At 41.2% G+C, this 144,179-nt stretch overlaps 1 protein-coding gene across 3 annotated transcripts; it reads left to right on the top strand.

Moving 5' to 3' along the window:
• Positions 1-36,514: 36,514 nt before the first annotated feature.
• Positions 36,515-124,165, top strand: SHISAL1 (shisa like 1). Of its 3 annotated transcripts, none has more exons than XM_051644214.1 (5): positions 36,515-36,530; positions 77,270-77,368; positions 85,192-85,405; positions 94,505-94,828; positions 98,748-99,240. In XM_051644214.1, exons 2-5 carry the CDS (start codon positions 77,302-77,304, stop codon positions 98,761-98,763), a joined length of 621 nt encoding a protein of 206 aa, XP_051500174.1. In that variant the 5' UTR covers positions 36,515-36,530; positions 77,270-77,301; the 3' UTR covers positions 98,764-99,240. The 3 variants fall into 3 exon arrangements, with proteins under 3 accessions (XP_051500174.1, XP_051500175.1, XP_051500172.1); XM_051644215.1 differs by lacking the exons at positions 36,515-36,530; positions 98,748-99,240 and adding exons at positions 38,571-38,643; positions 120,220-124,165; XM_051644212.1 differs by lacking the exon at positions 36,515-36,530 and adding an exon at positions 38,571-38,643.
• The last annotated feature ends 20,014 nt before the right edge of the window (positions 124,166-144,179 follow it).

Below are 144,179 nucleotides of genomic sequence, written 5' to 3'. Positions count from 1 at the left end.
GTCTTATTGCAAGTGCACAGGAGATGCTTTTTTCTTCCTTTTAGAAGATCTGCCACCTTTTGAGGGCCCTTTTTTAGTAAGTTGTTTTATCATAGTAGGGGTAAAGGTAGCAGTTAATAAGTAGTTCACTTGTATGTGTATACACAAAAGCTTAGATGTATTAATGATGTACCCAAACCCGTTGCTTCCACCTCTGTGTTCTGGGGCAAAATAAATGTGTGGGTCAAGCACTGCGGGTGCTTGGTGGAGCAATGCAGATGTGCCAGCTGCTGTCAGACCTGCCAGGAAGGGAGCATTCCAGAGCACAGCTTGCCTGTGACCTGCCTTTCACCATCACCTGTGGAAGTAAAAAGGCAGTTTGAGCTTCTTTATTTCTTCTCTGGGGGCAGCTGCCCTCCCTTTCACACAAGAGCAAGGCCTGAGCTCCCTGCAGAGCTGAGGGGACTGTGAATAGTAAGCTGGGCATAAACAGGGACATGGGTCACCTTGAAGATTTTTTTTCCAATCAAAGTGATTCTGTGATTCCCTGAGAAGTGAAAGAGGGGAAGCTGGAGAGAGGATGGTGTCACATCCCACAAAGTGGGTGTGGATAGGCTTCCCCACAGGTGGGGGTCGACCCAGGGAGGTTTGGACCGGACCCCCTTGCTTTCTAAGCTCCTTCTCAGAGGGGAGCCCAGGTGCAGCTGGATCCAGTCCTCCTCTCCTAGTTAAACTCTTTTACCAACCCATTAGGTGAAATTAACCTCTGGAATTCTCTGTGTGGTATTCTAAGAGTAAGACTGTTATCCAGGAGGTTTATACAAAACAATACTTTACTTGAAATTGAGTAAGATTATAAAGATGTCAAAAGGACACACACAGCAATATCACTGGCTGTGCAACAGATGACAGCTAGCAGAACTTAGCAAAAGGCCACTCTCAGGTTACAACTGGAAAAACTTGGCAACGTTAGAAATTATGTTACCCTGATGTGCTGAGAATAAGGTTAGAAACAGAGAGAGAGAGAGATGAAGAAAGAGGGGACAGGAAAGCTAACACCACCCTTGGATCCAGCAGTGATCTCAGCGTGACACTGTGGTCCTTGGATGGCAGGCGCACGCCCCGAGCGTTTCAAGTCTGCCTCTTCCATGGCACCTGGCCCTGCCTCTCCTGGTGAGGCTCAGCCCACTTTGCACAGATTCAGTGTTGGATTTGGGAATGTTTTGGAAATGAGTCAGTGGGGCCCAGGTGATCCCTTGCCCCCCCCCCAGTCCAGGTTGACCAAGCAATGACCTTTATTTTTACACATGGCTCTTGAACAGGACAGTGGGCTTTGGCAAGGGGGCACTGTGCCTCCATGGGGCTCCTCTTGCTGGACACTGCTCCTGATCAGATAAGGACAGTGTCCAGTTTACCAGGGTGGTTACTGATCGAGGGGCTCTCCTTGCAAGAGCAAGGTCCAAGTGGCTTATTGAATGAGGACTAATTTTCCAGTTTGTCAGTGCAGCAGTTTTGAGACAGCTATTAATTTCAGGACTCTATAGATGGTTAATTCTTGCCCAGCTCTGGAGCAACTCGGTACCATCTTGAAGACAAGAACATTGAGTTGTCATTTTCTCCCTTCATTCTCAGTATCTTGGAACACCTTGACTCAGACTGAGGCACAACTTCAGTGTGGTTTGAGGTGAAGAGCAAAAATAATACATAATCTGCAAAAGAAAATGTTTTTTTTCTGGATGGGTCTGTAGATCACGTTAAAAAAGAGCTTCATGCACTTGAAAGTCATTTCAGATTTGAGTGTGATTGTAAACTAAAAAGGCTGGTTTTGAAGCCATGCCCTATGCAGATGCTCTTGTTCTGTAACAGGTGTGCACATTTTGATATTGACTAATCCTTTTCAAAAGTATATTATATCTGCATGGAAAAAACAAGAGCATCCAGAAGAGGAGCTAATGAAGAAACAGCTACTGCACAAGGGATTCTTTCACAGTGGCTCTTTGGCTGAAGTCCCACAGCAGATGGGCACACAGAGCTTTTCTGCTCTCTCTTCTGGAGGGCTATTTGCTGTCTTTTCCTGTTCTGAATGAAGTGGTGGGTCACACCCGACACACAAAAAGAGTTAATTGCCAGAGTCAGCCCTGGGAGGTTGCTAAGCAACATCACTGGCATCAGCTCAGCCACCAGCCACTTCTGCTGCCAGATGATGCCTGTGGTCCAGCAGCCTCCCTGCACAGTGCACAGGGGAAATGCTCTGGAAACTTAACTCACTTCCTGACTAAGCTCACCTAACAAAAATAACTATTTTGTAGTTCAGCTCTTGTTGCTTAAAAGTGATTCTGAGTGTAAAGTTTGTCCGTACGCTGAAACCAGTTTATTCAGATGACATCCATTCATTTTAGATGTTTAATTCTGTCATCCCTATCTGAAATTAGCTGATTGGCTTTTCTGATTTTAAGATAATACTGTAATTGGACATAGGTATTGACATCACATAAGTCTGAAAAAGGTTAAACATCTATCCAGGCACGGCAGTAAGTATGCTTTACAGAATTGAGCCAGAGATTTTCCAGTAAATTACCACATAATTTTCAGCCTGGCATCCTATTAAAAACCAAGGGTATAGAGGAACTTGCAACTTTTGGGTAAATCAACAAGTACTGAAATAATTACAAATGCAGAACTGCATATTCTATCACCTCAGCCTGATTACAGATCAAGAATTCTGCCCTTAATTAAAGCATCACATTACTCCACATGTATTGTGGGGTTTGCCTTCTGTATGGAAGGTTAAAGTCCTGCATACCCTCGAGGCAGTAGCAAAAACTCCTAGTCAGTAATACATCTATTGTTACATCTATTCTCAGAACAAATCTTTCCGGGACTGCCAGAGGTAATAAAAAAATGCATTTGTATGGGTTAGTGTCCTGCAGTGGTTTGGAAGTCTGACTGAAGACAATGGCACTTGGTGGGTTTGCTTTCTCTGTGGGTCCTTTGGTGTCAAGCAAAGTAAAGCTCACACTGCAGCTTCTCCCCCTTGCCAAGGTGCTCGTACTGCCTTGCTCTTGTTACCTGACTGTGGTTACAGAACTTGTAGGAACTTAATTATTGCTCAAGTTTGGCTGAACTCAGACTGCTCAGAAACTTCTGGTAGAAAGATAAGATAAATAAGCACATGAAAACGATGAGTTAAGAAGTTTCTTTCCCCTAGGGAACCAGCCTAAAGCCTTAGTAACTACAGAGGTTCCATTCTCATATAGGCTTCCTGTCTATAAAATGTACATAGATTTCAGCCTGGGGAAGGTACCTTGAATGAAGAGGTTTACATCCAGATTCTAACCCCTCATTGAAGTGGTGTAGTACACAGTTTTTTGTTGTAAGTATTTTGCATAAATACCAATAAACCTAATTTTCTAAGTCCACTTATGACTCTTTGTTAGCAAGTTTAGCAGTATTTTATTTTTCAACTTCCTTGATTTTTTTTTTTTGTTCTCAAAAGCTTTCATGGGCAGTCCAGGCAGTGAATTTATATTTATTGGCAGTATAAATGTTTTTCTTCATTGCCTTTTCTAGCTTTTTAGGAAGAGTTTATGGCACTATAGCAGTTTTCAGGCCACTCTGAACTCACCCTTTTTCCCTTTTTTTTTTTTTTTTTTTCATTTGATTGTATGGTATTTATATTCAGCTGAATTTTTAAACTATTCTTAACTAAAGTCAGAATAATATGCTAGACTATTTAGGTAGAGTTTCATGGAATCATAGAATGGTTAAGGTTGGAAGGAACCTTAAAGATCACCAGGTTCCAACCACCCTGCTATGAGCAGGGACACCTCCCACTAGACCAGGCTGCACAAGCCTCATCCAACCTGGCCTTGAACACCTCCAGGGATGGAGCTTCCACAACCTCCCTGGGCAACCTATTCCAGCGCCTTACTACCCTCATGGTGAAGAATTTCTTCCTGATGTCCAACCTAAATCTACCCTCTTTCTGTTTAAAACCATTACCCCATGTCCTATCACTGCCCTCTCTGGTGAAAAGCCCCTCCCCAGCTTTCCTGTAGCCCCTTCAGGCACTGGAAGGCCACTGTGAGGTCTCCCTGGAGCCTTCTGTTCTCCAGGCTGAACAGCCCCAGCTGTCTCAGCCTGTCTTCATAGCAGAGGTGCTCCAGCCCATCTGGAGCCCTCTTCATGGCCCTTCTCTGGACCCTTTTCAACAGGTCTGTATCTTTCCTGTGCTGAGGACTCCAGAGCTGTACACAGTACTTCAGGTGCATTTTTGGTGTCTTGATTTTCAAGCATATCTGTAATCCCTCATTCTGAATCAGGTGAAGTATGTGTGCTGCTGTGGGAAGTGGAACCACATCTCTAGAAATCAGAGCAAAAGTAAGAAGAGTAACAGCAAAATATTTCCAGGATCTGTCACGTTTTTGTTGATGATTACAGCAGAGTGTAATTTTGAGTAGCATATTGTACAGTGACAAGTACACAAGACTGCTGCATTTTTTCACGTTTACACCACTAGACACCATACAAGATTGACAGAAATCCAACATATTCTGCTCTTTTTACTATTGCTGTGCTTGCTCTCTTTTTCTCTGAGTGGTTTTTAAAGTTCAGTTTAATGCTTCTCAGCCAGCCTTTATTTACTTTATTATCGTTATAGACAGACTCCATGCATCCTGTTACTGTTCTCTTAGTAATTACAGACTACTTTTCTTCTGGGTGGAGAGTAAATATATTGTCCTTTTTGTGTTTGGAGTCTGGAGTAGCCCTGGGGTCATCCAAGATCCATGAAGGAGCAGCCATAGCACTGTGCCTTGGCTGGCAGCTAAAAACTGCTCTGCATCAGCCTCTTTCATGCAGAAGTGGTTTTCTTGGGGGACTGGTAATGACATAAGGGGCCTTTTCCAGAAACGTGCTGGAAGGGGGCTCACAAGAACATCTTGTTAAAATTCCACTTTTATTAGTGGAAATTTCTTTGCTTCAGAGATCAGCCCCTTTCCATGTATCATTTAATCTTGACTGTGAAAGATGACTTATCTCTGAGGCTAATGAAAATATTTTGCCTTCTGACATACATTATATTGAGAAAGAGAAGGAAAGAAAGGAAAGAAAGGAAGGAAAGGAAAGGAAAGGAAAGGAAAGGAAAGGAAAGGAAAGGAAAGGAAAGGAAAGGAAAGGAAAGGAAAGGAAAGGAAAGGAAAGGAAAGGAAAGGAAAGGAAAGGAAAGGAAAGGAAAGGAAAGGAAAGGAAAGGAAGGAAGGAAGGAAGGAAGGAAGGAAGGAAGGAAGGAAGGAAGGAAGGAAGGAAGGAAGGAAGGAAGGAAGGAAGGAAGGAAGGAAGGAAGGAAGGAAGGAAGGAAGGAAGGAAGGAAGGAAGGAAGGAAGGAAGGAAGGAAGGAAGGAAGGAAGGAAGGAAGGAAAAGAAAGAAAAGAAAGAAAGAAAGAAAGAAAGAAAGAAAGAAAGAAAGAAAGAAAGAAAGAAAGAAAGAAAGAAAGAAAGAAAGAAAGAAAGAAAGAAAGAAAGAAAGAAAGAAAGAAAGAAAGAAAGAAAGAAAGAAAGAATGTGATGTGACAATAACTAAATCTTTCCCAAGAACATTAGCATTCCTGATTCCCCAGGTCAAGTTCCCCATTCCTTATGTTTAACACCATAAAATTGGTCCATGAAGAACACCATCCAAACAAGGAGTATTTTCATGCATTAAATGATCGCAGATTGGTGGTGTTTTCCTCACTGGTTGTGGCAAGGAGATTAAAAAAATCAATTATTAAAGTTAATAAACAGGATAATCACTCTCACCACAGTCCTGCTTTCACCAAATAATTGAATCCCATTTATACTGGTTAACCACTGGTGGCATGCTGAATATTATACTGAGCAAAGAGAAGATACAGGGTGAAATTCTGGTCTTACTGGAATCCTTAAAAATTCCACTGACTTCACAAGGGTAAGACATGCAGATACAGTTTGGGTCTGTGCTCAGAGATTATGCATCTTAGAGGCCAACAGGCACAGCGCTGAGAAATGCATACCTAAAGTTTGGCTCCCAAGTGCACATTTAGGCCCTGAAATAAATGGCCTAATTTTCAAATGCATTGTGTACTTAATGGCTGGTGCTGATGAGACCTTACACAGACCAGTGAGCATTTATCCCAAGCACTGTTCACTTTCTTTTTCTTTTTGCATCTGTTTTTTTTGGAAAACAAAACAAAACAAAACAAACCACCAAAAAACAGAGTAAAAAAATAAAGTAAAAAAAAAACCTCTAAACAACCCAGATTATGAAAAAAGGATATTGTAGAACTCACCTTTTTTCTTTGGTGTTTTCTTCCCCTTGTGTTCAGGTATGAACTGAAATGAGGATTTGCAACTTGACTGCAGAATTATAAGCAGAGGAGAATCAATGATCTGTTCCCTGGTGCACAGCCTAGAGCCTCCACTGGGAATGCAACAAAAACACTGACTCTGGACCATGATTTGAACATAGTGATGAGAAAAGGTATGCAGCATAGTATCAAACTCTCTCATTTTTGCTTCTGTGCACTGTAGGAAAGCGTTCTGATGATCAAAAGTGTCAAAAGTGGTCATTAAGTGTCCTTCACAGGCTAAGATGATCAATGCTGCTGAAATACTGAATAGGAGTTGTGCTTAAGTATGAATGAAAATGTGGCAATGGGAGGATGTTGAACATATATGTAAAAAATAAGCAAATAAAGACAAAAAAAGTATTGAGAGAAGACATTAAATTCCTTTAAAAGCAGGGTTAGTTTTATTACACAATGATCATAGGTCAAAGAAAATTTTGAAATCAGCATCTTAGTTGATCCTCAGTAGTTTTATGCAAATAGGCAACCTTGGGTCTTTTAGATAAAATTCAGCTAAGATTGATTTGAATCTCTTGTTCTTTGAAAAGTCTCTGTCATCTACCTTTATGTGTGTTTACTTAGTAAGATCTAACTTTCTATTTAAAGTGTTGCAGAGGTGGCTTAAGCGAAGTCTTGTTTTAAGTCTATTTAAATGGAACCATTGCAGTCTTGTGTAGGTGCACTTAAATCAATGTATAGCTGTCATATAAAATTCCACCCTTTAAATTAAGCTACATCAACATAAGCCAGTTGTAAATCAATTTAACTATGTCCATGTGTGCATTTGCTTCATGTTTAATGAAATTGATTTAAAGAAATAATTCTAGTGAAACCACTGCTGCTTTCTGTTGCAGGCAAAGTCTATATTATGTTGATTTATTTGGGACTAGAACTCTTCTGGCATACATATTGAATAGCCAGCATAGCTCTGCAGCTGTACTGTTGAACATCAAGCTGAATTCTTGGTCCTATTTTGGATTTGGCTAATAAATTTTCTTGCATGAAGCCATGTTTCTGCTTCAGTGAGATTTAACCCATGCATTTGTCTTCCCAAATGGGTTGGGATTTTTTTTTTTAAAGAGTAATCTGATTAATTTCATCCAAACAGGATTTCACCCTAGGTTTTTGTCCTGCCAGAAGCAGCATAGACTCCTCACATCAGCAGTTATGTTCTTAACATAATAGTCTAGCTTTTCGGGTTGATTTATGAACACACAAACAAGGAACATTTTAAATTCAGTCAGAACAAATGGCCATGTATTGTCTAGCCAGGATGTTCTGGTAGGGTTTCCATTGTATCTAGGAAATTGAGGTTTCTATGAATTTATGGCTTCAGATGACAGGAGTCTTCAGATTGGTCCTGATTGAATAACAACATTAGTTTTAGGATTGTAGCTCCAACCATTTGAAATTCTGGAAATTGTGTAAGGAGTAATTCATCTTCATGCATAATTTTGTCCTTTAGTGAACCGAGTTTTGTTTTCCTGTCCAGAATATGTGTTTATTACCCACATGATTCCTTTAGGTGAATAACTTTAAAAGGCAGCAAGAAAGGAAAAGTTGACCTGTGTATCCCCAGTTCTCAATGTCTTATCTGAAAATCACAAATTTACATGCATGAGAGACATACATGGAAAAAACCAATGATTTTGTCTAGACTTTTCTTTCCCAAATATGCTAGTTATTTGAATAAAAGCTATTACTGCTCCCTGCAGACTTTACCTGGCTGGTAGCCATAGACACAGTTAGAGTAATGCTGCTGCTAGTGTTGTGCTCATTGCTGTCCTGTGTCCTGCACAACAGTCACAAATTCAGTAGGAACATGGGGATGCTAAGATAAAGAAAAATTAGTAGTGGTGTGGCCTTTCCCATCCATTTGATCTGGAGTAATTTATACATCTAAGAGCAAATAATTTTGTACATACTCATTATTTCATAACTGTACTGCAAGGCAATGCTAGATTTCCTATTTCACAGTGTCAAATCTTAATGAATCTTTTACATAGTATATAATGTATTATTTGTCTGTCATGGTCTCTTCTTTGTTGAACCTGCTTGCAATTTTCTGTAAGCACTCTAAAGGGAACTTCAATCAAAAGACAGGCCTGGAAAGCAGAAAACAGGTGCAGATCATGAGCCAGACCCTAAACTCACAGTAGTGGTGCACCAAGTGCAAATCTGTCTGCCAGCTAATGACCTCTCAGTGCTGTCATTGCCAGCATAGTGTGAGCATGCCATTCCTAGTATAACACTAACACAAGCATCCAAATGCTTTGAGATTTTTAAGGGGGAAAATTTGAAAACCCATCTTGGACTTGCTCTGAGTACTTTCCTAAAACCTGCTTTTTTTAATAGTTAACTTCAGTAAAATACCTGAATGAAAATACTGAAGGAATGTGACCAAGAGAATAATCAGAGAGTTACTGACTCAGGATGTTTCATTATGAAATATGGAAGCTTTCATTCTGATTTATTGTTTGTTGGTATCAACATTGAGATTCCGGCCACTGTAGTCTCTGGAGACAAACCATCGTTGTTTTTAGCTGTTCCTAACTGTTTCTGATATAGACCAAACTTTCCCCATCCCTGGCTTCTTGTCCTTTGTATGCATTTTAGGCCAACCAACTCAGTCTCTCAGATAAAAATAGCTCACTGTTCTGCCTTCATCTCCTTCGTTTTTCTAGTCCTTGAACTTCCTCCTTACTCTTGACAGGATGCAGTTGCCTCTCCTTACCCCAGATTTACCCAGCTTGTGCCCTCTGGAATCTCTAAAAATGGCTTCATTCCCAAACTACTGGTTCATGAGGCAATGCTAAACAGCCTAAGAAATAATTTTATTTTCAGATAAAGCATGTTTTCAAGGAATTCAGATGATTGAGAAGCTTTACTGAGCAGAAGACTAGGGACTCCTGCTCTAGAATACATTTGAACAGTTACTTTGACAATATTTTTTTTTTCTTGCCACGTATGTGCCTTTTAAATATGTAGAAAGATTTTTTTCAATCTCAGATTTATAATCCATTGGGTTGGCAAAATCTTCTGTGAATTCCTTAACTGTGCACTTTGGCCTGTCTTCGTCTTTCATCCAAACTATCAATTCTATTTCTGTTTCCCTAACCCATCTATTTTTACACGAGGACTTTGCCTGTTACATTCTGCACTGTGCTGCCCATGGCACTTAATCTTCCCTTCATTCAGCCATGCAGTTTCCAGAGCATTGTCTTCCCAAAAACTTCTGTCTCTGATGACTGTTGGCAAGCTAGCAGCTTCTTTTCTCAGTTCTTGCCTACTCCAGTGCTAATGTCTTTAGTCTCTACCTGGTGCTTATCCCACTGCTTCCAGGCACATACATCTTCACCTTGCCTTTTTCTTTTGTTTTTTTGAAGCATTCTTTCTCTTGTTACCAGCAAGTATAGCTCCTTCCTTGCATAGATTCTCCTGCAGAATCAGAGCTGTGCTTGCCTCTCTGTTCCAGCACCAGCCTTTGCTACACTGCATGTTTATGCTGCTACTCACTGTTCACCATCACATTCAGCAGGAGCAGAGCATCTCCCTGTGACAGCAGTGTAAAAGCATACACTATTTTTTTAAATGACAAACAAGGTTTATCAGACTCTTTTTGGAGAACTTGTATTCTAGCCTGTTTGGGGAAGCCTTTTCATCTTTTTTTTTTTTTTTTTTTTTTTTTTTTTTCCCTACAAAAAAAAGTACTGTTTTTTTCACGTGTTCCCAAATGCTGCATGCTTCCCAGGATCTCAGATACAACTATGCAATTAGGCAATTTTAAAGCTTGTTAAAGCTGCAGACAATACAAGGCCAGACTTGCAGACAATACAGCATAGACATAACACATTAGAGTCAGTGTTACAGTCATAAAATAAGAAGAGATGTGCATAATAGGGAAAGGAGTGAAGCAAGGGCAGGGGGGGAAACGGAGGGCTGAAATTCCTTCAGCAGCCTCAGTGGTTCTTAAACAATTGTATCTAGCTGCATGCTCCAAGTGTTTTTGAATTTGTCCCATTGCTCTCTAGGGTAGAAAGCTGTTCTTTTCTGTGCTGTGCCTTCATAACAGCCAAACACCCTTTTTTCTATTCTGGGCTCAGGCTTATTTCTGTTTTCTGTACATTCATACACTCGATACAGACATTCTCTTAAAGGTTTTTTTCCAACAAGAACGGCTCAATGATTCTATGATCTCTGCAGCTGTTCAAACCCAGAGTCATTGTGGCCTGATAGAATGCATTTCAACAAATGAACAAAGCGAATGTGATTTTTCAACAGAAGTTTGTCTACTAAAGACCACTTCAATTCTTGCATCCCTCACTGCTCCCTCAGCTGCCTGGCTGCTGGGCAGTCCCAGGCACCACTTACCAGCACCCTATTTTCTTCATTATTGCACTCTGAGGCACTAGAGAAAAAGGCCTTTGCCAGCTTCAACTCCATAGCATGTCTGATAAAGTTGATATTTATATTTTTGGTATTAAGCTGTCTGCAAGCCATAAAAAAGTCTCTTATTACAGCATATGCTTTGCCACTGAGACCCTTTCAAGAAGTGACCTGCTTTCATAACAAGCTTCAGGCTGGTGCAGTTCCTCGTTAGTGAAGTGTTGTAGGGCATTTTGGGACCTGTGACAGTCCGGGAGTATCAGATCTAGTTCCTTAATTTTAATAATTGCTACAGTAGTAAAGGCAGAAATTCAGATCACTGTTTAACATTGAGAAAGGGAAAACACATTTACCACTTTACCTATAGTAATTTGGATTTCTTCAAATGATAGATAGACAAGGTGCTAACCAGAATTGCACAGGAGACCTCAACAAATGCTGTTATTTCTATTTAATAAATTAGGAGGGTGTATGCAGAAAGACAACAGAAAATACAGATATATTTATGTAGAATATTCATTTTTGTACTTAAAAATCTTTCTGCAGCAGCTCAGGCACAGATGACACTCCCTGTTCACCTCACTGGGGAAACCCAGGGTTTAAATAAGGCTTCTGTAGCTAGTTGAAATTTCTTGGCACTTCATTACCATAGTCCTTAATTGCATTCATTTCTCTGTGGAGATTCCTTTGAGAGAGATTCTCCATCACATGGCTGCTGGGAGATTTCCAGTAATTCACATTTTTCCCAGTTAATTTCAGAGTCCAATATTGACTCATTTTGGAAATTAAGTGATAACAGGACTGAATTTCTGGTTTGGGGAGATGGATATATGTACCACAGGGCATTAGTCAGTACATACCATTAATTTATGCCCTGTTGAATGACTCTGGAATGTCTGCTGTCTAGATGAACTCTCAAAGTTTTTGCTCCAGAGGCAAATTGAAAGGAATAGTATGATGATGGCTTAGTACTTCTGAGATAATGAAAGTGCCAGAAGCTCTTTAGCTCATGATGTGAGAAGCTGCTGAGAATACAAGGTCTGAATGCTTGAGTTAAACAGAGGCTGAAACAAAAATTTGAAGGTGATGAAGATAAACCTCCTTTTCTCCATGTAAGCTTGAACTATCACATAATCACTGGATTGCATGCAATGGTACAAATAAGTTGTCAGTGGCTCTCAAATTTTTTTACAAACTTTACTTGATTTGGATGCAAAAGAGAACGCAAAAGCATTTGTAGGCTCATTTCTAGGATTTGTTCTGTCACTTTCTAACTAGTCATTTGCCAGCACTGTTGAAAAGAGCTATCAATCTGAAGTTAAAACATTGCATGGCATCTGTGCTTTAGTCAGGTGTCATGGCTTAACTCAGGGTCAGCAATTAAACCAGTGATAACACCCAGGGAGGGGAAGAAGAGAGAGAATAAGGAGAGAGGCTTCCAGAGTGAAAACTAAACTAGTCAGCTTTAATGAAATACTAGTGACAAAAGAAAACATGTGCAAATATATACAAGCAGGTGCAGGATTGTGCAGAACCCCTATCACCTCCCCCCACCCCCAGCAGCTTCCACAGCATCTCCTGAGCTGTGAGCAGTCCCAAAATGTCCCAGAGCTGCCAGAGAGAGCAGCAGAGCAGACAGGAGCTGAGGGGAGAGTGATGAGGGTCAGGAATGCATGGGCCTGGGGATCAACAGTGATGGACAGATGAAGTCCTCCCTGGATGCTGGCCATGGACAGAAGAAGAAGGAAAAAGAAGAAGGGCTTGACTTCCATGATCCCTGAATTTATACCAAGAGTTACATAGATATGGATGGAATATTTTGGTTGGCAAATTTTGCCCTCTGTCTAGTCTGCTCCTACCTACAGGGGGGTTGCAGATATGACTCTTCCGCTCCTTTAGTGTTGGAAGCAGCAGATTCAACAAGCAGGGCAGAGTGTCCTTGGTCTCCTGGCAGTAACTATAAACATTCAGGCATTACCAGTCCAGTAGCTGGAAAACTTGCTGCGAGTTTCAGCAAGTGTGCTGCTTAAAAGAGAGTTCACTGAAGGAAAAAATAAAAACCTAAGAAGAAAGTTGGCTTCATCCTGGCACAAAACAGAACATCAGGGAGTAAAAAATATTAGGGCTTTCCTCATTGTCTCTCTCCAAAAATAACTCTTAAACTGTCCATGTACCTTTTAAGAAATAGAGCTAAAGGAATGGTGTGTGGATCCCTGTGACAATGTCCTCCAGGCTTTCCCTGCTTTCAAATTCTTAACATATGGACTTCTCATACAATGATGAAAGCTTCTGTGTTGAGCTAGCATAGCTCCTGGCAATTTTTTAATAAGCAGCCCCACTACACTGGTGTGCTCATACCCTTGTGTTCCTTGTGTTTTGAGAATTGAAAAGATTCTTTCATTTCATCAGAAATATTTGGATAATGTTAATAATTCACCATTTTTTACAATTGAGGGCTACTAATCTACCCAAAAGGGCTGTTTAATCAGACCTTTCAATCTCAATCAGGTGGGAAATGCCTGCTTCTTCAACTAATTTCCAGAAATAATGCCTGTCCACAGAGGAATTCAGTCTGACATTAATGTACTTTTTGGAAATCATATTGCTATAAGCCAGAGCTTGCTATGCATCTGGAAACAGATCCTGCAGTGTCAGATCACAGGCATTTATATTTTTTCCTCAAGTTCTCTTAAAATTTCTCCATTTAACTTTTCAGTAGGGCATATCTGGTAGTCTGTGTTACAAGTTGAAGGGGAGTTGCTTCTTCAGTTCTCACTAGCAAGTTTGGGTTTCTCCATAAAATGTTGGAAATATGTGTCTAACAGAAGTGTGTAATCCCCAGAGTGTCTATTCCTTGTCTGTGTTGCCATTCAGAGTGTTACAGATGCTCAATCAGAGAAAACAGTTGTAGCAATACAGGAAGCAGCTAGAAAATTAACAAGGTCTTGGAAAGCAGAAAGAAATCTGCACAAGTATAGAACCCAGACAGTGGCAAATGTATGAATAATCTCCATCTACTGGATATATGCACTTCCAGGTATTACTTACCTCTACATCTTTGAAATGTAATTGTAGCAGCACTGTAGTTTTGACCAGCTTAGAAGTTTGGAGGCTAGATGTGCCCTTAAAAGGCATCAAACTACTACAGCAACCACAACAGCCATGTGTGTAATTATATAGATAGATAGATATAAAAAAATATTTTTTAAAAAGCTGGAAAGTCATATTCACAGTATATATATAGATCAGCAATGATCCATTAGATCCATTTTCATCTGGATCTCAATTTTCATCTAGATCTCAGGGCCCTGAGGGCACCACCAGGCTCTACAAACTCTTCTACACTGGGGTTTTGGATGAAGTGACACAGGCAGGTGATACAGGGTCAGGCTTCTGAGAAAGCAGTAAGCTTGGGAGAAGGAGCTGTGAGAAGCCTTGCCTGGAGGCTTCCCCCTCCAGCTTGGAAGCCACATCTAACTCAGGCCTCAGCTTTGGTCCTTGTTTGAGCTATTCTTCACCATGAGGGTAGTAAGGTGCTGGAATAGGTTGCCCAGGAAGGTTGTTGATGCCCCCTCCCTGGAGGTGTTTAAGGTCAGGTTGGATGAGGCTTGTGCAGCCTGGTCTAGTGGGAGGTGTCCCTGCTGATAGCAGGGGGCTGGGAACCTGATGGTCTTTAAGGTCCTTTCCAGCTTTAACCATGATTCTGTGATACTGCAGGAATGCCCTGCCTGGCTGTGCATCTTGCTGATCCTGACTGGATCTTCGTGACTTGACTTCCTGGGTTGGAATCACAGAGCTACCCCATCATGTCTGGAAATCACTTTTGGCTGACCCTTGTTAATATCAGGAGAACCTCTCAGCTTCTCCTGCACTGGTACTGTGGTTCTGACCCCTTTTTGGTAAGGACACTGACACAGCCTGTCTTGCAGTTGCCCTCACTTGCTGTAGCCTGACCTTGCTGCTCCTTGACACGCATCAAGAGAAGCGTGGCCAGCAGATGGAAGGTGAGATGTCACCTGGAGTTCTGTTTCCAGTTCTGCAGCCCCCAAGACAGGATGGACATGGAGCTGTTGGAGTGAGTCCAGAGGAGGGCCACAAAGAGGGCTGGAGCTCCTGTTCTGCAGAGACAGGCTGAGGATATTGGGGCTGTTCAACCTGGAAAGAGAAGGCTCCAGGGAGACCTTGTAGTGGCCTTCCAGTACAAGATGGTAACAGAGATTGTAACAGAGACGTGAGCTTGAACTGAGGTATTTGATGCCATGGGAGCTGTACCTCATCACAGTGAGATTTTACATGCAAAGATTATTTCCTTTCCTGTATGAAAGACAGATAGAAATGACTGAAGAAAAATACGCCTTTTGCCACAAATTGTAAACTTTTGCATGAAGGCTCCTGTTAGTACATTTCATGTGCCGTGTTGTTACACTCGAGGTCTGAGACATTTTGAGGAGCTCTGACTAGAAAACAGGGAAAGGGAACCTCAAATTGTGGGTGAGAGTGGGTGGGAAAACAGAGGAAGGGCCTGGGCCTGTGGCAGGAAGGAGACAGGAGCAAAGGGAGAGCATTTTAGGTGAAAAAATAATCAAAAATAGTGAAAGACAGACGAAGGGTGCATGTGGATAGAAATCACAGCAGCCCATAGCTCAGTAACCTGTATTATCTCTGTTTCCTTTCAGCCTCCCCAGCCCCCCATCAGTGCATCATTCAGGGTATTCACACTTCACATGGTGCAATTTTGCAAAAGCAGCTTTCTTCTGTGCTTCCAAGGTGGAACTCACAAGCCTCTGTGGGCTCCAAGAACCCAGACAGCGTGGCACAGAGAGGGTGTCTGCAGGCACTCCTTTTCAAAAGCAAAGTTATTGCTTTCCTGCAGTGAAACCATCTCTTTGGTGCACCGCAGTGCTGAGATAACATTGTATTGTCTGTAAACAAATTACCTGTATTGATCTATCCAGTTAGGTGTGCCTGCCAACCTGTCATTAACTGCCTGCTATGGCTGAAGGAACCAAAGATACCTCATGTAATTGATAACACGATTTAAATGCATCCTTTGTACCAATATTTCATTCCCCTAAGAACCCTGTGGAATTTGTTAGTCCTTTTACTCTCTTTCTGGACCATTTCACATTCAACTATGTAGTAAACTTGCTATACTTATTCCAAGAGATAATAAAACATTTGGAGCTGAAAAAGTTGCTAGATGTGTTACATCACAGGCACCAGTTAAGTTTTTATATACAAGTAAGGTAGACAACTGTAACAACTAGAAGGAACTTGGTGCAAAATAAACAAAAAAAATGCTAGAAATATTAAAGCTTTTTTGTTGTTGTTGTTTGTTTATGCAAAAGATGCCCTTTGTAAACAACTTTGAATTAAAGCTGAGCTGAAAAATGTTCATGGAGAAACACCGTCTCCCCAGCTTAGCATATTTCCTTGAAAAGTCTGATCTCTTTTCTTGCTTGTCTTTTGCCTAAATCTTTAAAAATAAATGTCTTAATACACTGTGTTCCCTGGTATTGGTTCTTTTTTTATCACATGCATGCTAGCTGCTCTCTGTTTTTCTAAGGGAATTTGGAAAATGTCCCAATCAGTTTCTGAGTTTTAGCATTCAGTGTTGGTTTAGAAGACAGCAACCTTCAACATTAATTTTATTTTTATCTAACAGAGTAAAAATTTTTTTGAGGAGTTGGGCAGGGACATAGTTTCAGAGCCTGCTTTTCTGTGTTGTCTCAGGAACTCTTACAACTGCAGAATGAACTCCTTCAAAGTTCTCCCACATGTTGGATTTAACATATCTCTGAATGTTTCTTTTCAGCTGGATACAAAGCTCTTGCACTTGATCCATCATTGATGTTCTCCCTTTGATGTCATTTTTCTGTAGTACTGGTGTTCACAAGGTCGTTTGTGTTTTAGCCACTTCTTCTAGCTGGACAATTGCGTCCTCTTGAGCCTGGAAAGAGAGAAAAATGTTCCCCGAGTCTTTCAGTCCCTTGTGAGATTGCACCAAATAGTTAACCTGCTCACTCTTCAGAGGTTTCAAAGGAGGGAAGGACATCAAAGATTCCTGGTGCTGAGTGCAAAAGGATGTGGTGTGCAAAGCGCCACAAAATGAGAAGAAACACAGGGAAGTCTTGAAACAACATGCAGTTCAACAGCGGAATTCCTTGCCCGAGGAAAGTGTGGGTGACGCCAGTTTGTACCGCTTAAAGAGGACATTTGACAGGTTAATGTAAAAGAAATTAGATTGAAGGTTGTTAACTACAAAGAATGCCCTGAGCCACAGACTGTTAGAAATTGGAATAACATTGCAGAAAAATGACACACCATGTTTGTTCCAATACTTGTGCTCCCCCATAGACAGGTATTTCTGGAAACTGGGTACTGGCAGAAGTGAACCTTTGGTCTGACCCAGGAGAGGTGCTCTTACATTCCTGGGTAAGTAACCATCTAAACCAGAGCAGGAGGGTGGGGTGTTTATTTTTGGCTTGGGTTCTTTTCTGGGATGGAAGGTCAGAAGCCAAAATGAGACATAAAGAAGGAGAGGCAGAAGTTCTTCTGTAAGGTGTTGGGGTTTTTTTCTTGTATAAAAACTTCAAATCCCAAATGAGCTTGGCTTCTTTAAACTCAGCATGTTTCCCCATTTCATCTTGCCTTTTTTTCCTGTCGAATCTAAACTTCCCTAACTATCTAGAGAGACCTGGATTCCTTTAAACTAACTTCAGGTACCTAGCTAAAGAATCAATATTGGGATCAAGGTCACTGGAGGGTCCCTTTGCAGTCAATGAAGATTGGTAGGCACCTCCAGTGGGTGATTCATGTCATGGGTGGGCTGCATCTCCCTCAGGAAACTTAATTAACTATGTGGAAAGCCTGTCATGACCTTGTTTCTAATTTAAGGACATGAGCTAAGTGTCTAACTTGTCAAGGCCTCAAGTTAGATAGGAACAGAATTTACTATCCTTGTACCTTTCTTGTATGCTTTTTGAGATTTATGTGCATGAGTCCTGAAAAGTCATCAGCTCTTTCAAACTTCTAATCCACAGAAACCATGTCACAGCTGTTGTGATGTGAACATAAAACCAAAATCTACAATAAACAAAAAATAAAGGAAGCTGCTTGAGATCCTCCATTTCCAGTTAGCTTTTGTATACAAAGAACATTATCAAGATAAAACAGATCAAGTTTAATAGGCAGAATAGAGCATACATAATACCACTTAAAATCAACTTTTTTGCACCATGCGGCCAGCAACACAGGTCCTGCTATAATATGTGGTAAATCATTCTTCATTCTCTAAGTATGGGAAGAAGGAGCCATAAGGATTTTATTTGCAATCCTATTGTTATATCTGTTTATATTGGAATTCTTTTCTGATTTAGTAATTGAGCTAATTTTGTACACAATAAAATGTTGTCATGATAACTTAGTTTTGCATTTTTCCAGGACAGAAAAAGCAGATGCACAAATGAGGTTTTCTGTAAGCAGTGTAAGGGAATGAGCACTTAACAATGAGCACTTAACAACTCTTACTTGTAGTACACACAGGGTAACAATACAATTACCACTGGAAGCATGCAAAAATTTACAATATTGCTTCTATCACAAACAGCATAGAAACTGTTATCATTCATTTTACTCGTCTCCAGAATTTCCTTAGATGAACAAGAGCAGTTTTGAATTCTCAGTTTTGGCAATAATGACACAAAGAGTATGAGGGTTAAATGCTGTTTCTTGATTTTACCAGTTCAGTTTTCATTTTATGAAGGCATGGTTTATACATACTTTGTTCAGTGTTTTCATAGGTGGTTTATCCAAAGGGATTTTTCTCTAGTGACACTTTTGTGTTTCTTTTGTCTGGACTGTTCAAGCATTCTCATTTTGCAGATGAGAAGGCTCTGTTCAACTATCCTCAGATTTATCCACTAAGGCTCATCTCTATTTCTTTATTGATACTTGCCATTTCTCTTGAGATTGCCATAAAGCACCAGTTGGCACAGGTTCTCATATAAATACTTCTGGTCATGCTGTAACAATTATCTGAGAAGACCACCTTTGGGTCCACTACAGTCCCTCCAAAATAAACTTTTTAAATTTATAGTAGTGACTTTTCATCCCAGAAATAGTCTGTCATGAAATGGGGCATAGCCTCAGTTGACCAGTGGACCCCAACACATGCTAAATAGATCTCAACCTTGACTGTTTATTGCTTAAGTTGCTATATATCAGTGTAGTAGCACAGAGAGATACCCGAAATAGATACCTGTTTCTGTGCTCCAAGCAGTGTCCTTAGCCTATTATTTCACTTGGACACTTTATCAGTTCATTTGGAGAGAGCTGAGGCATGTCTACATGTGTTTTACAGCTCCAATGTGTCAACAGAAAAACCCTCTCTATAAAGCTATAAAAACAAGAGCAGTTCTGATTGCCCTAGAGTTACTAGGAGGAGTTGTGATTGCCTAGAGTCACTGGGAGGAAGGGCTGACACACCAGAAGGCTGTGCTGCCATTCAGCGAGACCTGGGCAGGCTGGAGAGTTGGGCAGAGAGAAACTTGATGAAATTCAACAAGGGCAAGTGTAGAGTCTTGCATCTGGGGAAGAACAACACACGGACCAGTACAGGCTGGGGGCGGACCTGCTGGAGAGCAGGGTAGGAGAAAGGGACCTGGGGGTCCTGGTGGACAGGAAGATGACCAGGAGCCAGCAATGTGCCCTTGTGGCCAAGAAGGCCGGTGGCATCCTGGGGTGCATTAGAAAGGGGGTGGTTAGTAGGTCAAGGGAGGTTCTCCTCCCCCTCTATTCTGCCTTGGTGAGGCCACATCTGGAATATTGTGTCCAGTTCTGGGCCCCTCAGTTCAGGAAGGACAGGGAACTGCTTGAAAGAGTCCAGTGCAGAGCCACAGAGATGATGAAGGGAGTGGAACATCTCCCTGATGAGGAAAGGCTGAGGGAGCTGGTTCTCTTTAGCTTGGGGAAGAGGAGACTGAGGGGCGACCTCATCAGTGTTTACAAATATGTTAAGGGCGAGTGTCAGGAGGATGGAGCCAGGCTTTTTTCAGTGACGTCCAGTGATAGGACAAGGGGCAGTGGGTGCAAACTGGAGCATAGGAGGTTCCACGTAAACATCAGAAAAAACTTCTTTCCTGTGAGAGTGACAGAGCACTGGAACAGGCTGCCCAGAGAGGCTGTGGAGTCTCCTTCACTGGAGGCAATTAAAACCCGCCTGGACATGTTCCTGTGTGATGTTCTCTAGGTGATCCTGCTCTGGCAGGGGGGTTGGACTGGATGATCTTTCGAGGTCCCTTCCAACCCTTAGGATTCTGTGATTCTGTGATTCTGTGGAGTTAGTTGTGGACCTTCCTTCCCTGCAGTCAATTCTCGGTCATGTACTGAGCAAAATGCTGGGATGGAAAGAGTGAAGAGTCTTTTTATACATTAAATTGTAAAGGGAGCTTAGGGAGCAAGGAACATTTGGCCCATTGTGAGTATGGCCAGGATTATGATATCCAGAATGATCATCAGAAGTGACTGGAACCATGGTGTTCTGTCTCATGCTGAAGGCAGCAGTTCTGTCATTTTCCAACTTTTTCACTGTTTCTCAGCAACTTGGTATTCTTCAGAGGTCTTTTATTTCAGCACTGACTTGGTTTTACCCAGCTTTAGTTGGAAGGCCTGATGGCAGCTCAGCCGTGTCCTGGGAGTAATGCCAGCCCCTCTTAGTATGCTTTAGAATTGTGTGTGAACACCAAGAGAAACACACGTTCTTGTACAGTTCCCAGAAGGCTCAGCAGCAAAGGCTCATCATGCATCACAAACACAGAGCTGCAAAAGACCTCAGGATGTCATTTAATTTATCACTTTGCCCAAAGAAGAATCAACTGTATCTACCTCAGTGAATACAAGTGTTGGTACAACCCATTGGGAGAAACTTCCAGGGATGGAAGCATACAGCCTGCCTTCCTATAGTCCCAAAACTTTCTCTGAAATCTCTTACTGTTGCAACTACAGGTGGAAACCCAGTGATTATTGTAGTGTGCTAAAGTGAGCACCAATGAGCTACTGCCTCTTTCAGCTTTCCGTAAAGCATTTAAAACAAAGCTGGGAACAAAGTTGTGCTGTGGTGTCAGTATTAATTGGACAGACCCATCTCCTGCTTCTTCCTGGAAAAAGGTTCTTGCTCTACTGAAATGTGCCTCTTGCTGCAGATCTTGTTTTGCTAGCGAGGTACACTTGAGGTGCTGCCTAACAAAACAGGATATGCTTTCTTGAAACAGCTTTTCAGCACACTGTGTGACTCTGTATGTGGCATGGCTCAGCTCATCATCACTAAGTTATGATAAAAAAGAAAGAGAATACAAGTTAGTTTGCTTAAGAAAGAGCTAAACGTGTTATAATTTAAATTTAATTATACACAATTTATGTGGCCAACAACAATTTCAGATTTTTTTTTCAGGAGGGGTCTTTCTATTCAGAATCCAAAGTCCATTATCTTACTAGATAATTATCTTGCTAATTAAAATGAAAGGTAAGAATTTAGCTAAATCTCCTTTCCTTAATTTTTTCCTCTTGGTCTTATTTTTGCATATTCTCATAAATAGCTGGATTACTTTTAGCAACTAAATACTCTTAAAGACAACTGTATCAATTTAATTTGCATGCCATTTAGAAGCAAAATAGCTTTCCTTCCTCTCATATTTCCATATAATTTCTCTTCTGAAAAAAAAAATTAAAAATTAAAAATTCTCCCTTTGCATCTTTCTTCCTGGAAATTTTTTTGCAAATCAATACTTGTAATCTCCCAAAGAACTCAAAATTCCAAATAGGAAAAAAGAAGAACTTGTTATGATAAATGTCTTCCAAGGGGATTTCTTTTTATGAGAATGTAGACACAGAACCACTCATCAGCATATTAAAACACAGATCCTTATCTGCTTTTGAGCCTGTCATTATTTATAAAAATAATGAAGCCTTATATATGTCATGGCTGTACACTTCTGATTTCATTTGCAATCATAAGCCCTTCAGGTACTGGAGGTACCAGCAGTGCTTAAACTATGAGCTCTTTGAGAAAAGTGCTATTTTCTTTGGTCTGTGGTTGTGCAGTTCCTGCCAGAGCCAGACCTGGATCTGGGGCTTAGGCTGACAGAAAATAGACCGAAAAGACATAGCAAATGACACAGAGAAAACCACTCAGTCCACTTGAGACTGAAGACTCTCACCCTGTTCTGCACCAGCATCTGGGCAGCTGGCAGCCCAGAGAGAGAGGTGATCCTTGGCCTAGCAGCTTCACCACATTTGGAGCTCAGCAAATGATGAAAAAATGGGCATGGTTTGTCTTTTCTAGCCAGGAAGAGGCACCACAGAGGGTCCCAGGAGGTGTTGGTTCAGTTTCTGATCTCTTCTACAGATTTCTTGTAAAACTTGAGAGAAGTCTTTCTGTCTCAGTGCTAAGCTTCCAAAAAGCAGATTTTGGCATTTTCTTCTACTCTGGTCATTTTTAAGCACTCGTTTTATGAGTGATTCTAAGCAGGGAGATGAGCTTTGTTTGCCCAGAGAATAACCCAAGGGGAGTCCAGTATAAGTGGGGGTGTTAGGCTGCACTAGAGTAGAAATTATGGAAATGGTAGTGATTACTCATCAAGCAATTATATAATTCAAGTTTAGATATACACTCAGTGCTTTACAAATAGAGACATATTTCTAACCAAGGAATGATCTTGGAAAAGTATGTCATGCGTGAGTGCTGTGACTCATACTCACAAATTTTACTAATGATTTATTTACCAGAAGTACATTTGTTCTACAGTAACAATTCTTCATTAATTTGGCTGATACTTCAAAAATCTAAAAAAAGATATTGTAAATGTAAATAAGCTGCAGTTCATTGGTTTCAAACAGGATTTTTAAATTTTTGCCTTCAAAATTAGTTTAAAGTTGCCAATATTTAATTAAAAAAAAACAAATAAAAAATTAAAGAATGAAAGAGAACACTTCAGTTCTGGTCAGCCAAAATGTTCAGAAATTCTGAATTATTTCTTTTACAATCTATGTTACTGGAAAAAAAAAATTAAAAAAAGAAAAGCTTGAGTTTATACTAGTAAAAATGTAAGGTAGCAGACACTCAGCTGGTCTGACTTAAAACACGCAATTAGTAGTCTAGTTGACATATGTTGTTGGTTGGACTATTTAGCTGGCTGGATGTTCTTGGATTTTTTTAGAAGCCACACTATTAAGAAACTGCCTCTACAGATTTCCAGAGCTTTATTGTCACCAATAGAAGAGCAAATGTCAAGAGCAGAGTCAGCTTTCTCAAATCAACAGCAGTGTCTCAAAATGTATAAGGAGCTGGGCTGTTGTCAATGTTTACAACTCAGTGGGATTTTTCATCCTTTTTTCATAGCAAGGATGAATTGGCTTCTCATTTAATATGGTGTCATGTTCCTTATAAAAGGCAACATGGTAGTAACATGAGATTGTGGTTTCTTTTCATGTTCCTGTATTATTTCATAGTTCACTTTCTGAGTCATGTTTGACAATGGGCATAAATCATCCTATTTCTGCCAGAGGCTGAGGTTCTGTGCACATACATCTTACCTAAGTGAAATTAAGTAAATTGTATTATTTGGTCTTAGCAAGTGAAAGGAAATGTCAGTTCATTCAGACTGAAGCATCACCAACCTACCTTAACTTCTTTCTTCTCTCTAGCCAGTCTTACATGGAAAGTTGTTTTAAATACTGCATGCTCACCTTGTGGTCTCAACAAAAACTGCATCTCTCCCTTCTTACTTCTTTGACTGCCGTTGAGGTTTGTGTTTGCCTGCCAATATACAAACCATTTGTTCTTCCACATTGTATTAAGCTGACATTTTGGCAAAGCAATTTCTCTCTTATGGAAGAACTGGACACCTTAGCAGTTTTTTCCATAGATAGTCAAGGTAAGCTGTCAACTTGAATTTATCATGAACAATGTGTATGTTCTTCTTCAGAAGAAAGGCCCAACACCAGCCATAGCTGTTTCTTGAACTCACATCTTAGTTTTCATTATGATGCAAATTTAAGCTATCCCAAGAGCTAAAAAAAAAACAATAAAATGAGATCAGCAATGGGATCTGCCTGTAGATGAAGTATATGATGTAAGTTCCTCCTAGAGATAAGCCACCAGACTCACTGAACTCTGAGTATGACTTCTCAAAAATAGTGATTTTGTGTAGCCTGCAGGTCTCCCTGCTGATTGTACATTAGCAATTGTATCTTTCCAGTTTCAAATAGTATTACAATTTGTGCTGCTCTGAAATAGCTTTATCTGTGTATCTACTATAAAAAGGAAAGAAATTAACCTCAAAAATACATTTTGTAGCAAATAATAGAAGCTTCCTTCTGTCTGGTATTGTTGAAAACATAGTCGGGAGACTTATATTGAAGGGAAAATAAGGACATAATTTAGGAGAGACAGAGAGAGGAAAAATCCCATTAATGATACAATTTAATAGAGGAATCTCAAAACTAAACCATCTATCATCATTTAGACTGCAAATAACACTGAAAATATTGATCTTGGTTTATGAATACAATAAGTCAGAACGAGAACGGGGTAACCTACTGCTAGAATAACACTTGTCTGGAAATTGAAGACACTTGGAATTCTGTTTGGCTTCATGATCCATGCACTGTCATGCCATATTCCCTAAATAAACTTGATTATAAGCTGCAATGCAGCATATGCTAAATGCATTGACTTTATGACAGTAGCATATTCTGTTCACTTTAATCTGTAGGTCTTATTTTGTGCATCACTGTGAACAATTTCAAGGAACTTTTAACAGAACTTATAATTCAGTGTTCTGCTATTTTACACTGTGGTACAATGCTATTTAATACAGAGAGCAGCCTGTCATGCAATGTGAAACGTGCACTTTAGAAGTCAGTACACAGGAGCTGAGTTGGCAGCAACAGGAGTGTTGCCTGTAGAATATAAGCCTGGTGCTCGTGCTCTCTGTGGCCAGTGCTGGGAGTGAGAGGAAACCCCCTTTCCAGCACTGCAAATGATCCATGCAAAGTATTGGTGACCTGATATATTAGGACCAGCATTCCTTATCTTCCTCCATTTCAGCTGAGGCCATGAAAAAACTGGAGGCCAGAATTTCTGAAAATCACACTGTTCAACCCTGCAGCTGATCACACCAGTATTCTCCTGGATTTCAGTGGAAGGAGCCCAGTCCTTTGGATTTGAAGTAAGAAAGTCCTTTCTCAAGGAACTGGCTCTCAATGGATCTGTGTTGTTATATCACATGGACACATGGATCTAGACACATGAAGGCAAAAAAAAAGTGAATTCCTGACCCCTCCCCTCTTAGGTGATTGTTTACAGCTCATCATGCATAAAGAACCTAAATCAACAATGTCCTACCTACCTATTTAAGGGAAAAAAGATAGAACCTTTTTGGTTGTCAAAGCAGTAGAAGGCAAATACAGAGATGGAGAAAAATCAAGGGACCTTTTTTTTTAATCTTCTTTATGTTGATATATGTTGTGAGTGACTTTTCTGAAACCAGAGAGATAAGGTGGCAGTAAGAGAGTGAAGCAGAGTCACAGCAGAGAAGGCTGGCTAGCAAGCTGGGGATCCCTGCACACCCTCAGTTTCATGGTAGCCTTCAATATGAAATTGGCCTATGACTTACATGGCTTCAGATGGGTTCACTGCCTGGCCATGTCACAGGCAATGCCACCATAATCACTGATCTCATGAAAGTGAGAAAGGACCTAAGTTTATGCCAGCTTTGTGTATCTACAACTGACTTCCATGAAAGACAAGCCAGACCCTACAGGCAGCCACAAACCACTTGCCTACTGCTGTGCTACCTTAACAACTGTCTCTGCTACTGTGGTCTAATAAGTATATACAGGCTTCCAAAATAAATAGTATCTACTGAGCAGTAAATATAAGTGGTTTTCAAATGCTGGTCAGAAAGGTGAGCATAAAGCTAAGACTATTAGGTCTTGTTTCTGTAACATGGTGTTTCATTATGATCAGGGCTGTACCTGCACAGTCACACAGGCTTCTGCAACTTCAGCTGGAGGGAGCGAAAATCCAATGTGGCCTTTGTTCTTTTTCAGAAAAGGTTAACAGCGTCTGCACTAATGGGAAAATGCTTCACATTCCTCCTGGAAGAAGCTTGGGAGAAATCTTTGTCCCATGAGGGACTTAGCCATTTTGCCTTTATCGATGGCCTGTGTGAATTTGTTCTGCAGCATGTTAGGGAGGTGTGGTTTTTTTCTTCCTCTTGTACTGTTTCCATGAGCAAGTTAGCATACTGGAGAAAATATGTTGCATTCTGGGGTTCAGGGATTTGGATGGCACTGTCATGGTGTTTGTAGACATGTGTTGATGTGTTTTTTATTTCTTACTCAGAAGCTTTTTCTTGTTCCTTTTGGAGTATAAAGGACCACAGCAAGCAAGCTCCTCATTTTGGGACAGATAAACTTGGATAGGGGGAAGCAGCTGGAAAAATAGGAGAGGGTGCAATTTCATTATAGGATCTTAATCTTGAATTAATTTAATCCTTTAAATTGCATGGGTGTCAGGCAAGGAGGTGCTAAGTGTCTAGTCAAGAGGAGCTTTCACTGCTCACTGACATACTATGAAAGTTGGGGCTGCTCAGCCTGGAGAAGAGAGAGCTCCAGGGACACCCTATAGCAGTCCTCCAGTACCTGAAGGGGCCTACAGGAAAGCTGGGGAGGGACTTTTTACAAGGGCATGCAGTGATAGGATGATGGGGAACAGTTTCAGACTGAAAGAGGGTAGATTTAGATATTAGGAAAAAATTCTTTAGTGTGAGGGTGGTGAGGCACTGGCACAGGTTGCCCAGGGAGGCTGTGGATGCCCCATCCCTGGCAGTGTTCAAGGCCAGGTTGGATGGGGCTCTGAGCATCCTGGTCTAGTGGGAGGTGTCCCTGCCCATGCAGGGGGGTTGGAACTAGATGGTCTTTAAGGTCCCTTCCAGCCAAAACCATCCTAGGATTCTATGTCATTCTTGCACAACTCTCAGATGTTTATTTAAAATTCTGTGACTGAACAGTTTTCTGAGGAAGTACATTAAATGCACTGTTCCTCCCTTCCTCCTCACTTGGAGGCCCAGAGCTAGTTAAAAGCCACCTGCTAGAAGATAGACAGAATAAACCCTCTTAGTAACTGAAAACATTAGGAAGATATAGATGTATATATACAGTGTATCCAGAGGAAGTGACTATCTTTAATAAACATTACAGTATTTGCAATTCAAATGTTAAATTGGAGTGTAAGTGCCAGAGAGAGACCTAGAATGAAAATGACTGGAAAGTAACTATTTTTATTGCAAACAGAAAGAAATGCACAAGGTAATCAAACAGCACACACAATGAAAAGCAAATCAGATTTCTGAAACTCTTCCTGGTTTTAGTGACTCCCATGTGGCATTTGCAACACAAGCAAGCAAACTTGTTTGTATTATGAATAGCAGGTTGAATCCTTACATCCTTCCCATTCCCCTCATGACACTCTTGCACCGTAGGTGATGGTAAGTTGATTTAACAGCTGCTTTCTCTGCCAGCATGCAAAGGGATGTAATCTCCCTTCAGCTGCATCTAGTGTAGAGGGTGAGCTAGAGGAAGGAGGAGGGTTGGTCACAAACAGAATTTAATTTATTGTTTGTTTGAGCAGGGCAGAGGGCAAAATCAGGGGCAGCCAGGTAAATGTGAAAGGCCATCACCTCTGGACTGCTCTGAAATGTCCAGAGGGAGCTGAAATATGGTGTAGGTGAAGAGAACAGAGATTGAGTTCACCTAATTTAAGACATAATTCCTTCCTTTACAAAACATAAGATTACTCTCACATTTTAATCATCATACCCAGTTGCATATCATCACATAGGTTAGAAATATTGCCAAAAAGCAGGACTTTATACCTCAGTAGTGATATAGATGCAAATGGATAACCCCAGGCAGATTGCCTAGAAGCCACTGGAACCAATGGCTAGCATTTCTCACTATTCTTCAGCATTTCTGTTTTCTAAGTATTTTTTACTTTGTAACATGAAGGAACTTGGCAGTGACTCATGTAATCTGAGTGCCCCCCTGCCTCTCCCCTCATTTCCCTGGGTGATCCTGAACAAGTTACTTTGTTAATTTTAATTGGATGCTGTCATGACAAAAGGCTTGTGGGGCTGGGCTGCAAGTCTGCAGCCATCCAGACCTTGTTGAGGCAAATTCCTGTTAATGCTAATGGGAAATTTCTCTGTGTCAGGACTGCAAGTGCATGTGCTCAAAAGGCTGCAACAGTTGGATGTAGTTTCTGGTGATGTAAGGGTTTATTAGAATCTGTTATTAATACTTACCTTCTTGTTTGTCACTTGAACAAATTAAAAAGGCCCTTCCTCAGGCTTTAGTGGCTGATTCCAGTCACATCAGGTATTGTCAAGTTAGCAGCTCTGCTTAGTCCATTCAAACTCTGAGCAAGTCTTGGCCATGAAGGAAAATGCACAAAATAATGTGTGATTTATTCCCTACCCTTGTACAGCAAAAATGAGCAGGTAGATGCAGTTTCCCAGAAAACCTTGTCTTCTTGTTCCCATGTCTAACTGGGTTGAGAACAGCCCAAGAAAAGGTGGCCAGGCTGGCCTCAGTTGCAGGAGAAATCCAGCCACTTGTGATTCTTCAGCAAAGGAGACCAGAGACAGTTTAAATAATTCTAACAAGATTCTTAAGAATATTGCAAATAAATGGAATATGGAAATACTAGATTAGAATGTGAATCTGCCTGATTTACATAGCTTTGTAGAGTGAATATTGCTATTGTAATTAAAGCAGTGACAGCTACTGCTTAAACAATATCCTTTTAAATGCATCCAGGAGTACTACAAAAATATAAGAAGAGTCTGAAAAAAATATATTTGAACTGTGTAAAATACAGGCAAAAATTTAAGCAAATGTTATTATTATGTTCCACCTGGATTCGCTGCAGTTCCTCTCACAGCCATTTCTGGACCTCAGGAGACTGGAACAAGCTCTAGACATGTGAGAGGGGAGAGGAAGATGTATTTGTGAACATTTCCTTTCAAAACTTAGAAATAGCTCTAAAAATATTTGTGACTTCTTTTTATTTACTCATTTGTTTTTCTTTTTAAGTGTTTTTGCCCTAAGAGACTGTCCAGAATTCCAATGGGCATGACCAGTTACACTGGTAGCATTCCCTGGCTGCCTTGAAAGGGTCGACAAGATTCAGAAACCCTGCCATGTAAATGCCACCAGGCATTTTGGGTAAGAAGCAACCACGGTCACTGTCACCATGGTTGGCACTGAAAACCTCCAGCCCTCTAATTCTGCACACACTCTATACAGGAGCCTTTAGGTCCTTCTAGTGAACTGCTTTCTGTTATCCCTTACAGTTCCCTGTGTGTTCTGTATTGAACTGCTTCTCTTCCTCCTGTTTTGATTCTCCCTTTATTTCTCCACTTTATCCCTTCTCTTCTGCAATCCCTTCTTACCCACTTCTCACTCTGAAACACCTTATCTTTCCAACCTCTGCTCTCCATAAACCCCAGAGGCTGGTATTTCTCTCCTTCCCTGAGCATCTCCCCTACCACATGTTGCCCTGAAGCCCAGATTGCTCTCCCTGTTTATGCACAGTGAGCACCTCAGTGCAGTGGACATTACTTGGTGAGACGGGCCACCTGAGCATGACTCAGTACTGAGCTATGTGCTTTCTGGCAAAATACAGTTTATTCTGTGAGAAGGAAAAAGAAATACTTCAGCCAAGATAAATCGAAATCTTCCCCAAAAGTAGCATGAAAAACAGTCTTCTGTTTTTAATGAAAATTATGGAAATACAAGCTTAATATTATAGCATCAAATGGCTAGTAATTCCTACTTATAGACAGTGATATTGTTTAGTGTATTTCATCCTGATAAAAAATCTATTTACTGGTCATGGGCCACAGAACACCATAGATATGCAGCCATCATTTAGCAAAGAACAGCAAAACCATCATTAGCTTTGTGTTGAACAAAAAAAGATTTGTTTTACAAATCTCACTTACAATCCCTTCCTGTAGGAAGACACACAGAGCAGTATTTATCTAGCTTAGACAGAAGTGGATGAGTTTCAAACTATGCTTCCAGAAAGGGCAGGAGTTTCTAATGTACTCAGGTCACCTCTACTTGACTTCTCCAAGTTTGGCTACCAGTCCCACCAGTCAAAATGGTTTCTTCCCTTTTCTGTCAATGATATGTGCTGTCTTAAGCAAGGCGTGCCATTCCCCCAAAAACTATTTTTTTCCTCAAAATAAACAGTGGCCCAAGAATTCATGGGTAAGGGATTGAAATACAAAGTAACCTATTTATGCTTCTTTCCCTAACCAAAAGGTGTCTAGTATAAATAAACAAGAAGGGAAGGAGCAGCATGAATCAAGCAAATTTGTATTGAAGTTGCACTTCAAAGTGAAGATAACATTTTCTAATACATCTGTGACCCAGATCCTCAAGGATATGTAGCTGTTTGATGCTTAAATAATTTTAAGGACATGGGCACAGATGATTTAGAAGGACACCTAAATATCTGTCCTCCAAACTGCCTGTGGTTGATGTGTCCATTTTTGCAAAGGTTTGCAAAGGAGAAAAAACTGAAAAGAGTGTATTACAGTGCATAGCAGAGAAATGAAAACACTGTATGAGCTCATGAGAATTTCTAGAAAATACCCAGACCCTGGTGAAAGCAATGCTGCACTTTGGGACATCAGCTCTTTACACATCTTTCTGTGAATGATTGCAGTAAGTTAAGTGGAGAAGGGAGGATACAGAAGTAAAGTGAGGGAGAAGCATGTCGTCACAGGGAAGGTTTTCCTTTTCCAGTCCATCAGTAAGAAATCCTAAACATTAGGATGGAATACTGCTCTGGATGTAATCAGTTATTAATATACAGGGGATTTTTATTACGCGTCATGCCCATGAATAGTAAAGGCATATTTATTGTATGCAAATCCAACCCAAGGATGGCAATATAAAACCTGTGAGCATGGAATATTGTGCAAGAGAAACATATTTACATGATGGTTTTCTAGTGTATTTTCTCTGTGTGTCTGCTCTGCATCAACAGATTCCACGGAGATTGAATTTAAAGGAAAACATAAGCAACTCTGCAAAGTATGGTTCAGTCTCTGGGTTCAGCTCACATTAAAAACCCTTTCACCAGCTTTTGCAGTCCATTACCATACAGTAGAAAACTGCCTTTGCTGGCATGGCTCAATGTTGCACTGCACATGTTTCATTCAGATACTTTTTTTTTTCTTCTTTTTTTTTAAATTTTTATCTTTTTTCCCTGTGACTATTAACTTCAGGGAATATCTCCAGTGAAGTGCTAAGGCATAAACAATACAAATCTTTCTTACAGTAGAAAAAAGTCAGGAGATCCAACGTCTTGGCCTCTTCTGTTGAGCAGTATGTTTTGACACAGTGGTTTAGGTTCTCTTTGTAATAACAAGGATTGATATGATGTGCCCGCAAAAAGATTAGGTGAATGAATTACAGAGGAGATTAGGGGGAAATCTCATTTTGTGCATCCATCAAAATAAAACGTTTTCTGACTCAAAGAAAAGCAGCCTTCCTTTTCTCTGTCATTGGGCCAGATCCTGAAATGTCCTGCAACTCTAAGAGGACTGAAAGACCAGTGAACCTGAGGCTACTCTATATTTGCAGCAGAGTTCTATACAATCTATCCCGCAAAGGTCACTTATGCCAGCTAAGAAATATGAACATGAGTCAGTCCCACATGTCTCTCAACCCTCCAAACCCCATGAAGTGAGCACGCCGTGAGAGTTAGCTGTAGAAGAGTTCCTGCTGATTTATAGTTAGCAAAATACAACAATACAAATTCCTTCCCGTTTGGAGAACCTTCAAATACTTTATAAACAGTACGTCCCACCGCACATTTGAGAGATCAGATATTTTTGTGTTTATATTATGGATAGCTAAACTAAAATGTGTTCCACTTGTCAGGGGTGCCTAGAGAATCAAAAGCCTGGAAAAAAAACCCACGACAAACCAATCTCAATAATCTTGTGCTGTAACTACAAGAAAACCCACCCTATTTGCTCTCCTCTCTGCTTTGGTTTAGTGCTTCCCAGTAAAATATAGTCATGGCACATCTGTGTTGCTCTTTCCATGTCAAGGATCTCAGGCTCCTTTAAAAATGGTGAAAGATACAGTTCAGCAATAACAATCCCACCCCTTCAGTGCAGCTGTATTTGGAATGAAATGTAGCCACTGTTCAACAGTCCAACTCGATGTAATAATCGCTGACAGAAAGTGAACAGTGACAAAATGAAACTTGTGGGAAAACTATTATCTGATACGCATTGTGCAATAATTTAAACCATAAATTGTGGAGAATATAAAACTTGTCCCAGCATTTGCTCTCTTTTCTCTTCACTCTTCCCATTTGTTTTGCATAACTCTACTTACATTGCAATTGTTCTTCCATCACTTTTTTTCTCTTATTAAGGATTTCACATCCAAATCCAAATCCTGCATATAGCTGTATCTCCTTTTCATAACTGGAGTGTTTGGCTGGACACTGCAGCCACAAATACCTATGTGAATTTCGTAGAGCCAAGTCCGTTCTTTCTTTCTTTCTTTCTTTCTTTCTTTCTTTCTTTCTTTCTTTCTTTCTTTCTTTCTTTCTTTCTTTCTTTCTTTCTTTCTTTCTTTCTTTCTTTCTTTCTTTCTTTCTTTCTTTCTTTCTTTCTTTCTTTCTTTCTTTCTTTCTTTCTTTCTTTCTTTCTTTCTTTCTTTCTTCTCTCTCTCTCTCTCTCTCTCTCTCCCTCTCTCCTTCCTTCCTTCCTTCCTTCCTTCCTTCCTTCCTTCCTTCCTTCCTTCCTTCCTTCCTTCCTTCCTTCCTTCCTTCCTTCCTTCCTTCCTTCCTTCCTTCCTTCCTTCCTTCCTTCCTTCCTTCCTTCCTTCCTTCCTTTCCACTTCCTCCCTCCTCACTCCATCAACACAAAATTATACATTCCCATCCAACTCTGACTCTTTTGGAAACGGTAGCTTCTCTGCTGTGTGCAGGATGATTCAGAAGGGTGCATTGTCTTAGAAAAAATGGCACCCTTACAGAAAACTATAAAGGTACCTTTGCTTTTCACATCAGACAGGAATGCTGCTCCAGCTCTCCACCCTCTCTGCTTTACAAGTCCATTGTAACAGAATCTAAAAGCACAGATCTATTAGCCTTTTGGGAACAATGGGAATCATACATTTTCTCCTAGGGCATCAGGAGGAAGTGAAAGAGCAAAAAGTATCTACAAGATAGAAGAGAGAGGCTGGGGATGGCCTCACCGAGCTATTGAGGGATAATCCACCCATTGCATAATATTGCCATGACAAGGCTTAGCAGGTTTTAAATGTCAGATAGCATGACCCAGTGTCTACACAAAGAATAAACCAATATATTTTATTTGCTTACACAAAAATAGCTACTGTCCTGCCTTTCCTTTTGAACAGCAGCTGGCAGGGGTGCATGTGAGTGGGAGACAAGTGCTGCAGTCTGACTTGCTTAGCAGTCAAATGGAGGAGAGAGCATCCTGAATTCACAGGAGGCTGCTCTGTGGGAGGAGGAGTGAATGTCCTTCCCTCCTTGATAACAGGATGAATGCCAATCCCATACATTTGTGTGTGTTCTGGAGTGGATTTATCGGTACAAGCCCTTACCATGAGCTAGCACAGAAGAGGCATCTTCACAATGTCATGTTGTGACCCATGCTGCTTCCCTAGATGTGGGCTTGAAGGTGCATGTCTGTATTTGTGTACATGTGCCTATGTGTGTCTGTAAATCATACAAGTAGATGTCCTTGCCATCACTAACTATTGTTTTACTTCTGTTTTTTTTCTTTTCTTTTTTGGAAACCCAGCTAATTAAAACAATAACAAAATGTTTATGCTGTACCTAGTACTTTCCAAAGTCATAGTATCAGCAATGTCTGCAGAAGCATACGCCAGTGTTCTTGGTTCTCATCCACTTTTTTAAATATCAATTTCTTCATGCAAATGGAACATACATACGTATTACACATATACAGCCTGGACAGCAACAGTAAGGCCTGTCCTTGAGTCATTTCATTGACATTTAGTTCTGAAAACCATCTCTGGCAATCTTTCAAGACCATGTGGTAGGCAGGGCCCTGTCCAAACCACCCGAGTTTGGAACTTCCCTGCTTGCAGTCAGCACTTTGATAGTTAATTCACTACAGATGTCAACATTTATCATCTGGAAGGATCTTATACCTCAGGTGTACCCTGTTAGCACACAAGTCTCTCACAAAAAGTAAGTTCCCCCTAGATAGTATTTAAAGATTAGTTCTGAAAGATGACTGAAACTATACTTGAAAACACTCACTTTTCCAAATACTATGAGGCAACAGTGCATTTCATATCATGATAGTCCAATGAAAACTACTTAAATACTGAGAAAGGTGAATTAGCCATTTCAAAACTGAATCTGATACTGAAATGTCCTGTACTTCTGCACTCATAGCACATTATGAAGGTTTCCTGATGTGGCCTAGGAAAAAGAAGCTGTGTATATGTTAACAGTTACAGAGGGTGAAAGCGCATGGAATTCCAAGGATGGAACAATACAGCCTTGTTGGCTTTGGCAAAGCACAAGCTTTAGTTATGAAAATCTGAGAAATTTGGGGTCAGTCCCACAAAGGCTTACAGTTGTGCATATCTTTATGCAGAGCTCGTGCGTGCAAGTTGTTAGAGCATTTGGCCTCTGGCATGGCTGCTTCAGCCCTGAGCTCTGCACCGTGAAGTCTGGGGTGTGATCTTGTCCTCACTGAGGTTGGTGGAACTTTCCGTGTGAGCATAAATCTGTGAGCCAGCAGAGCTGGCCCATAACTGGCTAAACCAGTAAATTAGCTACTCAGATGTTGAGAACTTTAAAGTAGAGCTTTCCTCTAACTTCTGAGGGGGAAAAAAAAAAGGAATCTTTGAATAGTGGCTCTATGCTGGTTTTCATGATTAAATTATTTATTGTGGTATCATCCCAACGCCTAAATGAGGTTCCCATTCAAGGCTTCTTTATACCACAGTTATGTGAGCAATCACTGCTTGGGATCTAACCATCTTTTGTATTTTTATAAAGAGCTTTGAATTTGGAATCTTGAAGTAGTATAGGCTTAATCGAGAACACTGCCATACTTGGCAAACCTGGTCCTAACACCAGTTCCAGCACTGGTTTAGGCAGGAGTGACAGATAAATCACTCACTCCTGTTCAGTGTCACTCTCCGTAGCAAGATATGTACTTGAAGTTTACACAGTGATAGAAGTCATGATTTTAAACAGTTCCTATTGTATGAGACAGGAGTGCTGGAGCAGGAATACTTGTAGGTACTTAGAAAAAACCAAACACAAAGTGTCTGCAAACTACCTAAAATATAAGATTGATTTTAATTTATATTTACTGCAAAAGAGCCATACAACATCCATCAGGTGATAAGGCTGTTGGGACACAAGCATTTGGTTGCTGCATCTGGCATTTGCATGGGATGGCAGAATCACTGATCAGGATTTAATTTTCCTTTTTTGCCCTAATTTGCATTTCCTATTACTGTTTGTTGCATTTCAGGCCTGTGGGTTTGGGAGCTGACCACAAGCCAATTCAAAGCTCAAACCAGTAAAAGTCTAGCATTCCTTTCTCTCCTCCAAAAATAGCCAAACAAAAAGAAATACACTTCTTCCTGGTCTTTCCCCTCAAACCCTCTCCAAAATGTCTGCTCCTCAGGAAACAGGCATGAGTAATACAGAATCCTTTGTGTCTTATTTGAAGGAGTCTCTGGCCATAGCTTTTCCTTTGGTCACTCACAACAATGAAATGGATGGGGGTGAGAGTGTGTCACTCTAATAGAAAGAGAAGCCCCCAAAAAAGGCATGGCTGAAGCCTGAGTACCTCACAAGAATGGCTTTGAATCTTTGTGTCTGTGTGGGAAGAGCTTCCTTGGTACCATCTGCTTAAAAAGAAAAAGAAGGAAAAATAGGGAACGGAACAGCTTATTGTCCTTGTCCTTTCTGGGTTTAGTGAGATGGAAAAATCAGCAGCAGTATGGAATTGGAAGGAAAAAAAAATAATTAAAAAACCACAATCAGATGAACTAGTGGTCAACCATTCCTGTGCTCTGTAATTACTTTATTAAAAATAACAGCAGCCTTCTTAGCCATAAGGAGTTTTATTTGGTGTCTGTAACAGAATTAGTCCCAGTGGGACAGCATAGCCTAGTTTTACGTGGCTGTGTAATGAGACATCCCACGATGAGAAACTGGCACAAGCTGACAGGGGACCTTGATTTCTGTTTGAAATCGTTCCATTTACAGTTTAATCAACCGCCTAAATCTGCTAATGTGAAGAAAGTCATGGTTTTGATTCTTCCCTGATCTGAGAAGTGCATCTGTGACCGCTCCTTTCCACGTGCAACACCTGCACAGAAAGTGCACTGCACCTCCTTCAGTATTCAAAGCATGGAGTTTCACGCACGACTGTGCATTAGAACATGCCAGGGAGATTAGGGTTAAGAAATGATGCTTTACTTCCTCCAGATCATAATTATAGGGAAGCGTTTTAGAACATCCAGATGATGTTATCAAGCAGCCTAATGTAAACATAGCTCCATCCCCAGTCAATAAAGTGCATGTGGTGGGCATGAGGCATCACTCTTGCAGCAGTCAGTGTCTGTGGAGCTCCCTGCACTGCACGATTTACACACTGAAGGGTAAATGAAAAGTAGGTGAGTTTTTGGGTTTGTTGTTGTTGTTGTTTTTTATTAGAATTTGAATTTGTATGAGAGATATGATTTACAGACATTGGTTCAGAGCAGTCTCCTTCTCTGAGGTGACGACCACCTGTTGGACTACAGAGCTGTGGCAGAAGGGGAGGGAGAGAAGAGGAAACTGTAGCCGTTTGTAGAGAAGTGAGCCCATAAATCAGTGTACATCTTCCTCTCTCCCAGTTCCCTCAGACTTAGTCCGAGGGGGGCAGCCCTGCTGCCGCAGCACCGAGGGCAGGCTGCCGGTGCTTTGCCATCGCCCCCCAGCGCGGAGCCGGGAGGGCTCACGTTGCTCTGCCTATGCACGCGTGCTGGAGTCACGGTGCAAAAAAACCCCAACAAAACCCAAACAAACACCCAACAAACCAACAACAAACCCCAAAACACCAACAGGCTTCGACTGCTCTAAGCCGTGCACTTATCCGGCGCCCGGAGTGCCGCTGGACGGACAGACCCCTCCAGCCTCGGCTGGGTTAGCGGGCGGCTCCAGCGCTGCCCGCCCGGCCGGGGCCAGGGCTTGCCCGCAGCGGTGCCGGGCTGCTGCCTGCCTCACGCCTCCCGAGGAGACGCGGTGCCGCTGCCTGCACACATCCCGCAGCACCATCCCTCGGCGCGTCCCGGCGCCCGCGGCTCCGGGCTGCCACCGCTGCCCGCCCCGGACGGGACGGGCGGACCGACGGACAGGTGCAGAGCCGCCGCCTCGGCCCCCCCCTGCCTGCCAGCTCCCTTAGAACGCGTTTTCTGAAGTCCCTGGGAGCGGACCGACCTGTCGGGGAGGGGTCGCGGGCCCCCGAGCCCGCCAGCCGCACCGGAGGGAGGCCGCGGTGCCCCAGCTCTGATCCCGCGATGAAAGCGTCCCCGGAGAGGATCGCTTCTTAACGGGGCTGCCCAGCGCTCCCAAGAGTAACCTATACATCACCGAGTCGCTATTCATTCCTGGAACGCTCTTAAAAGCGAAAGCGCACTTCATCCTCAGCGCCCTCCTAACCAGCTGGGGGGCAGACGGGGAGCCCGGAGCAGCCTCCGGGAGCCGGGCAGAGGCCACGGCCTTGCTGCTGCCCGCCCGGGGGCGCCGGCCCCCTGGCAGCTCCGGGCTGCGAAGCCGCCGCCCTCCCGGTGCTTGTGAGAGAGCTTGAGCCGCCCGCCCGCCCGCCGGTGACAGGCAGCACAGCCAGGCCGGGAAGCCGCCCCTCGGGCACCCGAGCGCGGCACCGCCCTTCCACCCGCACCTGGCCTGCCTGCTGATTTCCGCCCCCCCCGCCTTTTCTTCCCTGTCGGCGCGCTCCCTCCCGCAGGAACGCCCCGGCTGCTCGGCGGGGGTCTCCTCCGTGAGCCCCGCAGGAGGAAGGAGAGGAGGGCAGGACGGGGTGCGCACCCGCGAGGTTTCATCTCCATCGCTGATGCCGCAAGTGCTGCCTCTACCCTCCACCCCTCGGAGGACGCGGCCGGGCTGCCCTGAGGTGAGCGGCCACCTCCGGGCGGCTCTGCCCTTTCCACGTCCCCCGTGGGCTGGGCTCCGGGCGGCAAAATCCCGAGCCGAGCAGGCAGGTCCGTGCCCCGCGGGGGCCCGTGGCAAGGCAGAAGGAGCGCCGGGCGGGCGGGGAAGTTTGCGGGCGGGACGGCGGAGGGCAAGGCGGGGAAGAGAAGCGGAGCTCCCGCTCCGGCGCTTCATCTGTTGAAGCGGGGACGCGCGTGGGAGCGGGGAGGCACCTGGAGAGCCGGCCCCAGGTGGAGGGAGAGCAGCTGGTTGGCGCGGAGGCGGGGGGAGGCGAGGAGAAGGTGGAGAAGCGGGCGGGGACGAGAGGGGATGGGGGAGCCGCATGCGGGGTGGGGAGATGGGGAGGGAGGTGGTGGCTCCTCAGCACCGGCGCCTCTTCCCCCGGCTCGCAGGCTGAGGCACCGGTCTCTGTTCCCGGAGCTCGGCGGTGCTGCCGCCACCGCCCCGGCTGCTGCTGCTGCTGCCGCCGCCGCCGCTGCTGCTGCTGCCGCTGCCCCGCGCCTGCCGCGGGTTTTCCTGCGGGGCCCCGCAACTGCTGGGAAAAGTGGCTGTGCCCCGGGAGCGACGGAGCGCAAGGTGGGGGGGGGTTGGTTCGCGGGGCGGGGGGGTTTGTGGAGGTGCTGGGGGTCGGGTTGGGGGGGATCGCGGAGGGCAGGGGGCTGTCCCGGCCCCGCGTGGGGCTGGGCAGCAGGGCGGTAGCTGCGTGTCGGAAAGTTTGTGTGCCTGCCGGTGCGAGGGGAAGGCGAGGCGGGAGGTGAGCCGCGCGGCTCGGGGGGGCGGCGGGGAGCGCAAGCTGCGGGGCGGGCGGTGTGTGTGTTTGCCCGTTTTCTAGGCTGCTGGCGGTGGGTTTGTTATGTGTGCGTTGGGGTCTGGGATCAATATTTATTGGCAGGACTCAGTCGGGTATTCATCACTCGTGTCTTGGGAAGCTTGTTAGCGGTGACTTGTTTCCATGACAACAGGACCCCTCGGGGTGTTCGGGGTTATCTGTTTGCCCCATTTCTTCTTTTGGTGAAGTGTGTCTGCACATCTGTGGTGTTTTGTCACCGAGAAGAAAAACCTGCGTGATCCTGTGGCCCCTATTCAGTATTCCTCTAGTGCTCAGCTGTTGTCTTAGCCTTAATTAATGATGCGTGGATGGGACTAGGCAAGTGAGTTGTGGGTGATTTCTTAGTACTTGTTTTAGTGGCTTATCTTCTTTAGCTATAAAGGTGAGGCTAAGATGTTTGAATGTCCCTTGTTCGGAGTGCTCATTAGCCCTGTTAGTGCTGAAAAGTGTGATGTTTGTTACCTTTTAGTTGGTTTACTGTTTAGTAGAACCCTTTGAGAGGCATTGTATTGCAGTCTCTGTAGTTCTGCTGCTACAGCAGAACTGGGAATCAGAAGTGACTTACTGTGTAACTTAACAGATCTCTTAACTTCTCACCATGCCTCAAGACAAGCAAATGTTGCCCCCTTGTACCTGTGAAGTGCTTTGAGCTAATCAAGCAAAACACTTTTTCTAAGATAGAGTACTGTTAAAACTCCACATACTGTTTTCTGTTATGAGTAAACATATACTTCACTTTTCTCTAATGAGGTAGGTGAAAATCCCCCTTTTGAACTTTATTCTTTAACATAGCACAGTCATGTTAGCTTTTCAAATTGTGTGTCCTGTGTACAGAATCACCAAGGCTGGAAAAGACCTTTAAGATCCTCAAGTCCAGCCTATGACCAACACCACCAAATCAGCCAGACCATGGCACTAAGTGCCACAATCCAGCCTTTCCTTGAACACATCCAGGGACTGTGTCTCCACCACTTCCCTGGGCAGTCCATTCCAATGTCTGATCACTCTCTAAGTGAGGAAGTGCTTCCTAATATCCAACCTACACCTCCCCTGGAGCAGCTTGAGGCCACGTCCTTTTGTCTTGCTGCTAGTTGCCTGGAAAAAGAGCCTGATCCTGTCCTGACTACAGCCTCCCTTCAGGTGGTTGAAGAGAGTGTTGAGGTCCTCATCCAGCTGAAATCTGTGATTCTCATCCTGTTTATGCTACCTACCAGTCACTGCTCTCCTGGGTTAGCTTCATCAGAGTCAGGTAAAAATGTGACTCTTTATCAGCCTTACGTTTGTAGGAATGTCCATGTGACAAAGAGTATACGTCCATAGTAAAGAAGGAAAAGACTACAAAACTGAATGACAGTCTTGATCACTTGCCTTAGGGCTGCAGCCTGAGAGGGACTTAAATGCTTTTCTTGAGCAAGTGTGCACTTTTGACTGTGTGTCAAGTTAAAACATCGGGAACTGTTCCATCAATTTTCATCTTTTTCCAGGAAGTGTTTTAATGTGTAGTTTCCTGTTGAAGAGCACTGGAAGAGAAGTGTGTAAGAAGCATTTTAGAACATGCAGTTCTAAACCAAAATACTGCCTGAGTGATGTTGAGTTATGACCATTTTAGATTACAGGAGTAATAAGTTGTAATAGTAGGGGAACTTCAGTAAGAAGCATACATTTTTCTTCTTTCTTGAAAGGCTCATTTTAAGTGAATTAACAGTATCTGTTACAAAATAAGTATCTCTTTCATGCTGTGAGGCAGAGTCTATCCACAGCTTAGGTCAGTTTGAGGGCTAAAACGTTTGCCTCATTCCAGCTGCACTAGTGTTCTCTAGTATCAGTAGGCAAATCATGTTTCTAGCATCCCCAGTGAAGTAACTCTATGACAATTCCATTAAGAGAAAGAAAGAAAAAGATATTGCATCTTAGTCAGCATTTCATCTCCTTTGGATGTCATTGACTTCAATTTTCATACTGAACTATTAAATTGTTACTGTTTAGTGCTGCACAGTCAATAGAGGTAGAGAGAAAATGATCTAGATTTCACTCTGTGCTTTATGTTCTCTGCAAAGCTCAGACTTTTATTACTTTTGTTAGTAAGAACCACAGATTTTCCAGTTCAGTTCTCAGACCCTAGTTGCCACGAGAGGAAAAAGAAGCATCTTAATTTTTTAAGAGTGATAATAGGGCAGCAAGATGGGTAATTCATAGGAAGCCTGTGTTACTTGTGTAGTTGTTTTTTTTCAGAACAATAATCTCTTAAAGTTGTGAGAAGACATCTGAGTATATGACCTGTCACTGATAAAGTTGTTCTGTTTGAGGGAATGGGGAAAATAGTGCACAAATGTGAAAGCTAAATTCATAGTTAGGCATTATTATATTGGTTTATATTGTATTTTACTCAGTATTATACCAAAGTAGCTTGTATGTACACTGATTTCCAAAACAAAAATGCTTCTAACAGTATTCATATTCAAGATGCATATTGCTCAAGCTACATATTGCTTATAGTTTGCTGGCATGTGAAAAGAAACTTAGTGTAGTTTGTTTCTCTGGTATTGGAAGTGTCTCAGCTTGTTTGGTGAATAAGGTACTGGACCAGTGTTCCATCTTTTTCCCTAGTTGCCCTCCTCGTTTATCATTCAGTTGTGCTTATCTGGAGTGTAGGGTCTCCAGTGTAGAGTCTTGTTACAGTCATATATTGTGCCCAGACAGATCTCCGTTGAAGCAGCAAAATGTTACTGCAGTACAGTAACAAGAAATGATAGCAAACGTTTTTCCTGTGTTAGTCACCCTGGTCTTCGCATGATCACTAGTTACTATCCGACAGGCAGTCAGATTGTTGCAGATCACTGTGGAGATGTAATGGAGAAAAAGTTCACAGGTCTATCCTCCAAGGACTAGAGAGTAAACAGTGGCCCATACCTGCTTTTTCTGAACACCTATGTTTGCTATCAGGTTGAATGTACTAGTTTTCTGGATGTAAAAATAAGGCAATGATAAATTTAAAATATGCATCTTAGCAGCAAGGGCAGAAACCAGCACTAAACATCCAAAGTGGAATCTTGGTGATCTTTCTTTCTGGTCCTTTTCCAGTGTTTTTTAGGAGAGGGAAAGGCAGATGAGTTTACAAGTATACTTTCTGAGTCTGTAAAATGCAGCTTCGTTTTACAGAAGCAACTAATAATGTTAGGAAGATATGAGAGCTGTTTCTGTATTATTCCAGTTGGCAGTATGATTTTGTTCTACATAAATTCCTATAAAATGTTTACACTTCAAAATATGACATACTTGGTCCAGCTGTGGTTTGGTTTGTTGGGGTTTTTTTTGGGCTTTTCAAAACTGCTATGCTAATAAATACTTACGCTTTCTGATAAGCTAGGCTTTTAGCTTGAGGTAGAGTTTTTTTCCTATGGAAGGTTTACAGATGAAAAACTTACTTTTCAAGTGATCTCTTTTCTGTTACATATGATAGATTTATTTCTGTCTTTCATCAGAATTTAGCTGGCAAAATTAAGATAAAACAAATAATGTGTTTTTGCATACCAGTGAAAGGTGAAGTAAAACTCTTTTGGTCACCTTTTTCTTTTTAAAGGTGTGATCTCTTTAAGATGGAGATGTAGAAAATTTCCTTTCCAACCTTTCTTTTACTTGCCATATTTTAAGTGAACTGATGTCAATGTACAATGATGTCAAAGTGCCTTAGTCTTTTTAGGCCCAAATTTGAAACAACCCAAAGACACCTCTTTTTTTTATTTTGTTTCAAAAGTGTATTCTGGAGGGTATTCTGTACCAGGTCTCTAAATTGCCTGATGTTGCACACCTATGAGCTGACATGAAGAAACTCGCTAGTCACTTTGGAAGCTTTGGTCCTGGGTGTGTTTTTTACTTACAAAATAGATGAAAAGAGGCATCAGCTCAAAATCATCTTCCAGCTCTTTGTATTGTTCAATCTAATAATCAAGCTCAGTAGTTTCAGCACTCTGCCACTGATTAATTTGTACATCACTGCAATATATTCTATAGGAAGTCTGAAAAGCAAAGTAAATCTTCCTTCTCAGAGTTCCACATGGTGGGGAGAACATGATGTGGCCTCCTAAATGAAGGTACAGAACGCATGAACTTTTTTATAAGGACTTTAAAATGTAGGAGAAAAGAAGGTATTCAGTGAAGACAGGCATTAAAAATGACTTAGCCAGATAATGGTGAACTGGGTAGTAATAGTTTGTGGTCTTTATAGTCACCACAAGCCTGGTAAGAACAGAAGCTGAATGACAGATTTTAGAGGAGGTAAATCTGTGAGCAAGCCGACCAGACTGCCTTGCTGCCTCAGAAGCACCAAATCTAAGGATTAGGTTCAAAGGCAGTGAAAACAAGCCAGAGCTGTTTGCTGGCCTCTATAGATTGTGCAGTGTGAAGTCTTCATTATCTCTGTGCCTTAACTTCAGTTGTGAAGAGTTCATCTGCTGGTGATTGGCAATATCAGTGGTGTAATTCTGATTCAAAGAAGTTGACTAGAAGTGAAAAACACAAGACAAAGGCTTTGTCTTTGCTATATTGTATCCAGTTAATACCCAGTAGATTTCAGAAGCCTCTTCTCTCTGAAGAATCCTTGAAAATGTGTGAACAGCATAATGCAGCCTTTGGAACAGTTCAGATTTGAAGATTTTTCCTTTTCTTTCTGATAAGTGGAAAAAAGTAGGCAAATGTATCTGTTTGCAGTTTGTAGGACAGATAATAGATTTCTGCTTTGATTGTTACCCGAGGTGCTCACATACTGCATGACTAAATGTAAAGAAGGAATGCCCCACCCCAAAAATAATCTTCACAAGTCAGGAAAAACAAATAGCATGTTCCCCATGCTATCAGTTTTTACAGCTCAGTGCCCTCTGTCAATATATGATGCATCTAGAGAGGAGCCACTGAGAACTTAGGCGAGTTCAGATGGCAGCTCAGCTGTTAGATGCTGCTTCTGAACTGGCTTTTCTCTTCAGCTGGCATAATACAGCCTTGCTTGTGTGGTAGGACTGGGTTGCCTAGGCTGCTTCACTTGCAGGAGAGACGCTCTGAGCTCCATAGCTGACAGATCTGCCTGCCTGTCTGTGCAGGGTGGAAGCCGGGGTGCAGATTTGTGATATTCTCTGGGGATGAGGCAGGGAGAGATCTCCCCTCTGCATCTGCAGCAGGCTCAGCCCCAGCCTGCGTGCTTCTCCTTTTGAGTCCCTGGATTTTGCAGGCTGACCTTTTTCACTGGCGAAGCTTAGCAGGTCCACCCAATTTTGTCATTTTATGCCAGGATGCCTGATGTTGCAGACAGGGAGTCTGTTTGGGCTCTATTTGGAGCCAAGGGCAGAATTCTCACTGATTTCCATAGGAACGAAATGTGTTCCTAAGCATACTTCAGTAGCTAGAAAGAAACTTCCTAATAAAGACCCAGACTATTAACATTACACAAAACATCAAGCATTGTTCTAGGCTTCAAAGCTCTTAACGGTAACATGCTCGGAGACCGAGCACAGCACCGCAAACAGCAAATCTCAGGATATTCCTGGCAGGACTGTGGAAGATTGCCAGCTCTCATTCTGCTCTGAGGAACAACTGATGCTTGATCATGTTACTGATAAATGCTACTTATTCTCATGGACACTATTCAGGCCCCTTAGATTGTATCAGGAAAAGAATTGTAGAAGCAGTGAAGAGTGACATAATAGCTGTTGAGCAAAGGATTTACTGTGGCAAGCAGAAAAGGCAGTGGGATTTCGATTTACCTGAGGAAGCAGAAGGGCTTTTTCCACGCTGATGTGAAACTATTGGAAGTTACTAAGGAAAACTGTGGGCTGCAGTATTGCTGCTTTGAGTTGTTAAACCTCAGTCACACCAGTTCCTAACTAAAACTTTATTTATTTATTTATTTTGCCTTCCTTTAGGTATTATTTTTTTCTCCTCCTGTCCATCCCTCATCTTACCCTTACTGCCATTTCTGTGTCTCACTTAACAGAGGAACCTTTTTAGTCGCAGGCTTTTTCTTTGAGTGGTTTAAAGGAAGCACCTAGAGCCTGTTGGAAGTAGGGGGTTTCAAAACATAGCCCATAGATACCTGCAGTTCCTTGCTTGCTTTCCAAAATTCCTATATTCCATTGATGTTGCCACTACAAATCCATTATTCTGTCCAAATAAAGGTTTCAAGGTGCAAGGAAGTGGTGGGAAGGCAGTCATTTGAGTCACATAGATAGTGTATTTGCCATTTGTGTTGCATTCCCAAACATGACAGTTCCAGGGCTGCTTTGTCACACGATTTTTACCTGGTGGGAGTCAGAATACCCTTTTCTGTAATTACCAGTTGAATTGTGGTTATCTCCCATCTTGGACTGTTTTGGGGAGCTTGATTTTTTTTCCTCTGTGATGTCCTAACAGCACCAAAACTTAAGTAGTTCTTCCTCACCTACTCCCCTTACACTTGTAAAAAACCAACCAAACAAAAAAACATAGGTGAAATTCTACAGAAGGAAACTTTTCCAAGGGAATTGTATCTGCTTCAGACACCTGGTCTTGAACGGCAAATACGAATGTTCATTATATGTTAAAATCCAGAGTACTGGCATTGCTTTACACAGTTAAGTTTGAAGTTTTTGTTCCTGTCTCATTTTTTTCAGTGTAACCATGGCATGTCATTTGGACAGAGAGCTGCCAACTTTCCATTTAAAAAATATAAAATATTTCTATTTCTAAAGGTACAAAATATCTCACAATGCAGAACTTGAATAGAAAGCTGTTTGACTGATATACTTGAAAGCTGTAAAAGACAATATGAGACTAGAGGCACAAACAATATCAGCCCATACTTTTCTAGTAATGAAGACTTAACGCTATCCCAACTGAGGGAAATGTCAAGCATATGTGAATGGAAACTGAACAGCATCTTCACAGGATAGTTTTCATTGCTATTTTGTGGAGAAAAATAACATTAAACAAGTCATACTTGTAAATATCATATAATTAGTTATACCAGCATTTAAATTTCCCTTATAGATATGTGGTGCAGGAGTCCCATGTCCAGTTCTGGAGTCCCCAACACAGAAGGACATGAAGCTGTTGGAGTGAGTCCAGAGGAGGGCTATGAAGATGATCTGAGGCCTGGAGCACCTCTGCTATGAAGACAGGCTGAGGGAGTTGGGGCTGTTCGGCCTGGAGAAGAGAAGGCTCCAGGGAGATCTTATAGTGGCCTTCCAGTACCTGAAGGGGCTACGGGAAGCTGGGAAGGGGCTTTTTACAAGAGTTTATAGTGATAGGACAAGAGATAATGTCTTTAAACTGGAAGAGGGGACGTTTAGGTTAGATATTAGAAAGAAATTCTTCACTGTGAGGGTGATGAGACACTGGCACAGGTTGCCTAGGAAGGTTGTGGATGCCCCCTTCCTGGAAGTGTTCAAGGCCAGGTTGGATGGGGCTTTGAGCAACTTGGTCCAGTGGGAGGTGTCCCTGCCTAAGCAGGAGAGTTGGAACTAGGTGATCTTTAAGGTCCCTTCCAACTCAAAGCATTCTACAACTCTGTGATTACCTGAATAAAACACTGGTGGCATATCTGGCTTCTCGGGAGAGTTGCTTGCTGACAGATTAGGCTAGAATTGAAAAGTCATGGGAGAAATCATGGGAGTGGGTGTCCTCAATATTGAAATGATTTTTGTGAAGCAGTTTCAGTCATGCTTGTGATCTTTTCATGTTATCATGCTTATTATCTTTTTTGGTTGTGGAGTTTTAAGAGTGATTAATTGTCATCCTCTTGTAAAGTTTTGTGACATGGCAGCATTTCCTTGATTAAGATATTGCTGCATTTTCATTTTTAGAAATACTATTGGCAGGGATTTGTAAACCTGGACTCTAGCCAGAAAATAAACAGTCTCTGAAGCCAACTGTGTAAGGAGATCATATACACACAAGTTGGAGACTGTTAATTATTACATTGTATTGCAGCCTCTCTCATCTCTGTTAGGGCAAATCTGTGAATTCCTGTGTGAAGGAACTCAGTAGCCACGTAACTGGCTGCAGAGGGATCACTCCAGTGTGGAGACATTAGCCAGTGCTGTGATTACTGAGCCACATCCTATCCCATAGTCATTCAAGGACTGGTAGTAAATGGAAAGCGTCCTGAGGGCTTGGTGCTCTTCTGCTTCTAACCTGTGATTTGTGACAGTCTTCAAGTTGTTCTGTTGCTGGAAGAGCAGCAGGGTGGACAAATCACTGTGTGGTCAGTATTTGAGTTGCAAAAATCAGGCTCAGCTGCTCTTAAGCCTTCCCATTTCTGTTCCTCTTGGAGTGAGCTTCACTGTTCATCTCTTGACTAGTGTCATTCAAAAGCAGCAGCTTTGAAACTCCAGAGGCTTTGCCTGAGAAACATAATTTTGCATAAGAAACCAGCTCACATTATGCTGATGATAATTACTTTTCAGGAGCCTCACACACAGAACCATCTTAATGAATTACAAGCCCGTCTTGCAAAAGAGAAATAACTGGCCTGTATTTCAGAGTAGAAGAGCACAGGTGGAGAGTTACTGAACAGGTCTCAAATATTTCTTTCATATGAAATAACGGTTTTGAAGACATGTATCCTACTTTTATAAGTCCATGGACAAATTCCCATTTATTTGAATAGAAGCAGGGTCAAGCCCCATGTGTCTGAGCAATGCTATTGTGAAAGCAAACCCTTGCTGAGTCCCCTCTGCAGGAGCTGGGATGCACTCCTGGCCAGTAATCTAAATATAACAATGTGAAATTTATGAGGAAGAGAATTGGCAGTAATAATACTTCTTTTGCCTTCCTACTCTTTATCATTAGCTTCCCACACTTCTGGGTCATTCTTAGCAGAGAGCTGTTCAGTCCATTAATTGTCTCCGTTAGACAGTCTCTATCTTCTTTCTCATAGTAATATATTCATAGTGGGGAAAGTTCTATCCATCATTAGTCATTTAAGCCCTAAGGCCATAGTCCAAAGCTAGTTTCCTTTTTTTTTCCCTAGAATCTATTATACATAAGAGAAATGAATATGTATCCACACACACACATAGATGCATAGGTCTCATTAAAATTAATTTCTGTTACATTTGTTCGTTTTATGTTTTTGTAATTGGTCTGATCTCTCAGTGATAATATGAAGGGTGCAATAATGCTTATGATAAATTTTGGCCTGGAGTCTGTGACCTTTATAACTATTTTCTAACTCCACTTAGCTTCTCCCTGAATCTGAGTTTGGACTGTGGTGGAAGATTTGCAGTAATGTGAACATGAGTCCAAATGATTGAGAACTACTAAGAACAAAATTTATTACTTTACCTGTTGAACACAAGTAACTCCTCTAAACTTACTCGGGCACCTAAGCAGGACTGAAGTTTTCTCTATCACAAGAGTGAAGGATCTCTGAGAATGTCACGGTACGAGTCATTATCAGCAGATCTCCCACATTAGAAGGATGAAACAACATCTGAAGAGCATACTACTTTAAGACAGAAGTAGGAAAGTACTACTTAAAATTTAAAAAATTCCTTCTGCATGGTTTGTTGTCTTAGTGGTGTGCTGTATCAGTGTTTGGTCAAAACTGAAGTTCACGAGGGGACAAACCTTTCATCATTTCTCACCATATAAAGCACAATACTATATAAAGTAAAACCCTCAAAACACAGGTAAGCAGCAGGGCACAGGTAAGGCCTAAGTGTCTATATGATGTTAGATTCCTACCCGAAGAAAATATGTGGGAAGATTCTCATTCCTATCTCATATGACAACAAAGGGATCAGCTGCTCTCCTAGAAATAATAGAAGGACTGCATGAGTGTGTTTTTCTGACGTTCTTACTCTACAGAGGCCAAAAACTAAGACCACAAGAGTCTGCTGAGGCTTTTGCCTGCTGAATACCCTGTGCAGGCTCCAGAGCAACCTTAAGTTAAATGCCTAGCCAGTAGTTGTCTATACACAGTAATAACTGCTTATCAATACAGTGGCTTTGTCCTTTAACAGGTATCTTGATTTCAAGATGTACATACCTGTTTGAAGAGGTCTCTTTGGTGCTCTGACCCTGAGTTGTGACCTCATTATATTCTGTGGTTTTTGAGCATCCAAGCCTGGGTCAGCTCTTCAGTCAGATACAAAGAAGGGTGGATTCTAAGTCTTGTGAAGTTTTTGTTTCTGTAGCTGAGCATCAGAACTTGAGGCCTTGTTAGTTTGTATTTGTCCCAAAGCAGACTTTCAGGCAATGTGGAGAATGTCTTCTAGTACCAAGACGTTTCAGAAAACTGATCTCAGTGGCTGTTAAAAGGTGGCTTTGAAGTTATAATCTGGTTTTGTAGAGTAATGCTTTGTTTGTTTGTGTGTAGGCAAGGAGATTGTGCTTTCGTGTGGCACCTTCAGATTGAGCAGATGACACAGGAAAGGGTTTTAAGAGTGGATGTTTGAGGTCAGATTAAGCATCCATCTAGCTTGTTGCTGTGCCTTTTCTACTAGCTGGCCTAGGTAACCTATCCTGTAAGCGTGGGTCAAACATATTTCCCCAGATATACCCTCTCAATTTCTGGCCATCTGCATCACAGGTACTTTCTGTGTTAGAAGTCATAGTTTTGTGCTTAATAGCTGTTGGTTGATGTTTTGTTTAATTGTTCTTAGAAGTAAAATTATATCATAAAAAAAAAATCCAGTTAAACTGCATGCAGTGTGGAAAAAAAACACCTCATTTTGTTTGCGTTAGAACTGCTATCAGATAATACTGTAATTCTTGTATTGTGAAAAGTGAGACATGACTACTGCCTGTTCAGTTTGTCAGTGCCACTTGTAGACTTTCAGACATCTGTGAGATTCCTTCCCAGATGAATCTTCCTACTCTGTTTATTCTTGGATGCAGAAAACATTCTAGACCTCTTACTATCCTCCTGTTCCCTCTCCAGCTCTAGAGATGTACCTAAACCATAAACTACTATCATGCTATAATGAGCTTTTCTTTTGTTCTTTTCTTTTTTCTCACAGCTTCTAAAGTTCTGCTTTCTGACTGCTGCTGAGTACTAAATCACCATCTGCATAGACTCGCCATGCATAATTGTGTTGTTACAGCTTTCATATTTCTCTAAGATGCAGTAGCACACCTAGAGTGGGAGCCCACCACTGTGCAAGGCAAGTGAGGGGAGGGGGTTTCCTCCTTTGCACTTACCAACATGAGTTTCACTTGCTGTTTTTTCCCCTAGTTACTCAGTATCGTGAGCGATGGATTCTACAGGAAAGATTTCTGGGTCAAGACAAGGAAGGGTTCTGCCAAGCTGTGGATGCTTTGAAGGAGTTGTCTCAGTATAAGGGAATGTATTGTCTCAGGGCTTGTCGTAGTTCTGTAGGATTGGAGCTCCTAAGTTCTCTAAAATAGATTTGGGCAATTAATTCTCCTGTTAAGCCTGTGGATTTTTGTCTTCTGCCAGAGGGTCTTCAAAGGACTTAATGGGCAAAACCTGACAGCCAAATGAGGTTATGGAGAAGTAGTTACATCAGGAATATGCCGTGCTAGTTTTCAGGGTCAAGAGCAGCAGTGGGAAGAGCAGAACACAAGATTCCAGAAGATAAATTGACAAGAGGGACAGGAAAGGAGACCTGGAATCACACAAACATACAAAAGCAACAGACAGAACCCCCAAACAAACAAACAAACAAAACACCAACTTTTGTTGAGATAAAGGTTGGTCTCCACCAGAAAATCTATTAACTTAGAAAAACATTGTTCTGATAGCGGGACCCTGTGGCCAGATACTTGATCAATTGACAGCAGAAAAGTTTGTGGAATGCATGAGCTGTGGTCATCATGGTGATGGAGATTCTTGTTTTTTTTCCCAGCTGGCAACAGTGAAGCAGTTCTCCACTATGACTTTCAGCTGTGTTTCTTGTACAGATGTAAAGTTTCTGAGACAGAAATGCTATTTGGCTTTTGCTCGCTGTGCAGTGTTTTGATAAACAGTAGGAATTAGACTTTATGGTGCTGAGAAAAGGGATCTTCAGAGTGATCTGAATTCCCCATGCTTGTTCAGACTGCTTTAAAACTAGAGTATGTGTCCTTGGGGTGCAGTGCTTGGGTTTCTTCTGTGACACATCTTAAGATTGTGTTTCCTCACAAAATACAAACCAAGAAAAGTCTCTAAGGTCATCAAATCTTCCTTCCTTTGTAAATCACAAGTTTTGCCCGTGTGGAAACGAGCAATGTCTTCAGTGAGTCACCAGATGTTTAGGGTTTTCCCCTCCCTCTGTCTTTACTGTGGCTATAGGATGGGTAATCATTACCCCTTTGAAAGAGTAAATTTCAGTTACTGGTGTTGCAAGAGAATTTGGTTCATCCTGGAGTCAGAGAGTATGCCTAGACAAAATACTTAAGGGGACTACTATCTAGCTGGTTTTCATGTGAGTTTTATCCCAAGGAGACAAAGCAATCACTGAACATCATCAATAGCAAACAATAGCAGCTCAGATCAGATATTGAAGAAAACTGAGTTATTTTTACAATAATCCTTTGTCGTGGCATCCTTGTGGTCACCTGAACAGTTTGAGGTGCCTCCATTTACAAATATGCTATTAATGTTATTTTTATTTTTAGGGGATTTACCTTCTCGCTTTGATTTACTCTGTGAATTCTAGTTCTTTCTGGAGCTGTTTAAGCCCTCTAGTCATGCTCTTTTGCAATATCTTTTAGCTTAAGGCGCCAGCATTTTCAGCATTAACCTTTTATATCACAAAAATATCTATTATTTTACTTAAATTACCTTATTTACAGGTATTCTACAGAATACATTCCCTTAAGGGGTACCATAAAGTTTTTCTGTTGTGGTTTTTTTTAACAGATTTAGGCATAACTTTGGGATGCCTAAAGTACAGGAAATATTTGGAATAATTTGTCTCTTCCAGATTTTTCCCATAATTCTCTTTTTATGTATTTGATTGGGGTTTTTTTATATACTGCAGGTGCATTCACTCGTTGCATTTACATGTTATTGCAATAGCCATAAAACAAACAACTTCTCTTGTAATCTGTGTCTTAAGGCACAGAGCGTGGAGTGAGGGAACTTTTCTGAGCTCTGTTCTGTCCCTTTCTGTATAACATTAACATTGACCTTAAATTCTGCATTAGTAGTTTTATACATATGGAAATGGCCTGTCTAGTGAGCAACGTGGTTAAACTCAGTGATGGGTAATTTCTCCTCCACCATATTGCACCTTTCTCACTTAATTTACTTAAGCATTTTAGGTATGCTATATGTATTTCTGTATTCTGCCAGTGCCATGAGGACTGGAGGAAAGCCAATGTCACTCCAATCTTCAAAACAGGCAAGAAGGAGGACCCAGGTAACTACAGGCCAGTCTGCCTCACCTCCATCCCTAGAAAGGTGATGAAACAGTTATGTTAGTGCCATCTCAAAACATGTTGAAAGGAGGGTTAGCAGGAGTAATCAGCATGGATTCACCAAGGGGAAGTCATGCTTGACCAATCTGATAACCTTTCATGATGGAAAAACTAGATGGATAAGTGAGGAGAGGGCAGCTGACGTGGTCGTCTTCAACCTCAGCAAGGCTTATGACACTGTCTCCCATGTCATCCTCACAACCAAACTTGAGAAGTGTGGATTAGACAGTTGGGTAGTGAGGTGCATTGGGAACTGGCTGGAGGGCAGACCCCAGAGTTGTGATCAGTGGGACTGAGTTCAGCTGGAGTCCTGTGACTAGTGGAGTGCCCCTGGGATCAGTACTGGGTCCAGTCCTGTTCAATATATTCATCAATGACCTGGATGAAGGGATAGAGTGTACCATTAGCAAGTTCACTGGTGATACAAAACTGGGAGGGGTGACTGACATACCAGAAGGCTGTGTTTCCATCCAGCATGACCTGGACAGGTTGGAGAGCTGGGTGGGGAGAAACCTAATGAAGTTCAATAAGAGCAAGTGCAGAATACTCCATCTGGGGAAGAACAACCCCATGCACTAGTACAGGTTAGGGATTGACCTGCTGGAGAGCAGCTTTGAGGAAAAAGACCTGGGCGTCGTGGTGGACAACAGGCTGACCATGAGACAACGATGTGCCCTTACAGCCAAGAGGACCAGTGGCATCCTGGGGTACATTACGAAGAGTGTGGCCAGCAGGTCATGGGAGGTTCTCCTCTCCCTCTACTCTACTCTGGTGAGGCCTCACCTGTGTGCAGTTCTGGGCTCTCCAGGTCACAAAGGACAAGAAACTACTGGAGAGAGTCCAGCACAGGCCACTAGGATGATAGGGAACCAGAGCATTTGCCCTGTGAAGAAAGGCTGTGAGAGTTGGGTTAAGAGAGCTGGATCTGTTTGGCTTAGAGAAAAGGAGGCTGAGGGAGGATCTCATCAGTGTTTATAAATATCTAAAGGGTGGCTGTCAGGAGGATGGGGCCAGACTCTTCTCAGTGGTGTCCAGTGACAGAACAAGGGACACATGGACACAAACTGGTACACAGGAGATTTAACCTGAATATAAGAAAAACTTCTTTACTCTGAGGGTAACAGAGCCCTGGAACAGGCTGCCCAGAGAGGTTGTGGAGTCTCCTTCTCTGGAGACATTCAAAACCCACCTGGACACGTTCCTATGTGATGTGCTCTGGGTGATCCTGCTCTGACAGGGGGGTTGGACTATATCATCTCCAGAGGTCCCTTCCAACCCCTGCCATTCTGTGATTCTGTGATTATGAAAACAAAGTACTCTTGAACCTTAATTTAATTTTTCACAAAGTGTGATTATGATATAAAAACTTTGAAAAAACCCAACTTTTTATGCCAAATACAAAAGTAATAAACAGCTTGTTTGATTTCAGGCTGATAATCTTGCTTGTCTTCCTTCAAAACCCTGTACATAACAGTTAGATAGAATGCTTTTGAATTAATTATGTTACTGACATACTTCTCATTCAAGTTATGCAAGCTCTGGTCCTTATGCTCTTGCTTAAGTGACATAATCCCCTTGCAGTAACTGCATCTGTTCTTCCTATGGCACGAAGTTACCTTGCTGTCAGTTCAACATAGGTTCATGGGGAGCTTTCTGTATCAGATTTCTTTTGCATGTAATAGTTTGGGTTCTTTGCACTTTGCATAATGGCTGTCCTCTGTAGGCTTGCATTTGCTTCACTTGTTACATCCTTCTTTTCTCAAGAAAGTTCAAGTCTGCCTCTGCCAGTGGTCTTTCTCTGCTTCTAGTGCATATCACAGTTACAGCTTGGTCTCTTGGCAGTGCAGCATTCCTCATTGATGTCTAAGGACAGTTTGTCCTCTCTGCTGGATTTGACTAAAAGACAATCAATTGTGGTCAAAAATAAGGTTTCTTAAAACTGCCTCACACGTAGCTGGTGCTTGGTGCTAGTGGATAGGATGTGATTCATTAACGTCGAGGCGTTACAGAGTTCACTTGTCAGCATTCAGTGGAGTCAACTGCACGTTCCTTATCTTCCAGGTAGAGGTGTTCATATTGATTTGTGTGCAGAAAAGTGCTTCCTTCTCCGTGGAACTGAGTAGATATAAATCTGTGCAGTGTTGAAAGTTTTTAAAGGTCAGTGAGATGTACCCCAGGATTCTCTGAATATCTGCCAAGGGAATTTCTGTTTAGGGACCCATCACTTACTCGTCTTCTACTAAAGGCATTGAACAGACAGTAGATTTCTTGTCCTAGTGTAATTTTTGTGTAATTTGGTTTGGTTTTGGTTGACACAAAGGTACCAATTAAGTAGATTCAGGCTAAAATGAAGCAGATGTTATCAGAGTTATTTGGATCCAAGATGCTGGGTAACAAAACTGACTGTTTCAAGTGCTGAAGAAATTGTTCATTTCAGGTATTTTGTAAAGTGACTTAAAAAATGCCTCAGTGATGAAGTATTACATGCTGATCACTAGGGGAATAAAAAAATACTACTCTTTGTGTTGTTTTCACTTACTTCCTTAGCTTAAAAGAATTGGAACAGGCTTTTGAATTTCCATTCTGTGGAACTGGTTTTCGTTTCAAAGTGTATTTAGGGCAGGAAACTCTTCTGTTACAGTGTTCAAAAATGCCCTCCCCATACCTGGTAGTCCAGTTATCAGTAGGGAGTAAGTGCTAAGGTTTTTAACTAAGTCCATTTTCCTAAACACCTGAAATAAATGTTCTTTTATTACCCAAAGATGGATACTTAGTCAGTTGGACTCTAGCCTGTATTTTGCATAAACTTGATTCATATGTGCATCATCTTCATTCCTATACCTTGCTACTGAGAGGCTTTCTCAGCCATTGGTCCATCTTCTCACTCTTCATTTTTATTAATATGCTACCTCATGTTAATTTTGCATTCCCATTTATATAATGCACTGTTTCTGCATAGTTAATGGGAGATTTTTACTTAAAGATAGTAAAAAGGCTTTTGGAATAGGTTTTAAAACATATTTTAGTGGGTTTGAAAACCTAGTTTGTCACATCTAGCAGCTTGAGACATTGTACTATGATTGTTAGCTGAATTCAGGCAGATTCCAAAAGATCAACTATGGAGGTGGAAACACCTTAATAAACTCACCAATATTAACAGTTTTTATTATACTGGACACGCAGTGTGCATTATGATAATGAAAGTCATTGCTTTGCTGGTCATTGAAGGATCAGGACTGCACAAGGTTCTGACATGCTCCTATTTTTCTAAACCTGTTCTGTGCCCTTCATCGAATTCACAAAAAGTCCAGGTAGCAGCAGAGGTTACTCTGGTGGGATGTGACTAATCTCATGAGGATCTCTCAAAAAACAAGGTTGTGTTTTAGCATCTCTCATATCTCTATCCCTCATAATACTTTTATCATGTATCTTGCATGTGCCATACCTATTTATCATGCATTATATCATATCTGAATCATATCTCACATATGTCAGTATAATATGTTTTGTATATCATGTAGCATATCACAGAGCATATATTGCATGTCATATATCATGTATCATGTAAGTATCATATGTACTGTATACGTCATATATCATACTGTGCATATCATATATATATATCAAAACACATATATAATTTTCCATCATTTTAGCACAAGTAACTGAGGACAAATGTTGATGCAGGGAAGCCTGAAATGCCACTTCCATTTCATTATGAAGTACATAGAATGATGAACACTTAGAGGCAAGCTTTCTGTGATTACATTAAAACCAAGAATGTTTCAAAAGCTTTGGCATCTGTTTCTGCTCCCATTAGTTGGTTGCATGAAGTATTCTGGCTTTCTCCAATGTAGCATCCTTCTTGGTGACCAAAAAGGACTAGTGTAGTGATGACTTTGCGAAATCCAAAGGGTGAAACTCAAGCTGCTACACCCAAATAGGGAGTCTTTTTTTTAAGGTAGTATGAATATACCTGTCAGATGAAAAAACCTTTCAGAAATACTCCAAAAGAAAAAAAATATCAATATCCAAGAATATTCCTTGTCACTTAAGATGAATGCCTGACAATACATTGTCTGAAAATGTTACATAAATCTTTCAAATGACAAGGGGGAAATCACTTTCACATCACTTGGTCTCCAAAAGTAAAACTTCCTAGTGTTTGAACAGAAGTCATGCTGCTTTTAATTAGTGACAGAGTCATTCATATCTTAAAAAAACTTACTTGCAAAAGAACAAGACGTCCGAGTCCATTAAGAGAAGTGTGATCTGTGACTTTTCTCAACCTGGCTCTCACTCTGCAAACCCTGAACAAAGTAGATTGCACTGGTACTTGGGCATTGCAATACTGTGACAGAGCTATACTTGGCATAGGGGAGAGAGGGTGTGCTTACAATGGCATGACAACACTCTAGTGTTGTCACATGTACATATTTACACAAGTACGTGTTCTGTTTTACTTGATTATCACACTTCAGACCTAAGGTGCCAGTAGGTCATGGAGTGGTGTCAGTAGATCATGGAGAGCTGAAGCAACTGGAGAGATCTTTAGGCTGTGTGTAGCTGCAAAACAGACAGTGCCACGTGAGGCTGTTGGCTCCTGTCTGCAGACTGTGCTTAAGCATATGCAAAGTATCTGTATGCACACCTTCAAAATGAATCAGGTTTGTAACTGTGGAGAAAATACTAATATTTGCACCAGTAGTTATTTTGTGTTGTAAAACTTCTGATCTTCCTGATGAAAAAAACCCACTTTCTTTAATTATCTGGTTATCTTTCTTCAGTAAGAATGTTCTGAAAGATTGATATATTCATTTTTTTGAGTTATATTCTGGGTAGCTTTAGGGTACATTGTTTTATCTCATAACACTGAGCCAATGGGAGAATAAACATGTTGATCTTCATACAAATTAACAATCTGAACAATGTGTTTGCATGGCAGAACAGTGTTAATTTTACAGAATGTGCAAGGATTTTTTAATTTTCAATAATACATTTTATTAAAAGCAAAGAAACTTTAGTTTGGCTTTTAGTAGTAAAAATAGGTAAATATAAATGGTATAATGTAAATACTGAGAGGTCATTTGTTTATTTATTTTTCTTAGGGTCCAACAAACCTTTCCGGAATGTTTTGCATCCTCCATCTACAAAGACAAATTGAAATGTGATGCCATGTGGATAGGAAAGTAGCAGGCTAATTAGGTGCTGTGGTGTAGTGCTGACAGGTTGCTAGATCCATTAGGGTGGAAATGCTTTTGCTGTATTGCCCTCTATGTAACTGCTTGTAATCAAATCAAATCACTTTTAGGCTTCTCTCATTGTATTCTCTCTCTTAAATACACAGATGTGCACATGCATTTGCCTTTGTCTACTTGTGCTCATGCTTTTCACAAACTTCTTGCATGCTGGAAGAGGGTAGCAAATGTAACAGCCATCTATAAGAAGGGAGAAAGGAGGATCTCTGTAGACCTGTCAGTCTGACCTCGGTACCAGGGAAGGTCATGGAGCAGATCATCTGGAGTGTCATTAGAAGACATATAGAGGATAACCAGGGGTCAGGCCCAGTCAGCATGGGTTTATGAAAGGCAGGTCCTGCCTGACAAACCTGATCTCCTTCTATGACCTGATGACCTGACAATTGGATGAGGGAAAGGCTGTGGACATTGTCTATCTGGACCTCCAAAAGCATCTGACATGGTTCCCCATAGAACTCTCATGAAAAACCTGGCTGCTCATGGCCTGGATGAGCACATGATCTGTTGGATCAAGCACTGGCTGGACAGTCAGGCCCAAAGAGCGGTGGTCAGTGGAGTCAAATCCAGCTAGTGGCCAGTCACAAGTGGTGTTCCTCAGGGCTCAGTGATGGGACCATTTCTGTTTAACATCTTTATTGATGATCTTGCTAAGGACATTGAGTGTATTATCAGTAAGTTTGCAGATGACACCAAGCTGGGCGAGAGTGTTGATCTGCATGAGGATACGGAGGCTCTACAGAGAGACTCGGATGGATTGGATTGTTGGGCTAATGTTAATTGTCTGGGCTTCCACAAGGCCAAGTGCTGGGTCCTGCACTTGGGCCACAACAACCCCAGGTAATGCTCCAGGCCTGGGAAATTGTGGCTGGAAAGTGTCTGGCAGAAAAGGACCTGGGGGTTCTGATTGACAAGCAGCTGAACATGAGCCAGCAGTGTGCCCAGGTGGCCAAGAAAGCCAATGGCATCCTGGCTTGTGTTAGAAATAGTGTGACCAGCAGAAGTAGAGAGGTGATTGTCCCCTGTACTCAGCACTGGTGAGGCCACACCTGGAGTGTTGTGTCCAGTTTTGGGCACCTCAATTCAAGAGAGATATCGAGGTGCTGGAGCAAGTACAGAGGAGGGCAACAAAGCTGGTGAAGGGCCTAGGGAATAAATCTTATGAAGAACACTTGAAGGAGCTGGGAATGTTTAGTCTGAGGAAGAGGAGGCTGAGGGGAGACCTCATCAGTCTCTACAACTACCTGAAAGGTCACTGTAGAGAGGTTGGTGCTGGTCTCTCTTCACAAGTCATTAGCGACAGAACAAGAGGGAAAGGCTACAAGCTGCAACAGGGGAGGTTGAGATTGGACATTAGGAAAAAAAGAGTGGTCAGACACTGGAACAGGCTGCCCAGGGAGGTGGTGGAGTCACCATCCCTGGATGTGTTTACGGGTCATTTGGATGTGGTGTTGGTGGATACGGTTTAGGGGAGAGCTTTGCAGAGTAAGGATGATGGTTGGACTCAGTGATCCCAAGGGTCTTTTCCAACCTGAATGGTTCTATGATTCTTAGAGCCTGTGTAGCCAAGAGACATGCTGCAGGAGGCCCTGATGTTGAAGGGATTAATGTTTTTATGTGCATGTCTCAACTGGCTTCCTCTTCTGTTTTTCTTGTCCCCTTCTTGGTAATACCACTTTCCTGCTAGCTAGTAACTGATGAGTGCAATGGGAAGCCTGACTGGAGAAAAGTTGGTTGATTGGGATGCTTTTCTCTTGGTGTCAGACCAAGATGGAAGTTTACATTCATGTTCCTGGCATGCTTCTATGTTGAGTAAGGCTGAATTCCCTTGTCTTGTGTTCTTCTCTACCTATAAGACAAACAACAGAACCCAGACACGTGCCTCAGTTTGACTGGCAGCACTTCTGAGCACTGATTTGTTCTGAAACCTTGTATATGTACTTCTGTGGGAGATCTACCTCTTTAATAATAACATGGGCTTTCTAAAACCGTGCTGATCAATCTGTTCCCACAGAGAGTTTGAAAATGTCTGTGAGTAGTCACACCAATATGGCTGCCTGGAGTTTGAAATGAATAATTTTAATTGTGAGTTCTTTGTTAGCCCTTTACATGGATATTCTTCAGAACTGGCTGTGTTATACAGTTGGAATTGAGACAGTGCTTTATTAACAGCCTGTTTCAAGTCCATTGAGCTGATATTCCCACAGGTCTATGCTTAAGTGCATCTAATTTGTCTTGTATTGGATGTATTTAGCAGTCAGAGATCTTTAGTTCAGAATTCTATGTTTTGCTATCATACACATGGCTGCTTTGGCTTTCTCTTTGCTTGTTAGTTTGTAAATACTAATTGTCATATTTGTCTTCATTCCTAGCCAGTTTTCCTTTCTGCTTCCTTTAACAAACAATCCCTTCTGGATTTCTTTATGGCTTGCTTTATCTATACAAAGATTCCAGGTATTTTTCTATTAGATAAACAAATAGAATTACTCTTTCATACACATCAGTGATTCTTAGCTGTCTGCCTTTGCAACTTTTATCTGTATTAATTATCAAATTTCTGTGCCCTGCAGGGAAGCAAACTGTGATGTTTGACTTATGCTTGCTACCTCTTGACTTCACTGAAGATTATAACTTCTTCAGATGAACTTTGGTCTCATCTCTGAGCATATTTGGCAATAGTCTTCATTTGAAGAGCCCCTTTGTGACACCGTTCATGACACTGGAAGGCAATTACAGTGCTGATGCCTAACCTGGTGATGAACCTTTCTGTGAAGGATTAAATGGAACTTGGTGCCCACAGTGTTGCAGTTTCAAGCTGCAAGCTTGATTAACTGAGAAATGGTTTTCTAAGTGTGAATTTTTTTTTTTTCTTCAGTTATTTCTTAATCAGTGCTGCAATTCAAGGGGAGTTTTCATTTTAGACTGAGAGAGAGATACTCCTGTAAGTTAGAGGGGCCTTCCCAATTATTGTTAATTATATGAGGAAGATGATGAATTGCATGGCTTGCTTTGGACGTTCTTCTGTTCAAAATTTCTTTCAGAAGTTGCTGTGCTTGGAGCTTACGAGCAAGATGAAATTTCAGTTTTCCCCTTTCTGTTTGGTATTTTCAGTGTGCAATTGACAGTAGTGGGGGGAAAAAAACCACAAAGATATTACCTAAAAGCATCCTGCAAGAGTAAATAGCTCCTAGCTAGAAGTACCTTAGATTAAGAACAAGGCCTTCTTTAAACTATTTGTTATTTAGTGAGTGGTGGTTATAGTTGATGAGGTTTCTGAACTACTGTGATGTACCTTCTCAAAGAAAACACTGTTTCTTAAGATATGTAAAAATTAGTCTAATCCAAACCATTTTGAAACTGTTCCCTTACTTTTTCAGATCAAATGATATTTCATTACTCTTTCATTTTCTAAGTGCTGCTTTGAAATAAGCATTATGATCTAAGCCTTATTAAAAGATAATTCTAGCTTCCTAATCAAGGACTCTTTAGTTTCTCCTGCATTTTACCCCTGGTGATACATAGAAGATTTCCTCCACAGAATACTGAAAAGATTGAAACTGTTTATTGGAGAGTGGGTTGCAAATTAGAAGTGATACAGCAAGGGAAGATCAGTCCTTTTGTAATGTAAAAAATAAGAGAATGTTGAACTGGTCCAGTAGCCTTTACTATTTATTTACAATCAATCAATAGAAGTCATTGAGCTAAAAGATATCTATGCTGATAAGAGCTCTGGAGAAGAACAGGCATTTATAGAAACAAAGAAATAGCTGTGGAATAAGTTACTGTTTGTAATAATTACCAAAGGAGTTTTCATGAGTAATTCTTTTCTTCAAAACATCATAAGCCTCTAATGAAAGAGATACAGGAGAAATTTACCTCTAAGACCAACTTTTGCTCATGTCCACTTTTAAATAACTAGCAGTCTGTTCTGCAGAAGCAAAACTGTATTTGGCCTATGACAGACAGATTTTCTGTAGGAATTTCACTGAAGCCTCTTTTACTGAAATACCTCTAAAAACCTAATGTTAAGAATCAAAATTTCCATTTTGCATTTTTGTACAAGAACTTTTGTAATTGACTTAAGTGTAATGAAGTTGGTGTTAGAATTTAATTACTGAGCTAGTGACTATATGGAAAAATATTGTATGAGGAATGAGAGTGACATTAAATAGAGTCAAACATAAATGGTTTTGCCTTTTCAAGGGTAGAAAAAACCCACAACTGTTAAATCAATCCAGAACGTTTCATTTGACCCAGGACAGTGCGTGTCTCTCTTGCTCTACATATTAGAGAGAAATAAAACAAGCTTTTGAATGTTTATAGATTTTTTTTCTGTTGTTGCTCTCAAATGTCTGTATGTAGAATATGAAACATTTCTCATTTTAAAAAAAGTCATTTTTAGCTGACTTTGTAAATTATCATTCTTGTTAGAAAACGTAATCTTTGGTGCATGCAGTATAATAAAAGTGTCCTGTTTTGATTTATACCATGAACAAGAAGGAAATCAGCTCTTTTCCTCAAAGAAGACATTTTAAGAACAAGAACTGGTTTAAATTCTTACGAGTTAAACTACATGTGAAAGAAACTTAGACAACTCTAGGCTTAAAAGAACAGAGCTGAACTTAACTATCTAGAGCATAGCCATCTCATAGTGGCTGATACCAGCCTGGTCAGTAAGCAGAAAAAGGATGATTAAGCTAAAGTTCTATTCAAAAGACTTTGGAAAAGGCCATTGTTGTGGTGCATGAAAAGGACAGTAATCCTAGATGGTAATTACATGACACAAATTACACCAAAACATGCTGCAGTCTTATGCTTACCCTTTAGACTGATGTTGAAGTTGAGGTATTAGAACATGAGGATTCGGGGATGAGGAGCTTAACCAAGATAAGGAGATATTTCATTTTTTTGAGAGAGAGTAAATAGGACAACAAGGAGCATACAGACTAATAATATATGACCTTTGCTCAAATACCACAAACCAATGCAGTATGTTTAATAGTGTAGAAGACAGTTGATCTCCAAGGAAGCTGAGGAATAGACTGTTGACTTTGATTTTTGGTTAGAAAAGATCACATGTCAGCGAACTTAGATGATGTGTCAATGGCAGGGAGGTAGAGGAGGATTTTAGAGGCAACTAGAAAGCCAAATAAAAATTCAAGAGAAGGAAGAGTTTTTCAGAAGTCATCTGTTTTTTTCTATCCCCACCACAGGAAAAGGAATAGAATAAGGTTATACAGGAGAGGAGAAATCACTTCTGCATCTGACTCATGTTTCCTTACTTGGATGACCCCATTTTCCATTACACTGTCACAATTTCCATTAGAAGTTTCTATCTTGTCTCCTCATTTGCCTCTTGAAATATTAGCAGATTTCCCTCAGAGTTTTTCAGAAATGTTCCCATGAGTTGTCATTCCACATAAAATAAGGAAGGCAGGTTTCAATGCTTCTTTGTCTGCATCAAACTAATTTATTTGGGGAAAGGCTGAAATTCGGTTTTGGAACCTGAAGCTGAAGTGGGTTAATCCTAAATATAAAAAGCCCCTCTCCTCGTCACAGACTCCATTAGATTCAGCTCAGCTGCATTTCAGTTCCAAGGATTTCATAATTCAGTATATTTTGGATGTAATTGACTGTTGCAAGACACAATTGATTGCCTGGGGTTTATTACTTCATCCATACTGATAAATATATTATATAGTGGGCATCAAAGGCCTTATGGTTAGTGAAAAGAAAATTGCTGGAGAATGAGCATCTGTGATGGCTGCCAGAAGGATTATTTTTTTATTAGACAAGAGGGCAAAAAAAAAAAAAGTTATAGTAGATGCAATGTTTGGCAACAGACCCTGAAAATGCATTTAGATACTAGGATTAAAATAATACTCTGCTCAAAAAATTTGCATGCCTCTTGTGCTGCCTCGCCCCCTTAGCTGCTGTAGCACTAGGGGTATTTTTGTCATATGTTTTATAATCAGGTTTTATGATAATTTTTCTGTGTTCCCCATTCAAGCAAAATAGCTAAAAATACCCATGTTTATAGGATAATTAAATTGTCACTTAACAAATGTAATTAATTTCATATTGCTAAAATACCCAAAAGAATGGGTCATTGGGACAAGATTGTGAGAAACTCTGGGCCAATAAAGGATCCTTCACATAGAATTTGGTGAAGTAATCATAGAATCATTAAGGTTGGAAGGACCTTAAAGGTCATCAAGTTCCAACCCCCCCAGCCATGAGCAGGGAACCCTACCACTAGACCAGGTTGCACAAAACCTCATCCAGCCTGGCCTTCAAAACCTCCAGGGATGGGGCATCAGCAGCCTCCCTGGGCAACCCATTCCAGTTCCTCACCACCCTTATAGGGAAGAATTGCTTCCTAATATCTAACCTAAATCTCCCCTCTCTCAGTTTAGAACCACTACCCCTTGTCCTGTCACTGTCTTCTCTGATTAAAAGCCCCTCCCCAGCTTTCCTTTAGCCCCTTCAGGTACTGGAAGTCTGCTATAAGGTCTCCCTGGAGCCTTCTCTTCTCCAGGCTGAACAGCCCCAACTCTCTCAGCCTGTCTCATTGCAGAGGTGCTCCAGCCTTTGACCATCTTGGTGGCCCTTCTCTGGACCCTCTCCAACAGCTCCATGTCTTTCCTGTGCTGAGGGCTCCAGAACTGTACACAGCACTCCAGATGGGGTCTGAGCAGAGCAGAGTAGAGGGGCAGAATCCCCTCCCTGGCCCTGCTGGCCACATTTCTTTTTATGCAGCCCAGGATGCAGTTGCTCTCTGGGCTCCAGCACACGTTGGTGGCTCATGTTGAGCTTCTCATCTACTACCACCCCCAAGTCCTTCTCCTCAGCACTGCTCTCCAGCCATTCTTCCCCCAGCCTGTATTTGTGCCTGGGGTTGTGCTGACCCAGGTGCAGGACCCTGCACTTGGCCTTGTTGAACTTCATCTTCTACCTCTCGTGAAGCTTCCATCTGCTGCCTTTTCCCTAAGGATGCCAGGGTGCAGCTCCACCAGTTTATTTCCCTTTCGCGTTCCCATATGGTCCTTAACCTCTCCACTTCCTGCTTAAGCTCAGCAACCAGGCTGAGCAAATCATCCACCTGGTCACAGCGCACACAGATGCTGTCTTTGCTGTCACCCTGTAAGAGTGACAGACTCAGACACTCCATGCAGTGGATGTGGTGTTGTTGCAGGGAGGAAATGCAGTTATTCAGCCAGAATTTCCAGAAACAAAGCATCTCACTTAAAAAAAATCATTCTTGTGATTTAAAGCTCCCTGGATCCTTTCATTGCAATCTTTCAATAAATTGAGGTTTGTATTTAACTATACACAGGTTAAGTAATTCTCTTTTAGGTGCTTTGGGTCAATGACTTTGTAGAAATATCTTAAAAATACAGTGGCAGGCATCTAGTTCCTGTCAGAAAGGTGTAAGTTAGACTTCTGGCTGCTACTTTCCAATGTTACTAGTACAGAAGTTATCATTGTGGCTTATGACTTCAAAGCTGACCAATACTAAATAGGGTACAGCGGAATTACGTAGCCATGCTCTCATTTGTATATAAGCTTCATTAAAATAATTTCAATGTAGTGTGAGTTTATATTCTCATAGGTAATGGGTCTTGTTGGGTTTTGTTCCTTTTTCTTTTTTTTCTTTTCTCCTAACCTGGTCAGTTTTCACAGGAGTGTATAATTCGTAATCAGTATTTCCTGTTTAAAGCATTAGACCTAGAAACTTGATATACAGTTCTCAAATCTGATGCATTTTTCCTTCATGAGTGTAACTGCTCTATGCATCAGCTCCTTTACTGTAAAACAGAAATAGTACCACCTCCCCACTTCTCTTTGTCATTTCCTTAGGTTCTAAAATATCTGGGAGGAGAAAGGGACTGCATGACTGTAATTTGCTTGCTAGTAATATCTTTGATGTGTGACACACATGATGAATGCCATACTTTCTTCCTTACCTGTGAGTTATTTGAACTTGAAATGTTCTGTTGATGTTGTTTTATATGTTGATCTATAAGGAAAACAGGAAATTAATGTCACTCTCAGGGGAACCATTTCAGGACATTCTATCAAATGGAACCACAGGGTAATGCAACCAGAAGACAAGTTACTATGGATGTGAGCATCTAATGTAAAAAGCTGATCCTATTGACTTCAAGGCAAAATTCCCACTGACCTTGGTAAAGCTGATATTTTACTCTGAAATTTATCATTAAGTTAGCTAAGAAGCTAATCAAAACACTATGATAAAGTTACTTTGCACAAGATGCAGAAATAAATGCACCTCTCTATGTAGAGAAAACTTGTATGTCATAAATCAATTGAGCTGAATAAAAATACATGGCTGGGTCATGCTTGTTTTATGCATGACTCAAGTGCACTTTCTATCTGCAAGTTATAAGGTGGTTACTGTTAGTGCCTGCTGAGGTAAGTTGGATTTAGAAGGATGCTCAAACTGGAAACCTGATACTGGCTTTCAGAAAGATGGATAATGTTTTTTTGAGGAATGCTTTGTTTCCCACTGTAGGGCACTGTTGTCATTTCAGGGGCTGACACATCCACAAGGGTGGTAGTTCCTCAATCAGTTGCTTTGTAGGCATGAGCCTCTGTTTCAGGGTCTTTTGCTGTTGTTTGAGATGTGGGGTGATTTTTCTGCAGTGTGTATAGTATGAGCCCATTGACTTCCTACCAAACTTGCAAATGTACCAAGCAAAGGTGAAATTGTGTCTCAAGTGGAGTTGACGGCAAAACCTATTTCAGTAGTGACACAACTTTGTATCCAACTGAATCCAGTGGGACTTAGCCCCATGACTGAAACCAGGTATATTTTTCAGTCTTTATTATGGCACTTACGTTCTTGAGGCATTTAGGTTTTGCCTTTAAGCTTCACTGTTTAAAAATGTAAAACTAATCCCTATAAGTACTGGAATTTTGTCAACAAAGTGGACTATTCTAGTAACTGTGCAGAGAGAAACGTACGTATAGGTCACGTGCAGTCAGTGCCAGCTTTTTGCTGGAATGACCTGGAATACCATGCCAGAACCTGTTTCAGATGTGAGCTGAGCTTCACTTCCTCTGTTCCTATACGTGAGGCTTTCAGAGCTTATTTCCAGCATCTCTTCCATACAGATTGATCCCTATGTGCTACTCTAATTATAGACTTATAAATGGCAGGTGTTACAGGTGGAAACCATTCCTTAGGCAGGTGGCTGTATAGAACAAAGTACAGCATTGATGTCAGTGGCTTGTGGCCATATACAAATAAATATTAGACAAAGGCAGAAATTAATTATGGTTTCAGTGTGCAGTTAATGCTTCTGGTGCATCCCTGTATTTTTCCTCAACTCCATTGGGTTCAACGGGGAGAGGGTGTTCAATGCTTGATCCCTATGAGGTCAAGAAACAGGATTTCTCTGAAATTCTATCACAGTCTTTTCAAGTAGGTTCTACCGCACCTACCTCTGTGCACAGCAGACAAATCTGCTGAAAGCCCAAGCTAGACATACAATAAGCACTTTTTACATCCACTAAAACAAAGGCTGTGAAACAAAGGTTGGAGCCTGTGACATTACACTTGGCAGCACAGTTTGGCTTTACCTGTTTTTTCAGTTACAAAAATGCATGCTCATTAAAAAAAAAAAGATAAATTGATTGCTGAAAGCCACTTTTCTGTTGCTCTGCATGTCTTTTTTTTTTCCTTTTGCTTGGCAACCTCCACACCTGCTGTTCTCACTACTAAAAATTGTCCTTTCTTTTCCTCTGCAAGGATTTCTGCCTAAGACGAGAGGACAAAGGGTTCACTAGCATTTTTCTTGGTTCTGCGGCCTTGTTGCTTTCAAAATGAAGTTCTCGTTAGCAATTCAGTGTTCTCAGGGCTCCAAAATTTAGGGATTTTAATTAGAATGGCTGTTAGCTGGGATGATTGCAGCAGCACAGGCATGTACTGCTCTTAAAAACAGCTGTTTAATGTCTTCATTAAGTGTATGGTCTGCAACAGTGTGAGGCTGGCGTGCTTTAACAGCAATGGGGCAAAAGAACAAGTGAAAGGAAGTTGCACCTATCTTCTACCCTACAGTTTTTCTCACCAACATTTGCTGGTCGGAGGCGCCTACACAGTTTCCTCTTTTCTGTAGCTGGTGCAGTAACAGCTCCTTATCCTCTTCTAGTCTGCTTTAAGAACAGCCTTAATTTGTGATGGTGCTGAGAAATATGTCAGTATATGAAAGATTTGAATATGCCATCGCTGATGTTTTAAGGAGGAAGACTGGTTCTTTCTCAGTTTACTCCCATGTGTGGTTTTCATCATTGTCTTTCATGAGAGGGTGAGCAAGACTTGAACAAAGTGTTTCCTGGAATCCAAAGAGTTATTTGCCTCTAAAGCGAACACTGATGGCCAGTTTCATGTTTCAAAAGTGACAAAGTCTTCCCTTTGAACAAATTTGCACAAGAGCCAACCCATCTCAGAAACAGCACCACTGCCATGAATGTGGTAGATTAAGTGCAGAATTTTGCCAGTTCACCCCAGGTTACTACCTGGTCCACTTTATTGATCATAAGCCTTTTTGTTGCCAGCAATAAGGTTATATCAACACTGTAGTATGAAGGCAGATGAGCTGGTTCTAAGTGAACCAACTTAAATACTGGAAGCAACCCATGTTGCTTCACAGGGTAGATGAGTGTACATGTAGTTCTGCACTAGGACAGCTGGTGTGCTTTCAGTTCACATTTAGAACTGGCTTGCAGTGCAAGTTGAGATGTTTTTCCTTAGGAATGTTGGAGTAATGCTGCCAAAATACTTGTAGTGCAGATCCATCTATGTTAGATAAGCTACACATTGTGATGGCGTAGTAAAATGATTCCTCATGAGGTAAAAAAACCCCACGATCTTTGCTAGTTTAACCACAACTGGCATCTTCTTCCCGCACTGCAACATTAATCAGGAGCTGCACCCTTTACTGATTTAGCTAACTGTGCCAGCAAAATTAGCTGGTTTTCCCATTGCAGTGCGTTCTGGTTTTCAAATGTGTTAAATAGCATAGTGACATTTTTGAGCAGGATCATTTCAATACTTGCTGGCCAGAAAACCATTTTAGAGCCTTTTAGAAAGCACTAGACAGGACGTGCTGAAGGGAGTAACTTTGCAAGGACTGGTGACTAGTGGTTAGCCAGAGTTTAAGTACTGCTTGGTACCCATACAGGGGCTTGGAATGTTTAACTAGTTCATTAAGAAATGGAGTATTAATTCATATTTGTCAAAGCAAACATCCTTTCTAATACTGGTGGAAAGAAGAAAAGAGTATTTATGAAAATTCTGAATTCCTTTCAATTTGACATGTTTAAATTAATCCTTTTCTTCTGAGTCTATTTAACTTTTGTTTAACTTATGCCTCATATTTTTTCACTTTCAAGCAAAACAGTTTTTTAAGCTCTTAAAACCAGAGTGAGGAAAGGTTAGAAACCAATCTGTTTAGATGCAAATCATGTTTAATGATGTTCAAGAATGTCAGAATGAAGTAAAATGTAGAAGTCAGCAGACTTTTCACAGGAAGGTTAGTTTTTCAAAGGAGGCCATTTTGGACAGGAAAGCGTATCAAAAGTGTTCTCATAGAAGCTATAGGTTGTTCTCATAGAAGCTATAGGTAGTTCTAAATGGTTAGGATCTGACTCCACATTGGTGAAACACAAAATTTACTTACACTTGTTTTCACTAGATAAGTTTTGAGACATTACTTTTATGGATAATAAAAATAAATTAAGTTTACTACCATATTTATAGATACACATCAGGTTTTACAGCTACACTACAATATAGAGATGAGCAATATTTGTCTGTCTATTAGATTTAGGAGATTTTTAAAATATCCTTGTTATAAACCAGCTAATTTTACCTTCATAACTTCTTCTGTGTCTCAATAACATCTTTAAAATTGCATGGACAAACTGTTTCCCATAAAGTAATAGAAATTGCATTATTAATTTAAGAGTTGGAAATTGAAATTGTTTAGATTAAAGTATTTTTGCTCTGGTTCTGTACTGAAAGTAGCTCAAAACCAGAAGTGTAAGTTTCCCTAGAGAAGAGCTTTGCATTTCTTAAAAGCTGAAATGCTAACTTGATTAACAATAAAGTTTTGTAATCACTTTAAAATGAATCCTCTTGCTCTCAAGCTGTCTTAGAAAATTATTACAACACTGCATATGTTTTGTTTCCTTATCATTCCTGGCTCATCGGAGACCAACAGCATTCAGAATTTCGAAGTCAAAATTTAGTTGTTTCAGATTGCTTTTTTTTCCGTTAGTAGCTTAGATTTGATAGTTTCATTGTACTAGACTTATGTATTAATTCCCTAGTGAAGCACTCATTTCAGCTTACACAGCTGGCTAAGCTTAGAAGTTGGTTGCACAAAATCACTCAGCCACCTTGTTTGACTCGGTAGCTAATCCAGGTGTACATCTGAACTGGGTTTAGCTCATTAAAAATAAGGATTTTTGGATGACTACAACAAATCTTTGTCAGCTGCCTACATTCCTACTGATACAGTACATGCAAATGAGAGTGTACGACTGTTTCAGACTCTTAACTAAGTGGTGTTCAGAGCATTAGGCTTCCTTGGCTGAAGGAGTTATGAGAAGTGAGGAAGTTGCCAGTAACTTGGAGCTGAAGTTAGTTATCAGTGTCAGTAAATAACCACAACTGCAGCTGTTACTTTTGCATGGCTGACTATCTCCCCGAAGTAATTTAGGTATTTTTCCTCAACATGAGTTCTAATGGATGCAGTGAAGGGCTGGTTGTAAGACAGACATTCTAAAATTTTCTGGCCTTCATCAGCAATAAATCCAGGAAATAAAATATTCATAAAATCACTTAGGTTGGAAAAGACCTTCAAGATCATCGAGTCCAACCATTAACCCTACTCTACTCTACCAAGTCCAGCATTAAGTCATGTCCCCAAGCACCACATCTAGACGACTTTTAAATACATCCAGGGATGGTGACTCAACCACAGTTATCCTACCAGATGCAAATACATAATTTATTGCATCAAGAAATTGATTAACTAAAGTTTATTTGCACTACAGATTCATTATAGTCGTATCTTTAATATCTTTAGTTTTGCTACAGAGGAAGCAAGGAATTTGGCTGTCAGAGATTTTGTGCTACCTTAGGGAAGTTTCTCAAGAGTTAAATTTTGTAATTAAAAGGTCTGAATGTACCACTGATTCTCTAAAATTAATTCTCTTGTAGTAGAGGAATCATTTGCTTTTGTATTAGATTCTACTGCATAAGGTACAGCCTAGTCCCAACTGCTAAAATCCATTTCCAATTTGCATGCGTATGATGTGTCTCTCAAGCTGTAGGTGTAGGACAAGTTGCAATAAGTGACTAAAAGTGTTGGGGAAAAGGGAAAGAGGTAAAAGAGGCAGGAGATAAATGAGCTTTTGACATTGAGGCTTTGACAGTTGAGAGTTGTTGCATGTACAGGTTTCTGGGCTGTGTCCTGTTGCCAGCAGCTCTACACTGCTTGCAGTTCACCAGATGGTCTTCAGGCTGTACTTACTAGATTTATTTCTTTGAACCTCCTGCATGTTATCTCTTCATAGCTTATTGGAGAATGGCTGGGGGAAATAATAAGTATGGGGGGAGGTGGGGTGTGTGAAATAAAGTAGTTCATATTTTCAGTTTATAAAATAAGAGGGAAGAATTTCATTACCAAGTTAGTGTAATATAAATTGGCTGGTATTTAGGAATGCTAGAACACTAACTGCAGTGCTGTCTGTAGTTGTGTAGCGACTCACACTTGCTAAGCATATGTGTATTAAGGTGTTTTTAGGGAAGAGACACTGAGTAATGTTAATGCTGCACTAAACCTAAATGGTTTTCTACCAGCAGTTCCTTTTGATAGATTGTTTCAATTGTTTCAAGACAACTGTCAACTGAAAACTAGTACTCACTTTTCATAAGTGTTTCCCTGAGGTTATTACAGTGTGAAACCACATTTTCTTAATAATCAGGTTTTCTTTCATGGCAGTTACATTGTTGCCTTTGTAATAGGGCTGTAATTTCATTGTAATAGCATTCATGATCTCATACTAGATGCATTTTAAGCCCATTTTAATATGAGAAGTGAACAGAGATGGACTTAGAAGTTAGGCTTGGATCACAGCCTTCTCTTTTCCATCTAATTTTAAACAGCTTTCTCAGTCACTGTGATTGCCTCAGCCACATTATTCATCCCCTAACTGCAGCCACAGTGCAACCAGTGTTGCGTGTTGTTTCCAGATGAGCAAATGGGTAGAGAGGAGGCCGTTTACCTGCTGGTGATCCTCCTTGTCCTGACGGTGTAAGAAGTGCAGCAAAGCTAATGTGTCTGAGGTTAGTCATGCTGTTTTCCAGGAGGAGACTGGGAAATAGGAGATTATGGAAATCCGAGCTTTTCTAGGTCTCATTTAATAATAACTGTGAAAGATGATCGTGTCCCAAGAGAAAGGAAGAAGTGAGGGGAAGCCCATCACGTGGTCTGGCATGATTTCCTAGGGCCTGGTCACTGGTACTTACTAAGATTGGATGGCCTGCTGGGCATTAGTGCAAAAAAGAGGGAGTCATCCTCAGTTATGTACCATGTGGTGATATGCTTTTATCTCTGTATTTATGTCTGTATGTAAAAGTACCTGTCGTGGTATAACAGTGATATACCTATATCTTTTTTGATTAAATGAGCATCAGCAGCAGCTCTATGGCTCTCTGAGCTTTTTTTATGCTGTAGTTTTATTTACCTTGGAGGAGTCCGCAGCTGTTGGGGTATTTATTAGGACCTTCTGGGCACTAAGAAAACATAAACAACTGAAACCAAAATGACACTGAAGTTACACACACAGCCTCGACAAAAACTGTGGAGCCAGATTTAAGAGGAGGTATTTTTAATATGTTTTCTAGGGGAAGATTGTAAGAAGTGGAAGTTGTTAGCCTAAGAAAAGGCTGAGTAAAGATGCGATTCTTTAGTGTGAGGTTGGTGAGGCACTGGCACAGGTTGCCCAGGGAGGCTGTGGATGCCCCCTTCCTGGAAGTGTTCAAGGCCAGGTTGGATGGGGCTCTGAGCCACCTGGTCTAGTGGGAAGTGTCCCTGCCCATGCAGGGTGGTTGAAACTAGATGATCTTCAAGGTCCCTTCCAACCCAAACCATTCTGTGATTCTATGATAGCACTTCTTGTACACATTCATTAAAGTCTGATGCGAAGAGAGGTGTACTCACTGTATCTCTAGGTAAATTGTTCTCCACCTCCACTGGGGATAGAGTGGGCTTGAATCAAAGCAAAGGAGCTGCAAATTAGACACAGGAAAAACTTTCTAGCTGTGATGTTAAAGGAAATTGCTTGAGAAGGCTGGAAAAAACCCTGCTAGTGGTGGAGATTCTGTGAGCTTCTGCTAGTTTAGATGTACCTAATCCTGTGACAGAAAGATGGATTAAATCATCTTTTGATTTGCCTCATTTTCTGTTATTCTGTACAGAGAGCTAACTTGTGAGGCAGTGCTGATGTACTTGATAAATTCTTTTGCTAGCTCCTTTTGTTCTTTCTAATAACCCAAAAATGCACAATGTGCAATGTTTTTCAAACATCTCTTGTAAACATAGCTTTTATTTTCCTTCAGAGTGAGGGGAAGTTATCTCTACATAAAAATCTTGCCACATGAAATGGTTATTTGTCTTGGCAGCTTTTCTTTCCAATGATTCACTTATTCCCTTCAAGAAAAGGCAGCCTGATGAAACTGTAGGGATAACCAAAGCAATGTATGTAGCAGCAGAGTTACGGTGTGTGAGTAAAAGGTAAAATCTGGTGTAATTACCTGGTATATGTATCTGGTCCCTGCACTTAAATTCCATGGCAGGGAAGGAGGTTAAAGGCAAATGAGCTAAGTTTAAGTAGTGGTGGTGAAATTGGAAGTTACAGTGGAATTGCAGGCTCTTCATCAGCAGAAACAAAAAGTCACCCACCTGCTGTGGGTGCTCTGTCTCCTATTAATGTCTGTTCTCCTTGATCAAAACATTACAACACCTTTCATTTGAGTGCTGCTCTCTTCTAATCAGTCGTTATTGCATCTTCTGCAAGGGAAAGCCATATTCCTAACACCATCCCTTTTCTGTGAAAAGACAGCACAAGACTTAAAAAACAAACACATGAGTTAGGACCATTTCTTCAATTTATAGACATGTTGACACACAGAGTGAAAAAAAGTCTCTAAAACTGATTCCTCAACCATTTCTTTAGTCTGTGATGCAGCTGCAGAGATACTTGTGATAGCTGGCAGAAAGGAGGTGATGTGAGCCTCCAAGGACATGGAGAAGGATGGGCATTCTCCCTCTCTCCACAGTGACCACCAATTAGCTTAAATGGTTCATTAAGAATGAAAGCTGATGTACTAGACCACCCCTCTAATTGCTGATTTACAGAATTAGAAAGAAAACTTAATCTCTTAGTCTCCAGGCCCTCATTAAAAAGAAAGAAGCTACAATCAAATCTACCTTTCCTCTTTCCTTCCATTGGAATTATCTATTATTATTCATATTATTAATATTACTATATCTTAATATAATTATTAATATTGTTATTAGTAATAATAATAAGTTATTGAGCCAGATCACTGCTAATTACCATGTTCCTGTCACCTCTATGTTGTGACCTAGCACTTGGAAATATTTGGTAGGATCTAGGCACTTTCTTTTAGCATGCCACCTGTTTTGTCCATCTCTTCCACCTGGCTGGTTGAGCTCTAAATGCTCAGAGACATCCTCAAGATGCTGCACTAAATTTGACTGCTTTACTCAGAAAACAGCATGTAAAAAGATTTTCAAAATGGCCAAGCAGTGAGTGGTTAGTTGTACCTCTGTCCTCCTAAAACCGGTCAGATTCAGTTTAGTTGCCACTGAATCAGTAGGTATAAAATCAGAGCATTTCCCTGTTATCACAAGTATGTTTGTATGTGTACATGTACATGGGTTCTGTCGTTCTCCTGGCCTTTGATGTGTGGCTCTAGTGTTCTAGTCTCTGGCTCTGATCTTCCCAGCTGGCACTTAATAAAATACAAGCGTCACAAGACTTGGATGAAAATGCCAGTTTCATTGTTGTCAGTTCTATTGGACATAATTGAATAAATCTTGCCTCCCTGAAGAGCTTCTAGATTTCTATATACAGTCAGTGCTGATTAAAAAATTGCCAGTAAGGCTCTATGCACTCTATTACTAACAAGCCTGTACTTTTAAAAATATATTTTTTTTCTTATTTCCAAAAGCATTTTTACCTTATTTCCAGTCTGAGTTAGTCTTCTACAACTGACATGCTTTTTCTTTCTGGTCAACTTTTATGCTGCTAAGTGAGATATTTTACAAAAATCTACTATGTTATTACTAAAAGTAGCTACTTTCATCAATGACAACACTGAGAGAAATAAAATTTACCACAAGCCCAGAGTGACATGCATTTATTATTCCCCTTAATTATGTATTAATTTGATTATATATTAACAATTCAATTAACTTTTTCTAGATCCACATCACACTCATAAAATTGTCATGACCTGAATTGTCTCATTTAATTCTAAAAATGGCCTTAGATTTCTTCAGGTCCTCTGAAAGCTGCCATAGTTTCCCAACAAACTGAAAAAAGGATTTATATGTCCCTCACCTTTTCTGTGTCCCTCACCCTTTATATGTCCACCACTTCTAAAATAATTGGATACAAATTTCACAGGATTGCAAATACCAGTTTACAAACCTTAGGACCAACTCATTAATGTATTCTTTATATGGAACTATTTAATAGTGTCACCTATACCAAACATCTGTCTCTTCCCAGATACACAACAGAAGTCTTTATTGATCTTTTTTTAATTAACTGTTACTAAAGGCAAGATTTCCCTAGTAATGCATCACTGTGAGAATTTCTGCAACTTTGTTTTACTCAGGAAGAAAGTCTTACTTATTTTATTCCTAACAATTTCATCAATAGCTTGTTCTTTCTATCTGCTTTTCTTTATTAAACATAACCTCTGGCTTATGTTCAATATTATTCCTTTTTATGCAATTCTAACTTTAAGTCTGATTAGTGTTTTAATAAACATGACATTCCTTCTGAAAAAAATGTGGCAGCTTTTCAAACAGGATTGATGCTTGGAAATATTCTTAATTAGCATTTGTAGTTTTCTGCGCTTTTTGTTTTTCTCATGGTGTTATTGTTTCTAATTGTTTTCCCCTTGGAAGAACTGACTTATTTTAAAACTACAAATACAGTGGTTTGTGTGTGAATGTGCTTGCAGATGACAGCATAAACTGTCATGATTCCTTGTACCAAAGTTACACTGACTTTCAGGTTTGTGATCTGTTGTCTTTCATACACTAAGGTGTCTTAGAGAATCTGCTTGTGCTGGACACAGCATTTTTTGATAGTGAGAAATGTTTTGTCTCTAAACACTTTGTAGATAGCATTGGGCCTCCTCTCCTGTGCCTACATACGTAACTCAGAAAGTAATTGTTCATCATAATGTTGATTTTTCACCCCCTCCCCCTTTTGTTGCTTGCAAGTGCAATTGTCTTGGGATTTGAATGTGATTCTGTAGATTGTAATAAACATCTGTTAGTGAATACCTAGTATTTATAAGTTAAAGCCCTGATTTCTTAAGGATTTGGCATCGTGTTGCTCTTGAGCTTTCAGAAACAGTGTAATTTTTCACATAAATTGCCGTTTTCTTCTCTTTTATCCAAGTTGCTTCTTTATAAACACCTTAGAACAATTTATTTTTTTTAGCAACCCCAGACTTAGACTCACCCCACCAGCTTTCAGTAGCACCACCTTGGCTTTCTGGTTTGTAGCCCAAGCTCCTGGTGTTGTTGTTCAAACAAAACATTTACTTCTTTATTATTCTCTAATGTCAACTTGTGTCCAGGATACTGAAGACTCTATATGTCCAGCATAATTCTGCCTTAGCAGTGACAACAGCAGCAACCCAATCCAGTGGGAGGTGTCCCTGCTTATGGCAGGGGGCTTGGAACCAGATGATCTTTAAGGTTCCTTCCAACTCAAATCTTTCTATGATTTGATGTTGATCACAATGCTTGCACTAGCCTCTGCTAGAGCTATAGAATGTGCAGCTGGTGACTGTGCATTTGGACTTGCCCAATTGTGGTCCTGTTCTGCCAAAAACTAGGTTAGCCTTTCTGTGATGTCTGTCAGCTGAACCGCATCACATCTTGCCCTCATTTCTAGGAAAGCAAGAAATAATAATCCCATTAAATGCTGTGACTCTAATGAAAAGCCATTTTTTGCAATGTTTCCAACCATCTCAGTTGCTCAACCCACTTTCTGAACGACTGCACCCTCTAATGGGGTAAAACAGATTGACTGTCAAAGCAGCCAATTTATATAGTTCATGTTCTTCTAGTCCTTTCAGGCATAATACAACAGCTCATTCTTCTGACAGTAAAGAAAGCAGAGTTTTGTTGAACGTAGATTACAGGGGAGGTGTAACTATCCAGTAAAGGCTTAATATGATTCATGTCTACCCTGGGTTCATGAAAAGCATGTAAAAAATCTGTACACATTCATGGTGAAATGAGAAAGGGATTTGTGTCTCAATTTACCAAAGCTTTGTGGGGAAGTAAAAGTTTGAACAATGACAGTGAGATGAAACAGACACTTAACCAAGATGTTGCATTTTGTCAAACAGATAATTCTCTAATGGACCAATGAAAGCCAACGATGACAAGTTGTGGTCAACAGTCCTTGAATGTGCTGATGGTTCTACTTTCATTACTATTGTCAGCAGGTAATTTTTATACTTTGAATTTATCTTTTGCTGAGGTGTGCCAAAGGGAAAAGTTAGTTGAAATTTAATAATAGGCTCCTACAAAACAAGCAAGGTGAAATGAGTTGTTAATTGAATAATAAATAAATCAAGCCTCTTTGTATTTAAGAACTGGAAGCTGGAATTTGAAATGAAATTGAAAATGGAGATAAAGAAGGAAAAATGGTGAGACACTGACACGGGGAAGCAGGCTGAACATTTAAAATAAACAAAAGCTACTGTTTTGATATGCTGGTTGTTTTGCTCATGTAAAAGAAAAAAACAAGCTTTATACCACTGTACAATCCAACCATTTTGCTGAATAACCATCTGTTGAAAGCAGAGCAAGTTGGGTTCCAGCTGTGTGTTTTTATATGTGCACATGAGAGTATATAAGCATGTGAAGGATTGAACTTGGGTCTTGAGCTATTCTTGAGATGAATATATGTTAGATACAGTGTAACTTATCTTACTTACATATTTTTTAAAATATATTACATCATGGTATACAAATATTATGTTATTTTCCTGAATCTAAATAATTAACTGGACCAGGAAGTGGTTCCAGAGATTTTTCTCCTGCCCTAGATGTTTGCTACTAACACACAGAAAGGAATTGTGCAGAAATCCATCCGTTGTTAGAGTAAGAATTAGTTAAATGCTTTTGGTTTTCAGAAGTTACTTATGACATTCAGATTTGCTGTAATTATGAATGAATATTTGAAAAAAAATTTTCTTAAAAAGGTTCTTAGCTCAAATAGATTTGATTGTACAAGTTTTTAACTCTTAGTACAATCTCTTTTCTCCTCCATTCTTGAAGCACTTTTTAATCCAAAACTATATTTTTGCCATCACTGCTCCTTATTCCCTTGTACATCACATCCCTAACCACCATACTTAAAACTTTACAAGGCATTATGTATCCTAAAGTATTCTTATGATTCAGTAAGAGTTGTTACTACTCTGTGTAATGCCTGTAATGCTCAGCTAGATCCTCATCAATTAGTTCAGTGTGCACTTTATTGCCCACAGTCTCATTGCTCATTTGCCAAGTGTTCAAGTTGATTCTTGCTAATGACAATTCACTATTTAGCTATAACTCACACATGTTTTTTTGCTCTCAATGCTATGCTATCAACTAGACTACCTGTCTGCTTAATTTTAAACCACTATTTTCCTTTAGAGTCCTTCCACTGATACCCTATGTATGGTGCTGCATCCCTAGTTATGTAAATACCCTCCTCCTGTGCACCAGAATCAGGCACAGGGGTTGTAGCAGCTTATTTGTTGTTTTCCATGTTCAAATCATTCCAGAAAGCTGTTTCCCTGGTGCATAAATGAAGCCAATTATTCAAGAAGACGCCAGTGACTGTGTCCCAGTGATCAAACATCACCAAATTTTCCAGCTGCTCCAGTCTTTTCCGTTTCATTTTTTGTGAAATTTTCACTCCTTTGCCACTCTAGAGGGGACTTTGCCTAGAGACCTGAGATCCCACTTCTCCAGCCATTCTCCTCAAGATGATGTAAATATCTACATTCCAATTGGATGGGACACTGTGATTGCACCATGTGTGCAAAAAGCAGTCAGCTACTGGTGTGTGTATATATATATATATGTGTGTGTGTATATATATATATACACACATATATACACGTATTCCCTCCAACCCAGGCACAGAGTCAGTGTTCTGATATTTTTTCCTCTTAGAAGAAAAGTACTGCCTTTGAAGTGCAGTGTTTCTATTTGAACCTTATTACCTATAGCTTTTAGTTCTTACATAATTTATCCTTTAACATCAAAAACTATAGTCTTTGTAAACGTGTACCTTATCTTCTTGTTGGTCCTTGGCAATTAGTATTTTCTTACCTGACATTATTAGCATGTAAAGTAGGCTTAATTTGAAAATCATCACAAGCCTTTCATGCCAGCCTCACTCTGCTCCTTAGGGAATTTTATTACTGACATCTGTAGATGAGAGTTTAGATCATTGCTAATTCACACACATATTTTACAGGATGAAATTTATTATTTATTATTTTGCAGCCAGCAGGAATGTAAATTTTTTTTGTCCAAGACAGGTCAGCTTCTACAAAGGAAAACTGCTGGCTTTATGCAGTAAGAATGATGGGGCTGCTACTCCCACTGGAATGCTATGAATATCATTTTTAAACTGAGCTGAAATGAAAATCTAATGGCAAGACTCCTTTTGAGTTCCCTGCTTCCAAGTCTGTGACATACTAAGATTCACAATCTTAGTAATAAATTTCTACAGTCTGTCTGCACGATTGAAAAGTGCACTTAACTATTAGAAGTGTAACTTTCACTGGCTGCAGAGACAAAAAGTAAGAGCAGAAGTAACAGAAGAGTTCTCAGAGCCTGGTCTTCACTGTTGAAAAGACAGGCTTCAGTTCAGAGTAGGTTCCATTTAAGAAAAGGGTGAGATTGGATTGAGAATACTGAAACTGCAGACTGATTTTATGTTGGTGCTATCAAGGTCACAATGGCATGCAATTTTAGGATTTGTAAACACTTCCTAGCTGCACAAGGAATGCACAGCAAAGGGAGGTGCAGCACTCAGCCATGCTAGAGGAATAAATACCCTTTCTGGCCACTCCCTCTTAGATCTGCTTTGCAGTAATGTTGCTGTTTATATTCATTTCATGGATTGAAACACTTTTATAAAACCAGGGATGACAGCAAAGCTTCTATTAACAAGCAAAAAAGTGACATGTTATTTGCACATTGCAGTATTTTTTCTTTGAAGCAGGAAATATATGTCCACGTAGCAGAATCATCAGAAGATCTCAAATGATTGGTATTATGCTAAGTAAAATGCATGCATGTGAATATTTCTGTGGATCCGTATGGGAAGCTTATAAAGACCAGCCATTCTGAAAGCCTTGGGGCTTTAAAAATTTAGTAGTTTACTTTTTAATGTAGATTAATCTTAAGATGATTTTAAATCAGTCATTTGAAGCATGAGAGACTCTTCTGTTGAGATCAGTAGTAACAGAAATAGGACCATCTATATCACTTAGCTGTTCAAAAATAATTTTCAAAAATACTATGAGAATTTGCACATGCAGCTCCATTTCAGAAACAGCTGCCATCTTTGCAACAGGCAACTTCAAGAGCCTTTCAGGTACAATAATTTACCTGAAGTGTTTCTGTAGAAAGAAGGCTCTTTAATCCTCAGGATTTAAGCAAAGTTATTTTTAAGGAAAAATACTTTTTCTGAAAAAAAAAAAAAAAGACACTGTTTATTATATTTCTGATTCTCAGAGAAGGAAAGACAGGAAGTAAAATCACACAGATTCAAATAAACTGGTAAAGTTTTTTCACTGTGTACTAAGTCTGGCTGAGATGGGGTTAGTTTTCTCCATAGCAGCTTGTATGGTGCTGTCTTTTAAACTGGTGACCAAAACAATGTTGGTGACACACCATTATTTTAGCTGTTACTGAGTGGCCCTTACACAGGGTTAAAGCTGCTTCTGGTTTTCATTGTCCACCCCAGTGAGGTGGACAAGAGCCTGGTAGGGGGCACAGCTGACCCATACTGGCCAAAGGGATATTCCATATCATATAACAGCATGCTCGGCAATAAAACTGGGATGGAAGTTTATTAAAAAATTGGTGAGGGACTGGCTGGGCATCAGGATGTTGGTAGTGAGTGATTTCTTTTGCATCACTTGTGTGTCATTTTGGGAGTTTTGTTTGGTTTTGTTATTTTGTGTTGTGTGATTATTTTTTTTTTAATTAATTTATTACATGTTCTTTATCTTAAACCAAAAATTTTCTCACTTTCCCCTTCTGATTCTCTTGCCCATTCCCTGGGAGGGGGAGTGAGCAAGCAGCTGTGTGATGCTTAGTTGCCTGCCAGAGTTAACCCACCACACACTGACTGCCAAATTCAGACTGTAATTCAAGCATCATCTTATGCTCTTATTTGCGTGTATGTTTTACTCACTGACACACATTTTACTATTTAAGGATTTGCTCAGGTCTGCATTTTATTGCAGACATCACTCCTCCTCTGACCTGATGTTACTCTCATTCTCTCTTCATTCCCTAGTCATCCTTCCCACTGTTTTCATTCCAAATGAAGTTTGGCATTTGCTTTCCTTTTAAAATGGGCAAAGGAGCTGTCTGGGGATAAGAGGACACTTTCACAGGTGCTGTTAAATCATGAGACTTAACACTACTTTGCAGTGATGAGCAAGCTAAACTTCTTAGGGACTTAAAGCCCTCTAATGCATTCTCACAATGCACCTTATTTCTTAGAGCACTGAATGTTTTCAGCAGTAGGGAAGCATTCGATTGGTTATGAAACATAAATAACTAGTTTTAATTCTTACAATGTTCACTAGATGTATATACAAGTCAAGTGAATAAACATCACTCTTGGAAGTGCAGTTGTGCACTATGAAGGATACACACTTAACTTGCATTTGCTAGGTCCAATAATAACATTTAATTTGTTTGTTGACACAGGCATTAATTCACCTTTCTTCCTAGTAATGATGACTGGTGGAACTACATGCATAGTAACACATGTAATGTACCTTTGGAAGGCAATACAAACATTTACAGGACACCTTTACAGGTGCCCAACCATGTGCATCTGATGCCATTTGACTTGATCATCAGTGTGTGCACCAGATCTACAAGATACCTGCATCTCCTCAGCTGAAAACTGGAGACCAGCCAGAACAGGCTAGGGAAATCTTAGCTGGCACTGGAGACCTGTATTTAAAGAACTGAATCAGCCTCCTCTTCTTGGTAAAAATCAAATTATTAGTTAAAAGTTCTGTTTAGTTTGTAAATTTCTCCCATGCCACACATTTGTTCTCTTATTTTCTTGATTTTACTTTTGCAAAGACAAATGTTACGTAGTTAAAACTAAAATGATGATGAGACAGAGCACAATCTCAGCAAGTTTCCTGTTGATACAGAAGTGGGAGGGGTGGCTGATATGCCATAAGGCTGTGCTGCTGTCCAGAAGGACCTGGACAGACTGAAGAAATGGGCTGACAGGAACTACATAAAGGGGGATCATGAAGTCCTGGACATTCCTGGGGAGGAACAACCACAGGCAGCAGTAGGTGCTTGGGGCCAGCTGGCTGGAAAGCTCTTTGTGTGCTGCCAGCAGGTTGAGGGCAGTGGCCCTTCCCCTCTACTCAGCACTGGTAGGGCCACACCAGAAGTGCTGTGTCCATTTCTTGGCTTCCTAGTGTGAGAGAGAAATGGAGCTGGAGGAGCTCCATTTGGAGCTCAGTATCTACTGGAGGGAGTTCAGTGAAGGGCTATTCAGTGATGAATCCTTCTTTATGATAAAGAAAAGACTGAGAGCAGAGACTGCTCAGTGTAAGGAGGAGAAGGCTCAGGGCTATCTTATTGGTGTATATAAGTACCTGAAGGGGGGACGTAAAGAAGAGTGAGACAAACTCTTTTGGGTTGTGCCCAGTGATGGGACCAGAGGCAGTGAGAACAAACTGAAACGGAGAAGGTTGCCTCTGAACAGCAAGAAACACATTTTCATTGTGAGGGTGACTGAGTACTGCTCATGTTGTCTGGGGAAGTTGTGAAGTCTCCATCCCTGGAGATACTCAAAAGGCTTCTGGACATGGTTCTGGCCCTGCCTGAGCACAGGGATTGGACCAGATGACTTCCAGAGGTTCCTTCCAACTTGTAACCGCTGAGTTTTTTCAAAACTTAATCAATCCTGGAACACTTTCATTATTACTATGTTAATTAAGGAAGGTGCAGGGTAGTAAATATTTGTTCAAACAAATCTATGTTAATGCAATTACATGCTTTGTAGATTTTGCAACAAAATATGAACATGCAGATTTGTTACAAGAGTTACAGAGGATTTTGAAACCTAAGTTTAAAGAAAGACCATTTCTTGACTGGTTCTGGCATCCTCAGGTTTGGAAGACACATTTTTCCCAGGAAGGGCAGGAAAAGATATGTAATTAATTTTCTCATTATCTATGCTACTTGAGAAATATTATTCTTCTAGCACTCTCAGTTCCTGACTGAATTAATCTACAGAAGTATTTTCTCTTTTGTTAAAGTAATGATGACAGGTATTTGTGTGTGCACGTCAGTGTGTGTGCATGTATATATAAAAATGTAAAATGTTTAGAGTGACTTTCCTTCACTCAGAGGGCAGTACAAATCATCTTGTTTTCTCATCAGTTTAATATTCTGCTTTTTGTTCTAGGCTTCTTCTGTACACACAAATAAAGAAGTAATCTCCACTGTCATGATCCTTAAAATGTGGCTAGATCTACAGAAAGAGAGATTCTTGAAATTAATGTAGTTTATCAAATTGAGAAACAAAAGTGTTAGGAATAGACTTTTTTAAGCAACATAGAAAGAAATGAGGATTAGATGCATAAAATGCATAGAAGCAATTACAGATTAACAGGGACTAGAGAAATACAACACAGTGAAATTAGAGCAAATCATTATCTGTAACCTTTTGTACTGGTAAACTGATACAAAAATCATACAACAAGTTACAAGGGATAATTGTCAGTCTGAAGTGAATGTCCGTTATTAATTGGTGGAACCTTATGAAGTGCAGCTACCCCCAGCATTGTTGTGCCTCTGTTCTCTAACCAGGGTAGCAACATTTCACTGCTGAGAGTATTCAGACTCCTGACTTCTAAATTTCACTTGCCTTGGAGTGTAAGGGCTTTGGGTAGTCTGTATGGTACATGTAGCCTTAAATGAGACCATAAGGCCTAGCACAACACAAATTATAAATAAATTAAAATGCCAGCAGTATATGGAACGAAATATTGTCTCTTATAAGACTTCTCAGATCAATCAGGAATTTACGTGGTTGTTGCTTGTGTCCATGCTGGAAGAGATCTATACCCTGCCCCTTTGCAAGGCTGATTAACTCGGGGAAACCAAGGTGATGGGATAGCTTCCAGTTCAGAGCTGTTTGCAACCAGCAGCCTTACAGCATGGTCAGGCAGCTTGCATTGGCCTACAGTCTTGATAGGTAGATGGAACCACACTGGACATGTCACCACACAGCTATCAGCCTCAAGTCTACATTCAAAGGATGTACATGGAAAGCATTTAATTTTATTTATTTATTTGTTTGTTTATTTATTTATTCCCCTGGGAAAAGGGGCAGTGAAAGCAATGTGACATAGCCCTGTAAAAAATATTCTCAGAGATGTAATTAACACTTTACTTGAGGTTTTAATGTAAGAACTCCCAGGAATAGCTGTATTTCTGTTAATTCGATCTATTTTAAAATTCAGAATCATTCAGATCTGTTATACTGTTTTATAATTACTATTTCTGGCAAAATAATCCTTATCAATGAATGACCTTTACAGTAGAGGTTTTTTTTTTGTCAAGAATAATGACTGTAAATCAAGTGCCATCAAACTTTTATTGCGGTTTCTACGGAAGCTTTTTGTTTTTATGAAGTCATCCCAGGAGAATAAAAACATGAACATTGTTGGGTGTTCATGGGTATCCATATATTTAGAACAGAAAATATTTCCCCAAATATTTTTGTGCTGCTTAGCATGGAGGACATTTCTTCTCTTCCCTTGAAAGAAATCCTAGTGATCAGGAACAAAGTAGCAATAAAAGTCAAAACGTAACAGGAGGATAAATATTGTAATAGCAAATGTTATGATGTTGAGAGTTCTGAACCATCAGTGTGTTTCAGAAATCAAACAACAATTGTTTAAGCTTAACCAATGAAAAATGATAGTGCATAATACGTAACAAGTAACTCACAAAGCCAATGTTGTTCTTTGTTTTACAGCCTTGTCTGCACATTTCCGGGTCTGCGAGCCATACACAGACTACAAAGGTCGCTACCACTTTGGTTTTCACTGCCCCCGTCTTTCTGACAATAAATCCTACATCTTTTGCTGTCACCATAACAACACAGTATTTAAATACTGCTGCAATGAGACAGAATTTCAGACTGTTATGCAGATGAACTTAACGGGGAATGCAGATGGATATATGCACAAGTAAGTACATGAGTTTTAAAGTACTCTTCACCAAGCTCTTCCTGCTCTGGTAACGTAGTCTGAGGTGTACTTAATCATGGAAGCAATTAGAATCATTGCACGTACAGAAAAACATTGCTGGAAGGTTTTTGCTCCTAGAAGAGAGGCTATTTTAGCTTTGCTTTCTTTCCTTTGATGCGGGCTATAACCATTGCTGGGAGTGCTCCTATGTAAAAATTGCTTATAAATGTAACAAATCTTGAGTTACATAGAAAAGTTACCAAAGTCTCACCTCTGAGCCCAGTCTGATCCAAACTGTGTTCAAATGTGCATTACTAAGAATAATCCCCAAAGCTATCTGTAGGGGAGAGAGGAAGTGAGGTGACACTTTCCATATCAACTCAAGTATACTGTTTTGAATCTCTGATGGTTTGAATATAAATCTCTTGTAATCACTGACACTGGGGGGCAGAACATATTTCCATCATGTACCAACACTGTGTGGTCTCCTTGCCTGTTACCTGGGAAACTTCCATGTACTGCTGGGGCCTCTTCTCTAAGGTAAGTATCTGTTAACTTTTTTTCTGAAGAAAAATTAAGTAGCCAGTAGATTTTTGTTACCGATGACTTTCTTTAAGAAGACAAAATCTTCACTTGTGGTCTGTCTCCTGTTTAGTGTTTGATATTCCAGCCACACTCATCTGCTGCAATTTCTTTTGGTGCAGAGGGCAACCTTCAACTGATGTAAATCCCCAAGGTCAAATTCTGATCTATCTGCTTTCCCCTTACATTTTATTCTGGTATCCAGCCCCTCCAGGGTAAGGAAGGGGCAGATAAAAGACAACTGGAATTCCAGTCTGTTGATTTTTGTTCACAGCAGTGATTATATTGTTTTCTTCTGTGGTGCAAAAGTCAGTCAGTGTGTTGTCATCCATTCTTATGGAAGCAGGTGCAAGGCTGCTAGGAGACTATGGTGCTGGAATAGTGATGCTGTCCTGTTTAACTCTGTGTGTGCAGCTGCATCCAGCAGAAGGCAGCTCATGGAGTCACCAAACTGGCATCTCCCTTACAACCACTCCTCACACAGCTCTGCCTAGAGAGGTTTGAATCTTGCATAGACGTAGAAGTTGCACACTCTAAATTGACAGGTTTTAAAGGGGCAATCACCTACTATAAAGAAGTCTGTGTAGTGTGAATGAAAGACAAAAATAGACTCTACCCATATAAGATACCTTTAAATCAATGTGAATCTCTACTGTCTTGTTACTATCTGTGCAGCTGTGTCCTTGAGGTGAAATTGCCTTGCCTTGGCCTTGTAGCGCATCTGGGAATATCCTAAGAACATATCACACAGAACGTTGGGGAGACACTTAAAGTCTAACAGGTCTATTAAAGGCTGTCCATTTCCTCCATCCTTTGTGTATTCTAGACAATCTAGAAACTGCTAGAACTCCCAGCTGGGACTACCCAGTTCTGCCAACATATATGCCTCCAGGCAACCTGATGGAGCTTATATCACAGTACGCCCCAATGCTCCCATGCAATGCATACTCTCCACACACTACATATGCTCCATGGTAAAAGTAGGAGGTGATCCCCCCTTGTTGACTAGGGTGACCATGCTACCACAGCAGCAATCGGATGCCTGCATGAAGAGAGGTCCTCCAGGACTCAGTGCAGAAGGGCTGGGGGCACAGTTGCAAACAGAGCCAGAAAATTGCTTCACACTCAGCGTGATAAAAATGCTCAGAGTGATAAAAATAGAGTGTCAAGGATGGACTAGTGTGGCTATTGCCCCCACGCTTTCCCAGTTCTTTGTCTTGCAAATAGCAAATTTTCTTTACTTCTTCCCTTACTGTTCTGTAAATGCTCCACCAACACTGCTGAGCAACCAAGTCTGCCTAACGGGCAGCCTCATCAGAGTTTGGGATGTTACTGGCCAGTTCAGCCAAGTAGAAAGCCAATGCTTCAGGCTTTTTCCAACATCTCCAGAGCTACTCTGTGTAGTCAGGACTAGAGTTTACTAAGGTAAGGCCCTTCTGGTTTTACTTTCATAAACAACCTGATATGGATGGGGCAGTCAGCAGCTTTCCAAAGCAGACATGCACGGAGCAACAGGTACAGTGTGGCTGCAAAATCCTGGGGTGCATTAAGAACAGTGTGGCCAGCAGGTCAAGGGAGATTCTCCTCCCCCTCTACTCTGCCCTAGTAAGATCACATCTGGAGTATTGTGTCCAGTTCTGGGCTCCCCAGTTCAAGGACAGGGATATATTGGAAAGAGTCCAACAGAGAGCTACAAGGATGATGAAGGGACTGGAACATCTGACATATGAGGAAAGGCTGAGAGACCTGGGACTGTTTCGTCTTAACAAGACTAAGAGGGGACCTTCTTAATGTCTATAAATATCTGAAGGGTGGGTATCAAGAACGGGCCAGTCTCTTTTCAGTGGTGCCCTGTGATAGGATGATGGGAAACAGCACCAAGTTACAATACAGAAGTTTCACCTCAACGTGAGAAAAAACTTCTTCACTGTGAGGGTGACAGAGCACTGGGGCAGGCTGCCCAGGGAGGTTGTGGAGTCTCCTTCACTGGAGACTTTCAAGACCTGTCTGGATGCCTTTCTGAGTGATCTGCCCTAAGTGTTCCTGCTGCAGCAGGAGGGTTGGGCTCGATGATCTTCGGAGGTCCCTTCCAACCCCTATGATTCTGTGCTTACCAATCTTTTTATATATATATTAAAAAGTCACCCTATTCAGTTGTGATGGAGAGTCTCTGTTGGCAAGATTCATGGTTGAGAACCACCACGTTAGTTCTGTGCTGATCTTCTGCAAAGGTGTGTGAAATCATGCAAAATACAATTAAAAGCTTCTGGAGAAGCAGCTTAGAGAAGTGCAAGAGTGGAAGCAGTATTGCCTTTTTTTAACTTCCTGATTGCCTTTTTTTAACTTCCTGATAAAATGAAGGCCAGGAAAATGAAGAGGTGCTAAGTTTCTTTATAAAACTCCACCAATGTAGGGAGATGGGGAGAGAGCTCTCCTCACCTTGAGCTTACTGAGATAGGTAGGAATCTTCCTGATAATTTTAGTATGGTGTGGAGGGACAGAAAGAAGTGAAGCCTAAATGCCTACATAAAAAAACATTATAAAAAGCATCTTATTTCATACGTTCTGACTTTATTGAAAATATACAATAATTTAACTTTATTTGGGTTCTAGTAGATCCAGGATTCACTTTATAGTAACAAAATCAGTTCTTTGTCTAGATCTCATTTCACACATGACTGAAGAAAATTCTGATGAAAATTATTGTACTGTGACAATGAGTTAGGATATGGGAATAGCAATGAACTGAAAAAAAATCATAGTTTTTAGAGAAGAGTGATTCAATGTTATTATTTAGTTTATTTGAATAGCATTTTTTGGTTTGTTTTTCCCCTTGGCTATTCTTGTGATCATCAAAACAAATTTCTCATTTTATGATAACAGTTGAGGGGAAGAATTAATGGAATGACTTGTAACTTCATCATCATGGCACAGCTGAAAAAACACATTTGTCTTCTACAGTAGCACAACACAACTATAACCAAGTTTATTTACATTTTTTTGGCGTTACTACAACAGAAGATTTCTGTGTTTTTAGAAGTGCAGAATACTTTGCTATTATATCTTTGGGATCATGCAGATGAATCAGTTTATAATGTTTTAACATGTGAACATTCATTTAGTATTAAATATAGAAATACCGATGATGTCTAACAGACAAGTAAAGTTCTGCCATCCAAAGTATTTTTCCATAAAACTTTCTCTAATAAATTGTGTAACTGTTCTTTAAAATAGTATTCACATTCATACTCAGATTTTCTATTAGGCATGTTTTGGTGGATTATCAGCAGTACTACTATGCTAGGCGTCCTTGACCTGGTACTGGAACAGTGTTATGGCAGTCTGTAATGCATCCATGTTTTTCCTTCTCTCTTACTCCAGTTTTTCAGGGTTGGATGATTTTTGCACAGCACACCAGAAGGCTACACCAAAAGCAATGCAAATGCAGAATAGCTCTACCTTTTCTCTGTGTACAGCATGTCCCCTGCAGAGCTGGCATATCCTTAAATATCTCTCAGAAAGTCATCTTTCCAAGAAAGCAAAAAAAAAATTCTAAATTATTCATTCCACTACCAACTGCTGCAAAAAGATGTAATTTAGCTGGGAAGACCTTGTCAGTTGTACAGTAACATCCTACAGGAAAACACAAGATTGGGGAGAGGCCTTGAGTTAATAGTAAAAACAAAATAGTAAAAAAAACAATCATATTTAAAGTGTACAGGTGAAAACTTCACAGCTTTCCTCAGTGTTAGAAGTACCAAGGCATTTGCTAGGGTGTAAGCTTGCATTTCCTTGGGGCAACACTCAGGAAGTGTTACTACTGCAAGTTACAGCCCCATTTAAGGAGAACAAGGAAAGAAACAGTTTCCATGGCCATCTGCCCACATTTAAACTCTGGAGCTGTAGAATTCTGCTCACAATTGGTTTGATTTGTTGTTTTTCTAAGCCTGAGTTCCCAAATGAATTATTTTCTATTCATGTGCTGCACATAATAAAAACCAAACAAACTCCTCTAAATAAAATATAGCCCGGTCCTAGCCTGCTTGTCTCAAGAATTTAATGAATTAGATTGAAACAGCCACATGGATAAAGCAGGTTCTTTTATTGATATTCTTTTCATTTGTGTGTAGGGATGTTAGGGAAACCTAAGCAGGATTCTGTGGATAGAATAGGAAGAGAGATGGGTAGTAAAAGTATCTGTTGTTCTCAGAGAGCCCAATCCGAGGCTCCCTGAATTCAGAGCAAACATTTCCATTTACACAAGTTGGGTTTGTATCAAGGCTCTACCATATATACATGGTATTTCTGTAAAATATGAAGAATCTTTAAATAATGAGCTACTAAGCTTTTCTGATACCTCCAGGAATCAACCTGTTTACAGAGAAGGTAAAAGGAAATTCTAGCTTTGACTCCAGGTTTAGCTTTCGTGTTTGTGTGTCAGCAGAAGCAGAGGACTGGTCAACATAGCTTTAGAATTAATTTTCAGTGTTACATTGCTCAACTTTGTGTTGAACCTAAACAGAAGCCTCCAAAGTGACATATTGGGAAGGGCAGGAGCACTAGCAGGGCAGGGCAAGCTTTCCAGCTAGGGAAAGGGAAAGGAGAGAAAGCCACACTAAAATAACTTGTTGTCATTATTGACCCCCATGAAGGAACAAAACCCTCTCATTTAAATCTTGATAAATTTGGAATCTGTTCACACTTTATTTTTAAGTAAAACGAAACCTGCACAAAAGTACTTGAAAATCAGATTGTGAAATGAAAGTTTTACAATTAATTAGTTATGTTCAGTAAAATAAAGCAAGTTCTAGGTTTTCCAGTTCTTTTCTGTGTCTCTGGCCTTGCTGTTATTCAGTGTAAGAAAGATTATTGATTTTATAATTAAGACACCTTCTTAGTTTGTAGGGAAGTTTTAATTTTTACTATAATTAGTAGCAATCAGCAAAATTAATTTTTTCTACCATCGTAATAGTTCAAGAAACAGAAAACATCTAAGTATGGCAGTTCCCTTTGTGTGCAAAGTATACTACTTATTAATTTTGTTTGTGATTTTTCACAAGACTCTTTTGATAGTGGTGTTGTCCCACTGTCTGTAAATTAAAATACTCTTTCATTTTTATACTTGTGAGAAACAGATGTTATTTAGAAGGAGCAGATGGATACCTCACATATGGCTTGATTAGGAAATTGTTGCTTTAAATTGGAGCATTCAAAATAGCTCTGATTTTTGCCAACCAAATTTTTGATGAATGAAACTACTAAATACCTAAAGTACAAACAAATTCTTTTGAGATAACTATAAGAAATGCTCCTGCCTCTCACATTGTTACCAAAACAAAAATAACATGTTTTCTAATGTCCCTCAGGGCTCAGTTTTGGGGCCAGTCTTTTTCAATATCTTTCTCAATGATCTGGATGAGGGGATGGAGTGCACCCTCAGTAAGTCTGCAGATGACACCAAATGGGGTGGGAGTTTTGATCTGCTTGAGGGTAGGAAGGCTCTACAGAGGGACCTGGATAGGCTGGATCAATGGCTTAAGGCCAATTGTATGAGTTTCAACGAGGCCAAGTGCTGGGTCCTGCATTGTGGTCACAACAACCCCAAGCAATGCTGCAGGCCTGGGGAGGAGTGGCTGGAGAGCTGCCCAGAGGAAAAGGACCTGGAGGTGCTGGTGGACAGCTGGATGAACATGAGCCAGCAGTGTGCCCAGGTGGCCAAGAAGGCCAACAGCATCCTGGCCTGCATCAGGAATGGCCAGGAGGAGTAGGGAAGTGATCGTGCCCCTGTGCTCAGCACTGGTGAGGCTGCGCCTCAAGTTCTGTGTGCAGTTCTGGGCCCCTCACTACAAGAAGGACATTGAGGTGCTGGAGCAGGTCCAGAGGAGCCACCAAGCTGGTGAAGGGCCTAGAGAACAAGTCATACAAGGGGCAGCTGAGGGAACTGGGGATGTTTCGTTTGGAGAAGAGGCGGCTGAGGGGAGACCTCATTGCCTTCTACAACTACCTGGAAGGAGGTTGTAAAGAGGTGGAAGTTGGCCTCTTCTCCCAAGTGAATAATGACAGGACCTGAGGAAATTGCCTCAGGTTGCAGCAGGGGAGGTTTAGGTTGGGTATTAGGAAGAATTTCTCTACTGAAAGAGTGGTCAGGTTGGGTATTAGGAAGAATTTCTCTACTGAAAGAGTGGTCAGGCACGGGAACAGCCTGGCCAGGGAGGTGGTGGAGTCACCATCCTTGGAGGTGTTCAAGAAATGTGTAGATGTGGCACTTCAGGGCATGCTCTAGTGGCTGAGGTTGTGGGGCTTTTTTGTGGGTTGTGTGTTGTTGTTTTTGTGGGGAGTGTAGTTGTGGTCTGTTTGGGGATTTGTTTGATTGCTTTTTTATTTATTCCCCTGGATGGACGGTTGGACTTGATGGTCTTAGAGGTCTTTTCCAACTGTGACGATTCCGTGATTTGTTACACTGAATTTCTTCCTGATTTCTCCAGCCTTCTCTACTCTTTTATTTATATTAGCAGAAAATAGAAGAATTTACCCCAAAAGGAATAAATCCACTGAAAGTCAAAGGTAGCACTGCTGAGAAGGTCCCATTATATTTTCAAGTGCCTGGACTGCAAAGATTTTTATGCATTACAAATGTCTGCCCACTGCTGTGTGAAGCCAGGCATGCATGTGCAAGCCTTTAGTAGAGACAATGACTCTTAAATTAAGGGTTTTCAGAAGCACTATCTATTGTCTACTTCCAATCCTCCTGGAAATATACTGGATTGTTTTTTTCTTAATCCTAGACTTTTGTAATGCTGAAGTTACACAGGAAGGGACCCATTAGCAATCCTGACCTTCCTTTTTTTACTTACAGTTATTTACTATGAAACCTCCGTAAATCTAAGAACTTTGTATCTGTGTAGTGGAAAAATCATTCCCTGGTGAGATAAATCAGCCTCTTTAACTGCTGGCAGGCAGCAGCACAGAAATTAAAATTCTGATTTCTTATCTGATTTTGTTTCTGATTTCATTTCTGATTTCTTGTTTCAAATCCTGAATTTTTTCAAGTAGAAAATGAGTCACACAAAAGTTTAAATGCACATGAAAGTTCAAAGCAGAGACTTAGAGTATTTTGGATCTGAAAAAGCTTGGACATGTTCTTAAAATGTCAAGATATCTTTCTGGGTTGCATCTGTGATATGTCTTTTCAGCCTTTTATATTCTCATAGCACTTCCATTTTGGTCAACATTCTGATAAAATATAGTTCCCTCTAGGTTTCTCTGAATGTCTGTGAAAGAGAGCATGATTTTGAGTGTGTGTTCAGTTTTATTCATGTAAGTTCAGGTTCACATAGATGTGGGTTGCCTGTCTATTACTTCAGTATAATTTTTCTGCAAGATTTTCTTCCTAATGACATTTTTCACTAGTATCCCTTCTGCTTGCTCTTATTTTTACAGTCTCTGGTACAGATACTTCCACATCAGCTCATAGGTCTAGATTAGCCTTCATCACTGCACACCTAACCATCTCATTCTTACCCATTTCTTTCCTTCTCTGTTCTGACCTCATCCTCCCCACCCACACAGTTTGCACTCCAAACTGCATTTACACATGACAGTCATTCTTTTAATAATATTGCTTCTCCAGGAGAGCTTTAGTACTTCTTCCCCTTTTTGATTTCCAGTTTCTTGACTCCTTGTACCTTATCCTCCTTTTCCCCCTCATTTATTTTAATATCTTTAGTCACCTGTCAGAACTTCACATCTCCATGCACCATGTCAGCATCTGATAATTTTCATGGCCTTTACCTATACATACACAAGATAATTATGCTAACACATGGATTTAAATATTTTCTTACTGTGGAATGCATTGTATAATAGGATCTTGTCAATGTTCTTTTGTCCTAAATTTATTAGCAGCAAACTAAGGGATCTCTAGCAGTTCCTCTTGGAAGCCTGTACTTCTACTAGTGTGTTCTGTATCCCTCAATAATTACATATTAAATTCAGAGCAAATCCAAGCACCTCAAATGCCTTTTAATCCAAGTGGTTTATAGTGCATGTCAGCAGTGAATGTTTGCAGTAAGTATAGTCACTCCTTGGTCTCAATTATTAGAGTATTTTCATATGGTTAACCCTCACTCTCACAAATGCCATCACTTTCAGCAGGGTGACTTTCTGGGAGTGAGAATTTGCAGAATAAGGCATACAGCCCATCAACTATGTACATATCAGTGGTCTCACTTCAAGTACTGAAGCTAATTGTACACCAAATTTCTGTTCTGGTATAAATACACAGATGAGAGGCAGAAATGTTTGTAAGACAGGGAGCCCCTTAGTTTTAAAAACCTCTCACGTCATGCATATAGCAGTATTTAGATCAAAATAGTAAGTCAGTTTAAGGATACATGCTCTAGAACAATTATTTTTTTAATCTATATATTTATATAATTAATAAAACCTTGGTAAATTAAGACAATGACCATTACTGATATACAAGGTAACTTTTGCTTTCCCTTTTTTCTTTCACAGCAACTACAGTGCACTGTTAGGAGTGTGGATCTATGGCTTTTTTGTGGTGATCTTGCTGGTACTGGACCTTTTATATTACTCTTCAATGAACTATGATATTTGCAAACTTTACTTGGCACGGTGGGGAATCCAGGGAAAGTGGATGACACAGGGACAGAACCGATGGATTAACCCTGCTCAGGATCCAAGCCAAGTACAGACACAGCCTCAGCCAGAGCCACAGCCTCAAACTCAGCCACAGCCTCAAACATCACAGACAGTACATACTTTAAAAGGAGATGCTTTAAGCCCACCCCTGATGTCTTTTCAGAGTACATCTGCCTGGTAAGTTAAGCCATATTGTGATATGTTTTTTTATTCTATTGTTTTGTAGTGTGAACATTCCCCTGTATTTCAAAGTGCCTGCAAATTCAGGCACCATTTATAGCACATAATTCTTTATCATGAACTGCCTTACAGAATTACTGCTTAGGAGTGACTTCTTACTTTGCAATATATTGAGAAATCTTTTGGTACCGTTCTCAGAGAAATAGATGCTGCCATTTTTTCAGTGCTAAGTAGTCCTACTAATCTGTGGTACAAAGAAACTACGAATCCTTCTTCTACATTGACCATTATACATTTCATTTTAATCCAGTGTCAAAGACTAATCGCTGTGTGTTTCAATCTGTCTGTTGGTCTGGTTTTAAAAGATTGTATAAACAGCTGCACCGAAATAGCTTCAGTGGGACATGTCACAAATCTACACTATTTGTGGCATGAGACGCTGAAACAACACAAAAACCAGGTTAGTTTTTTATATGCAGAGCCAAAAAAAAAGCATAGCTTGATCTCATTTGACAGAGTGACACAAGTAGGGTACTTTAGAGTTAAATGCTACAAAACCAAGACAAAAACCCAAAAAAGAAACCAGACCAAAAGGGAGATAGATACTTTAGGAGCAGGCAGCACGTGCAATATGAGCAGCCACGAGACAAAATGACATTGAACTATTTTGGACTGTTTTTACCAAAAACCAGAAGCAAAGGACTAGAGCTGAATAGAACTATGCTCTTAATAAGGTGTCAAGAAAGGCAAGGACTTTTTTTGTTGTTGTTGCAAGAGGGCATAAAGATTTGGAAGGGGACAGAAAAGATACAGGGTGACAAGTGTATTTTAGAAGTGTTCCGGAAGGTTGAATACTGAATTTTGGCAAAATAAGGTGATCTAAGAATGAGTAAGGTGAAGAAGATGACAACAGTTCCTGAAGCTGTAGAGCGTGTAAAGCCACAGTGTTGATCTTGGTCTGAAACCTTTGGGTAGCACCATGTTGCAGACGGGATGATAACAGTAGTCCTTCTATTTCATAACTTTCCCTTCAATTTTAAGTGTAAATCCAGAGCAAACAGGGTTGATGGTTTTTCATCATGGAAAAGGCACTGATAGTTTGACCCAAGCAGTGAAAGAGGAGGTACCAGAGCCAGTACCAGATGTACCCAGTGCAGATCAGACTTCAGGACTATTCTAGCAGGCCTGGTCCACACAGAAGAGTCTAACAGTGCTACTTAAGATAGAGACTTACTTACCTTGTGCTTAGTTGCAAATACTCTTTTTTTCACTTCTTCTTTCTCTTCTCTCCTTTTTTCACCTTTTAATTCCTTCAGCTTTTATGCCTATTGATTTCCCAATCTTCAGTCAGAATTGCCATACAGGTTAAGACTAACATTTGTAGTACAATAATTGTATTTTAGCTTATATACATGTGTGTGTTCCTGTGTGTATATATATAAAAACATAATGACTGCATGAATGTGTGTGTGTGCATTAAAAAAATTAACCCGGGTTATGCCATTTTTTAATTCCACCACAGCATTACAAATTAAAGGCAGCTATTCAATAGTTCTTGAAGGATTCTTGGTCACTTTCCATTACTGACTCTTGTTGTTCTGTTTCTTTGCTTTTTTGAAGCGTTAAGCGGGGAATGTATGTTAGGATCAGGTGAGCATATCACATATGGTCCTTTTCCTGTGTTTGCAGGAGATGAGCATTGATAAATCACTCCAGTAACCCTCACTTCTTCCCCAGTGAACTGTCTGTTTGTGCTCCACTCAGTTCCTATACCATTGTCTTGTTTTCTAATCCTTTCATTGTTTAATGAAAGAAATAATGTTTCCTTAGCAAAACCATATTTGTCCCTTGTATTTCAGCATATAAAACACTACAAGAGATGCCATATTTTCAAACTTATAACCTGCAACTTCTGAAACTCACAGACCCTAACTAGGTGCGTAGATTAGTCAGTCTGAGTTGGATATATAAAATATACCAAGAAAAAGGTAGCAGGCACTGGTAATCACAGTCAAGGTGTTTAGCATGTGAAAGAGGTTCCTGAGGCCGCATCTGGAATATTGTGTCCAATTCTGGGCCCCTCAGTTCAAGAAGGACAGGGAACTGCTTGAAAGAGTCCAGGGCAGAGCCACAAAGATGATGAAGGGAGTGGGACATCTCCCTGATGAGGAAAGGCTGAGGGAGCTGGGTCTCTTTAGCTTGGGGAAGAGGAGACTGAGGGGCGACCTCATCCATGTTTACAAATATGTTAAGGGCGAGTGTCAGGAGGATGGAGCCAGGCCTTTTTCAGTGATGTCCAGTGATAGGACAAGGGGCAATGGGTGCAAACTGGAGCATAGGAGGTTCCACATAAACATCAGAAAAAACTTCTTTCCTGTGAGAGTGACAGAGCCCTGGAACAGGCTGCCCAGAGAGGCTGTGGAGTCTCCTTCTCTGGAGACATTCAAAACCCGCCTGGACACGTTCCTCTGTGATGTCCTCTGGGTGACCCTGCTCTGGCAGGGGGGTTGGACTGGATGATCTTCAGAGGTCCCTTCCAACCCCTAGGATTCTGTGAGTAAATAGCTCCTTCAGAAAATGATAGACTTGTGGACTACAGCAATTGCTAAGACAGTGGGGAGTAAGAGGAGGAGGTTGCCTGGCTATTTATCTCCCCATTAGATAATCTGCAGGTTATAGAAATGAAAACATGGTAATTTTACCATATAGAAATGAAGCTTAGTGTCAGAGTTCTGCTGCAGTTTATATTTGATGAATGACCTCAGTACTGTCTTGTGTAATTGTGCTATCAGGGAAGAAGTAGAATGGAGCTACTGAAATTATAATTTCCATCTCTGGTTTTAAACTTACCTAATCTATTAATGTATTTTTTGTATTTTATACCTAAATTTCCATTATTCTCATTTATGACACAAGCTCATAGATGCTTTGGTAACAGCAGATTTTCAGTCTATAAAATCAACTTTTCAGTTTGTCTTGACATATTTTTTGTGTCTTAAACTTATCCCAGCTTTTCCCTCTGTAGAGAAAATAAGCCTTTTTCCTTTAGCACCTCACAAACACACTTGTGTATATATACATTGGTTGTATCTTATCATAAGAACAGTTCCTGTTTACAGATTTTTTTAATGCTGTGAGATATGCATATATCCCAAGGCATGAAAACTTAAATACCATTAAAAACATTTTCCAAAACAGTTCGGAAGTTTTGTAATGAGACATATTGTTGAAGTTGTTAGCTTCCTGCACTATATTTATCCTAATACCATTAAAAAACATGCCCCTTCTAGAAGACAGTACATGATGATAATAGGAAAGTGATTCTTGCACATCAAGATTCTCAGACTTTAGGTATCCTTAGGATATCTATCCTTTAGGGTACCAAAGACTTTAGGTATCCTTATTGCAAAGAAATGACACTGTAAGAAACTATCCCAGGAAAGATGGCAGGATTAACATGGAGTTTGTAAAGTAGTTTGGGATCTTCCTGGATTTAAAAAAAAAAGTGTGGAAGTGCATTTTATTTTATAATCTCTTTTCTTGTTCTAGTTTAAATGCTATGAATTGGCAATCAAACCAATGACTGAAACAGATACGTCAGAAAAATCGAGCAAGTCATAGTATACAGTGGGTAGAACCATTCCCAAGATGTTTAAACATTTTGTCATAGCAGATCACTTTATTATTTACTTGAGACAAAGAGGACCATGTATAGCCATAATATTATTATAACTGAAGAAGTCTGGAATCCATTATCCAAGCTGCTGGCTGCTCTGCAGAGGGCTTACAATGTTGTGCAAGGACAGGAAGGAAAATAATTTGTCTCAGGAACAACTAACCCTGATTTGGAATGAATATTGCTTCATCATGTAGTGTATGGATTTTGCAGCCCAACTAATGTCCATTTCTTCTTTAGTATGAAAACCATCTGAGGGCTGTCCAAAGGCCTGTGTGGTCTGAAGGTCCTGGGGGATGTACCTTCTGCAACCCAAACACCATCACAGACTGCAAGTGAATGAGTTTAAACAGTTTGTGGCTGGCCTCACGGTGGTTCCTCCAGGTCATGGCTGAGGTGCATGAGCTGGGCCCTTCCACGCCCACTGGTCCACGTAAGAGTCTGCAGTCTGGTTAGCACAAGCAAGCTTTTACCAGCTGGAGATCAAACAGCAACAAGCAGCAGGCAAATCCTTACTACTGCGCAACCAAGTCCAAGCCAGGGAGGAGATAAAATGGAATATTGTAAGTTGAGGAGTCAAAATTCTGACTTCTGAAAAAAAACTTGTCCTCACAACCATGGCAATGTTGTTAATTAATAATGACTAAAAAAAGGTCAGACTAGCAAGGGAGATCACGTAAGAGGAAGTGTGGGCCAGGGCAGCCTGACAAGAGTTTCTCCAGGTTCTCCATGGCTGTGCTGTGTTCCAGAAGTGAGAGAGGAACACATGAATGGGATCTCTCTGCCTTGCTCTGGTGATGTTAAACTCCTCCCCCCTTCCATCAAGGATACAAGTCACAGGGAATGCTGTGTTAAGGCTAAATTTTGCCTCTCTGTTCCCTGCCTTTCTGCAGAACAGCATGCAGAGGCAGCATCTGCTCTGTATGTAATTACATACGTTATGCTACATGATTCATGATTTTGGAAAACTGCTGGTAGCCCAGAATCAGAAAAAATATCATCCCAGCAGGGTAAGCCCATGTTTATTTCCTTCCTGTAGCTGGAATGGGTTAGACAAAGGCACGTCTGTTTTGCCTTCCCCTTATTAGATGTTGCACTCTGCTTTTGCTGTGAATTCCTCTGAGTTACATTGTCTTTCTGACAAGTAGAACAGTTTTCAGCCTGCTGCTATTCACCTGCTTACCTGACACCTCTTCAAAGAAGTACCAAGGCACTTAAAAACAACGAAAGAAAAAACCCTATAAAAATACTGGCCGAGTTTAGAAGCCAGCAGGTAACTAAGCATGACCACAACAACTGTGCAGAAAACACAAGGAATCAATACTTTGCTGGTGGCTAAAATGGCTATGTGAGAGGATTCCTTTTGATAGCAAATTTTGAGCAAGATACAAACTGTCACTGGAGTGCAATATCTACATTCAGTAGTTCTGCTTCAGTGATTTCAAAGAGCTACGCATGCAGTCTTGCCTGTGTCACCTGCCTGGGGACACTGGCCATGAAGTGGACTAGCTCTGCAGTGGGAACGTGTCCATAGCCCACCAAAAATATTATCCACTGGGGTGGGCAGGATTGCTTTGTGCAGAGGCTGCTCTTCATAAAAGATATTTACAACAAGAAAAGTGAACAAAATCCGCCTCTTTCCACGTTGAGTGTTTTGAAAAGAGGAAAGATCTCAAATATACATTTGCAAAATGAATGCATTAAACATGAATCTGATTATGCTATTTTAAAGATGCAAAGTTTTGCATCATGGGGCAAAGCATAGTTTTAATTTACAGCCTCTACCTAGATTTTTCTATTAAACTCAGACTAAATGGGACAAAACAGGGCACCAAAGTTTTTTTAAAAATACAGAAAGAAATAAAATTGAATAATCATATAGTGCTTTTATGAAAGAAGTGTCTGGGAACTAACATCACCTGGAGAATCTGTCTGGTAACAGATGTTAGATGTGTCAGGTAACATCTACCATTGTCTGTGTGCCTCCATTCCCATCAAAATATATTGGGTTAGAAAAGCAGATATTGTTGCTTTTTTTGTTTTTTCCTTCTAAATATTATTGCATGTTCGCTAGGAACTGCATAACTGTAGAAATAGAAATTGCTTAAAAACAAAAGCACAGCTAAGGAAGCCACGTTCTGCTCCTAGAAGCACCAGATGCTGAAACTCATTTTGCATTGCATATTCTTTCTCCTGCCAGGCCTCCTGTTTGATGTCAGGAGACAAACAGCACAGACAGACAGTAGTGGGACTGGAACCAAAACCTGAAAATCTGCAATGCTCTTAGTCTTGTTTACTTGCCTCAGCACTAGAATAATGCAAATAAAAGGGAAGATTTATATTTTCTTTTTATTATTCGCATTTCAATGATTCAAGATAAGTTACTGAGTTCTTGCTTTCTTCCTTGTATTTAGAAGTGCATATTAGCATGTGAAGTTAAGCCAACATGCAAGGTTTCTGTCCACCTCAGTCTGAAGACAGGCAATCTTTGTGTGTATTGATAGACACTGCATCTTTGGTTGATAAATATGTAATATATATTGTTCATTTCATGCCTCCTTTTCCTTTTCCTCTATAAATCATAGCCCTCGTATGGCAACATTTATTTCTCTACATTCTTGTTAACTGTAGATTCATTGGATATGGGCTGATTGATGTTCCCTATTTCAGCTGTTTCTCAACCTTTATATCAAATTGGGATGTCACATTCATGAGCTTCAGGAAAGTCTTCTCAGTGGACTGCACAGTTCAAGTGATATAACTTAACTTATATGTGGTAATGAATTGTCATAAAATAGCAATCAGAACAAAAGAGAGCAGTTAAAAGGTTATCTGGAGACTATTGCTAAATGAACTCTGCACATTGAGAAATGAAAGACAGTAAAAATACTGGAAACCAGTTCTGAACATTGTCCATATTTAATTTTTATCACATATTTATGTAGAATTTTTCGCAGTGAGATCATTACCTCTTCTATGTTCTAACCAATCTGCAGTAACACTACTGAAGTAGCAGATAGCAGTGTAAAATGTGCTTGAAATCAGCAACCTCCAATTAAGCCCACAATTGCCCTGCATAATGTCACAAAACTACAGCATCACACAGAGAACTGAGTGTGACATCCAAAGTTTGATCAACTAATTCCATCTTTTCTGTCACAATAGAAACCGTGTCATTTTAAAAGCCACTGTAGTTATTTTCATAGTTAAAAAACTCCTACCCCTTACATCCTCTTAGGTGCCAGATGTTCAAAGGTAATTGTAATAGCACATGCACATTTCACACATGCAGTGAAAAATAAAACAGCAAGGTTATTCCAAAGCTCCTCACTTAGATCCTGAAGTATCACAGAGAAACTTGAAAACAGCCCCAGCCACTCAGCAAGTACAGCTGAGCCCAACAGCTGAGCTTCATATCCACATACATTCATGCAGTCTGGCCATTTCTCTCAACAGCACCTCAAACATGTCCAGGCTGGCTGATTTTACTCTCACTCTTGCATTTATATCAAATTGGGATGTCACATTCATCAGCTTCAGGAAAGTCTTTTCAATGGACTGCACAGTTGAAGTGATAGAACTTAACTTATATGTGGTAATGAATTGTCATAAAATAGCAATTAGAACAAAAGAGATTAGTCAGGTGCTAAGTCAGGTGCTCACAATCACTCCTAAATAAAAATGTAACTGAAAATCAGCCTAATTGGCTCTGACAAACTGTTAAGAGTAGCTGGATCTACAGTAGCAAAGGTGGGAAGCAGTGATTAGCTGCCTTACCTTGTCTTGAATTATGCAGTCTCAGCTACGTTAAGCTTTAATTAGCAGGGATCAAAACTTGTATTACATTTTGAATATTCAACTAATTGCTTTTAGTTTTTTAGAGACAAAAAAAAAGCAGATGGAGAAGAAAAAAAAAAAAGGGAGAATGAACAGAATGAACAACGTTGGCCAAAGATATTGTGAGTGGTAGGTGAAATAAAAGGGGAGGTGTTAAGGAGCTGGAGTTAATGATCTAAACAGGCAACCCTTCCTGTGTTTATGCAAAGTTGCAAAAGGATTTCTAAGTAGATTTAGTGTAGCTCTCAGTTCTAAACTGAAAGAAAACACTTTTCAAAAAAAGGGACAAAAAAAATATGAAGATAATGATTGACAGAACACTGTCCATCTGAAGTAGGCTCTGCCCCAGGGAACTACCAAAAACGCCTGCAAAACAACTTTCTGTGTACACTCGTTGATTTTAACAGAGGTGAGAAAGAAGAAGGAAAAAAATATGACTCAGAAGCAAAAGCCCTTTGCTTTCAGTGTCTTGGAAAATCAGTTCTCAGTGTATACTTTGGATATCAAGAAACAGATCACTCCCTGACTCAAGGAAGAAGAAGCAGGTAGTAGAGCTGAAAATCGTGTACAGACTAATTTATTATTCTCAGTTATTATTAAACCAAAAGCCATATGTAATAAATAATCCTTTTATGGGGTTGCAGAAGATCTTTTAGAGTACTCTAAAATTTCCACATGAAATGATCGCATACTATGGAATACCAAACAGTAATGAAATCATCAAAAGCTTGTGTAATAATGCTGAATGCATGGCCATAAATGGTAACAGTGTCAGACAGTTATTTGCAGTGAGAGCTGAGGTCAAGGATCTATCACATCATTACTTTTATTGTCACTGTTCCCTGATTAGATCATGATGAAAACAACCACAGCAAGTAATTAGGCATTTCATTGGAAAAGTGATAAGACACATTTGTATGACCTTGGTTTTATAATGATGTTTCACTGCAGAGTTCAAGAAAAGGCCAGCAATTAGACACAGTCAGTTTGTTCATCATTAGGGTGATATCAGATAGATGGCTGTTAAAATCTCCACAGCAAAATAGATCAAAAAACATTTAAATTTGAGAAACAGTACAGTAATTTTACTGTTCATTAAGTCATGAGGGAATGCTGATGTCAATCAGCAAACATTTTTCAAAAACTTGAAAGGTTTTAGGGAAGTAACCTGATCAACACTGTCATAAATAAATATACACAGATAATCTACAACCATAATTGTGAAGAAAATCTATTTATTTACTGCAGAAAAAATAGGCCTCTGAAAAGAATTTGAAATCTACTATATAAAGATTCTTGGAAATCAGAAATGCTAAAGAGGTAAAACCAGTTAAAGACATTAAATGGCAGGAATATGACAAATGTCACTGGAACACAATTACAGATGTTGCTAATGTTAGTCTTAGGTCAGGTGATAACGTGATCCCAAAACAAAACAAGTGAGACACATTACTTTAAAAAATCAGAGAGATGTGTTTAATTAGCACAACAGTATGTAGCCTTCACAAAACAGCATCAAAGGAAGAAATGGTGGAAAGTGGGCATGCATCATAAAATACAGGAGGGTAAAAATGACTGTGAAAAGTGGTTATGTGTGAAATAAATAAGCTACCTCTCTTCCCAGGAGGATAATCTGTTTTCTGGTGTTTGTATGTATTTACTTAGGCTCCAAAGAATCTCAAAGGTGGAGCGTTGGTGGAGACATGTCTACTTGCAGTAAGTGTTAAAAGCAGTGATGGGAAGCTCTTTGCACAGGGGTTCATGAGGTCACCTGGCAGAACAGTGACTGTCGGGCTCAAATCTAAAAGGGGACAAGGTCCAGTTGCAATTTTATGTTCTGAAGGACTGGTGCTTTCGTGCATAGTTGAGTAGTTTATGCACAAAGAAGCCTTGGAGATTACAGGAACTGAGTGTGTTAAGTAGCTGATCAGATCTCTGAGCTGACTTCTGTATTAGAGCAATTCCTTGCAGTCATTAAAGTGATACTGCTCTGCAAGCTGAGACACACTATGCAGGCTGCCTTCTTCCCATTGAAAATCATTACTATCATGTAGCAGCATGTGGAAAAGTAATTGCAGTGAGCTTCATCACAAATTACAGTAAATTAATTAAACAGTCATTAACTATATACTGTGTTGATTAGTGATACAGATTTTAATCAGTCACACAGATGGGGGAGGCAAGTTATTTTCTAGTGCATTCCCAACTTCTAAATCTCTGAGAAGTGATGAGTCACAGGGAGCTGCTGAACCCAGCACCTTTTGTCATTCTTATGCTAACAGCTCACCTCCAGAACAGTTTCATCTAAAACCTTCTAAAGAAATTGTGATTGAAAAGTATCCAGAGTTTGCCCTTTCTGATCAACAAAAACCTCCCCAACTTCCTTTGTGCTGCTGAAGTTAACAACTGAAATCAACTAGAAAAACACCTGCTTCATTTTTTAAGACATTTTAAAGAAAATGACATGAGGAGCTGGGATTTGACTTTTTCTTTTTTAACTATTCACTGAAATCTCTCAGAGCTCACAACAAAAAATGGTATCCCAGTTAAAAAGACCCCCACTCTTTGCATGGACAGCTAAAAGAAGACAGAAACACTGGGTGCATTTTTGTGGATGTATTAAAAGTACAGCCTAATTGTGATGCTATTGGAAAAAAATAAACTTGGTTTTGCACTTGCCAACTCTTGCTCAGGTTGACTCTTCCTGTCATTTCCCTGGGAATACATAAAGCAAAAGTAAAAATAACCAAAGCAGTCCCAACAACCATTCTTGAGAAAGTTCACAAGGTGATTCTGGCTGTAAGGGGCATGTTTTGGAGGAGTGAGAGACAAGTGAGATAACAGAAAAGAGCTTGATAAGCATTAGGATAGTGACAAGAATAAGCTTCCCATTTTAAGTCCTAATCTTCCAGTGTTTGTTACACTAATAAATTTCACCTGCCTCATATGTTGGTTTTTTTTCCCCTTTATTTAGATTACTGCAAACATAGTCTAGAATGTTTAAAAACCAATGATAGTACAAATTGCTTAGGGAACTGTCTGGCATCTTCTTGAAGGCTTGTCTCATGACCACTGGCTATAGCTGAAGCTAGTGGAGCTCCTCTACACCATGGAAGTAAATCATTAGTTAATGGACTCTGGTGTATTTGTCCACACAGTGCTTGTGTGAGCCAGTCAAGCTTTGTTACTTCCATTTGACAGATGAGACAGAAAAGCTTGTCATTTTTCTGAGGGCCACACTGAAATATTTGACAATACTTCCATTATTGTTATTTGTGTAAAATTTGGTAATACTGTAAAAGCAAGAAATTGTCTCCAGCCCCCAGGCTCATATTGAATCTTCCAGAGGATTGTAGTTGCCTCATATCTAGGAGGCAGTAATCCTGGGATTGTAGAGGCATGTAAAAGTCTGTAGGTTTGGGCTCCAACAGTCACAGGTTCAACATTCTCTGCACACAAACATACATGAACATGGATTCTTTTAGTTGGGTTTTGCACTTTGCCCGACATAGTATGAGGAGACCACATGGAAGGTCATGAGTGGATTTGCTTGCACAGTGCAGCATGTAATCTAGTGCTTTATCAAGTCTCTAGTAGGCTGTCTAAGAGAAGAAGTAAGGGGTCATTAAAGGATTCACAGACTTTTTGCACTGCATCAAGTTTCTACATATGTCTCTCCAGTAGTAGTTCTGTCAAAATTTGCACATGCATTACAAAAATCAAGTATGCAAGAAGCTGTAATCTAGGTCTTGAAGAAGGATTTTTGGTATCTGAAATTTAGCACACCTACCTATGCAACAAAGTTCCTGCCTCACAATACTAAGATTGCACCTTTTTATGTTATGTAGTAGAAACATGGACATAAGGTTCTGGTAATGGCACAATTCTCCACTGTTCTGTTGTAGGCATCTCTCATGTAGAGTATCCTGGAACCATTTGAAATCTCCAGTAATGCAATAGGTAACTACCCACCATCAGTTTCCTATAAGCAAGCAAACAAAATTCTTGAATATATAAAGAGGAGATGCCAATTAAAAAGCAGGGAGCTGTTGTCTCACTAACAGTGGTGAGACTGCTAGAGGCAAGTGTCACCTTCATTAGGGCCTGCAGCAGAAAAAATTGTAATGGCAGGTGGGAAAGCATTCAGAAAGACCTGCAGATCTTATCTGACTTCTGGAAAGTCTGACAAACTGTGAGATGTTTAAGAAGCTGAAGGCTAAAGGAACATAAAAAGGCAATTTGATCCCAATCTGCAAATTCTTCATGGCAAGGAGCTTTCAGATAATAGAGGACTTAGTAAACAAAACCAGAAAAAGATCTAACACCTGGAAGATCAATTTATACAAATCTTGACTGGCAATAAAGAGCAGGATTAACCTCAGTCAATTTAGCCATCTAAAAGTCAAGCATCTACTAGTTATTTAGGCATCCTCACTAATACATTGTAAGAAGCATTTCCAGAGGGCTGTTCATCCCACCTCTCTTTGGATGGATTGAATCAAATGGAAGCTTCTCTTCACTGATTTTTTGACATTATGCTGGAAGATGAGCTTATACAAGTCAGTAATATTGAGCCAACTGAAGTCTGACAGTGGGATTCATCTCACCTACGTGTACTTTTCTTTGCAAAGTTGGTGACACACCAAGGAAATGTCTTGAGATAGAGCAGAATACCCATTCCTTGTGATTTTAAAACTGGCGAGGAGGCTTGTGGAATAAAAGCAAGAGTCACTGTGTGGGAAGCTAGGTCTGCACAGAAGGCAGGACCCTGAGGAGAATGGATCTTTAAAAGTCAGTTTATCTGGGTACCATGAGAGGCTGCATTCCCAGAAGACTCACAACAACATCAGTTTTTATGAAATCATAGAATCATTTAGGTAAGAAAAGGTCCTTGAAATCATTTAATCCAACTGCAAACCTAGCACTGCCAAGTCCATAACTAAACCATATCCCTAAGTGAGATGTCTACACATCTTTTAAATACCACCACAGATGATTACTCAACCACTTCCCTGGACAGCTGGTTTCAGTGCTTGACAATCCTTTCAGTAAAGAAATTTTTCCTAATATCCGATCTAAACCTCGCCTGGCACAACTTGAGGCCACTTCCTCTTGTTTATTGCTTGTTACTTGGGAGAAAAGACCAACACCCACCTTGCTACAACCTCCTTTCAGGTAGTTGTAGAGAGCAACAAAGTCTCCCCTCAGCCTCCTTTTCTCCAGACTAAGAACCCCCAGTTCCCTCAGCTGCTCCTCATAAAAACTGGCCTTCATAAGCCTTGTTGCCCTTCTTTGGACCCACTCCAGCCCCTCAATGTCCTTGTAGCAAGGGTCCCAGAACTGAACACAGCACTTGAGGTGCAGCCCCACCAGTGCTGAGTACAATCACTTCCCTGCTCCTGCTGGTCACACTATTCCTGATACAGGCCAGGATGCTGTTGGCCTTCTTAGCCACCTGGGTATGCTGCTGGTTCATATTCAGCTGGTTATCGACCAATGTCCCCAGGTCCTTTTTTGCTTGCCAGTTTACCAGCCACTCTTCTCAGAGCTGTGGGGTTGCATGGTGTTGTTATGCCCCAAGCATCACATTTTCCTGGCATTGCATTCTTGTCAGACTTACAGAGCAGCCAAAGAACGTGGGCCAACAGCTGCACATCAAAAATCACACAATGCTTTTTCCAATTGTTTCTACCATTAGGAAACAGAGGGGACAAACATGTGGCTTTCTTCCTCCCCACCTTTTCCAATAAATGCCTGATTGTGCAGCTGCTGGATAATCCCAGCTGATACCAGGGGGGCTGTGTGGTGATTGCACAATCACACCAAAGAATGGAAATCTCTGGACAAAGTCTCATCTTGGCACCACCTGCCAAATCCTTGTGTCTCACGTTCTGCGGGCACAGAAAGCCAGTGGTGGTAGCAGAGCAGAAGATGATATTTGTGCATAAGTAACTGGCTTCCAATTTCTTGTTTGGAAGTGCTGTAGGACTACAGAGCACACAAGAACATTGACAGAGCACAGCAGGATTCTCTGTTACAATGTGTGCCTGTGGTAGCTGTTGTTGAATTATTCATTCTGAATTATTATGGTCTTTCTGCCTTTCCTCTAATATTAAGGTGCACACCTGAAAACCTCTGTCATCACTGGGCAACTGCAAGAAGCATCTGTCCATGAATTGATGAGCATACACTAGATGCACAGTACATACCATGCACATACATGCAAATGTGTAAGTAATGAAGAACAACATGGAACAAACAGAGAATAACCCACCAGGTGGCAGTTATAATTGTTCAAAACAAAAATGCCATCATAATTCAAACCAAACCATACCAAGTGGAATGCCTCAGCCTGATGACACCGAGCAAGCACTGTTTTTCTCCCTCTGTGACTCAAGAAATGATGCTCAGCAGGGGTCATACAGTGGTCATTGATCCATGCACAACGATCCTGTTGCAGCTGAAGGATGTTTTACAGCCCAGCAGACTAATATCTAGATGCAGCTGTGAGACAATTTAAAATAAACCAGTCACAGTTCCACTACTGGCATCAAAGTGTGTTTCTTTATGAGGCCATCAATACAGCTCAGATAACCACAAAAGAGAAGTAGGCTTTTTGCCTCTTGCACTCTGCTAAAATTGTCCAGGGTCTTTGGACTCTTCACTTTCCACACCTCAACACACCTCAATTTCTCTTTTGGCTTTTTACATTGGAAAAGCAGGGAGGAAAAGGGGGAAACACAAAAAATGTATGCATAAATTTGTCTTTGTCACAGCACATAATGCTGTTTTCAGTGATGGTGTTACAGGTGTTACCCTTCTGCTCCTGACTACAAATAAACTGAGTTTAAAATTATTTATTGCTTGGATGGCTATGTGCAATGAAACATACACTGGATCTACAACAGAAAGCCAAACAGTAACCATACTGAATTTCAACTGCTCTACACCTATTTTTTTTTAATTGCTGATAGTTTTGTTAATGTTGAAAAGCTGTTTTGTGCTCTTTTTGAAGTATCATCAGAAATTTATTTTAAAATAAAGAGATTTAGATTTCATGCGACTAGAAAAGCCACACAAATTCGGTTGAGGGGAAAAAAAAAAATCATGCACAGAAAGAACAGTTCCAGGAAACAATGACTGTTTCGTGCTACACCAAAATCTGTCTCTCAACACAGTAATTACTACATATTTTGCCTTGAGTTCTGACTCATAGACTAGCCCTCTTAATACTGAAAAGTGAAAGTAGAAAATAAGGCTTTTTGATAAAATAAATACCTATTTCAAGAAATAAAATTGTTTCCATAAGCCATTAATATGCATTTTATTCCCAGAAATGAAAGGATTTCATGTATTGTGCAGAGGTAAATATAAAAGCTGATTTAACTGGGAATAAATATACAACTCTAGGCTAAACCACAGGTTTGGGGATCAGAATTCAAGTACTGAAACTGATTTCTCCCTCTTAAATAGACCATTCTGCAGCTGGAGCAAGTTCAGCCTCTGGCGAGGCTGAGGGAAGCAGGGAACACATCTTGTTCCAGCTCTTCTGGAGAAAGCAGGACTTATAGAAGGGTTTTAATGCACAGGAGAGAGAAATGGAAATGGGATAAAGAAAGGGTAATAACTTAGGAAGTCAAATGAAACGCAGAGGTCGAGTGGGGACTGAATAGCAACGCCAGCACCCAGAGGGGCTTGCTGCCTACCTTGCTGATGGGCAGTTGTTGGATATGGGCTTGGGAACAGGCCACCTTCCTCTTCAGGGCCACGGCCCCTGCAGCATCTCTGCCTGGGGAACGAACAGCCTGGAGCATTTCCTAGTGTTCTTAGGAATTGTGGGTGATCCAACTGAGACCTGGTTCAAGCAATATATTAATCTGATCTGCTTTGGAAACCAACTTTGCCACCTCCTTTCAAATGCAATCTAGAAAAAATTTTTCTCCTGTTTCTAACCTAAACCCCCTGAAATCTCAGTGGCTTTTGGTTTTATCGACGTCCATAGGCCTTGAAGAAGTCAGCACCTTAAAGCTCTGCAAGTGGTACCAAAACACTCAAATGTAACGTTTGGTTAATGCCTTTCCTGCCTTTCAGCATGTTTCAACAGTTCAGTTTCCATGAATGTGTTTGTTTTTATCCTCTCTTGGACTTCAAGAAATGCTAGGCAGCAATTTTAATAGATTGAATTTTGCTGATGCCAAGGTGGCAAAGAGCACTAGGGCAAAAAATGATCATAAAAGCAGCAGGATATTCACCTGATGTAGGTTGGCCTACTTCTGTTTAGCTCAGTAGTTTGTTCTTGAATTTTACAAAGATACTGTGCTACAGATATATATTTAAAATGTGAGAGGTTGTATGCAGGAACTATGGGCCAGGTAAATAAAGAATAGATGCATATATACACATATATACACACGTACATAAACACATACATATGCACTTATATCACTTCACTATACATGTACCCACATAGTTCCTTGCACATGGCCACCTTTCTCCTTCACTTACTAACAAGCTCAGTTAATGTCAAGGTACAAAGCTCATTCATCATCCTGTGTAGGAAAGTTACGTTTAACCTCAACTGTAAGTTGCAAAGACCTGTTAAAACATTTAGAATCGACCATCCACATGAGTAAAGATACTCTGCACTGAGTAAGCTGGCATAAATATCCTTTAAACTCATATCCTTCATTTAGAAAGAAGTTATTGGTCACTGTATGGCAAAGGAATTCCAAAAATTATCTAAGTTCCTAGGCTTAATAAAAGAATACACTCTGTAAATGCTTTTCTTTTTGAATCAGGCACTACTGTTATCCCAAAGTTTGGTGGGTTTGTGTTTAAAATATCCCTAGTGAAGTTTTTGGGTGCATTAGGAGATTGCATAAGCAGGGAATGGCAGTCTCCTAGCTTGCTACATCATAAATCACATGGCAAGTTTTACTGCTTGCTTTTTAAAACTGGCTTTCAATTTGTAGCAGATCTGTTAAATTCAAATTGTCAGCCAGCGTGAAAGGAGTCCTTTTTCTCATACCATGTACCTGAATTTTACATAGGACACACTTTTGTAAAGCTTCATGTACCTTTTTCATTGTGCTCTCCTGGATCTTAGCTGTATGGGTTGACACTGCTGTATAAGAGCTCAGCAAACATGAAGAATACTTGAATATCTTTAGGTATGTCAAAGCCCCTTTGTGGGAACAGATTTTGAAAGCCTGTAACATCAGCTTTTGGGAAATTGGGATGAGCTGAAATCGGAGGCATTCAGATAATTCAGTCCTTACCACTGATGTAGAACTATTCAAAGCTTCACAATTTTTTTAAAAAAGCTTTTAGAGCAGTTCCAAGAGACTGTGCAAAAGAAAAAATAACCCAACCCAAACCAACCCCAATGAGTATCAAGCCCTGCTCCCAAGATTGCCCATCTAATGCTCCATCCACAGGAGCATGCTAGAGTCACAAGCCTCAGGGATGCACCTTTCCTGCCACTCAGCCAATGGAAGTTCCTGAGAGAGGGGGGAAAAAATAGTATCTTTGAGACTTCACATGCACATGTAGGGTAAGAAGCTGCTTTTCTTTCCAGAGGTAGCTGTATGTGAGGATATACCTGCAGGCCTTTTTTTTCCTTCACAATCTTTTAGTATGTTATCGGTCTTAAATACATGAATCAAATCTGCTTGTGAATAAATATGAGGGGAAAAGGTTTCTAACCAGAACACAGAGACTACTGAACAATTTCCACTTAGTGGTACTGGACTGTAAGTAGCACAGTGTTGGATATAGTTACAAAGAAGATTATATATTTGCCTCTAGCAGTATGAGACTGAACGTGATGGTTACACATTTTTGGAATTGAGTTTGTGGGGGCAGTGGGACTACTCATTCCCCAAGTTAGGAACGGGACTTCTAGGGCACCTGCACCTGAATTGGTTACCCATTGGTTTCTTTTGGAGCCAGTAAGGACAAAGGGGAGTCCCCGCTGCATCACTCACCCAACTTGACATCTATCCCAGGAGGAGGAGAGTAGCTTGGTAGAGGTGCCTGTTGCTTTCTGTTGACAGCAAAGGAGCCTAAGGTAACTGTCTGGAAATGAAGACATCTAACCATTTTGATGGCTAAAGTTAGGTGAGGTGAAACCCACTTCCAGTATTTCTGCCATTAAATTACACATAGCAATAATTTCCTTTCCAAAGCAACATGCCTGCCCCAGGCCTTAAAGAAGCAGGCAAAAAAAAAAATACCATCTTGCCTGTAGTAGTAGTTCCTCATGGGGTCTCCATGTCTAAATATCTCAAGTTATCTTCCTCTATGACAGGAATGCACTTAAAGCTATTTATTCACTCCAGTTTGCTGAAAATCTGTGACAATGAGCACAGTCTCAAGTGGAACAAGAAGTCTGAGTTTGTTCCATGACATCCCTATGCAGCTCACCATCATCGTTTCTTCAAGTCTTGAAAAAATACTGAAGGCAGTTCAAACTCTATGCATCAATAAAACCAGGGTTGTGGGGTTTTTTGGTGAACTATGCAAATTAATTTGCCTTCAGGTCTATCAGTTATTTAATAGCTGCCACACATTAGTCTACAGGAAAATCTGGCAACAGCCAGATGAATTTCAGCCTCACCTGATACATCTGACTCAGCACTCTGGTAGTGTCGCCAGGGTTTCATAGATGTCTGGGAAATTAGTAAGTCCAGCTCACTTTCAGTATTACTTGTAATTGACTATCCACATTTTTGAGATGCTTTGGAAGGCCCAGGGTGATTTTGAGTGTTTTTTTTAAAAATCACTGTGAGAAGAGGAAGAAAACATTTCAGGTTATTAAGAATCAGACTGAAACACTTCAGTGAGGGAAGTTCAGTGATCATCTTTCAATTTATGTCCTCAAACCTCTGTCTGTTCCTCTGCTCACCCCTTATAAATCAAAACTTCCAATGCTTCATGTATCCTTTAAAAAACCCCTCAGAAATTCTTCAGGAGAACTGGATTTTTTTACTTTCCAGAACTGTGTTCAGGAGTATCAACCATTTCCAGAACTATGAAATGAAAAACATTGCTACTAATTGAAAAATAGTTGGCTTTCAGAAGCATAGGATTACTTCAGAAACCACTGTTCACAGTAGGTAATATTTATTTATGTTAGCAACCCTGTTGATTTCACTCCATTGTTTTTTTTGTAAGTGAGAATTGTAAAAATACAGCCTTTAGTTAAAAAAATAGAGAAAATTTTATCCTCTCCCACCCAACCCAGTTGATGGGACAAAAACTGTATTTAATTTGTACATGTATAGATATTCCAGAAATTCTACAGGAAATGTGTTTTCTCTCTTAGCTTTGGTTTGTTATCCAGGCAGCCACATTAACAGCAAGAGTTAAGCCAGCTGCTGTTTTAACCCCCACAGTTCTAGTGGAGGAGGTAGGGAAGGCAAGCTCTTACCTGCATCAGCTTCCCAGGCTCACTCCTCCCGCATCCATCTGTGAGACAGGCCTGGAATCTGAGCAGATCCCAAGCTTAACTTACCAAAAAAAGCATCCAGATCATCAGTAGCAAGACCATACACTGTGCCCAAACCAGCTGTGGTGCAGAGTCCTTCCCTTCATTGCAGGGGAGAGCTGGGAGGCAATTCCTAACTGGTTGCAATTTGGCCACTAGCTCAGAGCAGTGCCCTAGAAACGAGTCCGAACCAGTGGACTCACCAGTATGAAGCCCAAACACATGGTGTAGACAAAGTGTTCCTCTGAAAACCATCTTTGAACTCTGTATTAGCTACAAGGAGTCAGGGAATCAAATTAAAAGTAATTTAAGGAGGAAAACAAAGACCATCTAGTGGTGTGAGCAGCCTTATCTCATGATTGACTACACACCAGTGGAGGGGCTTGGCTGTTCTTAATTAGCAGGCGTTAGTGTTGGGTTCAGATTTAGCTGGGAAATAAGCAGCAGTCGAGTGTAAATCCTTCAAGTTACTTTATGATCCTCTGGTAAGGAGAGTAGCTCCTGCACCTCCCCTGTCCCACCAGCCTTTCCTCTGAAAGACAGCAGCACAACCAAGGATCAGGCCAGCAGACACCTGCCATCTGCCAGCAGCTCTTTCTCCTGTACAAGTACCCAAGCCAGCTGACCCCCTGGGAATGCAGGATCTTCCCAGAATTTCTAAAGCTCCTTCAAAGCCAGCGAGCAGCTCTCAGCAGTGATGCAAAGTGCAGTTTGGTTTGTGTCCCTCAGTCCTTATGGGGGTTACACAAGCTTAATCCAGGCTAAAAGAGGTAAGGTTCTTATGAAATGGAGCAAACAATTTAAAAGCCAGATTTACCAACACTCATAACAAATTATTAAAATGTCAATTTCTTTTAAAACGCTTCATCGTTTCCGCACTTGACTTTTCCTGGTAGCCCTTGCAAAAAGCATTGCAAACAGTCATTGTTGCTCTTGAATATGTTGCTGCAATGCTTCAAGGATCTGAGGCAGCCAACAGCATTCACTTTGGTAACATGTTAAGCTTTTATGTGATAGCTTCCATGAGACAGGCAGGCGAGTCTGCTCTGAAACCACCATGGAAGAAAGCACGTGCCTGTTTCCCACCTGCATTTCCTATGTGGAAGGGAGGAGAACAGTCTGCCAGGTGACATGCAGCCCCGTTGCCAGTGACTAGTAGATAGGACCTATTTATTCCACCTGCACTTTTGAGTTGGCCCCATTCATGCCTTGTGCCTGGCTTGTTTCTCATTCAGGACACCTTTGTAGTGATGCTGACACAGCCTGAGCAAATACATTGCTGTAAGCACAATCCAAATGCAAACTCATATACTTCACATGGTTTCTTCCCACCTGCAGAGCACCAAGATGAGCAGACAGCATCTCTCATGTGATCATGGCTTTCCCAGCAGCAGTTATGGAAAGCAGGCTTTCTAGTGCTTCAATAGGACTACTATGATCTTAGGCTAAGCTTTAACCCACCCCAGCAAAAGCTTTCTCTCCTAAGAGCCTGGCATGTATTGCAGTACGTAGCACATCCCAGCGCTACTCAGGACTTGTAAGTAGGCCTTATCTTTCCAGTAGACACCAGAGAAATGCATGTTCTTCCACTCGTTGCAACCGACCTTTTGCCTGATGCTCTTAAGTAAGGATAGCAATTCACAAGCTGTGATAGCAAGAGGGTAGGTTATGTCCTCCAAAAGAGCAGCAGGACAGAGAAATCCTGCTGAGAAGGTCTTTTCTTGAACTGTCAGGGAACTGCTTAATCTCCTGAGCACTCTGGTGCTACACCCTGGATCCATCACTCTCGCAAGTTGTGGCTCACAGTTCTCCATGTACGCTTCATGCAGAGCACGTAATAACCTTTCTAGTTGCCATTCACACCTGCACTAGGTACATTGTGGGCCACCAGCTCAACACAGTTGGTACACGCCCTCAAACAGGAACCCCTCCAAAATGTCACCATGGAATATGATTAAGATTTAACAAGCCCATTTGTCCCACGCCTCCCTGCGGTTTACGGGTCTGTTGTGAAGTCCCACAATATTTCTTAACAACTGATGGACAGAAGCATCCCAGACATTTCTGACTACTTTACCAAGGGATTCTCTCAGTTTGCCCTATTTATATGTCCCCACACGAACAAGAGCATACCTACCAGAAAAGAAGCTTACGATTCTGTTTTTAACACATAACAGGTATTTGGAGCTCCTGGAGCAAGTCCAGAGGAGAGCCAGAAAGATGATCAGAGGGCTGGAGCACCTCTCCTATGAGAACAGGCTGAGAGCGTTGGGGTTGTTCAGCCTGGAGAAGAAAAGGCTCCAGGGAGACCTCACAGTGGCCCTTCAGTGTCTGAAGGGGCTACAGGAAAGCTGGGGAGGGAATTGCTACAAGGGCTTGTAACAAGAAGACAAGGACTAATGGATTAAAACTGGAAGAGGGGAGATTTAGGCTAGACATTAGGAAGAAATTCTTCACTGTCAGGGTGATGAGACACTGGCACAGGTTGCCCAGGGAAGTTGTGGATGCCCCATCCCTGGAAGAGTTCAAGACCAGGTTGGATGGGGCTCTGAGCAACCTGGTCTAGTGGGAGGTGTCCCTGCCATGCAGGGGGGCTGGGACTAGGTGATCGTCAAGGTCCCTTCCAACCCAAACCATTCTGATTCTCTGATGATTCTATTTCCATCATCTTTTTTCAGTCTGCAGGTAAGGGATTCCTTAATTCTGATGAATCTGGCATGTGTTGCACATTTATTCTGTTTAAGCCCTAACACCTTCCTGAGATATTTGCTTTGAAACATATCTTGACGTTTCTCTCCACCTTTGCAGATTTGTCGGGTATGGTAGGAATAAAACTAGAGTTGAAAATTCAGTTTCTTTTTCAAGTTGAAAATTTCCAATGCCTGGGTTTTGTTTAAACTCTGAAGCACCAGATAACTGTCTTCCCTGGGCCTGCTATTCTTTGGAAAACATTAGTGATGGCTGCCAGTGATGGAGATTATTTTACAGAATGGCTGAGAAAAAATGGACTTGCCATCATTTAAGGCAGTCCTCTCACCTGACCTCAAGCAGGTGCCATGATGCATTTCACAGCTATACCAGAGGAGAAATTGTGCTGCATCAAAGGCAATGTAATCCAGTAAAAGATTGGGGATGGAAATGGGGGCCAAACCACTGCTCCTTTATGGCAAGATGGCAACATCCAGTGACACTAATGTTGAAGTGTTCCTAATCAATTAAAAAACCCAAAACGTTTGACTTCTTCAGGACTGAGCCAACCTGAAGCGAATTTTAGTTGCTATTGAAGTTTCCTCTACATCAGAAAAACCTGAATCATTCAGCTCTTTTGATATTCTCCCAAAGAAAAAAAAAAAAAAAAAAGCTGGTGAGCTCCACCTAAAAAATCTGAAGACTTTCTGCTTGCTTTGACACAATCAAGAGGGCCAAGCTCAGATCACCCCAGCAGTGTTCATTCTGGCATTTCATAACTTTGAAGCATTACACTTAGTAACCCAAGCAGCCTTTCAGCATACATTTTTTATATAATGTTGTATGTTCTGTATAATATAGCCATAGGAGTGTAGGTGCCAGACTATGAAAATTGTTTCCCTGCTCTTTGGCAGATTCCACATGCAGAGGGATTAGATTATGTTCTGTTTCTTTCTAGTTTGTAATATATTTAGACAACTGAATGGTTTCCCATTTGGTGCTTGTCCTGCAATTCATTTTATCATATCCTTCTTCTCAGTCTTCTGAAGCTTTTTTTTAAATCCTAGTCCATTGTGCTTTGTCCTCCCTTGTCCTTCCAGTTATGGGGAAGGAGGACATTCCTATTGCTTATAATAATCCGTGTATCCGCCAAGGGCTTCTCATTTCAGAAAGCTGCTTGTTAGCCTGGTACCCAAACTATTCCTGTGAACAGAGAGTAAAAGCTTTTTCTTCCCCTCCCAGCATGACCAGATTTGAAGGCATTGCAGCAGAACCTCAACAAGCACAGATCTGTGCAGGTCTGCTTAGATCAGAGTAATACAATTTTATATCAGAGTGAGATCTGGACGTTTGTGGAGACCATTTACTTTGCTATCTGAGGTTTGAAGGGGCTGTGGTGATTGATGGTGCTTTTATGTGAACACTAACTCAGGAAGTGTCACCTGGAATGGTGAATGTGGTAACTGTTTACTTCATTTGTCAAAAAATGACAAAAGTCCCTGAAAAAAAACTTGTCTCCAGAGGTTCTGAATCATTCCTTCATTATTAATGGATGTCATTTTTTTCCATCAGAGCTAAGCCACCATGCAAAGTCATTGCTGTGGAAGAGGAGAAAATCTTTTAGTGAGCTACTTCCTTGCCAGGCAGTGAAAATTGATGCCACTTGCCTGGGTGCTGTGCACTGAGCAGTCAGGCAGAGCAGCAATGGCAATCTGGGGTGCTACACAATCACAGTAACCTTTGCTAGTGAATAGGAGCAACCTGAGCTACCTCCAGAGCCCACACTTCAGCTCTAAATACATTAACATTCTGTGGAAGTGTCCAGAAGTGACAAATACAGGATTTCTGCTGCCCAGCACGCTGTGGTGGGAGGCTGGGGTATATTCCTCCAGCTAATGGCATGTGGAAATTAGCATTAGCCTTTCTTCGGAAAATGCAAGTCTTTTCAGTGATCCCACTATTTCAAAATGATCTGAAGCAGTGCCTCTCAGCTTTAGTGATCCAGCCATCAATCAGTCAATCACACCACCCACTTCTCACTTGAGGAAGAGGACCTTTTGGCCCAGAATTTGTCCTGTCAGGGTTCAGTTTCAGGCAGGAGCTATTGATTGGGCACGAGGCTCAGCCAGGAGCTCGGAAAACACAGGGTGAGCACCAGGCACCAGTACAGGTTAGGGTTTGTCCTGCTGGAAAGCAGATCCATGGAGAAAGACCTTGGTGTCCTAGTGGACAGTAAGTTATCCATGGGACAGCAGCGTGCCCTTGTGGCAAAAAGAGGCCAATGGTATCCTGGGGTACATCAGTGTGTCCAGCAGGTCTAGGGAGGTTCTCCTTCCCCCTCTACTTTGCCCTGGTGAGACCACACCTGGAATACTGTATCCAGTTTTGGGCTCCCCAGTTCAAGAGAGGCAGGGATCTACTGGAGAGAGTCCAATGGAGAGCTACAAGGATGATTAAGGGACTGGAACATCTCTCCTATGAAGAAAGGCTGAGACAACTGGGGCTGTTTAGTCTTGATAAGAGAAGGCTGAGAGGGGGAATATCTAAGGGGTGGGTGTCAAGAGGAAGGGGCCAGGTATAAGCTAGAACATAGGAAGTTCCACCTCAACATGAGGAGAAACTTCTTTACTGTGAGGCTGCCCAGAGAGGTTGTGGTGTCTCCTTTTTTGGAGACTTTCAAAACCTGCCTGGATGCATTCCTGTGTGGCCTGCCCTAGGTAGTCCTGCTCGGGCAGGGAGGTTGGACTAGATGATCTCTAGAGGTTCCTCCCAACCCCTGCCATTCTAGGATTCTATGAATACTTCATACTTGATGTAAGAGGCTTTCAGAGCTGAGTGTGGTCTGTGTGGTGCTGGCTCTGCCATTCACATTCCTTTATACACTCAGGAGGAAAATTGAAGCTACTCACGAGTGATAATTTGTCTTCTGTGCTGCATACAAATATTCAGAAACTTTCCTATGGTCATTGGATCTGGTAACTCTCATTTTATACCATCTTGGTGACGCTATTGATTTTACATTAACCTTGGAAGAAGGATTTGGCCAGGAGCAGCTTTGGGACACACAGCTACAGGAAGAGGCTGATGGGTCTGACACATTTCTGTCCTGGAACACACAAATACCTGTCCTACCTGTTCCATCTCTGAGCATTCCTTTAAAAAGAAATAAATACCTAAAAGAAACCATGTCCTATAAAAAAATCTAATTATTTTAATGATACAGATTGTTAATTAACAAAGCATTTAATTTGAGCTAAAGCACACAGCACCCTACAAAACAGTGAAATCTGTCTCCAGACAAGAGACAGGTTTGTATGTTTTGTTAGTATCCATTTTTACCAACATCAAAAAAGGACAGTAGCAGAACAGAACAACACCAAGTAAGTTGTTATTATTATTTCTAACATGAATAAAGCTGTCTAGGTTAATAAATTATTAGAAAGCACTGTGACAATATAGAAAAAAAGAAGGAGAATGCAACCAACCATATCCCACAAGCTCACAGTGAGCCAAATTGAGCTAGTGACAGAAGGCAGAGGCCTCCTAACACCTTCCTTTCTCATGCTTTTGCTTACTCTTTCCTGCCTCCCCAAATTAAACTCACAGCTGAGAAAACGACAAGTTTTTCTTTACAGGAAATCCTTTGGTGTTGTGTGCTCATGAAACACTACAAGAACATTTGTGATTTATGTCTTCCAGAAATTTCTACTGATGTGCCTCAAGATGGGAGAGGTAAGATCAGTCTTCAAGGAGCAGCTTCCAAGAAAATCAACTCGATGACAAGAGCTGAAAAAATGATGGATAAGCAGGAGAGAGAAAGACTACAAGAGGGGCATTGAGCAAGTCAACTGCTGAGAAACATCATTCAGACAACTTCTATAGGCAAGTGATACAGAAAGAGTCTCCAGAAGAAAGCAGTCTGTAAGCAATATTTAAATTTTAGACCGACAACATTATCTCTGAAAGGAAGCACCATATTTGAGGAAATGCTCAACAGGGAGAAAATTGAGTTGCTCTGGCAAATTCACACAAAGGTGTAGAAGATCACAAGACAAACCTTTGGTAGATAACTTTTCTTTGCCTCCCCATCCATGTAGTGCCATTTGAGCCGAATGTAAGTGTCAGAATACTGAATGTGAGTTTTTCCAAAGTTCTCTAGATAATATTTTGTGACAATAGGGTAGATGCTGGCAATCCCCATCATTGTTAACCACAATGGTTAACGTGCATTACAAGATAAGTGAAGCTCTTTCCTTGAGTTCAACTGCAGAGTAGCAATCATTTCCACCTTAATACACATTTTAAGATCATTGGCAATGATTCTACTAAAACATCAAACATCTGAGCATATCTTGGCTTCAGCTTCACACACTCTCCTGAAGAGAAGAGCTTTATTAAGAAGCAACACAGGCACCCCATTCCACCCCCCTACTCCTTGAAGTTGAAAGAAAACCAGAAGAAAATCAACTATATATTTCAGAAGCAATAACACTATTGTCCCTCTGCTTTACAAGGCAATAATCCAATTCCCTCTGCCACAGCCTGTCTTCAGAGTTTACCCCTCACAAATCTAAGAATTCATGTGTAAGCTGGAAGGGCAATGATGCCACCACAGAAGTCTCCTCAGTCTTGGTCTTTGGTCACTATGTTGCAATAGCTTGACTTCCCTTTCCACAAGACAGGTTTATTTTAAAATATCAGCTTAAAAAGTAATCAATTACATGGGAAAATCCTGTTAAATTCAATTATTTAAGACATACACGTGGAGAACCTGGCAATGGCAACCAAACACAGGAGCTCATCTAGAAATCATAACACAAACCCATGATAATGCCAAATTAATCCTTCACGCCTAAGATTTTGTCCTGCAAACCTGAATAACTTTAAAATAATCATATATTTTGCTACACAGCCAACACCTAATCAGTGAACAATCAAGTTTTCTTTTTGTACAGCTTTGACTTGAGTGGATTGTACTCTTCTGTTGAACTCCAAAGGGGTAGACTGCTGAGTGGTCCGAGCGAATTCAGGGCTACTGGAGCACATGATGGTGCATGACTAAAGCAGGACTAGTGCTGGGGGACCCAACAAGGCTGGAGACCACAAGAGTGCCTGGTCTTCAAAGAAGGCCCTCTCTGAGTAGTATACCAATATGCACATGCCCCTTTTCTTTGCAAACCAACTAGTAAAAAAATGCTGAGTATCACCAAGTAAGGGCAGGCAACAGCTAATAAGAAAGAATTTGAATGCCACAGGTGGGAATGCCACCCAGAAGGCATTAGACTCTGTCCTGTCCTAACTAAGCTTAAGGCCTGGCCCACTCCTCACAGAACCTTCTGCATATGCACCTCTGCAGGCAGCTCTGCTTGTAGAGCTATACCAGAGCAGTGCAACTGGGGTGTTTTCCATGGTGAGAAAGATAGCACTTAAAACAGAGTCAGTATTTTTTAAACCTCGATTCACACTAAACCCCGAAGATTCCAGTTTTCTAAAAATAATATTTGATCAGAGCATTGCAGAGCCGTTCAAAGCATTTCAGCTGGGAACAAAATGGAACCTCCAGCAAAGAGATGCTGTAAGCAGCTTGCAGATACTGGCAGGCAGTTGAAACTGCTCTCTCCATGATGATGGGAGCTTAGACAGGGAAAGGGGCAGTGCTCCTGGAGGTGGGAGAGCTGATCCCATGAGATGTGAGGCAGTGCTACTAGTGCCAATTTGCAAGAAAAGCAAAGGAAACCAAGTAGCTGGAAGCAGTGCCATCTATACCTTTGCCAGCTTCATTTCTTCCCCACCCTTCCACAGCAGCTCAAAGATGCAGAACCCCTGCAGACCTGCCACAAGTACATACCTACAATCATCAGTCTTACCTTGGTGCTTCGCAGTAACTGTATGCTCCTCTTACCTTCTACCAGCACCTACTTTCATTGTGAGGTGATCACCACCACAGAGAGCTTTGTAAAAAGCTTATGTTCATGAAGGAATTTGTATTAGATACTGGTTTCTGTGACTTACTGTATTTTGTAAGGGTTTTTTTCCCTTTGGGAATTGTGCGTTATTAATGAGCAGTTTTATGCTTTACTTCTAGTACATGTATACCTTGTAACTGATGTGCTTTTTGTTTTGGTTTGTTTTCTTATGTTCTCTATACAGAGCCAGTTAATAGAAGGTAGATACTCTCTGTCTGAAATTCTCATTTTGCCTACCAATTAATTTATGGATAAATCCATGTCGTAGCTGATGAACCATTGTTGTGTTGTTACAATCATCTGATAGCATCTCTAATTTAGCAGAATATGAGATCCTGAATAAGACTAATAATGCTTGTTGGGCCTTAAACTAATAGGAAATAGTGCACCACAAGTTTCCTGACCATGGCTATTGGCCCTTCTCCCTTAGTGTTCAGAACATTGTAGAACAGCACTGGCTAGACAGTCACCTGAACATCTCAGCTGTCTCTGTAGCTGTGCTCTGACATCCCTCTGCATTTACGTGATTGAAGTTACAGTGTACCAGATATTTGACAGAAAGAAACTGGTTCCAACACAATAATTCTCTAGAAGAGAAGACCTGGACTAAAACACATCTTTTATTCTATGCCTATCCTCCTCTGGTTAGAAAAATAAGGGATCTTAAATTAGCACTTAGAGAAGTGCATCATTCCATTGTGGACCCTCTTTAACAAGGGCAGCTGTTTCAGTGGCTATTAACAACCTTCATGCTCTGGAAACCTCCTTCCTTGTCCAACTCATTTTCTCTCTTCAGCTTTACAAGATCTGAGTTTCCAACTTCTTAATAATTGCTGTGTATAACATAGGACATAAAAAGATAAGTGATAAAGCTTGTGCAGGACTCAGTGTTGTAATTAAACCATCTTTCGTGCCTGGTTATCGATCTTGCAAAACCAGAGTGAAAACAATCTGGCCACTTAATGTATACTTTGGCATATTGTAGCAGCTCTTTTAGATAACTGTTTTTTAATAGTTTTATTATGGCTGTAATTTCTGCACGAGGACTGTCCACTTGAAGAAGCTATGAATTGCCACGTCAAAGCCATTTTGAAAGTCAATTCCATTTCACCACCAGTGATGGTGTATGAAAAGTAAAGCAACAAAAAACAAACCCTCACCCACTCCCCAGGGAGAAACATCTGTTCTCAGACTCAAAATTTCTCTTGTATAAGATAGGCGTTTCTTCTAGTCCTCCTTTGACATAAATAGTACATCTTTCAGGTAATATATACAGTGCAATAGTCTATTAAGTAGTCAGCAGTCAAATTTTAGGCTAATTAAGCTAACTAGAAATTCTAGGGTTGCAGTGATTTCTCATTCTTTATTAATACATTGACAATAATACTGTTTACATAACACTTGATGTTTGAAATCAATGTGCCAGTGTCCAGTGATTTGCTAATCTAGATTTGATCTAATCTTGTCCTATTTTTTTGCAGCATTCTCTAACTTCATATTAAGAATCATGTTGTCTTTCTGAAGTGATTGCCAAGTAAACCAAAAATGTGTTTTACACTGCTCTTGCACTGCTCTTGTCTTTCTATACAGTAGTTTTTATAAAGATGTCCTTAGGTTTTAATAAATGAGTGTAACCTAAACTAATCTCTGTAATAAAACTTGCTTTAGTGTTTCAAAGACTTCCTGGAAGAGCTGTAGAGATTTGAGTTTCTGCTTTTTTCAGTAGCTTCGGACTTCATGGCTTCCTTCCCATCTGCAGGGAAATACCCAGATATCTGTACTCCAAGGTTTCTATAAGTGCTTTATACAAGGGAAAATGAAGACAGTGTATTTAATGCAAAGGATGATGCTTGGATTTGGGGGGGGGGACAGAACGCCCTCCAAAAAACCAAACCACACCAACGAAAAAAAAAACCACTTAGTCTGCATCACATTTCCAGCAGTTGCTAATACCAGATACTTAAGAGTGAAGTGTGAGACACTGAACAGAGACTTCTAAGAAATAAACACAATCTTTCCACTACTCAAGGTTAGCTGAGATGGCCAAATGTGCAGCTGAGCAGGAAGAAAGCAACATTCTCATTTCTACACACAAAGTGGCATTATCACCAATGTTCCAAAACTATTAATCATGCTGAACTGAAATTTCCAACAAGGAAAAGGGAACACTTTTGACTACTGAGTTAAGCACACACCCCCCAAAACTAACCAAAAACCCCCCAGTTGTTTCCTGTCAGTAGCTTTGCTTATACTGGAAGCTTCTCCTTCAATAAAATGTCAGCAATGTAGATGATGAGTCTAGGTCCTCACACAGTGCATGGGTGGGAGGGAGAGACTGGGGGGGGCTTCTCACCTCTCATGGCAGCTTGTATCCCTACAGAGAAACAGTTCTTGCTCTTCTCTGTCCTGTGGCTCCCAAGCATAAGTTATTCTCTGCTGTTGTCCTGTCCAGCACTTGTTTTCCTCCTTGGCTCATCCCAGATCTTTGATGTCCACATGAAATGCTGGCATTTATAGACACCAGATATACCTTCTCACATTAGAAATTACACTTTCCATATCAGGTCACTAACCCCAGACTCAAGACTGTGCTGCAAGAATACACCTTAACAGTAAAAAATACAGCAAATTTTAAAAAGAAAACAAAAATATGGGAAATCCTTTGTAATGTCAGTTATTTAATATAAAATATTTCATTCCTCTAGCTTCTATAACTGTGCACATCAGCTCAGAAATGGAAAAGGAACATTTTCCTTAAAGCAACACTTCAATAATTCCTAGCTTTTTGCAGCTGTGAGAGATGACAATTACATCCCACTGTTCTAAGACTTATGGAGGTGTTACTGCAGAAAGAAAGAGGACAAAAGACAGTTTTAAAAGCACATAAATACCTAAAGTACAAATAATCACAACCCATTCCTCTTCTCAAACTGCACTTGCAGTTATGAAACCAGCTACATTTAGAAGCCAAATGAGAAGAAAAACAGTAAATAGATGTAGTGTGTGTGTGTGTTACTGCTCCCTTACCAAGTCTCAAGAATTTTTACATCGTGCTTCTAGTAATTGAGTAAGAATTATATTCAACATATTATGCTCAGCAGGAACAGCCTTTATATACCAAATGAGCAAATTAAGTATCTCTGAAATTTCCATAGAAGATGTTAAAATGCTGATAGTGACTTACAGACTGCCATTGCCAAGCCATTATCACCAATCATAAGCAAACAGGAGCATCACAGCCAGACCCTTTCAATTAAGTGTTTATTCTTACTGGAAAGCAGAGAGAGGGCTGATCTGCTCGTCGTTGACTTGCACAGAAGGACAAGGAGAGAAAAGGTATCTTGGGTTTAATATTTACTTCTAAGAAAACAAAACCCTGGCATCTCACCCAAGTTGTTCTCAACAGTTTATTTAATTTGTTCAGAAAATTGAGACTGGGGGGAAAACATACCAATATATTAGGTATGTGTGGGCATTCATGTGTAAGCATTTCGTGGCTTGAATTTCCCATTCAGAATTTTAACTCTCTTCTTCCAACAGCTGAACTGTACAGATCCTCAAGTTCTTACCAAATTTGAATTCATCATTGCATCCTCAAGTGCAGTTCCATCACTGGTGTTTATTTGTGAGGACAATGAGGAACCAGCAGGATTTTATAAAGGACTGAAAACTCATCTAAAGATGGGAAAACTCTTTTGCCTCGTTTCCCTACACTTCCATCAGCTAGCTGAGGCTTTCACAATCCAAAAAACCTGGCATATGAGGCAGGGCAGGCATAATGAAGAAGCTGTGTGTGCCAGGTTAAGTTTTTGATAAGAGCTGCTGAGAGTCTCAGGCTGCATTCTGGGCCATGACGGGTAACAGCACATGAACACAAAGAGCTGCTTTGTCACTGTAAGAACTAGCAGTGACAATAGGGTTTAAATCCTTAGCTTTGACAAAAACAAACAACAAAAGCTTGATCTAGGCAATATTTAAAAATACTTTCCTACTGGCCAGCTAAGCTCCGGCTTTAATTTAATGCATTCTCCCAAATTACTTTATTTAAATGGATTTTGTTTTTTACTGCCATATAGTTACTGCTGAACATTTTATTTTTCATGCAGGACTATTGAAAACCATCCTTATCTTAAAAGCATCTAAAAAACTATTATGCATTTGACCTCCAATTTTTGTTCTGCAGCATAGGATCTACGAGCTCCTTCCTCCAGTATTTGCTGGCCCAGGAATCAAGTCTATTATATAATTGATAACCAGTATTGTGCAATATCAAACTATTCCCTGCAAATCCACCTTCCTCTAGCATGCCCAGATTTTGTTAGATGATTTTCTGTTGCAAAATGCTGCTGGGGTAGGTGGTAGCGCAATAGGAAGTACCACCTCCAGTGGGTAAGTGATAGCTGGGATTTGCTATATAAACTCCATTATCATTTTAACCACACAGCACACCTCCACTTTCTCTGCATAAATGCACTCTAAGCAGCAACCAGAAAAAAAGAGAATTCATCTATCAAGGAGACACAGCATCCCTGTGCTGTATCTGCTATCATTATGCAGATATAGGAGCTCAGACATTTCATAACCTTTCCCTTTTCACTAACCACATGGATATTTGTTAAAGCACTTTAGCTAATAATAAAAGTAAAAAGCCCCAAACCCTAGGAAAAGAAATCATGCAATACTGTGAGTCCCACAGATTACAAGTTTTGTTACACTAACCATACCAATGCCACATGAATGACAAACACTGCTTAAACCCACAGTCAAATTTTGATCGGGTTCCCGGGCTGCAGGCGAGCAGCACAGGAGGTGACTTCTGTTGTTTGTGCTGTGCAGTCACCATTCCTTCATTTCTTATCTTTTTCCAGCACTGCCCATATACAACAAGCTCCTGCTCTAACTACAGCAGGAGGGGTTTTCTAACACACCTGTGGGTGCTCTGATCCTCCAGGACTGACAGCTTCACCTTCTAAAACATGGTCCCCCCTAGTCTGCACATGAATGCCTTTTCAGCCAAGACATCAGCAGCTGGTGGCTTTGCTTTGTGGCCTGCTCCTTTTTTCTCAGGTACTTCAGACTCACAGCACCAGAAATTGTACCACAGACATTCAGAAGGAGTGCCCAAAACTAGAACTGGGTTGGGACTGAAATAAAATAGGAATACTTGGACTACTTGAACACTGCATCGTCCTCTTTTAACTCCTCCCGTTTCCCAGTGCTCAGGCAACAACTCTCTGCACTAAAGCTTCTGGCATCGTTTTGCAGACAAACATACATTCCTTATTGGCAGGAAAGGACAAATTGTGTAAATCCAGTTTTCCATTTAATTTCTACTCGACACTTAGATCAAGGATATTTCGGCTGGACCACAATCTTGACTCATAATCTCTCTTCAGCAGGTGCAAAACGCCTGTTCTCCCCTGCAGTCCTTGCAGCCCCACATTTGCAGTCCCTAGAGGTTCAAATCTCCTAGATGAGATCCCATCACAGGGCCCACCTGGAGGTCCAGAGTACTCTGGACCCAGGCTTATTCCCAAAAGAGACTCTGCCAGAGCCGTGCTGAGCTCCTGCAGCCTGGTGTCACTGGCAAAGTTCTACACTGCTTGTGGCCGCCTCCCAGGGTTTGATCCAGAGCCCCTAGTGCTGCTCTAGACCTCAGCCTCTGGAACACTGACATTGCCTTTGCCAGGTCTCAGGTACGTTCTTCCAACCCCACTGCGGCTCCTACGCTTCACTCCATCACCAGTGAGTTGTTTGCTTCCTTTATCCTGTGAGCTGGAGACATCCACGTGGCCTCAGGAAGGAAGCTGTTGTTAAAACTAGTAACACCTTAAAGCGCACGCTTTGCTTTTGCGTTTTAAAACCACTCTCTGCTGTCTAGATGCTCTCCAGTTCGTACCACAGGGTTAGGCTTTGGCTTTGCTGCTGCCCAGGCTCTGCTGAGATGAATTAATGAGACAAACCTCGGTGAGATGGCAACCAGCAAATAAACTTTGGAGCTGAGCGTGGTAAAAATAGCAGAGTCTGAGGGAAGGCCACGCTGTGTGCCTGCTAACTGTGAGCCAAGACCCCTCTAAGCCAGAGGGAACCCAAACGCCTCTCCTTGTCAACAGGGCTGTTTGCATGTATCCAAGTAGCAGCTGCAGGCCTCAGCCAGGTTCCTTTCCCACTGTGAAGTCTAACAACCTGAGCCTGCCTCAGGTCAAAAGCAGCCAGCCACTCTTCGTGCTTTCAGAAGCACGAAGAGTGATCTGGCCCACACCCAGAAAGTTTCAGCCTGCTTGGCTGAGGTCTGCTGGGCTTTGGCTCACCTTTGCTAGGCCATCCCCCAGCTCAAGCCATCAGCTCAGCCATCCCCTCCAAAGCTGCCTAAGTTCTACCTCTAATTCCTTCACGGGAAAATGAGAGTTACAAACAGTTGCTCTCTGAAATACACACAGAAAATGTCAGAACTCACAGGAAAATGGAAAATTAGACAGTATGGGTGGGGCTCACGCAAAAACACAATGCTTTTGCCAAAGCAACTGCAGGATTTGCAATTTCCTGCAAGTAGCCAGGTTTCTTGGCCAAAATAACTTACCCTGGCATGCCAAAGCCATGGGTTTCCACATGCTGTCCGGCTCTGAGGCACAAAAGCAGGGTATAGAAACATGCACAGGGCTTGAAGGGGTGGACTACATTTGGTGGCCACCAAACCTTAACAGGTCAGCATGGGCCCTGGGCATTCACAGAAGAGACTATAAAGCAAAAGGCTGAGCTACTCCTTGCCACAGAATGCATCAGGGGGAGGAAACTGAGAAAATGCCCACCCTGCAGAATATTGCAGGGTCTTCTTCTCAGAACCTCCTAGAAGGGCTGCCTTGGATGTAAATACGAGGGATTTCTTCTAATGCCTTGATGCAGAAAATCTCTAGGGCAAGACGTGCGTGACAAGAAAGCGAAACGTAGGAAAACTGCTGTGGCTCGTGTATTCCCAGCATCTGCTCCTTTAATTCTGCCTTGTTGAAAAAGAAAGGGACTCGGTAAAAGGGTGGTAATTAATTCTCCAACAATACTCAATAAGGGAAAGTTTGGTTTCAATAAACAAAGCGGAACTACTGACTTAACACACACACACTTAGAAGAGCAGGACGTCTCAAATACATTTCTATAAGAAGCAAGAACAAAGCAATAATAACCACACTCTCCAGGAAGTATTGCTTGCTTTCTGGTGATTAATAAGCCCCAGGAAAGAATAAAATAGATCATTTAGGTCATTTCTTCCCTGTTATCCCCAAGCTGAAGTGCATAACGGAGATAAATGCCTACAGTGAAACTGAACCCAAAATTTCATTATGGGTTTACCCTATGATAGGAACATGTTGATGACCCTCTCCCTAAGTAGCTCAATTTTTTTTTAGTTGATAAATGAACAATGAGGAAGGCTTCTTTCTTCAGTGGAAGTTCATTAAGAAGTTTGCACCCCCCCCGTGCTTTCAGGTCCAGGCAGTAAGTTAAAGGTCCCAGTGCTCTCTGCCTGGTGCAGGAGGAGAGTGGGTGAGAGGCCTGCCCCTCTGAAGCAGCACCTGAACACTGCCTGGACACCATATAGACACCACCTGAACCCCCATGATGGTCAAAAAGGAGGCAACACCGGGAGAGCAAAAGTTTTTGCTCTGAGTCTAAGATGAAAGTTTTGTTTCAGTTCCCCACTATATTCTTCCTGTTCTCAGCTTCTGCTTCCAAAATGAAACTCTGACATTTCATTCCTCACTCTTTTTTGGGGGGCTGCTGACAGATAGTAGTTAAAGCCCATACTCCATTGAGGGCTTTGGCTGCTTCCCAGGACCAAGGAGAAAAGATGCCCTTCTTAGGAAACTAGAGTACACACCAGGCACATTACTACAGTGGTGTGACACAAGCACCAAGCCACACCTATGCCCCACGAGCATTGATTTTGGTCTTACCACTAATGAATACCCAGCAAATTTACCATAAATTGATAAAATCCCTAGGAAATCAGAGCTACCACTGATAGCCCAGAAGAGGGACAGGAATGGTCCAGGCGATTTCAGCAGCCCAACAGAAATAAACCCTGTTAGTGACTCTCAGGACACTTGTAAAGAGAAGTCTGAAGGAAAGCAAAACCAGATAATTTTGTAATACTCGGTGTGAATCCCCAAAATAAAGAGCTTTATGGATATTCCTTTGAAATACAAAACATTCATTCCAGCTGTGTTCACATCCTTTTTGCCTTCCAGGGTTAATCTGCTGAAAAGCTTTTAGCTAAGATTAATGTATATCCGGCTGCTTCTGGACTTTTTTATTTTATCCATAAATTTACTCATACCAAACAAGCAAAGAACTACTGGCAATAACATACTAGCCAAAAAAAAAAAAAAAGAAAAAAAAAAAGGAACATTTCCATTTGAGCACAATTCCCACAACATTGCCTTCAATTCTGGAAAAGTGAATTCAATTTGTTTTCTAAAGAAAAAGAGGGATGAAGAAGGGTACTTTTCCAGTTTATGGCATTGCTTAGAACGCAAGGAGATTAATGGGATTAATAGCTGGAAGCTTAAAGTTGCTAATCCCCTGTGTGGTAAGGTTAGTGATAACATCAGCGTGGTAAGTGATGCCACCTATGACATCAGTGGTTTTACCTCACACCAGCAAACCCTTTAAATCCTTCTGCAGAAGAATATCCCCTTCATTTGGATCTGCTGAATCACTGGGCTTGCATTTGTGCTTAGTGACTCTTGAGGCAGGACTGTCTTCCCACCTTGCTGGGTCTTTTAAGCTCCCACATGACGGAGAAATGCCACATGCTCACCTTCAGTCTCACCACCCTATGCACCTGGTCCCTGTGAAAACACCCTCACACCAGCTTCCTCCTAAGTGGCTGTGATAGTGGGATGTGGGGTGGTAGAGAAAAACACTTGGTTCAGCCTGTGCCATCCTTGCTGATCCCCAGGCAGGAAGTTTATTGAGAAAGTTCTTATCTCCCATGTACACATGGATCCCTCCCTAGTGCCTGGCATGGCAGCTCACCCTGCCCTGGTGTCTCCATTCTTCTTCACAAGAGGGAGTAGGGAAGATGCATCAGCAAATCTGAATTAACTCATCTGTTTGCTAAAGTGAGCCAAGCCTTTGGTTAGATGTGTTTTTACCCTTCAGGGCAACTGGGGCAGGGTGGTCAAGCTGTCAAACAGGCATTGCTCACTGCCCTGGAGACGTGGGCTAGGACCTTGAGCTGGGCTTTCCCCAACAGCGTGTTACTAATGGGGCACATGGAATCCTAGGGGTTGGAAAGGACCTTGAAAGATCATCCAGTCCAACCCCCCTGCCAGAGCAGGGTCACCCAGAGCACATCACACAGGAACGTGTCCAGGTGGGTTTTGAATGTCTCCAGGGAAGGAGACTCCACAACCTCTCTGGGCAGCCTGTTTCAGTGCTCTGTCACTCTCACAGGAAAGAAGTTTTTTCTGATGTTTACGTGGAACCTCCTATGCTCCAGTTTGCACCCACTGCCCCTTGTCCTATCGCTGGTCATCACTGAAAAAAGCCTGGCTCCATCCTCCTGACACTCACCCTTAACATATTTGTAAACACTGATGAGGTCACCCCTCAGTCTCCTCCAAGCTAAAGAGACCCAGCTCCCTCAGCCTTTCCTCATCAGGGAGATGTTCCACTCCCTTCATCATCTTCGTGGCTCTGCGCTGGACTCTTTCAAGCAGTTCCCTGTCCTTCCTGAACTGAGGGGCCCAGAACTGGACACGATATTCCAGATATCCTCACCAAAGCAGAATAGAGGGGGAGGAGAACCTCCCTTGACCTACTAACCACACCCTTTCTAATGCACCCCAGGATGCCATTGGCCTTCTTAGCCACAAGGGCACATTGCTGGCTCATGGTCATCCTCCTGTCCACCAGGACCCCCAGGTCCCTTTCCCCTACACTGCTCTCCAGCAGGTCAGCCCCCAGCCTGTACTGGTACCTGGGGTTGTTCTTCCCAAGATGCAAGACCCTACACTTGCCCTTGTTGAATTTCATCAAGTTTCTCCCCACCCAGCTCCCCAGCATCATTGTGGCAGGCCTTCTGCTCTCAAATAGAAGATTAAAACAGGCAAAGCAGGGCTCCATGCAGCTTGTCCTGGCATAAATGCTTCATTCGGAAGACCTGCCAGGTGGCTGGAGGAAACACAGCAGATCTGTGGATCCCAATGTGCTCTCCACTGCCAAAATAGGCCACACAGCTCTGAGGAGATGTGACATGGGAGCGGTCCTGGCCAGGGGGCTCAACAGATGAGAACAAACAGCATCAAGTGGCCACCCCTCTGCCAACTGAGCCCCCCAGAGCAGGAGACCCCGCAGCCCCCATGCAGCAGCAGGGTGGGCAGCTTGTTGCCACGGGCTTGCTCACAGTGTTGCTGAGGTGCCACCTCTGCCCTGGGTGGTTCGGTGTTGAATCAGGGCACTGGGCAATCAAAACAACTTGACAGAATCCCACAGCTACTTAAAGAAAGAAAACCAACGGACTGGATCCCCACGGCATGCTTCACCAGGGCCATCCACTAAGCATATAAAGCAGTAACAGGAGATGTGGTTTATAGCCCACCAACAGACCAAGATGAAAAGTGACACTTTCTTCTGTCTCTAGATGTGAGTGACAAGGAGCCCCAAGGAGCAAGACACCCATATAACAAGACACCTTTTCTCTACCTTGAGTTATGCTGGAAGAAGGAGCCCTTGTTGAAGGTTAAATACAGGGGAGAGGAAAAAACAACAACAAAACACCCCACAAAACAAAAATCAAACACACATGCAAATACATGTATCAAAGCTGAAAAGGCAAGTTTAAGCATCCTTGACCAGATCAGGGAGGAAAAAGAAAACACCACCAAGATGGCACCAACAAGTAGACTTTGATCTGGTCTTGACATCCCAGTTTTTCAGGCATCTTTCTATGCCTTACTGGATTTCTTGGTACACTGCCACATATAACTCAGGTGTATTTCACTTATTATTTTTTACTTCTAACCTTTCATTTATGTACTCACCATATGGAATTTTTTTTAGAGCTAAGTTGCTGTCATTTCACAGCACCCAGCTAAACACTAGTAACTCATAAGTACCACCCTTCCTTACAAAAAATAAATAATATCCTTTTAAAAGCAGAGTTACTGTCCCTCCACATTCATTTAACCACCAAGAACTTTTTGATTTACAATAGTCACAACTTCTGAATAGGCCCTGTGATCAAACATACTTTTCTTTTGGAGATTATGAAGAATCTGTTTCCAACCTATAGACAAAACATAAACGGAGACAGGGGTAACTTTCCAGAAGAGCACCAGAGAACAGCAGAGAAAGTGGGGTGGAAGGTTACATGAAAGCTGTGCAGAAATGCTGGCCTGCCCAAGTAGTATGTAGAAGGGTAAGACCATGGACCAAAGAGAAGTCCATTGACCAAAGAGCAGCATTACCACTTCATGAGGTCCATGTATATCAGGTGGATACACACAAGAGGTTGGCAGTATCCAGACATTTTTTCACTGACAGTTGTTTTTGGTGGAAACTGCTGCTTCAATTCCACCCAAAGTGGAGGAAAACAGACTGAAACAATCTCATGAAAATGAAGTTGGACCTTATTCTATCACAAACATTTCAGAAATATATATTCCAAAATGGATTTTTAAAAAAATAAACAACAATCTTTCCAGTCTTGTGTACTATATTACACTTTGTTCCAAAGTCTAAAATGGAAATAAAATGAATTCTTACACACAGTCCCTGCAAATGCTTAACGTGGAGTGAGGAGGTCCCCCCAGATCTCAAGTTTTTTGAAGAGTAAAACAATCTGTTCTCTGATCAGTACTATGAGCAGATGTATACTTTTAGATATTCACGTCCTTCTCTCTGCTGGTCCACAGAAAATAAGTATCTGTTACAGCTGAAGGGAAGTTTAATTGGAGCTGAAGTTCATGCCTGCAGGTTGGGAGTTGCCCCTCTCAGTAACTAACACATGAACCAGGATGGACTGACCGCTTTCCATTTCCTTCCTTTTGTGGGGTCATAAAAAGATCAGCTTTAAATGTTATAACATGCAATCTTCTGGTTTATTATTTTTTAAAATTTTTATTATTATTATTATTTTTTAATAATGAGGGAGAGATTTTCCGACATCAACTTACTTGGAAAATTCTTTGGGATGATCAAAAGCTTCTTAAGAGGTTGGAGTGCTAACAAGGAACGGGAAATTCAAACATCACAGAAGTTGTGGAATTAATTCCCCTAACATGTGTAAAAACAATTTTCAGAGAAACCTTAAAACATGAATTCATTTCCTTGGGTTTTTTTTGGGCCTGATGGAATTTCCCTGAAGGGTAACTGTGAGAGCAAAAGCCTAACTGCCTTTAAACCAGCCTGCCCTAAGAAACTATCCAAAAATGCTACCCAAAGAGGGAAGCACATTTCCAAATGTGCCAAGGCACTGCAAGATCCAAACACCTCATTGGCAAATGGGACTGCTCACTCTGCTACAGCTAATTTATAACGGGCATGTTTTAGGCTGTACCAAAAAGTCCAACTTTTAGAAAAAGAAAAAGGCAATCACAGCAAGCAAGACTTTGAAATGGGAATGTCTTGGACAAAATAACAGGTGAACAAAGCTAAAACTAGTAACGACATGATAGAAGGTGACTGAAAAGAGGCTTGGATTATTGTTGCTATTTCTGTATCACTGCTACAATAGCACTTCTACCTCCTCCTGTTCTGCCTATTAATAGCTGCTGCTGTGTTTTTGCCTAAGACTGCAGTAATTCAGACACCTATCAGAGGCTGCCATAACAATGAAAGGGTATGGGCTAATGGGTTAATCAGATGTCTTCTCCATAATGCCAAAGTCAGGATTGCGTTAGTAAACCACTGAGAAAAGGAGGATTTCTGGTCTTCTAGATTTTCTAGAGATACTGCTGCCAATGCTGTCTAGATTATCTGCAGCCTCCTCTGAAATGCTGTGAAATTTATCCTCTGGAAGTATCACAGGCTGATGTCTTCATCTTTTCCTGCTTCCAGAGAGTTGAGGTTACCCCAAAGCAGCAGGGTTTCAATTTCACCTTCCCCCCTGCAACTGGCCTACTTCTCACAACATCTTCTACCAATTGTATCTTGGCAGGTTTTCTGCAAGAAAGCAGACTGCAAGAGGCAGCCTTGTTCTCTGAAAATATACTTTTTTAAAAAATAAAAAACCCCAACAGTCAGGGTCCTCTGAGTTCAAACTATATATCCTTCAGCTATTTTTCTTTGCATATAAAACTCTATAGCTAGAAAAGCCAGAATGTACAATGTGCCAGCAACAAAATATCATTGAAAAATACAGCCACTGCAGTTTCTCAGCATTGGGTGTGGACCCCTTCCAGGCATGTGCAGCCTCATGGCAACACACACAGGGCTGAGGCTTCAGCAACTACACAGGTCAAAAAACCCAAAATAAACACCAGAAAATTCAATGTACATTAGAATCATAGAATGGTTTTGGTTGGAAGGGACCTTGAAATCATCTAGTTCTAACCCCCCCCTGCATGGGCAGTGACACCTCCCACTACACCAGGTTGCTCAAAGCTCCAGTCTGGCCTTGAACACCTCCAGGGAGAGGGCATCCACAACCTCCCTGGGATATCTGTTCCAATGTCCCATCAGCCTCACAGTACAGAATTTCTTCCTATTGTCTAACACCTCGATCTCCTCTCTTCCAGTTTAAAGTCCTTCCTCCTCATCCTATCACTACGTGCCCTTGAAAAAGCCCCTTCCCAGCTTTCCTGTGGCCCCTTCAGGTACCAGAAGGTCTCCCTGGAGCCTTCTCTTCTCCAGGCTGAACAGCCCCAACTCTCTCAGCCTTTCTCCATAACAGAGGTGCTCCAGCCCTCTGATCATCTTTGTGGCCCACTTCTGGACTCACTCCAGCAGCTCCATGTCCTTCCTGAGTTGCGGGCTCCAGAACTGGACACAGCATTCCAGGTGGGGTCTCACCAGAGCAGAGAGGGAGAATCACCTCCCTTGACCTGCTGGCCACACTTCTCTTGATGCAGCCCAGGTCTGGGCATTGCTGGCTCACGTCAAGCTTCTCATCAATGAACACCTCCAAGTCCTTTTCCTCAGGGCTGTTCTCAATCCATTCTCCATTCAGCTTCTAATTGTGCTTGGGATTCCCCTGACCCAGGTGCAGGACCTTGCCCTTGTTGAACTTCACAAGGTTTGCACAGGGCCACCTCTCACACCTGTCAAGGTCCCTAAATGCTGCACAAAATACTTCCCTTTTCTTCAGGAGAAGCTCTATTTAACAGCCTTTCTGCTTTATTTTTTATGACAGCATCTGTTTATTTTATCAGGCTGTTTTCCAGCAACATACAGAACCCTCTGTGGTGCTCACTTTTGAGTCTGATTTGGTGCTCACTTGCACAGCAACAACAAATCAGGAAAATAAGGTGGTGGCAAATAAGCAAACAGTTGAGCCTGTGTGTGTCTGCAAAGCTGGTGGGGAGCAGTGCAGCCTCCTGTCCCTTGTCTGCATGTCACCTGCTGGTGGCACAGAAGCACAATGAAACCCCTTGGGTGGGAAGCAGCATTGGGATTTTTTTGGAACTCCTAAGGGATGCAGAGATGTCAGCAGGTGCCCTGCACCCTGCTGATGCCCAGAACCTTCTGCATGGCCCCAGGGTCTCCATTAGCCCTGGAGTCATAAAGCATGCCCTGTGCCTTTTCATACCAGGTTGCAGACATTATTAGGAAATGATAATCTCTTTCTTTTCCCTATCCACTTTATTTTTCCTTTATTATTTTTCTCTATTTATGGTCTTTTTTTCCCCCCCCATTGTTGTCTTGTTTTCTCAAGAGCACAAATGCATCAATATTCAAAGCTTTTTAAGGATTACATTACACGTAGACAGAAAAGTTAGGCATTAAGCTGAAGATCCATCAATTACTATTGCCCCAGAACAACAACCAGCTACACAATATAGATCAACTGCAGCTTCTTAAACCCTTACCCAGAAAGAACAGATTTGTCCTCTGCCAACATTAAAGAAGAGTTATGTGCCCCTCATGGTGGCTGCTTTCTTCTGTTGCCACTGTAACACAACCAGACTCCAGCAGAGCTTATGCAGAGGAAGAGCTACAGGCAGAGAAACCCCACTTCTGCCCCTCTGTTACATCTGCTGTACACACCCAGGTTACCTGTAGCATTAATAAACTCCCAGATCACTATTAGTAAAACTCAGTGATTAATTACACGCAATTCAAAACCAAACACATTTCTGCCCGTATTTATAACATTTTAAATGCAGATGCAGGGCACTTGGAAAGCATCGTGTCATCTTTAAACAGCATTTCACTTCTAAAGGAAAAAAAGAAGAAAAGAATAATAAAAAAAATAAAAATCCTTTTCTTATTTCCAGTTTTCTGCCAGCTTATCAAAAGCAGAACAGAGGTAAATAAACCCAGTTCCCTGGGATGAAATATGCTTCATGCAGCAGATAAATGGAGTTTCAGGCTAAATACAAGCAATCCAAGACTCACAGAAAACAGTGCTGGCAGAAACCTCAGTGGGTCACCTCACCTACGCCCAGGGCAGGGGGCAGGACCAAAACTGCCCCAACAGCTGCTGAACTGGCCTGATCCAGACTCCCAGCCAGGGAGAAGCCCGTGTCCCCCCAGGCTGTGTGCTCACCCATCCCAACATGCACAGCACAGGGGCTTGCCTTCCAGTCTGTGGGAGCATTCAGAAAGTGATTCACCATCCCCAAGAGTTTCACCTGGGATTAGAAAGAATGGTTAGCTAATTTGATTTTTTACATATCATCGCTAATCAGAGAAACTTTGCTGCCTTCCCAGGGATACTACGGTCCTGCTGCTCATCACTTTGCCACGGAGCAACTAACTGGCTGTGATTCCACTTAAGATGATAACAGAGCTTGTACAGAAACAAAAAGGGAACAACCTTCATGTATTAACTTTGGCTCTTCGTATGTTCTCATTAAAGCCTTTTTAAACATTACTGAGCAGCAGCCATCAGCTAGGGCTCCCCTTTCAAAGAGAGAAATCCAGCCAAAGCCTCATCTTCCTAAATTTGCACACTTTAATCCCTCTGATGTTTATCAGTCTGTCACCAAATGTGAACGAAGCACTCAGAACTGGGGATGGAAAATCTCCCTAGCAGACACAGAGTGATAACACTTGCACTCATTCAGCCAAATCAATCAAACGGCTGCAAATGTAATTCTGGGTTGTTGGTTTTTTTTTTCCAGAAGCATAAATTCACATTAGAGAGAAGGCTCAATTCAAATGCTGTGCTATTTTCAGAAACCAAATTTATCTTTGCAGATGGCTTGTGGTGTTTGTGCTCAGCCCTGGTGCCTGCTCTTCCTGTCAGCTCCCCATTCCCCACGTCCTTATTGCTCCATACAGACCTGGGGCATTCCCTATCAATCCTCATTATGGGGCAAGAGACACCTTTTGCAAATCATTATCACAGTGAAGAGACAGCTGCAAAGCAGAAACACCTATGAGAAAGGGCAGGTTATCCATTGCCTTTCTCAAAGGCACAAAAATATGAAATAAGTTGCCTAGAAGCTACACCTAACATGGACTTTGAAGAAAAAAATAGTCACTAAGGGCCAAGTGGAAGTGAGAAAATTTTCTCCAAGGCTTTCCACAGGGGTCTTTGGACCACCTCAGGCAGAAAACACCCTGGGAGAGGACCGTGGAGCTGGGCTTGCACACTGGCTTCCTTGGTGTCCCCTGCAGCTGTGAAGACTATTAGTATTTTAACGTTTTGTTACAACTGACATGACACGATTTTTGGGCACCACGATATAAAAAAGACATCAAGCTGTTGGAGGTGTCCAGAGGAGAGTCACGAGGGTGGTGAAGGGTCTGGAAGGGGTGGCTTATGAGGAGCAGCTGAGGTCACTTGGATTGTTCAGCTTGGAGAAGAGGAGGCTGAGGGGTGACCTCACTGCAGTCTGTGGCTTCCTCACGAGGGGAAGAGATGGGGCAGGTCCTGATCCCTTCACTCCTGTGACCAGTGACAGGACTCGGGGAAATGGCAGGAAGCTGAATCAGGGGAGGTTTAGGTTGGATATCAGGAAAAGGTTTTTCACCCAGAGGGTGGCTGAGCGCTGGAGCAAGCTCCCCAGGGCAGGAGTCACAGCACCGAGCCTGCCTGAGTTCAAGAAGCCTTTGGATGATGCTCTCAGGCCCATGGTGTGATTCTTGGGGTGCCCTACACAGGAACAGGAGTTGGACTTGATGATCCTGATGGGTCCCTTCCAGCTCAGCCTATTCTATAATTCTACACAAGATTTTCACCACAGCCAGAGGAGTATCACACAGCTGTAGAGATGAACAGGACAGAGAAGCTCACATCAGGCACATCAAAGGATAATTTCTGCATTTGAATGAGCTGGGCAAAACAAAGTCCCTTCAATATAACACAAGTTAACAGTTCTCACTCCCAGATCCAAAGGGAGAGAGCCATGATACTCTGCCAACCAGGAAAAGAAAAATTAATCTATTTACACATGGCAAGTCAATGCCTGTTAAAAAAAAAAAAAAAGGGCAAAAAAACCAAACCCCACAACAAAAAAAATGCCAAACAATGAACAAACCAACCAACCAAAAAAAAAACAAACCACACAAAACAAAACAAAACCAAAACAACAACAAAAGAACCCAAAGAAAACCAAACCAAACCACAACAACAAAGCAGCACTCTTTAAAACATGGCACAAAAGGCTGCCTTTTGACTCACAGCCTGATGCTGAGATGCTCACTGGGCATCAGCTGCCTGCAAGGCCACTGGCCAACACCAACCACTCACTGCCCTCTCTGCCCATCCCTCCTGTCCACCTCCCTCACACAGCACCACTGCAGGGGCTCCCCCCTAACTGGGGTCACATGCTGCCAGGCAGGAAGGAAGGAGATCCTCTCCAGCCAGAAATTTTGGTGGGTTTGGTATTAAAAGGAAAAAAAAAGAAGTAAAAAAGTCTGTCTAAATTTGTTAAAATTCAGCTGGGAAGGATTTGTAGATCTGTGTCCTGGAATTAGACTTCATTGCAAAAAAAGTAAGGAGAAGGAGCTCTTCACAGCTAAAAGAGGGGATGGGACCCAGCCACAGATATAAAAAACAAAGCAAAAAATATAGCATCATTGTGTCGTAGAATCATAGAATGCCAGCTTGGACCTCAAGGATCATCTGGTCCAACCTTTATAGGTAGAATCATAGAAGTGCTTGAATAATAAACCTACTCAGAATTGAATTACTTCACATAATCACAGAATATTCAGGTTGGAAAAGACCCTTGGGATCATCAAGTCCAACCATCATCCCTACTCTACAAAGTTCTCCCCTAAACCGTATCCATCAACACCACATCCAAATGACCCGTAAACACATCCAGGGATGGTGACTCCACCACCTCCCTGGGCAGCCTGTTCCAGTGTCTGACCACTCTTGCTGTGAAAATGTTTTCCTAATGTCCAGTCTAAACCTCCCCTGTTGCAGCTTGAAGCCCTTCCCTCTTGTTCTGTCACTAATTACCTGTGAGAAGAGACCAGCACCAACCTCTCTACAGTGACCTTTCAGGTAGTTGTAGAGACTGATGAGGTCTGGTTGTGAATTTCTCAAGTAGTCACTTACTTGCCCCTAAAAGATGGGACTTCAAAAGGATGCATGGGGGGAAAAAAAAAAACACCTACTACTGAATCAACTAAATAAATTTCATTATCAGGCTCTACTCTCTGCCAAAATACTGAAGGACAGGACTATCATTACCAGTGTGAGCACTAGTCTGGAGAAATGGGCTAAGGCTCACCCAGAAAGAGAGTTCTTCCAGAAACCCAACACCTGGTGAAGGGCGAGGCTTGGAAAGCCAAGCCAGGTTGATGTGCCACCCAACTCTTTTTGTTCTCTCCATTGCAGCTGCAAGCTCTTCCCCCTCCTAGAGAGGCAAAATTGGGTCTGTCTGCCTAATCAGTGTGGAGGAACTGGAGACTCCATAGCTGCTTTAGTCTTTTTGACCTCTGGGTTTCACAAGGAACCCATTTCAGCTTTCTGCTCTAACCTCTAAGTTAAAAGAAACTACATCCTGCAGCCTTCATTCTTCCAGAACTCCTGAGGGGGGGTAAAAAAAAAAAAAAAGAAAAAAAGAAAAGGTCACTGAATTACCCAGTCTTTCCTGGATTTGCTTCCAAGTTTGCATATTTGTGTGCCTGCTTTGCACTGGAGCACACCAGAGCATAACGAGTCAAGTGCAAGAGGAATGCTCTGCAGATGGTGCCAGATAAACTCCTCAATCTACTGTGCAATGCAACCACTAAACTTTTGCATCCCAGTCAAATTTCCAAGGCATCCAACACAAGTAATTTACTAGCTAGAGGGATGTTATCTTGTCAGTGCCAATTCAGGACTCAAGTTTACTTACTCTCCTCACGTAGCACAACTGGCAGAAGTAACAGAGCAAGATCAAAAGAAAAAGAAACTAGATGAAAAAAAGCAAGTATTAAATAATACTAGTAACAGACAAGCTGCAATTCATGATCAAAGGAATGAATCTGGCCCCAACTATATAAATAAAGAAGTACCTTCCCCCATTTCTGAAAGGAAGAGCTTGTTGTTTGCCCTCATGTCATGCAATCCTTTCAAGTGCAGTTATGCTTGGGTAGCTGAAAGAAAAAACAGGAGACAGAGCACCTTAAACTCGATTTACTTGCTTTAATCATTACAAAAGAGGGATCTCCTGAGATCACACTGCTTTCCCATCCACATTGTGTGTAATCCAGAAAACCAAAATATTCCAACCCCAGAGCATCTTCCATTCCAGGTCTGGTGCTGATGCCCAGGTGAGCAAAGCAGATCTCCCAGTGGGGTTACTGCTGCTCCCACAACACCCATCATGCAGGTGCGTTCTCAGGAATCGATTTTGTGTCCCCAGGAAAAGAGAAGGAAAAAAAATAATCTAAGTTTTCAATATGCCTTAAAAGCAAACAAACAAACAAAAACCCCACCAAAGTTTTAAAATTTAAACAAAACCAAATCAAGTGTCTAGAACGTCAAGAGAAATTTCGAGTGAGGTGAAATCCTGGCTTCAGCTTTAGAAGTCCCAAACATCATTCACTTCCCACCTTACCAAGGTTGATACCGTGCACCCCTTTGCCCAAAGGACTCGGGCGAAACGGGTGTCATTGAGGTGAAACCTAGACTGGGAATAGCTCAGCAGAACCCCCAACATGTTAAAGACCAGGAAGCAGCAGAGTTTCTGTGACATATCCCAGATCTGGACAAGTTGTTGTTTTTCCTCCTTTCCTCTATTGCATGCCAGCAAGGGGTGCAAACCCACCTCCCCACTTTAGGAGGGGTCAGTGCCAGCAGATTCCTTGTGCTCTGACCTTTCGTTTCAGAATCAGAAAAACATGACAGGGTTTCCTACTGAAGTGGATGCTCTCACAGCATGTCTGTGCATGCAGGTTTTATACTGAAAAGTGCATTAGCCTGGCATCAGCAATAACTAACAGGCCCTCAGCAAAATTGAGTATGAAAAGGCTTTGTGTTCCCATGGGAAGAACCAAGTTTTGCAAGACCTGGAATCGTACTTCTATGTTTTATTATCACCCTGACCTGCAAAAAAGTAGGTTCACCCAACAGGAAAGGCTGCAGGTTTTGGATTCTATTTTGTTTTTCAGTATCAGCTTTGAAATACACAAAATGTCCTTGTAGAACAGAAACTTCCAAGTAATTTGCTGTTTGCATGCCAAGATTTTTCAGTGTGATTGTTTTTGAACAGAAAGTTGTGTCAGCAGGAACATCAATGGAATTAACTCCTCTTTTCCTGCTGACACATCCCCATGGAAATCTGAACTTCATAAAGCAGCACCTTCTGAGAGAAAATGGCTCCTTTGATAATCTCTTCTGTGCTACCAGGTCAGACAATCCATTTCACCTCTTTGCCTTTCCTCTTATCTATATAAGTCAACCACTCTTTCTTGCCCTATTACTTTTTGGAGTTGCACTTGACTTCAGGGGAGCACTTGCCCCTGTACAAGCCTCTTGCCAACTGTTGTAACACCAGTCATTCCACCAGAAATTTTGACTGGACGTGTTTTCATAAATGCTTCCTTTATGTATATTAGTCACCTAATAATAGTTGGCAAGCCAGAAGTAACTCCTGGCTCTGTGAATGGGCACGATGCTGCTAGGACTTATGAAAGCATTATCCATTAGCACACAGTGTCTCACAGAAGAACACCAGTGTGGATTTATGGCAGTGTGATACAGAAAGTGATGACAGCTGAAAGTGGGGGAGCTGGATGGCAGCTGCAGAAATCAGGATTTTTGCCTGGCTTTGGATGCAACCAGAGCTTCCCTTCACCTGAAGTTTTCAGCTGACTTGGCTGCAGAGCACTTGAAGTGTATCTGACTAAAGTGGTGGTGCAGAACTGCCTCCCCAGGCTGTTTCACTGGCTGTGTGACCAAGAACCGTGTTATCATCCCGTGACTAAACAATCTGGACTTAATTCGCTTCCTGAGACGCAGAGGCACACAAGGTCTGCCGTGGGGAGGAGAAGAGAGCCTTTCTGGGCAAGGACAAACTGTCCCCGTGGTCCCACATCTCCCTCTTGGATTTGGGGTTTGTCTCTTAGTCCAATTCCAGTTAAAGC

This window comes from Apus apus, chromosome 1, assembly GCF_020740795.1.
Source record: "Apus apus isolate bApuApu2 chromosome 1, bApuApu2.pri.cur, whole genome shotgun sequence".
In the NCBI taxonomy this organism is placed as follows: Eukaryota; Metazoa; Chordata; class Aves; order Apodiformes; family Apodidae; genus Apus; species Apus apus.
The sequence above is the reverse complement of the archived record's forward strand: the minus strand, read 5'-3'. Positions and strand labels throughout refer to the sequence as shown.

Excerpts from the sequence above, each read along its gene's own strand:
- SHISAL1 (XM_051644214.1), top strand. The coding sequence starts at position 77,302 with ATGACAAGTTGTGGTCAACAGTCCTTGAATGTGCTGATGGTTCTACTT. Across the intron at positions 77,369-85,191 it reads TTCATTACTATTGTCAGCAG|CCTTGTCTGCACATTTCCGG; the intron begins GTAATTTTTATA and ends TTTGTTTTACAG. Across the intron at positions 85,406-94,504 it reads GCAGATGGATATATGCACAA|CAACTACAGTGCACTGTTAG; the intron begins GTAAGTACATGA and ends TTTCTTTCACAG.